The sequence below is a fragment of the Camarhynchus parvulus genome, chromosome 2, assembly GCF_901933205.1.
Source record: "Camarhynchus parvulus chromosome 2, STF_HiC, whole genome shotgun sequence".
NCBI lineage: Eukaryota > Metazoa > Chordata > Aves > Passeriformes > Thraupidae > Camarhynchus > Camarhynchus parvulus.
In genome coordinates this window covers 42,895,993-43,009,433 of record NC_044572.1, presented here as the reverse complement: position 1 = coordinate 43,009,433, position 113,441 = coordinate 42,895,993, and the positions used below count along the sequence as shown (strand labels likewise).

Here is a 113,441-nt window from a genome sequence, read left to right as displayed (position 1 = left end):
TCCTGGCAGTCTCAAACAGTTCTTAACCTACCATGAAATCAAAAATAAAATGACAGTTTCTCTCTTCAATCCAGAAGATCCCTCAAAAATAAATCTTCTGTCAGAGAGCCCAGCTATTTTTGACGTCTCCATATCTGAAGTAAGCATACCATATACCATATATATAACCATAACCACAGTGTCTCCTGAAGTTTAATGTGTTGAATGTATCAAGTACATATATACAGTCCCTTAGGATCAGGACAATTCTCTGAGAAGTTCTGAGCATCCTCTAAAAAATCTTTCTCTATTTTACACCTTTCCTTTGCTCAGCATGAGCAACTGCAACTCCTATAATGCACGATAATGAGACAAGCAGAGCTGTCCTTGCTGCCTGCCAGGTGTCAGAAGTAAAAACTCTGTAAGACTTAGATAACAAATTTTCTGACACTGCTATATTGCTTGCCCCAACTCCCAGTACTTTTCTTCCAGGAAATCTTCACTGAAAAATCTGTGGCTTTTATTTTATGTTATTATTTTTATATAATAAAGCTATTTTTAACACAGAATAAAATAAAACAAATGGCTGAAAACCTCACTAGTTGAAAATTAAATCTAACCAGAATACTTACAACATCTAAGACCACAGTTAGCTATTCTGAGAGCCTGATAAGCTTTCACTTCCTAACATTGAACACTCTGTAATTAGCTATTTACTAATCACACCCTAATTTAAACTGCTATATTCCGTTGAAATTAATTAAAGCTTGCCCCTAAGTGTATGAATTCAACTAGACTATCCCAAGTTGTCAGAAATGAACATAACTATGCACATTACTATGGCTTTAGACGCTTATGTTTTAGTTTCCTCTAGAAAAAACGTCAAGATGAAGGTTACATTTCACCTTTCATCCTAGATGCGGGAAAGAATTTTAAAACCAAACCCATTAAATGGAGCTGTGAAACTTTAGAGTCTTTAAACGTTGAGTTAAAGGAGCTCTTAATTAGCAATGACTCATTTTGACCCAGAACTAGTTCACTTTCAAACTCCTAAACACTCAATAAAAGAAGAGCAGAAGCCTCATACGACAATTTGGGACTGTAACCAACAACCTGTATACACATAGTTCACAGCACGGTAATGTATCTCCTACTAAGGGATTTGTTAAAAGGGGTAAAGGAGGCCAAAAGAGCTCCTTCATATGGATGAGCAGTTTTCCCACATCAGAAAGTTCTCATGGAACTAGACATTGTTTCTCTCTCTCTCTTTCCTATCTGTTCTGGCCTTAGACTTACTTTGTTGTAGCAGCATGTCAGTGCCAAAGAAATATCATGGCAGTCCCACAGATCAAGTTTGTTTACATGCAGAAAAGAGTATAAAAGTGATCAATAAAAAGCATTAAAGCAGGAAACCAAAAACATTTCACAGACCTTGTAAAATGGGTCAGCTAAGCCTGGAGGATGATACAAGTAACTTTTCATATCCTTGCTAGTCCCTTTGACTGGAAAGTAGACAAATGCCAACAGCATAAATGCAAAACCTTACCCACATGTGCTTCACTGACTCATTGAGTAGAGGATATGAAGTGAACTAAACACAAACATTTCATTCATGAAAGCAGTTTCTCAAAGCCAAAAGTTCTTAAGAAAACCAGCAGATGTGACTCTCCTACTTCCAGGAATATTGAGTGGGAAAGCATCCTATCCACTGGAGTAAGTACTCAAATTCATCTGGAACAAATTAATTTTATAACAATTCTTGTTTTAGAATAAAAATAGTATAAGTCCCCTCATGCTGAACGACCACAAAGTGGGGAATTTAAAATTGAGGACAACAGTTTGTATGCAGTGTTACACAATTTTTAAACCATCAATTATTCAGTAACATATGCTAGATGTACCTTTGGGATAGGATTCTAAAAACAGGAGCTTCCTGGAGGTGGCAAGATGCAGATGCTTGCTTTATGAAAACTTAATGCCAGAAAAATCTTATCTTGCAATAGTCAATAGGAGTAAAACTTCTGCCAACATACTTGCTTAAAAATCAAACTAATTATCCTCTCATTTCTAGTACTGCAAATCAGGCATTTTTTACCAGAATCTACCACTTTTGATGACAGGAAAACATAAAGCTAGGTAGAATCAAGACTTTTGCTTGTGAATATCTTCACAAGACTACAATATCACCCGTAATTAGTTCAAGGCTCACATTGTCTTATCAAATGAAACATCTTTGTAAAATGAACAAAGCAAAGAGACACACACATTTCTGAAGCATCCTGATATTATTACTAGGTGCATATTTTACTTTGAATCATTTGGAATAAATTTTGTTTATCCAAAGGCTGTTTTCTTATTCATTGACATGAAGGAGATTTGTTTGACTGAATGATACTGTACTTGGAAGAATTATGTAAATGATTGTATGCAAGCCAATTAGAGCTGAGTAACTTTGTGGCAATCATCTTTAAAACTGCAGCTGTTGTAAAACCAATGAAAATTAAACAGCATGTTTTGTATATTGCCACATCGAGAGAAGAATCCATAATAAATTCTGCAAAGCAAGTGTGGAAATCTGACACTTTCTCGGGTGTCTGCATGCCTATACAGGTAACTTAGAAAATGCGTTTTGTGACACTTGCCATGCGCTAAAGTCACAATGCAGTGAATAAAATGTAAGCTCATCCATATGCAAACATTCATTAATAATCCTCAGAAATGCTATCTCACTATAGCAGATCTTGAAAAACAGTTTTGTGAGGAGCTAAGAAACTTAAAAATGTAGCTTCCTACAGAATCAAAACAAGACCAAAATTCCAATTTTTCCCCAAAGGTAAATAAATTTAAATACAATTTGGCACCTCTAAAGTGTTGCATTTTCTCAAAAATCAGTGTTCTCTGATTATTTTTTTTAATGCTATAATAATAAGCTTTTAAATGCTGAAATGAGCTACATCACACTTGCAAAATGAGTCTTTGTCATGCATGATTAGTCAGTACTACATAGAACTGTCTTGGCAGATGAAAGAATATCACTTGAATCTCCAAACTACTGCTGAAGGTGTTGGGTTCTCTTCCTTCAAAGCCTTGTCTCTGATGTTCCAATCCAGCAAGAATTGTGCACATAAATTCTTTCACCACATTTTTATAAGGACAATGCCCACTGAAATTCACTTTATGCACACTGAATAACCTACATAGAAAATGTATTTTGAGATAACATACAATTAATAATAGTCATGGAATTTGGCCTCTACAGCATCATCTACAAAAAGAACCTTCTGTTTCCCTAGGACCACACAAAAGAAAACAAGTATAGCATCAATGTTTTTTCCCTGAGCACTACTAACATTTCCTGGACAATGTTTCAGTTCAAGACTACCATATGCCTCTAATTATTTACTGATTAGAATTCTTGCATGAGCCATTATGTTTCTACATTCTAATTTTGGTTTGGAAGGTTGAAGGTTCAGTTCAGATGTAAAAGGGCTTGTAAACAAATGCCTTTACTTTGCCTGGTGTCAAAAAAGCTAAAAAGAAGTGGAATCTTGCACACTGTCCTGCACAACATAGTGACATACAGATAATGTAGCTGCAGTTCAGTCCTGTTTTTAAAACATGCTAATTTCTTCCAAGCACTGCGATCAGAGCTCCTGGGATCTTCTGAAAATTGACAAGTGGATCGAAATACCACCCAGAGACATTGGCCTCAACAGACAGTAAAGTTCCCTTCAGTGAGAGGGAGACAGCAACCACTATGTTACCACATTTATCTGGAGTCGTTGTAGGCAAGAAAAATGCTTCTTCATGTTACAGAAATGTTTGAGATGTCTCAAACTTAAATGGGAAAAAAAACCAAACGCTGAAAGCTCAATTGCCCACATCTGAGACATTGGGTTTTCTGTTCCCTTCAGAAGGGAGTGTCACCCATGTTTTTTTCTTTATGGAAGCAGTTTTGATGCAGGGAGTAGAGCAACTTAACCTCAGGGATGCCCCCATGCAAGATGAATCATTATCTTTGCAATTGTTCACTTCCACTTGCAGAGCCTATTGTGCAAGGGCATCTGGAAAGGAGAGGACAGAAGGCAAGAACACTTGGAAAAGATGGGATTTGTGCACATTCAGGTTCCTTAGCTGGTCTTAAACCTGATCTTCTCTTAAGGGGCATTTAAGCGGGCATTTTCCCAGTCCCTACCTTTACACTCTGGAATTGGGTGACATGACTGGAGCACTTGCTAGTGAGGACTGAAGGAAAAAATGTTGTCAAGTATCTCAGTTTTGTATGTGTCAGTCATAGACAGGTCCCCTGTTTCCCACTGATCAGGCAGGGTGCAGTTTCTTTCTCTTCCTTTTTTGTGCTAAGCACCTGAAGAAAAATTGTTTGTTATTTTTAATTTCCATAGTCAGGTTCAGTTCCAGATGTGTTTTGGCTTGCCTGATTCCTTTCTTTTCAGTATTTAATTTTATTTTCAATTTGCTTTAACCTTCAGCTGCACCATCAATTTTTTTGTTATTGTTGTTGTTTCCCTAGGAAACATCTTCTAAGTATCATACAGTCTCAAAACCCATACAATTTTTGTTCTGTCTGATAGCAATCAGGTGTCTCAGGAAAGACAGGCAGCAGCTTTGCTTTTTTCCCCCAGTTTATTTCCTATTCTACATATCCCTTGGGATACAAATCAACAAAGAACCATGGACTTCATTAGCACAGTTTACAGTAGGTAAGGATCTGTTGTACAGATGGGGCTTTCATTCCGACCTCTCCAGTAATGTCTTTCCTTAGAAGGAAAAGGAAAAGCTAATGCACTTGGACTGCCCAGCACAGGCAATGACCAGCTATTGTAAGAGTGACTCTACAGGTCACACTGCTTCAAGATACAAGAGAGATCTTTTGCTTTATTTCCAGTGAAAGATAGATTTAGTAGGAAAGTTCATCCCTTCTGAAGACAGTAACTGGAAAAGGTGCAAAAGCTAAAAGTAGGATGAGATAATAATGACATGGTATGCAAGGCTAAACTGGAACAGAGATGACATGAGTAACAATTCATGCAGCTCTATCCCTGATCCAATCACAAGGAGCTCTATACAGTATGGACTACATCACACCAACTAATGGGGCAATTGCTCCATTTGGGATGGTTTTAGGGATGTAGTGGCTTTAATTCTATTTTTTTTTAACTTTTACTGAAAAACTGATTTCCAGCATCAAATACTGTAATGTTTTGCTAGTCTCTCCTACATCTTGGGGTAGGGAGCCCAATGGTCAGAAAATGAGACAGACACTGATGAATGTTTGCCTGATCCATCATTCAAACTAAACCAACTTGCAGAATATCTGGAAAAGTTTCTGGATCATCCTGATCCTGTAGCACATTCACATGATGACAGTAGAGAGGTAGTGTACTTAACCCTGTACAGATAAAAAAATCCCCATTTCCTAGGAAGGCAGAAATTCTTCATAAAAACTTTCAAAACTTCTTAGAAATATTTCAGGCTTAGTTTACAACCCTGCAGTGACATCTCATGGCTCCATAATAGCTCCAGCAATGAACACATGCTGGCAGAGAACACTGACAGAACTGAGGAACACAAATATCTACACGTAGAAAACTGGGTAGCTGGCATTGCTATGGGATGATCTAACCCCATTAGCTAGTAACACCAGACTCATTTATCCTCCCAAATAAACCTAATACAAAATATTGCCAGTTAGAGAGTACTTACACCTGTTTGTACACAGGCTTGCATCCCATGTCAAAGATGCCAGTTTTAAATAAAAGGACGGAATGGATGTGGAAAATAAAACTACAAGAAACTAGGCAGGGATTAGTGAAGTTAAGGAGCAGGCTGCCTGCAGAGGAGCAGCAGTAGCTGCTGGAAAAATTGATTCCTACCCTTCCTAACACAGACAAGCTACCATGCCAAGAGAGCAATGCCTTAGGTAGCCACCTGTTTCAAAGGAAAAAAAAAAAGACAGTCTCTTAGTTTAAGAAGCCTGGAGCCATCACATGAATATCATTACAGGGAGCTTCATACTTGCATTGCAGAAGCCAGCAAGAGGTGAATCAATGTCATGTATTAATAAAGTTGACATTTTCTTACAAAGAAAATCTATTAAAATGCTCAGTCAAAACTGGGGACTAAACCCATTCCGGTCTAATCAATCACTGCATCTGTATACCTTTTCAAAATTTAATGAAAGATCAGTCCTTATTCCTTAATAAACTCAAAGCACAATATCATTTTCCAGGTCAAAAGAAACTACTGTGTAATTTATTCTCTCATGATGAGTAGCAGAGCTTTTAACTAGGTCTCTTGGGAACCTGTTTTAGGGGGTTTTTTCTGGTGCTGGGAACATTAAGGTACTTCATAAATGGAAACAAACTGGGGAGGCAGAGGGAATGAAATAGGCAGGCTTACCTCATTGTAGCTAAGGGTAGTTTTTGAGTACAATACCGTTTTTGTGTAATTATTTTTAAAGGCATCAGACTCAGGCTTATGGTGAAAACTCCACTGTCCCAGCATGCCACCCTTGCATCATTCATTCTTTACTCTAGTGGCTTAAATCTTCATCATGTCTTCAGGGTCTTGATCTGAATGTGTGTGCACTGTCTAGAAGAACACACAGTGAGCTTTAAATGGGCTCTATTTCTGTTTCATTAGTTTTGTGACCTACTATAGATATTGAAAATTCTGAGTATTTAAAAACAGGCAATGCAAAAAAAGTAAAACCTCTAAAGCTTTAACACTCAAAGGAAATAATATGAACTTTAAGGCTATAGATTCTGTGTGATCTCTACACTCCTGGCTTTTGACACAGGTCATCACTGAACTCAAACCTTGCTGTGGCAGTTTTGGTACTGAGTGAAAATTACTTGGATTTCAACCAGAGGACATATGAAGAAAATCCTCAAAGACACTCCCACCTTCCATGGAAATATGTTTTCCTCCTCTGGCAAACACCAGTTTTCATACAAAAGAAAGGAAATTAGAACATCTGGCAAAGTGAACTCTGCTATGTTCCTAAGAATGGAGAGTTCATTGAGATCTGTTTAACTGGAATACTTCCCACTTGGCTGGTACATAAAGATGAGACGATATCAGGTTAATAAAATATGCACAATTGCACACCTTTACTACTTCTCTTGATTTCCCTTTATTACTTCATAACACATATCATTCTCCGCTAAACATTTGTTTTGTTCGGGTTTTACTTCTGTTCTTGTGATATACTGTTTGGTTTTGAAGATTTTGATCTATTGAAGAGCCTAACTTCATTGCAGGGTGTCATATGCGACACAGAAAGAAGCAGCAATGTTTGCATTTGACTGGACAACACAGACCCTTCAAGCCCATGTATTTCTTTTCCTGCTTTTTTTTTCTCTCATATGATCAAATACTCACGTCTCCATTGAAGTAAAATAACAGTGTTTTCAGAGATCAGCCATAACTCTGCAGATTCATACAAGCACAAAGCAGGATAAAAAGGATAAATGAAAGGTATGGAAAGACATCCAAGCATAAAGTGACTATGCAGACTACTGGAAAAAAATAGACAACTGAGTGAAGATATGATGGGTGTTTATAAAGCCAGGAGCAACTTGGAGACAGTGGCTCTTCAACAAAAGGACAGGATGTCAAATGAAGTTGGATGCTGGCAGATTCACAGCAAGCAGAATGGAGGCTCAAGTACTGGGTGCTTAAGTTGTGGAATGCTTTGCCGCAGGGTGCTGGGATTGCTAAAACATCAGATATGCACAAAGAGCCAATGAATTGAAAGTAAATTAATCAGAAGGCATTAAAAATCCACCTTTTATCTCTAGAAGTCTCTGATCCTAGAGCATTACTACATTTCTGCTTTGTTCTTTTATTCTTCTCTCACACAGACTTTCAGGGATAGTGGAAAAATTATTTGAAAAAAAATTTTGTGAACCAAGGATTGGCTCAATTTTTTGATGAAAATTTTATCTTCATATAGAACACAAGGATTCCTGTTGGGACTCAAGTTAAAGATCATTGCAGAGAGCCTGAAGTTAAGCTCTAACAACAGGATCCACTTTAAAAAAGTGTACGCACACGTCACTTGTAAAACACAGCAGAAAGACAATTTCCTGCAAGATACACTGGGGATTTTTTTGCCCAAAACAGTTATAACTTCCAGGCTGCTACAGTTCCAGTTCTAAACTGCTTCTTTGTTTCTAGGCAGCAAAACAGTCAAAGAAATATTCACCTACCAATTCTGTTGGAGGTCTAGTTCTGTTTTCCAGACAGTGTTCACTGCCAACTTCCTTGCCTGCAGTACTTTAAAAATAAATAAAGCACAGGAATTTTCTTCGTTCTGAGGGACATTTTCATATCATTATGCTGTTCACTTGTCTGAGGCAGACACAATTTAGTTAAAAACCAAATACCTTATTGCCTTTTAACCTTGAAAAATTCGATGTATAAGTAAAAACATAATAAAAATGAGACCATCACATGCAAAGCCACTACTATATGGAAAGGTTATAGGATATGACAGCCAGATCGGAAGTGACATTTCCAGGTCATGGTTTTCTGTCCTTAATTCCTTCGGATTGTACTCAGCCATTTTATTTTGGTAGCTCAGAGGAGACATGCTGCAGCAATGCAAATTATAAAACCCACTACATGCTAGGCTTTATTCAGTATTGTTTTATCACACAGTTAAATCCTGTACAATGGTCCCACAGGACTAAAGGGAGACTCTGTGCAGAAGGAAAAAAATAATAATTAGGTTTGCATTTGAAAAATGGACTAGATTTTTTGGCATGCTATTTTTTTATTAATATCTGGAGTTATGGTTAGGTTAAGAGATTCATATGCAGTGTACCTACACTTTCTCTTGTTCCAGCTGTACAAATACTTATCCCCTTGAGCAACTTAATCCTAGTGAAATTTTCAAGGGTAAAATAAAAGTTTAGGATTTGCAGTAACTGAATGGGGCTCACCATTACATACACATTGGTCTCCTCAGGACTTCAATGCCATTTTCATTTTCTGCTGCATTCCTATGCAATATAAATGGCATTATTTTAGCACTCATCATGGAATCTGCCTGCTGCCTGCCTAATAAGTGCTTAGAATAATATTTCTGGCCTCCTTTAAAAATACAAAACTCAAACAAATAATGTAATTTGATGATTGATGAAATCATGTCATTTGACTTAAAAATGGAAAACATCTGTAGTAAAAAGTGGCTTGACTGAGTACAAGTGTATTTATGCACACAGGGAAAGACTGGAGAAAGCTGAACATGTACACTTGGTATCTACTCCAAATGCTATCAAATTTGTTCTCTGCATCAATTTATGAGGAAAAATTTTCTCAGAAAAGTGACAATTACCAAGATGGGTCAAAACTGTCTTGGAGCAATTGTACTCCATCCTCCCATTACAATTATTCTGAGCCGTTTTTCCTCATTCCTTCATGTACATTTCCCCATTCCTTCATACACATTTGTTCTTTTCACCTAGATTATATAGCTTAAGGACATGAAAATGTTTTTACCACAAAGCTGTCTCCAAAATTCAGTCAGATGTCATTAGTACAGTAATGAAGTTCATTCATGAAGGAAAAGGTTCTTCAAGAATCCAGTATCTTTCTCACCTGGAAGACAGTTATAAAGAATATGGTTATTTGATGACATCCAGCAAGAATGTACTTTAATGAAGAAGCACTACTTTAATTAAAGCAAAATTTCAATTTTTAATTAGAGTAAGCACATCAAGCAAAATAATTGAATTTTTACAGACCAACTTCATTAGCAGTATTGGCAGGAGGATAAACTACCCAGTCCTGTATCAAACCATCTTACTTAAAAGCCACAGAAACCATCACTGTGATCCCAAGGATTTCCCCAAATAATCAGCCTCCCACAGTCCACTGAGCTGACCTTGTTAATCAAGTCCAATGGATGTAAATGGACTTTCACCATTGTTGGGCATTTCCATACTAGGATGAAAGTTGAAATTTAACCCGCTTTGATATATCTATATTTATTAGAACTTAAACTTGCTAACAAATCAGAGAGTGCAATCAGAACCTGAGTACAATGTGAGATTTGGGGGGTGGGGGGGGTGCGAAGATTGTAGTCAAGAGAGACCAATCATGCACCTGAAAGACACTTGAGAAAGTCTCAAATAAGGGTATGATATGCAAGCAAAATTACTGTTAGGGCAGGTCAAGTACAAAGTCAATGAACAGTTCCCCATGTACATTACCCTCTAAAAGACAATACGCACAAAGCAGTTTTACCTTCTCACTGATCTCACTATTAAGTGTTGCTTTCACACAGTACTTGGCACAGCACAGCTGATACACATCAAGTTCAGAAATTTAATTTTGTTTGTAAAATGGCAAAAATATGTTCTTACATGAACCTGCTTCCAACAGGAGAAGACAACACTCTTAATACCCAAACCTTCATGAGAGCAGCAGCCACAGGAACATACAAACTGTACATGAAGGACAACCAACAGGAGCCATCAGTGGTTTCTGACCTATGTCTCCTTGATCAGCAACAAGGATCTTCAACAAGGGTCTTCCCAGCCAGATTCAGCAATTACCAGCTGAGGCAGTAGGGATTGTTTCCTTCTGCAGCTGTGGATTTAGCTTAGCCCAGGGTACACCCTCTGCAAAAAGAAGAGGGTAACCCTAGAAAGGGAACTTGAAATCCATGCATCCTCTATAGGGGTCTTGTTACCTTCCAACAGGTTTTCAGGGAGGGACATGGCATGGATACCTAAAAAAAAAGAAAAAAACGAAAAAAATCTTCCCCAAAGTCAAAGCCATCAAAAGGCATGCTACATGCCATCAAGTGCAGGGACATGCACCAAAGCTTGTCAAAACTGATCCCCATTGAAGGCTGAAACAGAAAATAGGCACTCCATGCTGGAGGAGGGACAACCCCAAAGGGACTAGAGTCAGTGGAGAACTCACACCTGAGCAAAGCACACAAGTAAACACAGCAGAAGAATAGAGAAACAAGGAGGAACAAAGAGAAACTGTTACGCACTGACCTGTAACTCCTGCATCATACATCACCCTCTCTTAAAAATCCTACATTTAACTTGCACCAGTAACAAGAGGGAAGGGGAGGTGTCTGGAGTGAAGTAAAGCCCAGAATAGGGGGAGGAAAAGTGTTTTCACAAAGTGTTTACATGTTTGTCATCTTTGTTTCCCAATGCCCAAATCATTAACTAAATGTTTATGTTAATGGGCAATAAATTAATTTAATCTCCAGCTGGAGTCTGTTTTGTCAACAGTAAAGGGTGAATGCTTTCCTTGTCTTTATCTTGACTCATGAGTTTTCTCACTCCTGTTCATCTGTTTTCTCTGTTCCTCCCCCAGCCCTGTCCTGTTGTGGAGGGAGAAGTGTGAGAGCTTGGCTGCCAGCTGAAGCCAACCTATCATGAAGAGGAATGTATCTAGAGTTTTAAATTTTTAATTACCTGGGAGTACAAATCTGGCAGTATAACAAGCTGTTTCAGTAAAGGACTTCCTTGATTAAATTCAAGTTTCTTGCAAATAACATTATTCATGCTAATTAAAATGCCTTCGTAGGAAATGAGAAAATAAATAGCACCAGAGGAACCTTTAAAAAAGGCCCACCTTGCCCAATGCATGGAATCTGAATTTTAATTTTTTTTCAAAAAGGAAATAAAATATCAGCCAATACTAACCCTGTAGGAATTGCTTCTGGTAAAAATTTGATATCCTATAAAGAATAAGCCTTTCTTTAGAGAAATGTTTTTCGATGGATGACAGAGACCCATTTGAGCATCTATTTTATAACTTTTCTGTCCTTGAAATTGAGAAAATTAACTAGAGCTATGTTAAATATTTTGATATATTATTATCAAGATATATTTCTCTCTTTTCTTCCCTCTTTCTATAATAAGGATCACAGTCCCTGTCACCATGACTGTTTTGAAACAGATGCCACAAATTACAGCCTAGAAAGCTGAGAATCAGTGTTTTAAAAGTGTAAGGAAGAACATTTTGCTTTTAGAAAGTTGTATTACTTTTTGCAATAAACTAAAAAATAAATTTTGGAGGACTCCAATGATCTCTGCTGAAACTGTGTTACTTACTCAAAAAAATCTACAGAATCTTTATTAAAATAATTTTGTATTTCATACTTTTATTTCTCTAGCGTTTGGGGGACCAATATTTCTGACCAGTCTGAATACTGGATGTTTGACTATAAAAACCAAACCTAATTCTCTGTAAGGGAGTCAAGAAAACTTCAAAAGAAAAATTAACTCAAGCAACTTTAACCACACTCATAGGTAAATCAAACTAAAAAATGTATTTTTAAAATTTCTGTTCCTTTAACCATACAAAATATTCTAGCTTCAATCTAATCGTAGATGGACACCTAGTGGTATAATATAATTGATTCCTTTATTCAAATAGTTTCATAAATCCAAAGCCCTGTGAATAGAAGGGATTTCTAGCATATTAAAAATTAAAATACGATATACAATCTTAAAGACTTTATTTTCACCTATGCTTTTCCTGACATCATATTTTCATAAAAGTACCATGTGCAGCAATCAGGGGTCTGGGTTCATATTCAGAAGCCTTCAATCAAGTAAAATTTAATTTTGTACCAAAAGATTTTTATATAATCAATAGGTAAGGGTTCAGTCCTTAAAATAGAATACTTAGATAGCCTATGTAACAATAAATTTGTGGTACTTTGCACAAAAATAAACCAAGATCAGTTATTCTGTTTAAGAAAACATTTTATGCACTGGAGAATATAAACAGACTTGCTCTAGAACAGCCAAGCAAACCAGGCCCATAAATATAGATATAAGGAGTTGCTCCTATGTAGCAGAAAAATGTGGGCAAAGTTTCCCTAAATTATTGCAGAATCCATTTAACACTTGTGTATACACGTTCAACAAGTTATTGATGAAACAGGTATTGATATTCAAAGATGTTCTGAACAAACAGCAGCCATTCTTTAGTGAGCTATTTTACCTTCCTTAGCTTTTTGTCACTTTGCTCCATGCCTCTAAGTCCTAGCTCTCCCCAAGTCTTTAAAATATAAACCATCACATGTCTAAAATAAATTAACCTGACAAATTATGTATTGAATCAAACCGCAAAACACAAACCCACAATCTTTTTATGTAGGATAAAGAGATTATTCAACATACTTCAATGAATAAAATAATACAAATTACATGAAGGGGGAGGAGGCAAATACAGTGATTTGTTTTATTTATTTTAAAGTGATGACAACTACCATAATCTTGCTGTACTTGGAACTAAAAAAAGGAAACGATTACCTATAGTCTGACTAGACATGAAACAGCACAGTCCATGGAAGCAATAAGAGAACACTGTCCTGGCTAAGCAACAGTGTCAAAATATGAACAGTAGCTCAGGTGGAATGTTTGGAAAGCAACTTGTAAAAGGAGAGGAGAGCACTTGGGAAAGGATGTCACTCATAAGAGAGGAGAAATCTGGATGACAGCTCCATAGAGGGGCACTTAAAAGCTTCCCACACAGTGCCCTTCTTTAACAAGTAGAGAAGAAGTAACCATTGGTAAAATACAGAGGATATTGATGCTTCAAATGATGAAGGGGGAGGTCCCTATGGAGCCTGAACACAGCATTTCCAACTTCTGTTTCTGAACAAGGTGGTCACCTATTGCAAAAATTCACAAGTCACCTAAAAATGGCAAGAAATAATAAGGTTGAAGAGCCAGTGGTGCATTAAAGTATGTGATGTGGGAGAAAATAAACCCCTTTGCATTTCACCTTGATCTCTAGTCCTCAGAGATCAGAGGTGCTGGGTGCAGGTAGGCTGAATTTCTGATTATAACCAGTTTGGCCCTGTAAGTCCAGTCACATTCAATAAGAACTTTCAAAATCACAAATTCATGACTGGTGCAGTTTATTGGAGCAACAGAAATAAAGATTTGGAGCAGGCATTGATAAATGCACTTGCTGCATTAGTGATAAATATATCAAGGCTAGCTGGCGATTAATTAAGCTAAATTAACAACTCAAGCTAAAGCAACAAATTCAGCTTTTCACTGTGCTTAACTTCACTGCTAATTAGCTTGGTTTCACCAGACTATGCTCTGACACAAGTCAGAATCACAAATCTTACCAAAAAAAGGCCTACCAGTTTTGGGGAGGAGAGAGGAGTAAGCTCAACAACTTGTCTGTGAACTGGGGTCAAATTTTCATCCTCTCCATGGAGGATTCCAAATATCAGTGTTATATTTTTGGGTAAATAGGTGTGGGACTGTAGTCAAATATAATTGGTCAAATGTTGCTGCTGCCATAGGTGGGGGGGGACTCCTTTCTCATTTTCATATTGATGGGTGTATTTATTCACATGCAAAGGAAGGATGATGAGGGGCTTTCTGATCTTTGGTCAAGCTGACCTATAGGACTTACAGATGAATGAAAGGCAGAATAGAACCTTGACACTTCAGCATTGCTTCCTCTCCAAAAAAGTCAAAGCAGCAGTAAAGGCTGTCTGATCTCTGCCCAGTAGTCTGCTTCTATCAGCATGTTAAAACCATACATCGTTGTCTCCTCAAAGGACCAGATACACACTTCTAACAAGGCCTGTTACACCTGGGTGAGCAGGATTCACATCTCAGGGTCAATACCCCTGTACAGAGGCGTCAGAGCTCTTCTGTGCTTCACTGAGACAATATTGGGCTGGGAGGCCGCTGCTTCACCCCACACATTATTTTGAGAAGCCTTGCTCTATCCAGGTGCAAGAAAAAATATCTCAGTTCACACTGGCTCAACCAGCCTCAACAATTCTCTGCAGTAAGCCTGGCAATTTTCCACAGCCAGTGATACAAATAGTCTGGTTTGTGAAAGCCTGCTAGAGAAAGTTGTGCAAGGATCTCTCCTGTGCACGCAGTAAACAGCCTGTGAAATTAAATGCTGGTAAATCACAGGGGAAAAAACAACACATTAGGTACATAATGACAGATGCTAAACCATCAATCCTTTCTCAGAAAAGGTGAGTCATTCTGGAGAGTTCTCAGAACTTGGGTCAATGCTAAGCAGTGGTTAGAAGTGCAAATAGAGCGTTCGGAATCATTATAAAACAGAATAAAACAATGCACAAGGATAAAAAACTAATAAGACAACTCTAATATGGCACACCATTCTGGTCGCTCCATGTCAGAGGAAACACTGTGAGATTGAAAAGAGATTAAATGTGTGACAAAAAAAATAATGGTAGAAAGAGATAGTAAAGAACACAAATTTATGGGCAAAATAAAAGATGTAAGTGATAGGATCATAATTTTTTATAAGAAGGGGAGAAAGGGTGGGAAAATGCACTGAAAAACAGCATGGAAGTTGATTTATTATTTTGGGTTTTGGTTTGTATTTTTTTTAATGGAATGTTGTACAATACATTTAAACATTCCCACAAAATATTTTGAATGCTAAAATCAAAATGTGCTAAAGCAACAATTAGACTAATTAATTGAAAATAAGCCCAGCAAGCAGTATCAGAGGCAATAATGTGAGTTCAACCCACAGCCTACGGGAAGCTGAGACAAAACACTACTTTGACTTTATCTTGTTTCTGTACTCTTTCAACAGGCACCAACTGCACTCCAGTCAGAGGAATAAAGGACCAGAGTAACTCCTGTTCTGACTCTGTATAGCCTCAACAGAGTGAAAGTAACCGTGGAGGAATTCACAGACCAGATCACATCCAAGGTTTGTATCTTTGGGGTTTTCAGTGCCAGGGGTGGGGGAAGCACTGAAAGCTTTATAAAGCATGAAAAAGCTTTGGCTGCAGTGAAATGAAAATAGGTATGGCAATAGACAAAATTTAGGTAAGAAGTATCATCATCATACAAACATCTATCCTTACAACATATCTTTGAAAAAATAAGGAGAAGAGGCAGAGAAACAAGAATCAAAATCAGGAGGTGGGAAGAGGAGTTGGGAGACAGCAAATTACAGCATTATGTGAGACAAAAGGAAAAGAGGGATGAAAGTATCTTCAGAGGAAGAACAAATGAGAACGAACTGATTCTGTCTTGTTAGCAATGAAAAACTATGACACAGAAACAGAGACCTGAATTTCTTCATCTGATACTGCCTCTGCAAAAAGGCATGGGCTGGATGGAATAATATTAAGATAACATATAGAGCTATGATCTTCCCAGACAATATTGACTGCAAAAGGCAGCCAGAAAGGAAAGAAAGCAAGCATTAGATGGGATTAGGAACGAAGGCACATGAGGCAAGTAAAAGGTGGGAAGTAAGGGATACTCAGAACAAATATCACCAAAGGGAAGAAAAACTGAGGCAGAAGAGGACCTGGATGTGGAAATGGGATTTGTGACAGTGGAAAAAGGGGTTTAACAATCTTATTTAGTGGAAGTGATTTTCTGCACAGTATCTTGGGAGGCAAGATTTAACCATACAAAAATTTAAATGTCTAGGATATATCAATAGAAAGAAATTATTCTTCCTCATCTAGAAAAAAAATGGGCCAATTTTAATATCTGGCTCCAAAAGTAAAACACCACTACATGCAAAAAGCAAAAAATTTATATGTGTGAAGTCTTAGCTACAGTCATGACCTTAATAACTTACTGTACTTCCTGTACATTTAAAAGCCTTTTGTAGAATTTTGGAGAGGATTAGTAAGAAACAGAAACACACAAGCCATTTATTATGTGAAAAGGTTGAAATAGTTTAAAAAGTAATTCTTCAAAGTGACATTTTTGAATCCTGATTAGCTGGAAGAGGTCCTAGCTTATGTTACAGAAGAAGTGGTTTGGGCATGTAGATTTAAGTAAGGAAGAGCATTATCTGTTGTTCTGCCTAGTTCAGCCTCCTTTGCATCATGCATGTCACTCTGAATACTGCAGAGTTGCATTTGATCCATAAATGGTTTAGTCTGAAGCAAAATTGTACACATTGATACACATGATACACAAATTAATTTTAGGTTATGCAAGTTACACCACTATGCCTCAACATCAAATTGAAGCAGACCTTGACTGAAACTCCTTCTTCATTTTCATGGTGTCATTAGGGAAATATGGAACAAACAGAGCTTTATTCAGAAAAACCCTTTAGTGTAATGTGAATCTTCCCAATGCTCAGACAAAATCCATAAAATATACTTTGAAAGAAAAAAGTAACTTTATAAGGAGCACCACCAAAAAGGAAAGCCATGAAGAACACAAGGACTTCCCTGTACCTGGCAGATCACAAAAACAAAGTTTCTTTTTGCACTAAACATTACTGTATTTATATAAATGCAGCCAGTAAAGCACAAAAGGGATAAAGAAGAGAAGAAGATGGATTGGGAACACTTAACTCTGCACTTAAGAAAATTACAGGGAAAATAACAGATTTCAGTATTTCAGTACCTAGTACTCCTGCATTTAGCTGCACCTCCAACTAAATCTATAATCAGAAAACAGGCTGAAAAGACACATAGGAAAGAGAGTTGCAGAATAACTTGCTAGAGAGTACTTTTATATCTCATGAAAACAATGCCTTGCAATGAGCTGTATTTTCAGGCAGAAATAAAAGCTTGTAGAATCACAGAATTGTCCAGGTGAGAAGGAACCTTGTCCAGCCTTCTGTGGGAAGGGGAGCATGGACAAGACTAGCACTCTGACTATACCCTCTTGAAAACCTCCAGCAACGCCCCCAGGGACACTGTTCCAACAAATGGTCAGTGCTTCTATGAAAATTTTCTTTCTTATCACAAAATGAAATCTCTCCCAGTGCAACGTGTTCCCATTACCCTTTGCCATGTGGCTCCTTGTGCATGGACCCCACTCCTCAAGCATCCCACCCCTCAGATTTCCCCTGACCGCCTCTTATGGTAGAAAAAAAGAGAAAATCCTGAACATTCTAGCTAAGCAATCTAGGTTACAAAACAGCTAGCCCGATTTTTTTGTTTTAATGAGGATCAATACAATAAAACAAGGTTTTTTGTTTGCTTTCCGTTTTACATCTATATGAGAAACAGATGCACACTGCAAACACTCCCCTTTAAAGGCTGGAAAACCCGACCTCAGGGGGATTAGCCATGTCCACCTCTATTAAACACTGAGAAATGGAAAAAAAAGAACAAGCCCACTCTGCAACCCCTGGCCTCCACCTGCTTCCTTCGCCCGTGGCTGACAACCATGGGAGAGAAGGGATGGAAGAGATTCCAGGGAAGTGATTCTTCACCTGTACTCAGCCCTGGTGAGGCCACACCTTGAGTGCTGTGTCCAGTTCTGGGCTCCTCAGCTCAGGAAGGACATTGAGGTGCGGGAGTGAGTCCAGACAGACAATGGAGCGATGGAGCTGGTGAAGGGTCTGGCACACAAATCCTGTGCGGAGCAGCTGAGGGAGCTGTGGGTGTTCAGCCTGGAGAAAAGCAGCGGAGCCTCCCCTCTCACCAGGGAGACCTCGCTGCTCTCTACAGCTGCCTGAAAGGAGGGTGTATTTCAAGTGACAGGACAAGAGAACGTAGTCTTAACCTGTGCCAGGAGAGGTCCGGGTTGGACATTAGAATTTCTTCACCGAAGGAGTGACTAGACACTGGAATGTGCTGCCCAGGGAGGTGGTGGAGTCACCATCCCGGGAGGTGTTTAAGGCTGGACGTGGCACTTAGTGTCACACTCTGGTTGACACGGTGGTGTTCGGTCATGGATTGGATTCGGTGATCTCAGAGATCCTTTCCAACCTAACTCATCCTGTGATTCCGTGATTCTGTAATTTTGTAATTTTGTAACTCTGTAATCACCGCCCTGCGCGCGCTCGCGCCTCCAGTGCCTCAGGCGGGCGCGCGCCGCTCCCGCCCATCGCCTCACAGGCCCCGCCCGCCCCCGCGCGCCCGAGCACGCGCAGGGCTGCCAGCGCGCGCGGGCGTGGGCGCGCGGTGGGCGTGGCCAAACGAGGCGGACCGGCAGCCTCGGAGCCGGTGGGCGTGGCCACACAGGCGGCTGTGCGGCAGGGGCGTGGTCAGATGTGGGGGCGTGGCCAGACATGGGGGCGCGGCCGACGGGCGCGGCGGGGTCAGGGAGGCGGGGAAGGCGGCCGGGCGGGCGCGGGGACAGGGACAGGGTGGGCATCGACGGGAGCTGTCGCCACCGGCACCGGGAGGGCGCTGGCCATGGACGCCACCACGCTGGAGCTGGACGCGGTGAAGTTCGCGAAGCTGGCGGTGCAGCGGGACCAGAGCGGGCGCTACCAGGAAGCGGTCTTCTACTACAAGGTACGGCGGGGACGCGCCGGTTCCCTCGGGGCGCCGCTGTCTCCTTCCCGCGCGATGCTCTTGAGCTGCCGAAGGGTTCGCGCTCCTCCCTTGGCCCCGCCGAGGGCCGGAGAGGAGTGCTCGGCACCCCCGCGGCCCGGCGCGGCCCTGCAGGCGAAGGGAGACGCGCTGGGTCAGCGCGGCCGCCCCCGCCCTCCCCCGGCGGGTGTGCCCCGGGAGCGAGCTCGGCCCGGGGAAGGTGAGGCGGTGCCTGCCGAGACGAGAGCGGAAGGCCGTGCGTGAGCGTCGAAAGTTTGTCAGTCTTCGGGGGAGCCGCGTCCTTCAGGGCGGGTTGCGAAACGCCTTTAGCCTGCGTCCTGTTTTTAGGTGGGAACGAGCACTGCCCGGGCGCTGATGTTTACCGACAGGCTTAGGGGAAGCGCTGCAGGTACTCGGCTTAAAAAATGGGAACGGGCGCTTCTTCCAGCTGCTGGAGACACAGCCCCTTCAGTGCTGCTGGGAAGATTCATCGTAACCCGAAAACGTCTCTGCCCCGCTGGTTTTACACGTTCGTTCCTGGCCTCTCCCCAAACCCTGCCAAGCCAGAAAGACTGATCCGTTTTATGCTGGGCATTTTGGAGAACCACAAGTGGGCATGTTGCCGCTTCTGGGTGTGCAGCTGGAAGCGGCTCTCTTGTACAGTGACCAAATAAATAGAGAGGTCTGTGGTGAAATACAAGATGCTCAGCAGTAAGGCAGCTTCAGATCACAAGCTATCAGTGACAGGTTTTTACCGTCGTGTGAATATTCTTTCCGTTAGGGACCAGATTTTATTGTTTCAGTCGAGTTTCAGGTTGGTGTAGCTAAGGGTATAATGAGGTTGATTCAGTGTCTTACTCAATATGTGTAAGTTTACAACTAGTATTTAGTAGTTTTTGTGCAACTGTTAGGCATTTTTCACATATGTAGATTGTGTCATTTTGTTGTTTTATGTGTCATAAAGTTTCATTAAAGTTCCATATGGCATTGACTTCTCACCTGCGAGAAGCCTCTTTGAAGACTTTGTTTATCCTTATCACAGTAATCTTTCTACAGATTCCATTATCCTGACAAAGTGATTCTCTTCCAATAATTTGTTCAGGGATCTGTAGCTGGCCTTTTATTTCATGAGTACAAGGTGTCTGAGAAATGTTTATAAAGCACAGTGTTAATATCTTGGTGACCTATGCATGTAAGTGTGAAAGAATAGGAAGAAGAGTCTTTTTTTCTTTTTTTAAAACCCAGTTGTTAATTTTTAGAGGGCTAAATTTATATATGTAAACTTTATATATGCAAAATTTTTAGTTGCCCATAATAGCACTGATAAACTCTGTGTTCATCAGGAGTGGTGTGTGTGCATGGTCTGATAACCATGTGCAGTACTGCTTTAGTACCATGTACCTCTCCTTTTATCTGCCAGAAATTACTCAGTGCTATTCAGAATGAAAGTATCTTTTTGTGCAAATAGTCACCCCTGTATGCTTTTGAAAATACATCTGTGTGGAAAATCTTTTTCACATGCTGTATACAGGTGATATTCTTGCTAAGTGGAAAAATGCACCCCTGGCAGTCTTGGTGCACTTGAAGCTACACAAGACAAGAGGGTAACCTAGATATGTTTGGCTTTCCAGATGTTGCCTGTAGAATCACTGCTATGTTAGATTATACAAAATAATTACAGAATGTCACTTATTATTTCAGGGATATTTTATTTATTTATTCTAGCACAGTAGAAATAAGCCCTGGCCTGTTACCAGCTTTCTTATCAACTGCTCTAAGAAGTTCAGAGCCCACTGGGGCAATTACTAAGCATGTGGGAAAGCTTGGGTACTGAACTGGCTTCTGCAGGGACTCAACCTTAAGGATGAAATATGGAAAATGCTACAGTTGGTGCCACAGACAACACCAAAATGTGTGAATGGAGTTCCTATGGTTAGCAAGTGTGCTTGGCTTCCTGCTGCCATGTAACTTTGATAGATGCCTGGAGGAGTGCTGCATGTGAGCCAGCTTCGGGCAGCTTGCTAATTAATGGTGCTCTGCAGAAATGTCAGGATCATATTTGGACACCGATGACTTCAGCCAAAACTGCTGAAGGCTGTTGCTAAGTCTGGCTGTTGACCAGCTGTTAGCAGCTTGCAGACTGATGAGCTGTAGTTAGCTTAGTGTGACTGTGGCACACTACTCATGACAAACAGTAGTGACATTGGAGAGATCATAAATGCTAAGTCTGAATTGCACATCCATCTGGTCACTGGAAACAGCTGGCATGCTGGCTCTACAAGCACTCTCAACTGCTTCAGTCCTTTGCAGATTTGGTTTATAAAAGATTGTTTCCATTATGTTTACATCTTAAAACCAGGCAAAAATAATTGTGCTTGACATCACAGAAGCAACGTGAATTATACACTGGTTTTGTAGCACTGGTTTGGAAATCCACATTTGTTCTTTGCATCATATGTAGACCACATACCTTTGTGATACAGCACCTGTTTTGTCAGTCTGTACTTGCAGTATGTCACAGACAAATATACTCATCACTTGAGCACACAGCTGTAGTGCACTTTTTTCTCCTGCAAAAAATAGTTGTGTGCTAGACCTTAATGGTAGTTAATTGCTACATATAAATGGTACTTCTGCTTACCTTTCAGTGGCTGTGGATGTTTTGTGTGATGTAGTATGGAGATGGATGCTGGCAGGGAGCATGCAGTACTTGGTTCTGTGATGTTTCTCACTGAAAATTTATCCTAATAACAAATACAGGCTGTGTCAAGATCAGTTTTAAGTTTGGGCAAACTAAACAGATGGGTATGGGAGCAAACTGCTAAGCTTGACCAAAATAATGGCCATAAAACACACAAGGGAGCCCTGGCCATGCATCTGTGCTTGCCCTGTGCGGGGCAGCCTCTCTGAGCACCCTCTCTGAGAAGCACTAGTTACTCTTCTGCTTTCTGCCTTCTTCTCTAGTTACTCTTCTGCTTTCTGCCTTTCCAGCCTGCCTGCTACCCCACCACCTCCTCTCCTCTGCTGCTGGTGGGAAGGCAAGCACTGCCACAAAACTGAGGGGTTTTCCGTGTCAATAATGGGGACAAAACAAGGTTTCTGTCCTCATTTTTGTGGGGTGACAAATGTTGATTCTCCGTATGATTTGGAGACTGTGTCAGCTCTGGCTATTTATTGCAATCCTGCCAAACCTTACGTGTTTTTGATAAATTCAGTGAAGGGATAGACAGCTTATGCAACTGAAGGCGTTTTTTCTTAATAGATTTGTACAGGATGGAAAAAGCCTTAATGTGGGTAACATACTGTGCTTCTGAGCCAGAGGCCTGTGCTCCCTCCTGGAAGCAGACTTCCACCCACTGTTTTGTGTATATACAAACATTGAAGAAAACAAGTTGGAGAAACTAGGAAGCCTCACATCTGTAGATGTTCCAGATTGGATAGCTTTATCTGAGTAATAATAATTCTAAAAAATACTCTCTAAACAAAAATTCTTGGCATTTGATTTTAAAAAGCTTATATATTTATTTACTTTTGTTATTACCAGATTAAATGCAAATAACTGGAATAGCTACTTTTTTCTCCTAACCTTAAATCCTCAGCTTTGAAGCCAAACTGATTTCAGTGCATGCTTGAAGAGTTTTACTTAAAATCTCCTAATTTCATACATTACTATATAAACAGGCCTAAGATCTGATCTTACAGATTTTCTGAATGTTTTTATAGTCTTATAGGTTGTCCCAGATGTGAGAAATTAAACATGATCTAGCTTATAACTTGAAACTTTTTCTTTTGAGCAGAATTTCCCTGCAGCCACTGAGTCTTTTTGCAGATGTAAGGGCTTGCTTTCATGCAACTCGTGGCTGCTGTGGGCCCGCTGTTTATGGTAAGTAATTTTCTAGGCAGCAAACATTAACTTTGTCTCCAATTCTTCTCCCTGCAGGAAGCTGCACAAGCCTTGATTTATGCTGGGATGGCTGGGTCCAACTTGGAAAATATTCAAGAAAAAATAAATGAGTACTTGGAGAGAGTTCAAGCTCTCCATTCAGCAGGTGGGTAAGGAGCTTTCTAATTAAACCTCTGCTTAAATTAATTGAGTGGAAAGTTGTTTGCTGCTGTGAAATACATCTCAATGGTGTTTGCTCTGTTTTTATTATTCTGATTTTCGTGTCCTTTGTGAAGAATCACAAATACAACGAGCCTATCAGTGCTTTGAATTCTGATACATCATAAATTAAGTGGAGCATGACTTTCTAAGGACTTGGGTGTGGGTGTTCTTTGCTTTTAAATATTCTGAGGGACCACATCTGCAGAGTAAATGTGAGAAAGGTCATTAATAAAAGTATTAAGTGATGGACACCTAAGTATATTATTATAGATGATGTATTTTCACAAATGATGCAATATTTTACATAATTAAGCATTCTTGTTCTCCATGTAGTGCGAAAGAGATTTTACTTACATTATTTCAAATCTGAAATATCCTGGGAGCTAACCTTTGCTCCAGGGAAGTGTGTTGGTGTTTCCTTGCCCATGCATAGATGTTTTTAGCAAAGTTTAGAAAGATTTTGTTACCAGACAGGAAATAGACATTCCCCATCTGATTAGAGCTGCTAGTATTTTGGTGACATGTTCAGGATGTGTTTACATGTCTGTTGCTATAGAAGGCTAAATACTGTCTTTTTCATTTAGTTCAATCACAGAAGACAGACCCTCTGAAGTCAAAACAACAGTTGGACTTGGAGCGTGCTCACTTCCTAGTTACTCAGGCTTTTGATGAAGATGATAAAGGCAATGCAGAAGAAGCTATAGAGTTGTACACAGAAGCAGTGGAACTCTGTTTGAAAACAGTATGTTAAGCTACAGGTTAACTTGGTGGAATTATGTGATGGTAAGAAATTCTTCCACTCTCACAAATGACTGACCCTTAAAGGCTGGCTTGAAAATGGAGTACCTGTATTTGTAAAAACTACCTTTTAAAATTTTTTTGTTTGTTTCACTGTTTTTGGGGGCGTTTTTTTAGTGTTTCTTCCCGTCTTTGTTATGTTGCTATACAACACTGTAAATTTATGGGGACTTGTCATTTATGTGGATTTTTTTTCTGAACTGGATTATACTAAAAGCTAGAAATATTCTGGAATATTTTTCGTGTTGGTTTTTGCCCTGGAGCAAATACCACAAAAACAGAAATTAAAAACTGTTAAAAATGAAGATGACTTGCCAGTGTGTCAGCTGTATTAATTTCTGACTGCATTAAAGGAAGTCATTTAAGGGAAATTTGTGTGTGTAACATTTTCTGAAGACATAACAGTCTACTGATGTCAAAACCATTAAAAATACTATTTGATTACTCAAGTGTTGAATACTAAAGCTGTTATGAGTGAATTCAGTTCACACTGCAATTAATAAGGATGAATTGGCCATTACATAAACAATTAAGAATATAATTACAGGTACTACTTTTCTCCCTTAAGTCCAGTTGCCTTAACTAACTCATTGCAAGAAGAGCTCACCATCATAATGTAACTCCACCAAGTCTGTTTTTCTTTTTCTCTTCTTTTCAATGTTAAAATGTAAATATATTTGTGGGTTGGTGAGGGGGTTATGTTACTGTTGCTACATGCTTGAGTAAATCCTTTCCTCTGAATTATGTTAACAGGTTTTACCTAGGCTAAAACCCCTGGTGGTACAGTGTAACTAGATCAAGAGTTAGTAGAGCTGCTCTAGTTTTTCCACTTGAGCTGTTGGAGCAGAACATTTTCAGTCTATTACATAACATTTACTGCAGCAGCATGCTCCTTTTTCTCTGCTGTGTTCCTCCTTCTTTTGTGTCAGTGCATGCAAATATTACTGAAGTCAGTCTGAAAATATCTCATATTAACAACTGCATTTATTGGGTATTTCATTAGGTACAAGATACTGCTGAAGTTTCTTTTAATCTTGACTAGCATATTCTTTTGTTGACATGATGGTAAGGTTTGTCCCTTGGGGTGACCCAAAAGTCCTTTCTTCTTCCCAGGATGAAAGGAGATTTAAGGGACTCTGCTATCTTGAAGCTTTACTCCCATCTTTCTCCTCAGTATATTCAGGGGAGAGATTTGTTTCTTCCTTACCCTTGAAGTACTCAGAGAGCAGCTGTTACTCTCTTCTGTGGCTGATTCCTAGATGAGTGTGCCGGTGTTCCATCTCCATTACTTACCTTCATAAATCTTTTAAAGTGTTTTCCAACCAGGAACCCCAGAGTGTTATTTGTTTGCAAATGAAATTAGTTCCTTACAGAGGGTGTTTCTAGTTTTGTTTCTTGGGGTGAAAGTAGATTGCTTTTTGTATCCTCAGCTGACATCCCTGACCTGAAATAATTGGTCAAGGCACAAAGCTAGAACCTGAAACCTGCTTTTGGGTGCCACAGGGGAGGCCACACCTTGTGTTGTGCCTTCTGCAGATTGTTTGGCTGCAGAAGCTATGCTTCATCTGTAAGGAAGACAGAAGTCTAAACTGTCATAAATGACCTCCCAAATGGGAACAGAAGCTAACACTCTTCACATCACTGTCACCCTGTCCTAGGTTATTTTATGCCTTTGATTGCAAGTTAAAAATGTTGTTCTTGCACCACTATGCTAGTTGTTTGAAAACAAACTTGTTTTGTGAAAGTAAACATTTAAAATCTTTTTTCTAAGTTACCATGATAATTTTAACACATTCAGGGAAAAGAATTAGAACACATCCAAGCTCAGCAGTATATGCAGCATTTTGTTATGTCTTCTTTCTGCCAATAGTGTTTTAATACAATTAATTATTCTGGCAATTCTTTTTGTGTATGGACTGTTTTCCATGCTGAAGAATTTTAGACATAACTTCCATTCTGTCAAAATTTCACTAGAACAGCAAAATGGTATTTGCTTACACAGTATTTTTTTATGTTGAGTTTAAAAAACAAAACAACAACAAACAAAGCAAAGTATTTGCTCATTTCAAAAAGAGAATTGGAATAAATAGCTAGTTACTCTTTGCTGTAATCTAGAAGTATGACAACTGAGCTTTTGAAACGTGTTGGTGGTTTTTGGATGTGTAGATTTTTCTTTAATTTTGCACTTTAGGCTACTGAAACCTCAGAAGCAGGACTCCAGTCCAAACTGAAACAGCTGGCTCGACAAGCACTGGATAGGTGAGTACTGCTAATGTTAGTAAACATACTAATGTTAGTAAACATATTTGCTGTCAGTTCTGAGTGCACCCTTTGAGTTGGATTCTCAGTCTAACGTGTCTGTGTGGATCCTGTGTACACTAAGCTCCTTGCAGAGTTCACCTTGGAGCCAGTTGCCAGCTGCTTCACTGCTGAATTTGGCAGCTGTTGTGCCAACCCTCTGGGAATCTTGGGATATGCAGAATTAGGAAAGGACTGTGTGCTTGTTAGAACAAATGCAGTACTTCAGAGATATAATCCAGTGTACTATAATTGGCCTCTATAAAAGATGCTGAGTTCACCTAGCATGAAGTCAAGGTGTCAGTGTCCCTCCATAAGGAAGACAGCTTGGAAACTGGGGAACATTTTTCTCTACAATAGCAATCTAATTAGCAAATGTGTAGTGAAATCTCTAAAACAATTTACACAAGTATAAGGTCAATATACCTCTTTTTAAATCAGCTCTATGATGGTGAATCCCAGGCTGTGTTGGGCTAAGTTTCAGTATAAACTGGGTTTTAGCACTTCTCACTCTGTGTTCAGAAAAAAATCCCAATGTTTTGCATGTGTGTGACTGTCCAGAAGCTTAATGCAGCAGTAACAAAATATGGCTCCTGCATACACAGTGTTCAAGCAGTTGAAAGTCTGGGTTGTGAGAATGCCCATGGGTTTTACTACTCTTGTACCAGCTAGACAAAATAAAGCAGGAAGGTATGAGAGGATGCAGATCAGTTTTTTTCTGTGTGTTTCAGTGATCTTGTTCTGAGATTCCGCATAATGAACACTTACACAAATTCTCCTATTAGCATAATTTAGAAGCAATAAAAATCTGATGAGTTCTGTCAACTGAAATGAGTTGGAAATGCTGTATTTTAATTGATTAAATAATGGAAAAATAAAGAAGTACCAGCATCAGAAATCGATTTTTGTTTTTTGGAAGAAGTAGTGTGGGTCTACTGGGGCATTTGCTCATTCCATTTAACATATGTGGGAACATGAACAAAGAAAATCAATAATTGAACTGTAATTATATCTTTATCACTGTTGTAAAGAAAATACATTCTTTATTTGCTTTAGAGCAGAAGCACTGAAGGAATCTATGTCAAAGTCATCTCAGAAAGAAAAGTCAAATGCAGCCAAACCAAATCAGCCAGTCAGAACATTCTTTCCATTGGGACCTGATTTTTCTTTAAATGATAAACCACAGACAATCAGAGCAGTACAAGCTAGTGAATCTCAAGGTCAGAGATACACTGCAGAGGAGATTGAAGTACTCAGGTAAGTCTAAGATTTTCCAAAATGAGTTCATGGAAGGTCTGACTCTGAAAAGCCAAAGTGCAGAGTTGTTATTATAGATTGTACAACTGCTACTTCACTGGAAATAAAACGAGCATAATATATTACTCTGCCTTCTATTCCATCCAGTTCCTTTTACTTTGATTTTTATTATAGGTGAAATAAGCTACAAATAATTTATAAAACCATTAACCTAAATTGTGACTTTTGAAAACTATCAAATAGATAATGTTCAAGAGGTAGTGATCTTGTTTTCAGAAGCACTGTGTATTACTAGTTTTTAAAAACTTATTTCATTGTTAACTTCTGCAAGGTAATCTTCAGAAGATGATTGATAAGTTTGTAGCTCTTCTTTTTTGTTGTTTTTCTTCTGACTTGCAGGAAGACTTCAAAGATTAATGGCATTGAATATGTACCTTTCATGAGTGTTGATCTGAGGGAACGTTTTGCCTTCCCTATGCCTTTTTCGTAAGTATGCTTCAGTTACTGAGCTTCAGTTTTGTTTTTCAAAACTTTTCCATATTTGGTATTTCTGTATTTTCTTTTTCAGGGTTTAAAATCATTTGCATAGGGTTTTAAGCATGATTCAGGCAGAGATATTTAAATACTACCACTTCCTTCTTCCACTTTGAACTTAAAACTTTATTGTAAGCTGATCCTGCTCTGTAGTGCTTTTGCACTTGTGTCTTCAAGCCTATAAGGATAATATTATATTTGGCTTTTTGGATTATTGGGCTGGGCTGGCAGCTTGAGTCTGTTTTCTGATGCTGCTCCATGCTAATGAGTTTAGCTCTGTTGCCTGTAAAATGCAGGTCATAGCTGTTTCTTCTGTAAAGGGCTATTCCAAATAGGAGTGATATAAAACAGCTAGATTTTCATTCATAAGCAATAATAATAAGTTAAGATGATACAGCCATAGTAGACAAAGACATTTGGGGTTGGTTGATTTTTTTTTTTCTTTTTAACATTTTTTCCTTTTTCCCCCTTAAAAATCACCAACTTCAAAGCAGTGTTCCTTGGAATTGTTTTACAGCTTTATAATTGCTCTGTGCATATTTTGCACCATTTATCTGACATATTTAAGACTGCACATACCATAAAAAGCTCTTCAAAACTATTGATTAATTTCTACTTTTTTTCTCTCTTAAATCTAGCGATAAGTGTGGGAAGCTACCATTATCCCCCAAACAGAAAGCAATGTTTGCCAAGTGGGTGAGACCAGATGACATAACAAATAACCCTACGATGATCTACACCGTATCAAGTTTCAGCATAAAGCAGGTAAACTGTTCCCAAGGAAAAATGTGCTAGTGGTTTATCATGGGGGACCTTGTTCAAAAAGGAATCCCCAAATGTGAGAGTGCTTTCCTTGACTCCTATGAGGTTAAATAAATGGAAAAAATTTTGTTCTGTAGGGGCCTCGTGTCAGCAAGCATACATTTTCTGCCTCTTTAATAGTGGCTTTGCTTCTTTTGGTTTAAATCCTTCTCTTTTGAAGGGAATTACTAACTGACTGTTTTCCTTCCCTCCACACACTGCATTCATCTCTCAGTATCTGACTTATTACTAAATGTCCTCACTGGTTTTCTTCTCTTTGCAGACAATAGTGTCAGATTGTTCTTTCGTGGCGTCACTAGCTATCAGTGCAGCATATGAAAGAAGATACAACAAAAAATTGATCACGAGGTAAGTAGCTGTTGCTTTTCAGATTTAATACTGCTGAGCTTTTGCAATATGTTCTGTGACAACTGTACACAGTCAAAACCAGCATTTGTTTCACCTTCATCTCCCTTGGACTTGAGGTTTCAGCGCTTCTAAGCTGGAAGCCACCTTTATATTGAAACAAAGGGTTTTAAGTCTAACAGCAAAAAGCTGTTAGACAAACATTCCTAATAAAAATTTTGGGTCAAAATTGGGAACAGATCATGAATTTATTCACCATAGATGTGTTCAAAGAAACAACAGTTTTCAGACTTTATATATGCTCTAATATCCAAGATTTTTTATAGATCCTCCCAAAAGTCTACCCAATTTATTGCATCATGGTATAGGTGTTTTGTTTCTTTTATTACTACCAGAACATCTCATCTATCTTTGTTTAATGGATAACCCAAGTTTTATCCAGCCAAGCAGCACTTTATTAAATTTGCTGTCCTGGTTAGACAATTACCATTGATTAAGTTTTCTGAGGTGTAACAATCCTATGAAGTGGCTCCCTTATTGTACCTGCAGTGTATTAATCTGGTTTTCTGGGGTGTATAGGCCTTTGACTCCTTAACTTGCTCAAGATAGCTTTCTTTTTCCATGACATCTTATTCATCTCTAGTTATAACAATTCTTTATTGAATTTTGCTCTTCAACTGTTGATTAAGTTTTCTAAGGGGTATGGATTCATGGAGTTCCTTTCTGCAGGTGCTGAGAGATAATTTCTCAGGATTTTCTATTGACACTCAGCCAACATAGATCTAAATCAAAGCCAGCTAAAATCACAGTCAAACATTCCTTAACTAATTAAGCATAGTTCATTACAAAAGTTTTTAAAAATCACAAAACTCCTGGCTAACATATAACTTGCTGTCACTGTACGTATGTATACAGAACTGGAGTCTAACTTCAGATATGCTTTGAGGAGTAAGAAATAGTTTGGAAGGATTTTATGTTTGTTTGGGATTTTTTAAATATGAACTTTTATTTATAAATTATTTATAATGCCCTCTAATTTAATTTCTCTACTTTGTTAGCTTCTGTGCAGCAGGTGGTCCATTTTACAACTCATTGTGGAATTAATGTTAACAACACTATCTCAGCTCCACTCCATTGGCATCCTATGATAAATTTGCCATGGATTTTCTGAACTTTGCTGTGATGCTCTTGCCAGACCAGTGTGTGAATGTTTTTGGATTGTTTGTTTTAACCTATTCTTTTTGGAACTGAATCTCTATTCTTTTCAAGAGCAGCAAGTTCTGCACTGCCTTTTCCTTCAAAAGTTTGACTTGTCATTCAGGCAAATACTGTATTTATATTATAGATTTGTAAATACTGCTTGTTTAATCATAAGATAAATTTGTTTGCCTTGCTTCTATTTGAGAAACAGTTAGGTTACTTATGTTCTTTTTGCTACTATATTAAGTAGAAAGCTGCAGCAAGACCAGGGCCCGAAAAAATAAAACCTATTTAAACATGATTATTTTTACTAAATTTGAGTTGCTTTTCATTAAAAATGCCATATTTCTGGTCAGTGTGAATTCCAATAACAGACTGTGTTAATCCCACTTTTATCTTTATAAGTGTAGGTACAGCCAAGTCATTTATGTCATAATTTCCTCATTTTCTTTTTTTTTTTTTTTCTGTTAACAGTATAATTTACCCTCAGAATAAGAAAGGGGAACCAGAATATAATCCATGTGGTAAATACATGGTGAAGCTTCATATCAATGGTGTTCCTAGAAAGGTAAATTTTTTGGGGGGAACTTACTGCAAAAGTCATGTGTTTTAAAGGCTTGATCAGCTTCACTATGAAGTGCTTGCATAGCAAAAACTTTAGGCAGGTGTTTTTGTAAAGTAGTTTTTAATTGTTAAAACTTTTTGAGATTCATTTTTGGTTTTGAAGTATGCAACCACATACTTCTTCTGTCTATACTTCTGTACTTCTATAGACATTAATAAAAACAGCCTTACATTAAATTCATGTAAAAAATGCCTTATATTACTTAACAGAATTGTGAAAACCAAATAGGAAGAAAGCTCTGTATGCCCTATTTATGAATTAGGTGTGCACTCTTCCACTCCATCTTAGAAATAATTAAAAATTATAGAGGGGGATATCAGGAAGAGTGTAGATATGAAATGACCATAGAGGAATAACTTGACTGATAATTCAAGCAAAGCCTTGCTCGACTACAGATTTTTAGTAAGAAGAAGAAATGCCTGAAGATAAAACTTCACAAACTCACAAACAACTTCATTTTCTTTTCAGTGCAAAAAATAAGAAGATAAAATAATGTATTTCTCCACATTTTACTTAACTGTAGCACAGGTCATAGTGACTGATGAATGCTTATGAGAGTTCAGAAGTTGAGTGGTCATATTCATGGGGATGAGGAAGTAGGGAAAACTCCTCAAAGGCTCTTAATTGTTAAAATATAACCTCTGGGTAAGGAAGTCCTTGAGCTGCAAAATTCCGGAATCTGAATGTTCCAGGAAAGTATAATTTTTGTATCTGCCTTGCATTTAATATTCTTTCCAAAATATCTCCTAAGGGTTGCCTTTTGTTAGGATGAATGGCCTTTTGCTCTCGTATGAAAAGGTCTATTCATTCCTGCACAGATAAGATTTGACCAGAGAATGTGCTGTGTTGGTAGCCTGTATTTGTAATGGACCAGTGCCAACAGGAAACTGAAGCATCTATTCACAGAAACTGTTTCAGATTACTGCAAATATGCAGTAAGAATCTGTAGTGATGATGAATATATATAGTACCTAATTTAAAGAAGAAATGTTAATGCTGTCAGAGCTGCTGCTTTGAGGTGTTCTTCCTTTTCAGAGAGAAGAAACTTAAATCTGGAACTAGAGGCTATGAAAGTGATATGACACAATTTGTATCATTAAAGATAAATAAGTATTTATTTCTCTGCTGGCTACCAAGCGTCGTCCATGCTCTGATTCCTAATTAGATGAGGAATAATGTTAGACTTTTCTTTACTTTTTATGCTTGTAATTTCATGGAACCTTTCTGCAGGTGCCTTTTGCAGTAGCTATTGCACAATTTATAAGAGTGTACTGTCACCATCAGTCAAGGCAGACACTCACATGTCACCCAATTAGACCTGTGCAATCAAGAGCTGGCAGTGGAATTTCTTTTTGACTTGGGCAAACCACTGCAAGGTTAATAGAGGTGTCCAAATGTGAGAATAATGGTCAGGTCTGGCTGTCTCTGAAAAGCTTTGTATTAATGAGGATTTTGTTTGATTTTCTGATTACTTTCAAAAGACTTTATTAGATTGATGGTGATTTTTCATTCATTTCACACAGGTAATCATAGATGACCAGTTACCCGTTGATCATAGTGGGGAACTTCTCTGCTCTTATTCCAATAATAAGAATGAATTATGGGTGTCACTAATAGAAAAAGCTTACATGAAGGTCATGGGAGGATATGATTTTCCTGGATCAAATTCTGTAAGTATGAGATTATTTCTAAGCAGAAAAAAATCCACTTAAATAATAATGGGTAAAATAATTTCATTCTAGTGCAATCAAAGTGAGCAGCTTAGGTAGACAAGTATTTGGTTTGACATTTTCTTAAATTTTTTTTCTGTTTCTTTATTTCACAAATATTTTTAGCTGTACTTAATGAAATTATTCCATCAAAATAGAATGAGCGAGACATCTTGATGGTCAAAGTTAATCTTGGTTCTCAGACTTCAGTATTGATGCTTGTGGGTAGGAAGTGTTGATATAGAATTTAGATGGATGTGTTGCGTGAAGTCAATTCTCTTTGCCCATATCAATACTGCTGATCTTGGTTTCTAACTCTTTCAATAAATAGGGCAGTTCTCCCTCATTAGGTAATGGAGTCAGCTAGGAAAGAAACAGTCTAGACATTTAGAAGGTCTGTATAGAGGGAGCAACTGCTTTGATCTGTGCAGGTTTGTTTGTCACATTGTTCTACTCATCTCCATAAATATGCATTGGGTTTCTATAATGTTGTTACTAAAGAAACAGTCAACATACATCATACAAGTGACATGCAAGTTATTCTTTTGAGAGGAATGGTTTGCTGAAATGAGTAGCCCACATAATTTGTTACTTAGGAAGCCTTTCTGATTTTAACTTTATACTACTAAAATTTTAAAGATTTTGTTCATGGTGCTAATTGAAGTCTTGACAGTCACATTCTTGGTGGATATATTAGTAATCACCTCTTGAAAAATTGTTATGGAGACAAATGTGGCTTTGTGTAAGGGGTACGTGTAGCACATTTTTAAGTGTCAGGACACTTAAAAATGTTTGTTTTGAAGGACAAAAGCTGGTGAGAATAACATTGTTTTATTCCCATTGTCATCCTCTAACTTGCTATCTGGAAAAACAGCTTGACTGGTGACATTTAATCTCCACCCTTCCTAAGCCCTCCACTGTATTCCAGCTTCCTTCTGTAATCAGGGTTACTTACAATCAGACTGTCTTTTATTTGTAATTCCTCAAGTTCCCAGGCCCCTAGTGCTGGTTATTGACACTTCAAGCATTTACAGTCTCTGCTTTTGCTTTGAGGAGTACAAAGCAAAAGAATAGGAATTAAGCAATATTTCAAGGAGTTGGGAGATTAAAGCATCTTTTTATGGAAGTACATGTCAGTGTCAGCTTTACCAAAAAGAATAAAAAACCCAAACCCTGAGCTTTAGAAATAAAATAAATTATTTAAAATGCATATATAATAACAAGGTACCAAATAGTGCTTCTGAGATATGCTTTAAAAGTCTGTAAATCAATGAAATAAATAGAACACATCACACAGCTGAGCATGACTGATGATTCTGATATGCTTCCATTGCTCCGGAATTCCAGTTTATTTCATCAGTTCACTTTCCAGCTTTTTTTTTTTATGCTACTTGGAAATGTTGTCCTTGTCTAATCAAAGAATTTTTTGTTTGTTAGTCTTAATCTTGACCCTTTTGTGTGTAGAGCTGTATTGTAACTTATGTGCACTTGATTTCTTTCAAGGTGTTTTATAAGTTGTGTACAGATATCATATGTTTATATATGGATTATCTGTTCTGATTTCTTTTGAATACTTGCATTTCAGAATATTGATCTCCATGCACTGACAGGTTGGATACCTGAAAGAATTGCAATGCACTCTGACAATCAAGCCTTCAATAAAGACAACACTTTCAGAATGCTTTATCAGAGGTAGACATTTGTTCTTTCCTAAGTAATTAAAATGCATGCTGTGTAGTAGCTGTGTTACCACTGTAAAAGCTGTAGAGTCACCACAGATGCTTCAACAGCAAATTGTGCTTTATAAAACCTCCATGTGCTTTCTGGAAGAAGAAAAATGAGGTATTGGTGGCTTTGTTAAAACAGAAGATTAAAATACTGGGGAATTTTGTGTTGGAATTCTTCTTGTATATGTATGAATAAAAAAAAATAACCCTTTCCTTGATAAAGAAAACAGAATATAAAGTCAGAGAAGAGCAGTTTGGAACCAATATATCAGTTAGATTATAACTGGTACCAGTATATATTATAACTGGTAATTTAAGTGTTTAAAAAGAAGAAGGATATGTATTCTGTGTTTCCACACAGTTCCCCAGATTGTATCTGCTGTCCTCGGCAAGCAGGTAAGCAGATGTAATACAGTGTTTCTAATTGTATCACAAGGTTATGCCCCATCAGTAAATCTCCTGGAGGAGTAGCAAAAGTCTATCAAAACTGCAGTACTGCTTTTCAGACCTACCACAGCAGTTGCATTTTATGGTCTTAAGGGTCCAAAGTAAATGATTCTATTATTTTGCTTATGGTGAAAGATACAGCTTTAAATTATAAATGCCAGGTATACCAAGTACTTTGATTTCTTTCCAAATGGTTTTGTGCAGCCAGTGTCTTATGTATTTTATGCAGTAGAAGAGGGTTATTCTGTTGACTGAAATATCTGCATTCACAATAAAAAGAGTCTTTCTACAGAATTTTTTCAGTTGCTTAGGAGCTCTCAGAGCTGTCAACAATTTTTCAAATGTTCTGGTGTTGTAATTTGAAGGGGTGACTAAAGTTAGGATGGGATCTAGCCATTGGAATATTGCTATTGTTCACCTGGAAATGTGTTGATCCATGCAGTCCAGTGACCCTGTAATCTGTCTAGGGACACTGAGTATGTGCTTGGATTTTTAGCGTAGGCTGGAAACATGTTAGTGTATTTTCACAACAGTAATTATTCCAAAATTAACAATTGCTATTCACAACACTAAACTTGAGTACAAGCGCCTGCAAAAGTATAGAAGCATGAACTTCTCCTTCTTCAAAATCCTGGCGATGTGACAGACCTAATAATTTGCTATATGCAGTCATTGACTAAGTGGTGATGAAGTCACGTTTGTGCTCGGTTGTGGATCTGTGAAGAGTATCTTAAAAGTGACACAGCTTCAGCAACCACCTTCAGGTTGATAAATGCTGAATTTTGTTTATGAAAATATGAAATTATATTTAAATAATATTTTAATATGAAATTAATTAAATTAATAAATTTAATTTGAAAATAATTAATTTGATTTTTGAAAATATTAAATTTTAATTATATTAAAATAATATTTTAAATTTCATGTATACTTAATTGTGGAAGAAAAATAGTTCCACTTTCTCCAATTTTTTTCAGGAGTGATTTCTGTTGACAAAAACCCCTATATCCCAGTTTTTATAAAGTAGGGTCATGCTAATGGGCAGTGTACAAACATGTATTGCAGTGTCTGGCAAATGTTAGATTGCAACTTGTGGGATCTAATTAAGCTATTTTTTCACCTCTTTTTGAACAGATTTCACAAGGGAGATGTCCTTATCACAACAGCAACAGGGGTGATGTCTGAAGAGGAAGGAGAAAAGTGGGGTTTAGTTCCAACCCATGCATATGCAGTCTTGGATATAAGAGAATATAAGGTATCAAATGGAGCTGGAGGTGTCTTCAAACTCCTGTTTGAAACCTACACATGCTTCTAGCTTTACCCTAGATGAGTAGCTACTGGTTTTTTTGCTCTAATGGCTAATTTATTTTATTTTGTCTTGGATTTGGACTCCACTGGGAAATTTCAGAAAACTTAATGATTCTGTGTTTTTGTAATCCATATGAAAGCACTTTCAATATGTGAATATTACCGTGACAAGCTGAGTTGACAATTTTACTTTCTGTTTTTATTAGGGACTTCGATTTCTTCAGCTAAAAAATCCCTGGAGCCACTTACGTTGGAAGGGACGATACAGTGAAAATGACACACGAAACTGGACCCCAGACTTACAAAAATACTTGAACTTTGATCCCAGAACAGCTCAGAAAATAGACAATGGTAATCAAGTTTTAAAAGTCATTATTATCCATTTGTGGTGAATCCCTGCAGGAAGGTGGAAGGGAATGCTTAAGCACAAGGAGAGTAAAACAAATACTAGAAACTAAATAGTCCAAAAGTTTAGGAAGTATTTGTTTTTTTAAATCTGTTATTTCAGGTTTGTCTGGGGTTTAAGTAATCTAGACTGTTAAATGTATATCTCAAATGCGTTGACAAGAAGGTACCTCCTTGGTTAAGCAGCTTGACTGGTGACATTCAATCTCCACCTTTCCTGCAGGGTGCATAGAAGCATGAACTTCTCCTTCTTCAAAATCCTGGGGATGTGACAGACCTAATAATTTGCCGTGTCAGTTTGTGGGAGTTCAGTGCAGAAAGAACATTCTGACAATAAGCTGTGTAATGCTGCTTTTTAATACGTGAATGGACTTCCTGTGGGTTTTTTTACTCTCCAGCGTTTTCAAATATGTATCAACATGCTTACTCTAATCAGTATTTAAATCAGTCTTTCGGGTGCATCAGCTGCATTTTACTTTCAGAAAGATGTTTTTGCTTTTTACTGTGTCCTGGTTGCTGCCTGCAAATCTCTGAGGGAGCCTCTTTGTTGAGTGCCATTGTTTTTACAACACTATGCCTCCAAATCCATTAGATTATAGCATTTATTGATAAGCTTCATGCAAATGCCTGATGAAAACTTTTGATTCAAACATAAAAATAGCAGCCCTGGATTTGTGACAGTTATGAGATAATAGCTTATTATTTATTTACCAATTATTTTAGTAAGTAATTTGTAGCATCTAGTTGTTAAAATTTTATATGAAATTACCTTAGTAATTCTAATGGAGTTATTTCTTCTAATTGGATTTATACTTTGGCCTTCTTGTTTTTGTGTAGTTATTATTACTGGTTTTTAGTGCTGCAAGATCTGCAACTGCCTATGTCAGAGACATGATTTATAAGGCTGCTACCATTTTAAAAGTTCACTCCACTAGGAATTTGTTGGCTTGAAGGCATTGTTGTTGGATGGAGTTGCAATTAAGGGAGCTGTGGAGAACTAGAATAAATGCATGAGCATGCTGGAAAGATGAAGCAAATTTAGGGTGCAAAAACAAGTGACGTAGGTGTTGGATGAAGTACCTTAGAAATACATTTGAACATACTGGTTCAAATGTTGGTTGAATACTCAGTTGTGCTGGATGACTGCTGAAGCAGGTTGTTGAATTGCAGGAACCTGTTTGACTGTGTATTTTATTTTTTTGGCTTTAGAAACCCAGGAAAGGGGAAATCAGGTCAGAATCACCTAATGATGTCTCTTTCAAAATAGCAGATTTTCTCATACCTTCTGCTGAGTGCTTGAGAATGGAAAAGCATTCTGACAGCTTCAGAAAGTCCCTGATAATAAGCAGAGACTAACTTGTTTTTTCTTGCTTTAACTTGGTTTGGGGGGCAAGTTTAAATTTAGCAATTTAGGCAGTGCAGACATTACTACTACATTTTGCAGAAATGTGTCCTTATATAAGCTGTATCATTTGCAGAAAGAGACTTTAGAGAAACAAGTAAAACAAAGGTATCTGGTAAGAAAATAATAACAGCATTTCCTTTTCAGGCATTTTCTGGATTTCCTGGGAGGACCTGTGCCAGTACTATGATGTTATTTATTTGAGTTGGAACCCAAGTCTTTTTAAAGAATCTACATGTATTCACAGGTTGGTCCAAAAGATAAAATTTTTGTTTCAAAATCTTAGTAAGTGTTCTGTTGTGATGTTTCCTTCCTTCAATTCATCCAGGTTGTAGCTAGAGGCTTGAATTCCAACCCTGTTCTTTTGAGCCTGACTTTGCAGTTTCTCAGCCCAGGCTTTGTTTTTGACTAGCTCTGTAACATCAGTGGAGCTCAGTGACCCTTGTGGTGTTTCTGTGGAGCTACAGCTGTGTAACCAGATCCTGACCTCAGTCCCACATCTCCCGATCAGAATAAAAATCAGATTTTTGTGCAGTCCATATCTAAGCAGTGCCCAGACAGTGCTTAAGTGACCTAGTTATTATTTGGCATTATTTTTTTTGGCCACTTGCAAGTGAGCTGTGTGGCGTGTGTTGTCTTTGCAGGGTGTGTTCACTGACATCAGGGTAGTTTAACCAGTTCTGGGTTTTAGCAGTTGTAGTTATCATAAATAATCTTCCTCGCCTGCTGATTTGTTTTCTGAGTGTGACACCTGTCTCTTACCAAACACCCATTACATTCAGGGGGTTTGTCTCCCAGTTTGGGGATAAGTGTGTGTATATGTGTCTCCATTTTGGAAAGCAAGGGTTTCTATACTTTTCCACTCCACTAGATTGCACTTTGCCGCTGCTTCCACACTGTCCCTGCCTGTGTTAGCTCTGCACAAGCTCCTTCACCCACACTGTGACTGCTGAGCTTATCTGTAAAGGCTCCGTCCACCTTTGCACTCCAATTATTTCTAAAATACACTGTGGTGATGCAACAAGATGAGATAATATGTCTGCTGTGTCAGAGCTCACCTACTGGTCTGTCTGTCCTTACATTATCAGTGATTGTCTTCCCTCTCTGTAGGGAAAAGCCTTAGTACAGTGGCAGTTGCCATAAAATGGAAAGTAACAATGGTGATAATTTGAAACTTTTTTAATGCAGCCTTCCACACATGCTGTTCAGTTTTACAAGTGTGAGAGGGACAAGAAGACTTAGGAATTGCTGTGTACACTTCTGCTTCCAGTGTGCCACACTTTGCGTTCAGTCATCAGCACTTTTTATTTTTTCTCACTGTATTTTTCTTGTCTAGACACTTCACGGGGCAGCAGGCAGGTTCTGCAGTAGGGCACCTCAAAGATCTTTAACACTTCCTGCAGGGCACCCTTCCAAGCATGAAACAGGGCAAATTTTAAAATAAAATTACACCAGGAAAAAAATAAAAGGAGGAAAAAAAATTCAGCAAGCTTTTGAAACCAACCATAGCAGATAGATAGATAGATAGATAGATAGATAGATAGATTTCTACAGTTACAAAAGTGTAGGTGTTTTTTCATTTAATATTGGTGTGTGCAACCATGGCTATGGTTGTGTAGCCCAGGCTGCTTAAATGGTTCAGCTTTTTCTGTGCTTTGTGTGGTTGCAGTTACCAGCCAGGCTGTTTGTATTTAGCATTTTTTATTATCATACATGTATTGTGATGAACTCATTTATAAAACAAAGTTCTAAGATAATGCTTTTGATGTGACTGTGTTATGTAACCACTGCATAGATTCCAGTAGAAAACTAGGCTTTGGTAACTTGTTACTGATAATATCACACTCTGCATATGTGTAGGATTTGGAGTTCTTTTCAGAGCACAGATTAGTTCCTTACTGGTCTAATAAGGTGTCTGTATCACTTTCAGCACGTGGGATGCAAAGCAGGGCCCGGTGAAGGATGCCTACAGCCTGGCCAACAACCCTCAGTACAAGCTGGAGGTGCAGTGTCCACAGGGTGGTGCTGCTGTCTGGGTCCTGCTCAGCAGGCACATCACTGACAAGGTGCTGGCTCTGCACTGCAAGCTCTGCCACAGCTTCTGTAAATCTTTCTGTATGGCTTTCTCTTATTATTTCTCTTATTATTTCACAGACAGTATATTACTGCCTGTGTTCAGGTGTTGTATGCTTGTGTACATTTGGAATTTCTTAATTCAGCAGGTACATGTACCTCCAATTGAAACAGAGTAAAATTTGAGCTAAGTCATTCTATTCCACTGTAAATGTTCTGAAGTAACTGAATCCTGGGGCCTGAATAAGTTAAATTAGTGGATGTTTGTTTACTTCAGGCATTTGAAAAAGAATTCTCTTGGGTATCCCAATAAATACAAATATCACATCATATTGTGTGCTGATCAAAAAGGATGGATGGTAGAAGGTGTACTTGACTCTGATCAAGCATTCATGATGCTTCACAGAATATCACAATTCTGATTTGTGGTTTTTTTTTTATAGGATGACTTTGCACACAATCGGGAATTCATTACAATGGTTGTATACAAGACTGATGGCAAAAAAGTTTACTATCCAGGTTAGTATGCCTTAATTGTCAAGAAGCTGATGTTATAAATAAATGAAGAAGCACTCAGAGTTTTGTGGAGAGGAAAGGCCCTTTTTTCTTTAAAACTAGTTGCCTCATTAAGAGGTCAGTCTTCTGAAATCATTGTTTTGCTCCATTTGATCCTTCTTAAAGTCTACACTGAAGGAATAGGCCATTCTACACATGCTGTAAGCACTCTTAAGAGGTCTACATAGTCTTGCTGACACTTATTTTGATGCAACATTTTCTTTGTTTTTTCTGGTTATTTTTCAGTGCCAGTAGTTAATGCTTAGAGGGAACAGATGCTGTGTGTTAGTTTCTGTGATAGCCTAATTATTTCCTACATTTGTGAAATTATTTAAAGGTGTACAGCTTCCACAAAATGAAAATAATCAGGGTTAATTGTCCCATGGATTTGGCTTAGTAAATTACCTAAGCAAGCTTATGAAATATAGGTGAACACTTCAGCATATTTCCAAGTATCAGGCATGGAACGTTAAAAATGTTCAAATTTTATCAAAATCTCACTCTTGGTCATTATACGTCAGATTCTTTTCATCTTGAGGAGAAGTGGTTTGCTGTAGCTGTGAAGTAGCCAAGTATGCTTTATTTCAGGAGAGAGAGCAGATCTGAGACACAGGCTGAGACACAGGGTGTAAAGGTAATGCCCAGGTTGAATGGATAGACTGAAACTTTAAGGTAGAGCTAGTAAGTTCATCTTTTTATTTATTCTTTCTGTTAAGTTAGAGATTGCTAGAAATATTCCTTGGAATTATTCAGGGAAGGTGCATCCTAAAACAAGTGGTATTTGGCTGGTTGCTTTTACAGATAGGAACCTCTTTAGAACCAGGTTTGCATTCAGGTAGCTGTTCCTGCAACAACTCCCTCAGTAGATTTTAAAGCTTTTTTCATCCAAGAGTGGAATTTATGGGACTTTTTCTATTGGAATGGCTAATGAGCATTGCATTGTTTGCATCTGATCTTGTTCAGTGAACTCTGCTGACCAGTTCCCCCAGAATCCAAACTTCCCTGACAACCCAAGTCTTTCTGTGGAAAGATCTCTTGACACCTGACATCATCTGGTTTTGCAAGAGCTCCTCTGTGAGGAGAAGTAAACACCCAAGTTGCTTTTGGGGTTCCTGGTAGTTGGAGCAGTGCTTATTTTACATGTGTGTCTCACTGAAAATGTTCTTAAGTGAGCAAACCTAAACACAATTGTATAGTAGAGGGAATTCTTCAATTGCGCTTGAAAGAGACAGCCTAACAAGACCAGTACCAAAAACTGAACAATTTGTATGTTTTGTCTTGCTACACAAACTCTTAAAAACTTCTGATCTCACGAGCTCAAACTTGTTTAAAACCTTTTTCCATGGAAATAGATTGGTCAAGCTGCACTATTATTTTTAACCATCTGTTAAAATGAGATGAGAACAAAACAGCTTAATCCTTTGGCAGCAAGGCCGAGATTTCCCATTCCTAAGCTTCTTGTTGTTTTATATTAATCCTTTCCCCTCTCCCATGTTGCTTTGTGGAAGAAAATAAAAGGACCTGATCCTGGGCCTATTGAAGTAATTGGCTAGACTTGGTCCTGCTTCACTGAAATTAAAAGAAGTCTGGAAAGAACCAATTAGAGGCCAAATAACAAATTACACTGTCTAATTATGAAAGCAAACATTTGGGATCTTTCTAAGTACCACATGTGCATTGGTATTGGGATGCAGCTACATCTGTGTAATGATCACAGGGATTTGAAGAGAGAGGGACAGAAAGTGTGTGTGATTTTGTTAAAGGAATTAACATGTTTTGAAGTGTTGTTTACAAGGTGGCCAAAGTTCTGGCAGCTGGCATTCTGGAACTGTCCAGCCAATGGAGAAAGAGCAGACACTTCAGAGATTTTCAAAGAGTGCTTAAACATTCATTATCTTTCTCTTGAAATTTCAACATAATTACAGCAGTCTTCTTTGAGTAGTGGCATTGATGGGAGATGGATAAGCAGTCCTTGCACGTCTTGGGATTTAAGCTGTACTTTGAAGCATGGAATTTGTGTCTTGTCATGTGTGATGTACCTTTCCTGAAAACAGTAGTTGACTGTCCTTTCTATGGGTAAATCTTGAGGCTCTCATCTGTTCAGAGCACTTGGGTCTGTTCAGTCTAATCTTAGAAGTTTACCAAGCTAGGGGTTTTTTGGTCAGGAAAAAATGTTCATTCTTTCCTTTTTCAGCTGATCCTCCTCCTTATATTGATGGTATTCGGATCAACAGTCCTCATTATCTGACCAAGATAAAGCTGACCTCTCCAGGTTCCCATACATTCACCTTAGTGGTGTCCCAGTATGAGAAACAAAACACCATCCATTACACCATCAGGGTATGTGCTGTTGTTTCATAATGAATGTAAGCAATTAAACTGTGAAGTGTCCTTTGTTTTTAAATTTGATAGAAAGGATATTTTTGAATTAATATTGCTATCCTGGGGAGGGGAGCTGTGAGTGATGGAGCAGAACCACTGGATGACATGTTTGATAATGTTCTCCATTTGTAGTAACAAAATTTTAGTAACAAAATCAGCTGAAAAATAATCTTACTTTCCAGAGTAAAAAAGTATCTATGTGCAGGCAGATCATTGGCTCTCTATGTATTGAAAAGAAACCTATTTTAGATACTGGTTAAGATGTAAAGGTTTTTGACTTCTCTAGGTCTTGACTTAGGATTTGGGGTTTTTTCTTAACTGCTGAGTCATATAATGATCAATGCTAGGTTTTTTCAGTGAAAAAAGAGTAAAATGCAGATTGTTTCCATTTTGCTTGTTTTGTTGGTTGTTTTTTTTTTTGGTTGGGTTTTGTTTGGTTGGTTGGGTTTTTTTGGGGAGGATGGGGAGCAGGATTGTTAAGAAAATTAAGTCTTAGTCCCAGCACTATTCTGAATTTTGAGTTTGACACATGGTGATCTGGTATATTGTCAATCTGAGTTTGACAATTGGTAACACAGGCATGAAGTGAACAAGTATCTAAATGCTGCTTTCTTTTAATTTGTCATGATTACATTTGAAAAGTGCAAGAAGAATGTGTGACCTGCTGCTTCTTTTTACAACACAGGTGTATTCTGTGTGCAAGTTCACCTTTTCCAAGATTCCCACACCCTACACCATTTCCAAACGGGTAAAGAAACATTTTCTTTTATGCATCACTGGTTTGGCTTTTCCATATTTGAGATGTACAAAGTTTTAAAATATATTTTGATACTACTGCCCCACCTCAACCACAGAGTGTGTTGTTGCAGCTGTGCCATTGTAGATATGCTGCAAAGCCTTTGTAGAACAGACTGGCCTTTGGAACAACAACCCATACCCTAATAAGTCATCACTCTGGTGCAGAGTGAAAACCCCCCAGAAGCGTTGCTCATTTCCCCTTGGGAGAATTGTATTATTTTCTTGGAAAAACTCCTGGCATGATGGGACAAAATCAGCAATGCCAAACCAAAGGCACCAGTAGCAAGACCATAAGAAACAAACTTAGGATGGCAATATCACAACACATTACTTGTTCCTAAATTTTTCAAAGATACCTCAAGGGTCTGTAACAATTGGAATAAGCACTCCTGTTGCCAGACAGGATCAAGGAAGTATATCCATTGTACATTTCCTGAGAAAGTATATCCATTGTACATTCTCTGAGGGTATAGGAACAGGGGGGAGAGTGAAGAACTTGACTGAAACTAGGTCAAAAGCTCAGGCAGTTTTGGGGCCAGCTGCTGTTCATATTTCAGCTGTCAACATGAGCTGCAGTTACTCCTTTAGCTGAAGTATAAATATAGACAAGAGCTCACAGGATAAAGTAACTTGCATGTATTTTCATGTTTTAGCAGTTTGATCCTCAGGAAAGCATAAACCAGCAGCTTTACCTCTGTACCTACCACGCATACCCTGGGGAATCCTATTGTAGTCAGAAGTCTTGTGTTCAAACAGTAACTTGTTCAGGAAGAGAGAAACAAGGGAGTTTGAGCCACAGTGGAACAGTCCATTTGCTAGGACACTCATGCCTGAAGGCCAGGACTGCATTACTTTGTGTGCTCAGGGGGACATGCTGGCTTGCAGCTTGGCTCTCGAGTTCAGACAATGTTCCATACCCGCTGGTATTTCTGGAACAATCCCTTGAAGCCTGTTCTAGAGAATGGTGAGTGAATAGAGAGATTGCTGGGAACAGCAAGATGGTTTGTTTGGTTCTTCCAGAAACCATTGTCCTATATAGCTGTTAAAAACTGGCCTTACTTTGAGGAAGTGTTTTAAGAGGTCAAAAACATATTCAAGGTGAAAAGCCTGTTTGAGGAGGGCCATCCATTTTATGTTGTGATATGTTTGAAAAGAGAATTTAGTATGTAGAAAACTCCTGTTGATTATTTGAACATGTCTGTCTAGTATTCAAAAAAACAAAAAAGGTATGTTCTGTCTATCCAATGCCAGTTCTGTCTTTAGCATTGAATACAAAAAGTTAGTTACCTGTATTTAATGCCTGTTTGGTGATTGCTTAGCAATCATCACACTCAAAAGCAAGCAGAGAACTAAATGACAGTTTAGCAGTAAAAACAAGTTCTGTTAGATGTCCTATACTGGAATCAGGTGGTCACCTCTGGAGCTCACCAAGCCCTGATGTGATGCCTGGAATTAAGTGCAGCAGAAGTGGGAAAGGGCTAGAAAGCTCCACAGCACACAGCAGTTTTAGGTTCCTGGGTAGTAGCATGGTAAGAGGCAAAATTCCCCTTGCTTCTGTACTTACCATGTTTGAAGGGTTTGGGCACTGATTGGAGAAATTAAATGAAAAGGGAAAATGCTGCCCCTTCCTGCTTTGACAGAGACAGGAGAGAAGTAGCAGGAGAGATGGATCTCAGCTAAAAATCTGTGAGAATGCCTGGCATGCCTTACAAGTCTAACCTTTCAGTGTAATGAGTAGCAAAAGGAACTTGGAAACAGATGGGCTGCTTCTCAAAGTTTGAGCAGCATTTTTTCCCTTGAGTGTCTTTATCCTTGCAGAATCTGTCCTTGTGGTTATCTTGTCATTGCAGTGCTGGTTCTTAGAGTGCACAGAGGTGATGGACAGGGCTGGAGGCAGAAAGTTTTAAAAGCAAAGGTTACAACACTGTTGGTGTTGTACTGCCTGTATTGCTGCTGTTTCTCATTTAATCCAACAGAGGAGTGTCTGAGGACAAAAAAAACCCTGTGTAGTCTGGTAGGCATGGGATAGATGGGAATGTGGGTCTTCTGTTGGCTGCATTTTGTCACAGTCAGAAACAGTCACTCAGTGCTTGTTTAATGTAAGCTGGAAAAATACAGTACACATCTCAGGGATGGGATGTAAGGCTTTGATTGAGGGGGAGGGGGAGCTGCACGAGACTTCACGAATGCTTAACGTCACCCTTCACTTTAAAAATTAGGAGAGGTCACTGAAGTCAGTAACTTCTAACGTGAGAGGACCCTCTAGTCTTGTCTGTGTATATATATAAGCAATAGAAATCTTCAAGATCTGTTTTCTGTACTTTTGATTTCTTTCAGGTTAATGGACAGTGGAAAGGTCACAGTGCTGGAGGATGTGGAAACTTCAGAGACACCTACAAAAATAACCCCATTTATCAATTCCAGCTAGACAAGAATGGACCATTGCTCATTGAACTACGGGGACCGAGGTTTGTAGAAAATAATTGTGCATCAATACGTGAAAGCATTGCTTTCAAAGATAAAGCTTTGTCAGTATCCACTTGGGGAGGGTGGCAAGCTCATGGAAAATCCAGAAAACAAGGTGTGGGAGTTGACTGATTTAGTACTATTTGTTTCTCTTTACCATCAATAGTGTTTTAAATCTACACATTAACTACTGAGAGAAATCAGCAGCCTTCCTTTTTCTCTGTGTTTTGGGGTCTGAGCAGAGCTAGGGAAGAAGGTATAAAGGATTTCTTCTTAAAACTAATTATGATCATAATTCCTTTTATTTTGTAGTAGAGCTAATATGCAGGATACTAAACCCTTACAGCTCTCAGACACCTCTGAAAGTGCATTTACTCTGCAACTAGCAGGCCAGGAGAAGTGCTGGATGTCAATGTCCCATAAAGTAGACTTATGCAGGCCAAATTCCTTTGGCACAATGATTACCTCAAAATACCAGTTTTCAGTACTTCTGAATAGCAACATCTCCTGACCTGCAGTCAACTGTTTATCCTTTGTAAAGCTGTACAGTGGGCCCTACAACGTGGCAGAACTTTTCTATCTCTCCTCCCCTCTTTGAGGAAGCTCCTTCTCTCATGAAATGCAGATGAAGGCAGAGGTGTGGCTGCACAGTTCCATGAATTGAGCAGTTCTTTGTTTGCATTTTTTCCTGCACTTGCATATCATTTGGGTAGTTTGAAGGACAGAGGCAATGGTGCCTGTCACATGCATTAACAGGAGCAGACAAAGTGTCCTAAGTTGGATTGCAACATGAGAAATTCTGCTGAGATCACTGACACTGAGTCCTCCAATAGCAATCTGATCACACCCCAGGATCTCTGCCATGTGGCACAGGAGTGTGTCACAAGCTTAACTACTTGAATTCTGCTTGAGTGCACAGGCAGGCTTCTAGCAGGCATTTTCCCTGCAGTCCAGTTCTAAACCTGAACTGAGTTCTGTCTTCCTCCAAATACTACATTCATGTCATGGTAAATTTGACTTAACAGTTTTGCCACAAATGTGACAAAACTTCTAGATGTCTTTCAGTTATGCTGTATAGTTTTTAATAACTAGTCCTCTTCATGGTAATCCTGATGACCCAAGCATCTGAAGCAAGTCTGTCATGTCACTTGCAGGCAATACAGCGTTGGTTTTGAACTTGTCACCGTCTCAACAGTGGGAGATCCTGGTTCCTATGGCTTTCAGAAAAAAAGCAGTGGGGACTACAGGTAACACTTAATGAAGTCTGTACAGAGATTTGAAACATGCTTTAGATCCCATTTCTAACAGGTAGTTTTCTTTATCATAGGTGTGGATTTTGCTACTTGGAGGTGGAGAACACATTTGCTGGAGTTTACAACATTATCCCCACCACATTCCTGCCTCAACAAGAGGGGCCTTTCTTCTTAGATTTTAACAGTACTACTCCTCTTAAGGTGTCACAGCTGCAGTGAGGAGACAGAACTGTGCAGTGCTGTTTAAGGAGATGGTTTTGATCTGTCCTACAGCCTGAGAACAGGTGAAGAACCCTTATTACACCTGCACAAAAGATAATTACATCCTGAGTTATAGCCAAAAGCATGGAATGATGGATTGCCAGGTAACTGTGGCAGGCAGTTAGCTGTGGGTTTGCTGCTATGGTCCAGGAGTGAGCACTGTTCAACGGGCTTGGGAATAGGCTAAAATGCATATATTCAAATGAACCAGCAGAAGAAGAACTCAATTTATTGCAGTTTTTCCACACTTTGAATCAAAGTCTAGTGAGTTACAAGAAAAACTAATATTGAAATTCCCTCCTCCCCACATACAGGGTATAGGGGCTAAAGATTCTATTCTTAAATATAAACATATAAGAAAACAATATTCTTGTGTATTCTGCTTATTCAGTCTCAGGACCAAATAGCTTTTATTACATATTTGTGCTGCTATCTATGTTTCCAGCACTGAACTGGTTCTCCCATCTAAATGTAAATGTACTACTGCTGAGACAATAGTATTCCATGTGTCATCTTCTCTGGAATGTGTATATAGGAGTACAGGAAAAGGAAGGTTCCAGCTTTAGCTATTTCTAAAAGCAAAGCAATTGCTTTGCTCAAGTTATGTGTATCTTGAGAGCTGTTATTTCATATCTGTATGACTTTAGTACATAATACAGCAGGAGGTTCTGTGGCTTTCTTCCTGCCATCTGCCAGAGCTAGGATGATCCTGATGAGCAGGAAGGACAGGAGGTTATCCAGCAGTAGTGGCCAGGCAGTGCAGCACAGCCTTCCCTGAGCAGCTGTGAAAGGTTTTCATCTGAAGATCCCCTGTAAGATTCACTGTATCTACTGAGGGTAGTCTCAGTTTCTGATGCAGGGAGATGCAGAACTGCCCACCATCAGCAACTCAGCAAAGAAATATTTTATTTTCATCACTTTTGTAAGTATGCATCATGTAGGGAAGGGTCATTTAAACATCTCTCCCAATAGACCACAGCCGCAAGGAATGCACTTGCTGATTCAATTATGGACATCTTTGAAAAGATACTTCTTTCCTTTTAAGTTGAAACCAGTGAAGGAATTGAGCACAAGGTCAGAGTCATCAATAGAAGCAGGGTCAGAGTTCTTAAGAAAATAGTGGAGGTGGGATTAATGCAGAGCAAGTTATTTTTTCAGAAGACCTCCCACCACATGTTCTTCCTCTAGATCTGTATACATTGTATCTGAAGAGGATTCAAGACGAGAAGTTTTTTTTAAATACCAACTGCCTCACAGATCCTGAAATGGATTAAATTTTGTCATTTTTACAAAATTTACAATATTTCACAAGGAGGGAGAGGGTATTTTTAAAACAGCCATGGGAATCTTGCTGCCATTCACACTGGTTTAGCAGTTTTTCCAAGCAAAAAGGTAGCATTTAAATCTTGCTTTAGATTACAGGTGTCACTTGGCCATTGGAAAACTGAACACTTATTCTACAGTAGCACCAGAAATAGCTGTGGGCTAAAATTATTCCCACAGAAATCTGCTATTAGTCCTCTCCAGAAAGTAAAAAACCCTTTTGTTTCATTTCCTTCATCAGACAGCTGCTTAACAAGTGTCTGGCACTGAAAGGGCAGGGATAGCTCCTGCCTTGGAAAACACATGCCTTGCTGACTGCAGTTCTCACAGAGACCATCTGGGCTAGGGAATTTGTGACAAGTTTGTCACAGAGTGACTCACCTTCTTTTGCAGGGAAGTTTCTGATGGTTATTGCAATAAATCAACAGAAGGAACAGCATGGGCACAAGCTGAGAATAAAACAGATTAGGTTCTTTGTAGATATGCTTGGCTTTTGGAGTATGTGCCAAGCACTGCTTCACCCCTAGAATATTAAAGTTTTGTTCAACTCCCATTTTCCCTAGAGGTTTCTCTTAAGTTTTTAGCTGAGGCTAAACCAGAGTAGCAGTGGAGTCCTCCATGTATCTTACTACCTCTAAAGTTGGAGGTAGTGAGGAAGTCTCAACTGAGCATCTTTTTTGGCAGTACAAAAGGCAGATGCCAGAAGTGCAAGCTTTCAGCACCAAGTTCTTGCACACTCTCTGCTGTTTGAGATCAAGCTGGTAGACTTGCCTAGAGGAAAATCTGTTGTTGTTCTTCAGCAGTTGGTTTCTATCCGGCAGGAAGGAGGTTTTCTTTCTCTTTCTCCCTGAGCACAAGTTAGTGCCAAAGCTTATGCTGCATGAAATGAGAGCATAAGGCTCAGCTTCCGTACTGTGCAGAACTTAACTGAACTGAAAAGTAAGAAATGTACTCACTTTCCTAATGCCAGGCAAAGACATTAAGGCCAAAGGATCCTGTCCCCACCAGGATATGTCAATATTTCTTACACATTTGGGACAGTCAGTGGATTGGGCTCATCCCCATTAATGCACAGAACTTTAGTGTCAATCTTATATATATAAAGCAAAGTCTATTCAAATATTGCACCTGCATAGGGTACTAGAATGCCATCACTGTGCATTTCCCTTCAGATATAGGACAGAACACTCAGGTGAAGTATTTAAGAGGTACTACAAAATATCCATATAAATTGCAGCCTAGGGATTCTGGTTATGGCAAATTAATTTTGCAATAAAATTTTCTTGCCCTTTTTTCTTAATGTAAGCATTTAGGATTTGCTTTAGTATTTTCTGTCAAATATATACTCTCATATATTTTCCACAAGTAAGTCTGGAAAAATTATTGCAAAGTGAACTGATCCTTAGATTTTAACATGACCTCAGGACACTAAGTTAAGCTTTTCTTTCCCCTGTACTGTTTAGCATTTTTTGAGCCATGTGACAGAGAACATAGTTTGTCCTGTTTGTTTTGTTAGGCAGACACAGGTTAGCCCTTGGTTGATCCAATGCCTCAGTTCCCAAAGATTCAGTGAGACACAGTACCATGGATGAATGGTATCAACAGCTTCCATCCCAACTGCCCCTGACTGTGAGTCTGAGTTCAGTCCTAGTCTCCTGCTGCAAGCTTCATGTAACTATTTTGTACAGTTGTCATGCATTTAACCACACAATCTCTGCAGCCTTTGAACAGCTACCTATTTAGGGCTAAGTTTGTGTGTACATACAGTAGAGGTTTTCATCGCTTCATCTAAAAGGACACTGAAATTGTTAATACCAAAGAGAAGTAGAACTCCTAGGTTAACATTTCCTTTATACATTCTCATATCAGGGCAGATGAAGCAATCATGTATACTTTGATACACCAGAGGCTTATTTTTATACCCATGAAGGCAGCTACTATCATGTTACCCTTCAGAATCCATGAAGAGCTTAAGTAAAAAGTAACTGGAGAAAGCTTGTTCATTTGCTTGTACGCCATAGCAATGTATGTTCATTTAAGTCTGTCATATTTATAATTATGGCTTTTATGAAGTTTAAAATAAAATGAGTTTTCCATTAATTTGTTAGACACACAGTTGTGCCTGTTTGCTTGCACATTTGAAGGGTGATTTACCTGCCAAATCTGGGGCTCACCAAAGGAGGAAGGCTGCACCATGATCTTTCACCAACTCTTGCAGCAGGGTGATAGAAAAGGAAGGGCAGAGTGGGTTCCAAACCCTTTCAAACTTCCAGATCAGTGGTTTTACCCAGCTGGGAGCTGAACCCAATGAGGACATAGGCAAGGCAGCACACACACAGAATTAATTCATTGTGCCCAAGTGTGGGAAGTTTGGGTTTCCAGTTTGTACTGGCAAGATGAGAAGAAATTTTATAACAAGAGAGGTTAAAAAAAATAAAAGGAAAAAAAATCACCATCAAAACAACATTCAAAGAATCCAAGAACATGAAACAGGTGTTGACTGAGAGATCTGCAAAAGTGAGATTCAACCACAAAGACCTCTGCTAGTTTTCCAACTGAATGCAACACAGACAACAGCTCAGCTATGACAGTTTAAGTAAAAACACTTAATACAATGTGGCACTCCTGTACTGCTTTTCATATTTAATACTGTCTATCCCAGCTTTTTCCTAAGTAATGATCACATCAGAAGCTGGAACCACAGACTTCTTTCCTAAGCATTTTTTATGCTTGGAACTCTGGCAGTGAAAGATTTCAGTCTTAAGGTCTTCAGAAGATGTAAACATTTAAATGTCTAACACAGTTACAGCTTAACAGCTATAATGTGATGAATCTATTTTTCTATGAAAACAAGATTCTTTGCCTCCAATACGAATGGCTTTACAGCCAATTTCAGCAGCATTAAGTACAGAGGTCTTATGTAACAGAACACCTCCCTTGTCCTGCACACTAAGGAGGTTTTAGAGAGCCTGACTGGAGCTCTGGTCTTGTGGCACAGTTCAGAATAAACTGTGAGCCACGTATGCAGGGATTTGGGAAGCTAGAAAGAGGCACCAGTTGCCCACGTACCTCAATGGATTCTAATACCCGTGTGACCTCAGCCTGCAGTCTTCAGCTGGAAGTGGATATTTGGAGGCTGAACTTGCTGTGGGAGAAGACTGGTTCCTAGCACTTGAGATAAACTTCACTTGCACAGACTCAAAATGTGGAAAACAAAAATGTTTACTGTAGTGTGAAGAATTTTACATTAACTTTGAGAATAGATACACAAGCTGTGGCAGGGATGAAATACAACAGGACTGCAAAAACAGAATAGAAAATACTTTGGGCAATACTAAGATTCCCATCAAATCAACAATATAAACTGACATTTTAGAGAAAATGGTGCTTTCAGAAATGCTTAGTCACCAAAACTGAAGAGTCCTAGGGTTTTTACTACCACTTATTAGCATAATTATCAGACACTACTACTGCCTAACAGCTGCTGGCAAAACATGCCCCGTGCCCTTTCTAGTTTTATTGAACACTTTGTCTAGGGCATACTAAAATCCCAAGTCCCTTTAACAGTTATAAACCCCCACACAGTACAACCTACAGAGAAGCTTAAGAACACATTGTCAATCTACACTGGCAATTCCTTTTCTTCATGCATATTTCAAGGGCAAACTCCTTATCATACTCATCCTGAAAACATCTATGACTCCCATTTTTGAGGGGAAGAAAAAACAACCAAAAAACACTTAAAGTGCTGAAAAATAATTCTTCACTTCTCAGGGAAGCAGAAGGGCAAGGGGCCAATCAACTCTTTTTGGTCACTGGAATCACCTGCAGAGTCCAAGCCAGACTCAGGAAGGTGTCTAGAAAGGGCCTCCCACTGCTGGGCATTACCATCCCCTTCCTGTCATCCATCTGTTTTATAGGCTTTTAGAGGCATGACTCATTTTATTTTCTGTGAGCACCAAGGGAAGAGTGAAGGCTTTCAGACCCCCCACATGCAACAGCTTTCCTGTATACAAAATATTTCTACAGTTTCAGCATAATAAAGACCAATACAGATGTTTAAAGATTATGCCACTTGTACTCAAGAGACTGGTTGTATCTAAAGAGCATTTCATTCTACAAAACCGAAGCCAAACCACTCTCTGCAAAAGTCTGGCTTGAATTTCAGACCCCGACTGGCATGAATTTACACGGGAACATTACTAGTTATTGCTTCAGCCAGGCTGCTACAAAACAATTTACAAAGTCTGTGAAATATGAGCACAGCTTAAACACTTGATAACTCGTCCGGCCTACAAAGGATTTACTGAATAAAAACTTCAGCCCTCCACATCAATTAAACTTCTTAGTGCATTTTTAAATTCTCAGAGTAAACGCTTAAGATTTGGCATATATTATTGGCACAACGTTCTTCAAACACTTAGAAGTTCATGTATAAATATTTAGACTCCCATTATTCAGGATGGGGCACGAGAAGGCCTCAGCCAATCTGGGCAGCTTTCCTGCCCGCACAAATTCCCTCTTTGATTTTCATGCACTGCAGGGAGAGCTGCTTCATTCGGTTATCCAGAGCCAGCCCTTCCGAGGAGCTGCTCCTGTTCTTGTTCGCTCTGTCGCTTGTCTTGTTCTCAGCCCCTTCCGCCCTATCCCCTGCAAAGAAAGGATTAAACTGCACGTTAAACCCGGATTTCATTCTGCAAGTTAAGCGCTTCAAGCAGGTGCCTCTGCATCTTCCTTTGTCAAAGCACACAGAAATTACAGGAGCAGGAGCAAGATGCTGTAATAAGACCAAGTTGGCCTTCCAAGCCATGCTCATCTTGTGCACTGCATCAGCAAATTAGTGAGAACAGCCTTAAAATGGAGCAGACAAGGGCAGTGGTAATCCTCTAGTCTGAATTAGTCAGCCAGGGCTGGCAGAGCCTGCAACAAGCTCCTTCTGGCATGTTATTTTTTGTGGGGATTTTGCTTTGGCTTTTTTTCCCCTGGAAAGCAAGATTTTCAAAAAGCAGGATAGTAATTTAAATAAATGAACTCAGATTTTCCTCCAAATAAATGTACCATGAGAATCCCACTGATCACTTATTTAGTGAGAAATCTCAAACCCCTGCACTAAGGCAGAACTGGGGAACGTTCCCAGCCAGGAGAACAGTAATTAATACATTGCAGACATTGCTGTTAACTCTGAGACACAGGGCCTTCCCCAAAGAAGCAGCCAGCAGCCCTGAGCATTCTCTGGCATATGCCTAGGAGAGCTGGGAAGGTTTTCCTGCTCCCTTTATGAGGCTGAAGAGCACTGGCCCAGGGTGTATCCAGCTGTGCATACCTCTCTCAGCTTCACACTCGGGGGAGGAGGCCCCACTGCATTCACTCCGGGGGCCCAGGACAGGGAAGATCATCCCAAACTCAGAGAGGGAGACAGGGCTGGGCAGGTCCAGGCTTCCAGGTCGTGTGGCAGGAGGAAACTGAGTGGGCACCTCACAGGGACTCGTAGGACCAGAGCTGAAGCTGGACACTGACTGAGTTTCTGAATCTTCTTCGGACACAAAGCTGCTGCCGTTGTCATCCTCAAACACTTCTGAAGCCACTGCAATGTTCAAAGAATATTCCAGTCAGTAATTCAGCCTCCCCTCCTGCACCTTCCCAGGCAAAGGCAAATTTCAGGTTTGCATCTTCCATACACAGACACACTGCTAACCCATGGGCTGCCCCCTCTGGTTTTCTGTCCCTTGTGCAAAGCCTTAGCCAGGTTCTGCCCTGGGCAGCAGCACACCTGCCAGCCAGCCAGGCCATGCAAGGCCAGCACTGCAGTAGCTACTGCTCCTCATGCCAAGGAGCTCTTGGATTTTTACCAGCCCTGCTGGCCTTGTTCATTTGTGGTTTTCAGTAGACAACTTAGGTTAGAGCCTAATTCCCTGTGTCTGCCTCCCCAGCACTATCTTGATCCCTGTGCAGCCTCCTGGTTATTTAAGGTGCTAATTAGAAAGACACAGGTCCCAAGATTTCTTTTTGAATAAGGATCACCAAACAACACCAAAATAAATAAATTTTAAAAACCAAAACATATATTCTTTTCCCTGCTTGTGTTTGCTAAGATCTAAATTCTAATTAAAGCAAACCCACTCCAAACTCTGTCTGGGTTAAGCTGCAGGCTCCTTATGAACAGCCAGAGGAAAAAACCATTAAAGAAGGCTCCATTTTGTGCAACACAAGGGTGTAGATTTTGCTGAAATTCAACACACTTCAGAGGCTCATTGCAGGTTGGGGACCAAAGATTCCTGCACATAAGCAGTCCCACTGGGATCAGAAGGTTCTCTACACACATCAGCCTCTCCACCACACAAGAGTGTGCTGGAATCCCACTGGCCTGAAGAAGTCCCAGACACAGCAAGACATCCACAGTGACCTGAGGTTAGCTTCAATTCCTCCTCCTGGCAATTCCTGCCATTGTTAGCCAGGCTCAGAATCGCCTTGGAAGAGCAGCAGGGGCAAAGCAGAGGTGTTAGCAAAATGGCTCAAAGGAGAAGCTTCAAATAAGTTCTCCTGTCACCTTGGCAGCCTGGGGCTCACAGGTACCACTCGGCCACAAAGGTGCCAGCAGATGCTGTTCCTGCCATTTTTATGGAAGAGATGTTCAGCCTCTTTCTGCTGGACTTGCAGATTGCAGAACTGCACTTAGACATTGCAAAATCGACCCCAAAGGTTTCAAACATAAAATGGATAACAACATTATCCACCTTCCTGAGTCTTCTCCAGGGCATTTCATACTCAGACACAGCTCTTCTTGTGGTTTGGGTTTTGTTGTTTTGTTTTTAATGAAGTCAAATCTAAGACTGCAGAGGGGCCTTTCTTCTCACTTGCTGTGTTTCATCAATATATGGTGAGCAGTACAGATAACTTTGTGGGGGAGAAAGCAATAAAAGGGTTGGCAAAAAAGGTGTTTCCAATTAGAGTCCTCTGCTTGGCAAGAAGCACTGACATCAGGCAGTCTACACATGGCACAGCTTAAACTGTAGCTTGCTTTTCACGGTCTAAAAACTCACCATAATGCACAGGAGCATCTGCAAGGGCCAAGAAACTCCTGCTGATGACAAGGTGTTATCCAACTCCAGCAGACAGAAATCAAGATACAGAAGGACCTTGGTGGAAAGCTCCCCACACATTACAATGAGGACTTAATCCAGGCTATTGTTATTATTTAATCCAGTCTGCTAGTCCTGCCCTGTCATAACCCAGTTCTGTGTTGGCACCAGACACAAGCTGATGTCTTTCCACTCTTGTCAGACTGTGCAATTCAGAAAGGGATGAGCCCACGCTGCTGGTCCTTGCCTGCAGCCAGGGGAGCCAGCAACTAATACTAACATTAACTTGCCTGGCTCTTTCTGCCCCTATATCCCCGGTCCCTGAATTCCTTCAGTAAAAAATACCCTAAAACTCAGTTATACCTAAGGCTTTCAGGAGGCCTTCTGCATGAGGAGGGGGACTTGCAGGTATCCAAAAGAGACAATTCCTGCTTAGGTTGGAAAGGGTCCACCTCAGGAATTAAGGGTGGCAGAAGATAAGCAGCCATACTGAAACTTAGCTGCATCAGCTGTCCAGACACAGCCCTCCCTTGCTGCTGCAACTCAGGTCCCAGCTGCACCGTACCGAGTGAGAGCTCCAACACATCGTGCAGGAACTCCTGCCATTGCAGAGGGTGGAGGCCAGCCCAGGCCTGCTTCCCAGCTCCCAAGGCTGCACCATGGACCTACAAGGCCTCAGTGCCAGTACACACTGATGTTTATGGGGAAATTGCATCTTCTGCCTTTGGGCACCAGGGCTGTGCAATCATCAACTCTTGCAATCCTGACCTAGAGTTTTCCCTGTAGAAACGAAGCTGAAATACAAATTAAACTGGAATTTGTGGGACTGGGCAGCAAGAAAAAGACTTTCTGCATCAAGAAGGGGAAAAAGTGTCCAGGAAGGAGGCAAAAGTAGGCCACATGTAATGTCCATCTCTCCACTTTCACCCAGAGCCAGGACAAATGCAAACTCACCATACAACAGACTTTGCAAGACAAGGTCCCCACGTGTCACCAGAGGGCAGAGGTTACCTTGCTTGTTTGGAGCTTCCTTGGAGGTTGTTGCTGTACCACATTTCTCCTACAGAGCCTCTCAGCACACTGCAGCAGCATATTGCTGCTTCTTCACTTCCCTTGCTCACAGCACACATGCTCTGCTGAAATCACACCTTGGCAGAAGACTCTGCAGCACAAAGGAGCTTATCCTTACATGCTTCCCTGCGAGCATCACACCTTTCTCTACTACTGTAGCCACAACTTTAGCTCCCTGTGCCACAGGCCCAGCACTGGAAGACAAGCCCTTGATCCAGAAGGTCTGTTCCCAGACTGCCTGAATGATCTGCCACAGCCTGCAGCCTCCCCAAGAGAGTCACTGCCAGCAGCACTGGTGTAATTTTACACTGGTGTAAAATTAGACACAAGCTTTGGAGTGTGTTCATTTTGCTCCTTTCATACAGCACTGTGCAAAAAACTACAGGGATGTAAAGGGAATGGCTGATGCACTTTAACTCATTACCCTTTCCCTTGAAAGTTGCCTATTAAAGAATTTGTAATCAACTCCTGCAATAACAAGAAGCATCACAATTTAGCCACAGTCCCACAGCAGCCAGCACATTTCAAAACTGCAGAATACACAGAGCAGCCCTAACATCAGCATTTCTTACAATGCCCATGGGATGTTCCCAAGCAGGAGAGTGCTCTGTACTCACTGGAGACGGTGTCTGGCTCCGGCTTACTCGCTGCCAGGTCTTCCACAGAGGCGCTGCTCCCCTCGGCACCCACGCCACACCCTCGGGGCCCCATGGCAGTGGACCTTCTCCTCTCATGAATCTCATCTGAGATCATCTCCAGATTTTTCAAGGCAGTCTTATACTCCCCCTTTGCCAGGGCCAGTTTGGCCTGCAGGTCATCCACTGTTTTCTTCAGTTGCTAACAAGGGAGACAGGGATTAGATGGACCTTCACTACAAACAAGGCACAGCACACAGCTCCCTGTTACGTGTCCAGGCAAGCACAAACTGGGCTGGTATCTAGGGGATGGGAGAGCTCAGAACTGAGAAGCACCCTGGCCCAAGCATTGCCACTTGTGAAGGAGACAACAGCAAAGCAAACCATGGGAGCCAGGGGCTGGAACTGCCTCTGGAGTGTGGCCATGGCCCCTGGCTAAGCACAGAGCAGGGGTCCCATTAAGATGTGAGCATGCAGGATCTCTCCTTAACAGGAATGCAGCTCTCAGCTATGTCACTGCTTATCCCAGAACCACCCCTCAGTCTGCAGGGCACAGCAGGACTGGGGGCCACCCCTGAGGGGGCTGAGCCTCACTCTCTGCTGAGCATCAAACCCAACTTTGCTCACTAAACCTGCAGAGCAGAAAGCTGCAAACCTCAAACCCTGACAGCTGTAATACAGCAGTTCCTGTGTCCCCAGGCACAAACACCACCCTACAGCAAGGGCAGAAGTGTTGTGCATCCTATTTCCCAAAGGGGAAACATTGCTTGTGTGTCTGTAGTTCTCTCAGTGCTTGCTTTTAATGCACAAAAAAAACCATCTGTGCTTTTTTCATACGGTTTACACAATCACCTTGCTTCAGGAGGGCACTGAGCAGCTGCCATGGAGAAGCAATAGGCCCACAAACAGTGTGCCTTTGCCCGTGGAAATAAAGGAATTTCTCAAAAGATGCTTCTAGGCAGCAGGGATTACTGGCCTGGCAGCCAGCCCAGGGCAGGCAAGGGCTCAGCTTGATGCAGCAGCAGCTGCAGGCAGGCAAGGCAGAGGAGGAAAGAGCACCCAAGCCTGGAACCTGGCAGGGAAAAAGGTGCACACCAGAGTCTCTGAGGCTTACAAAATGCTGCTGAATCTCAGGCAGGAAAGGGCTCACAAAACCTTTGAGGGATATGCCCTGCACCCCAGACAAGGAATGGGAATCCTTTTCTAGCTAGGGTCCAAGTGACCCAGCACCCCACTGGAGCCTTCCTGCACCCATGGCCAGCAGTCCAAGGCAACGTGCTCCACTCAAACCCTGTGCCCATCCCACACAACAACAGCACTGGCCACTACCCTGCAACTGTGAGGAGCCAGAGTCCCCCATTTTAGGGGCCACATGTAGCAAAAGTCACTCAAGTAGAAAGAGAGTGACTCTTGTGTTTGAACTTGTAGGGCTGCCCTGCCCTCCCATCCCTAGCAGCTCCAAGACTGGCTGTAACAGCAGGGATTACCATCCCACACAGCACTGCCATGCCTGGCCCAGGGCCACTGTGCCCTGCAGGGCATGTGCTGTGCCCAAGCACTGGCCAGACATTGCTGCACCACACACAATGCACTGCAGAGATGCCAAAAAGTCCTGGAAGCCTATCCAGCCAAACCCCAAATCCCTCTTATGCCAAACTCCAAATCAGAAATTCACATCTGCATGGTATTTGAGCACTGCAAGCAGGTTATTTATTCTGTTAATTGATCCAGCCAGTGAACATAAAAGAGCACCCCAAGTACAGTTAAACAGTCTGAAGCATAAAACATAGGGGGGGAAAAAAAATGAAACCCACAACAAACAAGTAAATCCCAGACACATTAAACTACAAGAAGAAAGATAGTCAAACTGTACTCTTTTGCTTCTGACAGAGTTCAAACACTCTTATTTCACACAAGGAAACAAAGACTCTCTTAGTCTTTAATCTTTAAATTGTGCTTAGCAAATTGCTCAAGAGGTTTTGAATTGGTTTTGTATAGAAACACAACATAGTTGTCAGAGCACTTGAGATGTAATTTCAGTATTTACTGTAAGCAGTAAAGAGTTTCAGATGGATGTGAATTACATACGTACCTCTAGCTGAACATAGTACTTCGCCTTGAGTTCAAAATAAGGTCTGTGGAAAAACAAAGAAGAATTGTTTACAATCACTGGGACTGAATGCCATGTACTGGCGTGGGAGTTGCTCTCTTTGTAGCATTAACACAGCTATTTTGTGTATCACTGCAATCCCAGGAGACCATATCCAGATGATGGAACACCTACACATGCTCTCAGTGTCTCTCTCTTACTCCCTAATGCATCTATTCCTCATGGGTCCTTTGACCTAAATACAAATTGCAAAATTCCAGTTTTTGGAGTTGACAGCATAATTCCTCCAGGCCTAGATTCTGCAAGATATTTAACATGTAACATCCAACTGCAGGCATAGGCATCCTCTCTGAGCCCATGGCACATGTATATTCCTACAGAAGCTGAACCTTCTCTGTGTTCAGGTGTGGGGAGTGGAGGGGCAGTTCTTGGGTTTTTCAGTAAAGGGGAGAGTGTGAAGGGAGGTCAGAGCACCACACATAAGGGCACAGCACCTCCCAACAGTGGCCCACCAGGCACTTCCCTAAACTTGCTTATAAGGTTGCAAGAGGACAGGGGTACAAGAGGTGCAGTACAAAGCCTAGAAACCACTTTCCACCCTCAAAGTTTTGAAGCCCACAAGCCAATATCTTCTGATACAACTCTGAGCAGAGAAAAAAATAATAGCCCTGTTATTTAGCAAGGCTCACTATGCTCCTCCCCTCTCAGAAGCTCTCCTGGAAAGTAGGGGAGAGACAAACAATCAGATATGGCTTTACAGGAAAGTAGAAATGTGAACTACCCCTGTTGTGTTTCTACCCTGACAGCAAGGCTCTTCTGAGCTCTAAGCCCTACTGCAACTGCATTTTGGACCATACACTAGAATTCAGGAGTGTGAAACTGTGGCTTTCTAATCCTATGATCCTATATTCTTTGAAGGGTTGAATTCCCTACACAGTCATAGACAAAATAACTGAGTGGTGTTTCCAAGAGAGTAGGTTATTTCCAGCTCTGATATTTTTAAGCACCCTCCCACCATCACCAGGAGCACACAGTCAAGTCTCAATGCTTCCAGTGACACCAATCCAGCCAAAATGCACCTCTGCCTTCCCTTAGTGGGACATCACCCTGCCAAAGGCTACACAGATGCACTGCCAGGCCAAATAAAACACTGCAGTTGAGAATTTGGGACCAACAGACAAAGGACTTGTACAGCCCTACCCCAAAGCAATGGTAGCACACAGATACTGACAGAATGGTGTTGCAGGGAAACATGCACAGGGAAAGCACTGAAACCCACTCACTTCAAATGACCTGATTCTCAACCTTCCTTACCCTGGTGCCAGTTGGGAGGGAACAACCAGGCTCGAGTCCTAACCTCCCACCAGCTTCCACAAGCCTTGGGAAAAGTCCCCTCTCTATCAGTGTCAAGCACAAGTGTGTTTGCAAGGTGTGAAAAAGCAATCCATACCTGCATGTGTGTGTGTCCACAAACACATCCCTGTGCACACCAGAGCCAGAATGTCTCATTGCAACAGCTGAGAGAAACCGCAGCTCAGCAGCACAAGGAGATCACAAAGCCTGGTGTGCAGGAGCTCACAAACACTCCTGCTCACTCATGGCACACACAGAGCTGGGCACCTGGAGCCAGCAGGAACCAGGGCACTGGCAGAGACACTCCAATGGGTCCCAGGGTCCCTTCATTCCCTCACATCCACGGCCCTGTAGCCATTGGGGGCTGGTCTGTAACTCAGCAGGGCAGAGAGCTGCTCTCTGGTGTCCTACAGCTGAGCCCAGGGCACTGCACTGACAAAGTGCTTTTCAAGGCAGTGACAGGATGAGTGAAAGCCACTTTGCCCAAGTCACCAGAGCAGAAAGTGACTTCCAAAAACCAGCTAACACAGGCAAGTTCATTATCCACAGCTCAGAGGCACTGAGCCAGAAGATCTGGTAACTGTTAAGAACATGCAGCCGTATGCACATTCATAGGTCACAAGCAAGTAAGCACCCAAAATCTAAATTAAAAGCAAAACCAAAACAAAACTACCCAATAATCCTTTGCTCATCAACTTCACCCAGCAAATCAGCTAAATTACTTTCCTCCAGGATGCCCCAGTCTTGATTTCAAAACAGTAATGCTTTAAGCATCTTAATCCCAACTGAAGCAAGCAGCAAACACAAATAATTTTCTGCCCAAAAGAGAGCAACTCATTCAGTGTGTCTATCCATAAGTTTAAAGAGAAGATGAACAAAAGGTCAGAAAGGCCTAAATTACAGCCAGTGCTGTCACACCTCGCAGGGAGAGGGTTAGAGCAGGATGCTGGTGTTAAATCCTTCCTGAAGAGCAGCTAGAGGCCAGCTACAGCCTACAATACACACAGCTGCAAATTCAGCAGCCTCATTTCGCAGTTTCTGTAGCCACTTGACACCAGTGATGTTTTCAGCTCAGCTGCAATTTTCCTTTATGTGAAAATTGCAATGCTGGGAGACAACTGACCTTTCCAACATCCCTATGTAGCATAACTTCAAAGACATCCACGACTGTTTGTGCCACCAGGCATCTTTCACATCAGTACTAGGTTAGAAGTGGCATTTCTGCACACCCTTTATTAAAGGATCTCTGAAACACCCTACCTAGATGGCTTATGCTGCAATCAGCCCTGCTGTGAGACAAAAGAATACACTGGGATCCTTCCACAGCAGTGGAAACCAGCTTGGGCCGAGGAGAATGACACAAGACACCCCTCTGAGGGTAGTTCCAGCAAAGAAATGAAAACTCAGAGGCACGTCCCACAAGAGGCAGCTGAGAAACCAGGCTCCACACCATCATAAAAAGCTGTGTAGGACCCCACTGACAACTTAATCATGGTCTTTATTTTAAATCTTATTGCAAGGAAGGAACTCCTGGCAGCCAAAACTCTTCTCAGCTATTGCCCTTATCCAGAGGGATCTGTCATTTGGGGATCTGATGATGGTTTTCACAGCCCCGGTGCAGTGCTAGACAAACAGCATGCAGCTCATCCTAAGAAGTCACACCACTACACTGTTTCAGCAAACATTCTTGAATCTTGCTTGAGAAGTGCTAATCCTTTCCTGAATTGAGCAAACACCAATCAAAATAGATTTTTAGTTGACCGATTTCACCAAAAAGTCATTTTTAGATGGAGGGGATTAAAAGCTAAATACAGCAAGCAGATTGTTTAGACAAGCCACAGTCTGGAAATATTAAGAAAAAAAAAAGACTGTGAAATATAAAGAGGATTAAGAATTGGTTGTAAACAGGGCCAAAACTTTAAACAGGTTCTGAGCAAAAAGCTGTTTCACTTCTCTGCAACAGAGCCAAACTGTACAGTAAATGCAGACACAATTATTAATGACACAAGCTGCTTAGCTATGCCTTCTGAAGGGTGTTTCCTTCCCCAAGAACAGCTCTCACACAGCTTTGCCATGGCAGCAGGAGGAAGTAAACAAGCCTCGTGTACAGCACCTTACACCCGTGCAGTCTCGCACCTTTCAGCTTTTCTGTCACTTGCTTTGTTGCTCTCCTAACTAAAAATAAGAACTGTGAACAATCCTAGGCTGTGAAACATCTCCACAGAGCTCTGCAGACAGCACTTGCGTGGATCCCATGGGCCTGTTCCTCAAATCACACACCACCAAGGAGTTCGGTGCACTAGAACAAGACCAAGATGCTGCTCAGGAAAGGTTTCTTATCCCAGTTCACCAGTCCATTGAGTCAGGTGTTTCAAAAGGCACTCAGAAGAACAAGGACAAATACCAGTACCAGTTGTGCTGTGAGGCTGCTACACACAGAGAGGAACCCAAAGAGCAATACACTTCCACAAGTCCAAAAACCCCATGGAACAGGTATTTCCCCCAAACAGTTTTCACCACTAAACTCCTCTCCAAACATAAAACATACTTTGATTTATTGATGGCTCTTTTCAGCTTCTTCTCCAGTTGTTTCATCCTTCCCATGGCAGCATTGTATTTGGCTGCAGTCTCCTTGTGAACCAGCTCACTTCTCGTTTTGGTCTGTTCTGCCTCCATGACCTTCAAGAGGGGAAAAAAAACAGGTTGAGCACCAAGACACAGTGATCCACTTCTTATCATTTCAATTAACAGCAACTTCACAATCTCTCCAATCAGCTCATGTCAGGAAAGTGAGGGTACAGAAAAAATTACTTCCAGTGAACCTACTTAAAAGTCTTTCCCAAAAAGAGCAGCAGGTCCTCAAATACTGTGTAAATTATGACAAAGGTGTTACAGCTTTTCACACAATCTCTCTTACAGGAAGTTTAGAAGACCCTCAGCTTTTGAGAACATCCATTTTTTAACCCAGTAAGATATTCACAAGTGGAGCAACACTAGCAGAAGTCACCCAGACACATTCAACAGCCATGTTTGTTTCCTCCTGCTCCTCTCCCTGGAACCTGACTTTCCCAGCAGAGAGCTTGCTGGTTGCTCAGCTCCCAGCTGCAGCCCCATCACACTGGAAAGGGCTGGACACCAACCACAGCAGAGGGAGGACTCAAACACAGTTTGGCCTGAACAACCAGTCACTAGAAAACTGTGTCCAAGATGGCTCTTCCCTTAAGAACAGCTGACATGCCTGAAATCACAGTTTCAACACCGAAAATGCAAAGGTTCATGCCCTGAGCTGACACTCCCACCAGGCAGGCAAGGAGAGTTATGCTGATGACCAGCCCCCTGTCCTCATGTATCCAGATATCTAGAATCTAGAACACAAAGTCTGATAAGGAGCAGCTGAGGGAGCTGGGGGTGTTCAGCCTGGAGAAAATGGAGGCTCAGGGAGACCTTATTGCTCTCTAAAACCTCCTGAAAGGAGGGTGTAGCCAGGTGGGAATCGGCCTCTTCCCCCCCAGTAACAAGCTACAGGGAAGACAAAAAGACTTCAAGCTGCTCCAGGAGAGGTTTAGATTGGCTATTAGGAATTTTTTTTTTTCACTGAATGGGTTGTCACAAGCATTGGGAGAGGGAAAGTAAATGTCTCTCCGTTAGCTGCACTGCTGGTATCCCACAGCCACGCTTTGCCTGTAATTTTATCCACGGTACTTTTATTGTTCAAATTTGAGATGTCAGAGGTGTACTGTAAGCAGTCTTGACTGCTTACAGACAATACTAAAATTACATCTAAAACACAGAAAATGTGTTTTATTTGGTGCGCTAGCTATCAAGATCCAGGCAGGGAGGTGACCGATTTTTCTGAAGTCGGAAAAGTGGTGACACCTCTCTGTTGGTCTGTCAATGAAGGGAAAGCAGGTGTTTTTTTAAGCTTCCTGCTTTGCAGCTATAAAGGTATTCACACAAAAAAATGGCAGGACTTGATTCCCTCCAGTACTGGATTCTGAAATGCCTCAGCTGTGATTCCAACTACTCCACAACTTCACATAAATTTGCTCCTCCTGGCTCCCACCACCAGACTACATCTGAGCTCACATATGCAGAGAGAATATTCAAAATATCTTGATTTTAAATAACCTCACCCACAAAGCTTAAATTTTTTTTTTTTAAAGGTGTGCTAGTCCTCCCAGCCCTCAGGCTGAACTGAACAAGGAAAAGAGATGGGCAACTCCGACTCACTGGGATCACTGTTCCTCTCAGGAAAACTGTCATATTGTCCTTTCTGATGCCTAAATGAAAGAGTGAAACTGCCAAAGCAATCAGCATCAACTTGGAGTTCTTGCTGCCACACTTTTTGCTCATCTGCACACACCACTCATTATTAAAGAATTGCTAGAACTTTAAACTATGAGAAATAAAGGTTTTCAAAGGATCTTCTCATCAGGTACAAAATAATATACTCAACCCCAACACCCTTCAACTTTCTCATATATATAAGGCATTCATTTTCAAAGAAAGGGGAAAAAATAATCTATCAGGCTCATAACATATTCTCTCCTGCATCCTGAAAAATAAACTGCAGCCTCTTATCTCAAACAACTGTTTTAAAGTCAGTTGGTGCAAAGACTTGCCTTAGTGAAACATGTCAGACAAGGCTGGTTTTAATGTGGAAATCTCTTAAACCAAACTGCAGTCTCCAAAGACTGCACAGAAGATGGTTCATCTTCTTTCTAGTGTGGCAAGGAAACTGCAATTTAAAAACGCCACAAGCTACAAAATAATGGAGCAACTGGAATTTGCCAATGCTCAGTTACATGTCAGTCCCTCACATCCATTCTTGGGGCAAAATTAGCATAAACTTTGATATCTGGGAAAAATCACATGATAAGTATGACCAACACCAGGGTCATAAAGCAGGTTAAGTGTCCAGTACTGTGCTGATTTTTCAAATGTCTCGTATCAAACATCACAGAAATGCTGAACCCTGCAGAACTGGGATTTGAGGATGACACATTGCAAACGCCTCAAAATATCTGACAAAACGTGGAATTTGACATATACCAGACATATATACCCATGTTCATTACCTTGTCCAGAAAGAAAGGGGAAAAAAAAGGCTGTATACTTCATGCTTTTGAGAAATCAGTGATGTAAGTAAATCTCTCTCCCTGCCCCACCCACGGCCTTGTTTTCCTGTGGGAATTCTCTCCTCATACTCACATTATGCACCAAGTCTGCAGAGACTACCTGTCCCCTTTTCCTGGGACAGCAGCTCCAGGTGCATGCCTGAGGCTGAAGATATTACCTGGGGGATTGCAAGGTACCTCTGCAGAGATCCATCACCTGCCAAAATGCATTTAAGCACTTCATTCAAACAAGAAGAAACAAGAGAGATCATCCCCCCTTCCAAACAGCCTTTAAATGGACAAGCTGTCCATCAGGACTCGCAGACAGAAACAAACTACAAATGATGCTGCCACCTCTGCAGCTGGGAAGTTCAATGTAAGACCAGCCAGCCAAACTCCTCACCTCCTTAAGAAGGCTTAGAAAAAGACAGATAGGCTTGTGTAGGAAAGAAGTACTTTTTATTAGAGCTAATAATACATTTGGTGAAAAAATTGCAGCATCATATGGCCTTGTAAACAAGCTCGTGGTCACAGTTGCCAAATAAGCTGGTTTGTCTAACCCAAGTTCTTCTACCACCCACCTTGCCTTGCAGATGCTCCTAAGCCATCACAGAAGCAGCAGCATCACTTAGAAAAAGGCAGAAAAAGAAGTGAGGATGACACCCCTTCAAACAAAGGCTGCTCAAGACACATGTCACCTCCTGATATTGTACCTGCCTTTCAGCTCACCCTTGGTGTGAGCAGGGGATATAGTCTTGGACAAAAACACCAGGACAGAAAAACTTCCAGGATACCCACACACCCACCAGACATTCCTGTAGCCCTTGCCTGACCCTAACTACTGGATCACCTACCCCAGGCAGAACTCACTCTCCCAGGCAGCACAGGCTATAAGATACAAGTAATGGGAAACAAAGCAGGCAAAACCGCCCAACACAGGATTGATCAATTCCTCTTCTTTCCTCCCCTACTCTCTATTTCCTACCCAGTTGTCTGGAAAAGGAGGGTCAGTGTAGAGTATATATTTACCATCAATAAGTCTGTACAAGTAGCTTTGTTCCAAAATGTTTCCATAATCTGGGGTAAAAATGGACTCCAGGCAAAATTTCAGTAATAATAGCAGATGCAAAAGAACAATTTTATCAGTGGAGCTGAGCAAAGCTGACCATCTAAGCAAGAGATTTACTCTGAAGGACTGTTTCTTTCACAAAACGTTAAATTGATTGTTCTTCTAGGGGAAGAATTAAAAATAAGAGAGGAAAGAGACAATGAAGTATCAGTAAACCAGGAGGAGAGAATCAACAATACGAGAGATCACAAAAAATCACTGCATTTCCAGGATAAAGTGACAGAGATCACGACAAGGAAAGATGTGGTTTGTTGTTTCTTTCACAGACTCTTCTTCTCTCCTTTTTTCCTCTAAGTTTTTCTAGCTGCAGGAAGTCTCTCTCCTCTCTACATCACGAAAGCACCCACACATTTTACACTGACAGATGGTACTTCACTGTGTAATATCAAAGGGAGCTTCACAAGCCAAATTAATCCAAGAGGGAGCATGCCTCCTCCCTCTTTACTCTCCCCTCATCCTCTCCTTTTTAAAATGTCTCATGATCAAGAGCCAAAACATTTCTTCTCCCTGCCAGAATTTATGAACTCAACATATCTCAGGAAAGACTGTAAAAGCAGAACCTTTTTAAGACTGCAGATTGCATCAGCAATTAGAAATTAGCAATTTCTCTTGAAATTCATGAAGCGTCTTCCTTTCTGCTCCAGCTTGTGTCAAACTAGATGTAATACATCTGTCAATACTTTCCTTTTGTACATCCTTATGAATTCTTCTCAATAGGAGCACAAATTGAAGATCTTTTTCCTCCATCCCTCCAAAATTCAATATCCTTTGGTCCTGTATCTTCCATAGCCCTGCTCTCTGCACCCCAAACTGCAGCATTACAACTCAAGGTACAAACAGGCTGGTACCCACTAGCAAAAACATCATCTCCAAATTTTAAAGAGACACTGTAGTTACCAAAATCCTGGTAAGCCAACGGCTAAGACTGAACAGTACTCTTCCTCCCAAGCAAGGCAGCTTAAGAGCTCATCATGCCTGTCTACATTTCCATTATAATCAACAGAGAATTTATCTTTTAATGAACTTGCCCCTCTGGGCACACAAATTGCTCTCCAGACACCACTTACTGATCAGATCGCCTTTCATCATAATGGAAATTTGGCAAGTAATGGCGATACACAGCCAGGTTCCAGACATGACACCATGAGCTAAATTCCAATCTAAGTGTCATTACACTTCTCAGATCTCTGGAAAAATGGACATTTAGGAAAAAACCCCAGGACTTTACCCCAAAATACACATCAAGTTAAGTGCAGAAGTGAGCAAAGCAGTTGCCTGACTTGCAGGATTGCACCACAGTCCAGTGCTTCTCTGTGGTGAACACTTAGCTCAAGCACAGACGCTTACAGGGATTAGTTGCATCTTCACAGGCAGGTAGGCAGGAATCCAGCTCCTATTTATGCTCCCAGCCTCCTTTGGAAACATAGCTCAAACTGTGAGGTGCAAAGACATTTCTGAGTGATAGCCTATACTCCATGTACATGTTCATGTTGGATATGCCTGTTCCATTAATAGAAAGATTTTCCACACATTATGCTCCCAGCTCACCCAGGAAAAACAAAATTTCAGTAACTGTCCCATTTTGCATCAGTTGAATTGTATGATTTTCTAGATCAGTGGCTACGAAAGTCTTGTTTGCAGAAGCCCAATAGCTCATCACATCAAAAATAGTGTTAATAGCTTTTCAGACTATCAAGATATCAAAAAGCAATTACAACATACAACCCTTATCTCTATTTCCTCCCAGTGAGGGTCTGGAAACAGCATTTCCTGTTTGGTACCCTGGAACCCAAGTCTTTGTCCATATCCATCAGGTCAAGTGCAAAAGTAACCTGGCAGCATTTTCACACATAGCTGTGTAAAAAATCCGTTTCTCGTTTGTTCTCTCGCTTATCCTTTTTCTTTATGCTTTGTTTACAGTGTTTGTCAGCTACCAAGCTGCTACAGGGCTCAGGTTTGGTTCCAAGTTTCAGATTCATTCAGTGAAGCCTGCTCCCTCTGCCTAAGAACAGCAAATAAAAACACTTGACTCTGGCCTAACATTTCTATCAGAAGAGAAACAAATGATTCAGTAGCCCACTTCTAACATTTAGCTCAGAGGTGCTTTTCTGCACTTCAGTCCTTGCTGTAAAAGGCCTGGTGCAAGATTATTCTCTGCCCACTACAACTGTCATCTATAAATGCATGCAAAAAAAGCTAGAAAATCCAAATAACCAGAGTGCAAAAGCTTTCTCCAAGAGCAATTTTATATGTGCCAGTAGAAGATGTCTATTTCTTAACCCTCAGCCTTCACCCACAGAAGCAGTTTTTCTCCATGAGTGATTTCTAATGTAATTCATAGTTAATGATCTGAGTTGTCAGCAACACTGTGGCAGTCAAGGAGAACTTTTGTTCTAAAAGATCTCATTCTCTAACCTCTTTTCACCCATAGCTTGGTAGGCAATGCCAATGTTTCCTCCTCCCTGAGATCCCAATCATTCTGTTTGCCTCACTGAACACTGAGCACTTCATTAATTGCATGCACTGAAGCCAAGGGAAGCTTTCACCCCACTCTTAGAGAAGATACAAAACTCAGTCAAGCACTCCAAACAAACTAATGCTGGGTGTGTTCAGTCAGGACTTCCAAAAGCATTTTCACCCTTCTTGGCTCTGGCCTTAGCCTTAAGACCTCCACCACAGCCAATGAAAATCACAAGACAAACTTCCATGGAACTCTCCCAAAACCTGCTGCACCATGGAAAGGTGTAGATGGGTGCTTTCTGGGAACTAAGTTCACCCAAACTATTTTAAGCACTGGGAATTGTTGCTTTCCAAGTTTTCCATTCATGGAGCCCTCAGCTGCTCTACACAGTCCACTCAGCGCCCAGGAGATTTTACAGCTGCAGTGAGTACACCTAAGCACCCCTTTTACTGTTCAGCTGTAACAAATCAGAGACATTATGGCTGGAACCAGCCCCCCAACAAGCAGCTGTCCTGCAATCACTGACAGCACCTATCAACACCCCCAGCACAACTCCACCAAACACTGCCAGCTGCTGCTCTGAATCACTGCGTTTGCTCATCTCAGAACACCTGAGACCTCTCACACACTGTCAGAGAACGACCAAGGGTTGTAGAAGGACACAAGGATGCCTTTGAAATATCCAAGGAAAAGAAGAATTCATTTGTACCCTCAGGTTGCCATTGTTTCTTTCGTCACCCACCCCAACACAAGTTTTTGTTGTGCCAGCTAGAGAGAGGTAGGTGGCAGATGTGACTGCTGTCACTGTCCACCAAAACTCAGCAGTTTAGCAGTCAGAAGCTCTAAGCAACTCCTTAAACACTTCTGGTTTTCTCATCTATCAATTCTGAGAATCAAAAATTATCTGTTTCTGGACTTCATTCACATGGAGCAGGGATTACAGCCAGGAAAAATGACAGCTGGCACACACACACTGCAAAGGTGGGCTCCCCTCATAAACACAGAGGTCACTACATTTCCAAATACCAAACTTTAACAGGGACAGTAACACAAACAGTACCCTGGAGTTCATTTTCTCATTAATATATACCAGGTTTTCTATCTCTCCCCCTACACACAGCAAACATCCTTTCTGTTCCCTGTTTCTTCATCAGGCAGCTGGATTTTAAAATTCACTCTGAAATAGAGGCTTTCTTTCAACTGAGAAGCTTCTGCAACAGAACAGAGCAACTGTTGCACTGAGGGCTGCAAGACAATATGAGCATTGTATGGCATGATAGCATGTTTGGAATAGCAAGTTCAGCTTCACTGGCATATTAAGTATATGCAGAACAAAGGTTTTTAACTTGGATTTTTGGTTCTTTTATGTTAAAAAAAAGGCAGAAAGGTTTATTTTAACAGAGAGAAGACAAATGACAGGAAAATTCTTCCTGACATCTGCAAGAAAGAATACTGTCTCTCTTTGTTACTGCATCTCTTCTGTAGGTTTAAAAAGACTTTACAAAGGAGGTAGGACCTTGTCTAAATTCCAAAGTTAATTCAGGATAAAGCAGCATGCAAGCTTAAAATGCAACACACGATTTTGAGTAATTCCACATTCAAACACACATTTCTGAAGCAAAGTGACTTGTTCAATTTAGTCCATACAAAGAACAGGTTATACTAAAACTGGAACATGTCCCTGTTTTGCCAGGGTAAACACTCCCATAACACACATATTCAGGAATAGGCATCCATCCCCATGCAATTATTCTGACACAACTCCAAATGCAGACATGCCTTAAGATACTGTTTATCCCTGTAAAATAGGTGGTAATAACTTTTAAAAAACTTTCTGTAGAGAGCTACTCCACTACTCTAGCACCACCAGAGAACTAGAATTGTCCCAGAAGCAGCCAAGGCCCAGACCGCTCAGGCTTAGGCTTCACCACTTCCACAGCTTCATTTCCTACATGTCAGGTATCTGGTCTTTCAGAAACTGGGCCTCATACACCACAGGGGAACACAAAGCATGGAAAAGGCAGGTGCTGGTGCAAGTTTTTATTACCCTCTGAGTAGCGTGGTTGAGCATCTCCTGCCAGGCAGAGTCAAACTGGCGCTTGTCATCCTCCAGCAGCCTCTGCTCTGCAAGGGAAATGGTCTCTTTGGCAGCACGCAGCACTTCCGTGGCCCTCTGGAAGTCCTGAGTCGCCCTCTGAGCCTCCAGCTGAGCCTAAAGGCAGAAAAAAAAAGTCTGGGATTAGAGACAAAGAAACCCTCACAGTCACATTTAGAAGATCTGTGACACAAATCCCAAGACCTTTACAAAGAGCCACACCGGTGTCACTGTTTCCCAAACTTTTATTTGAAATGACACATTTCTCACTGCAGTAAGTCCTGCCAAAGCAGCAGTTCCCACCCAAAGAAGTCATTTGCCAAGAAGTTAAATTTGTAGCTGATGGCCTACAAATAAGCACCGGGCTGAGAGATAACACCAAATGATGCAGGTTTAATCACTGATGAACAAACCAAAAGAAAGTGAAATAGCAAACTAGTGGCATGGCAAGAATACACTGAGAATGGCACTCCCTGAATTTAGTCAGGGTGGATTTTTATCTGATATGCCATTAATCACACTGAGGAAATATTTTGGAATTATTAGCTTGCTATAAAGAATAAACAAGTTCTCTGAGATGGTGATTGCTTAATTCTTTGGGTGTTTTTTCACTTGGCTATCACTGGTACACAGCTGGTACACTAAGTCCCCAGCACACAGACACAAGAATAACCAAGGAAATTTAAAAAAATCTTTACCTGATTTTTCTACATTATATACTTCACAGATTTTTATTTAAAGGAGTATTTTTGAGCTGTTATGCTCAGAAACACAACCCTTCCAATATAAGCCTCACATACAATTAACTGAACGTCCAGCACTGTGAAGAGAGTTTTCATTTACCCTTCAATGATTTTTCAAAAATAAACTGGAATTACCCAGTACATACCTATGAAAATGTCTTTGACCAGACATGACTGACAGAAGAAAATAATGAATAAAACTTTACGTATCATGATATACACAGAAGGAGTCTGACAATCAAACATGAGAAAGGACCTTATCTTCCTCAGGGTAGTATTCTGCATGTCAAAGTCTTATGAATAAAGGAAGAGGTTTTAGCTTGAAGAAATGGTGGTCATTTGGGATATAGCTAAAACTCCCTGATACAAAATAAGTGGAACAACAGTGTGTTTCTTCAGCAAACAGCTGGCTACACCCCCTCAATACCAGTTGCAAATACCTCCACACTTGAAACATCACAGTTATTTGTAAAGGTAATGGAAAAAGCCCTCCCTCCCTGTCCCATGGCAGGGGAGATGGACTCTTAATTTAAACACAAGTCTCAAAAGGAAATAAAGTGCACTAAGTTTCCCCCTCCATGTCCTGAAATAGCAGCAAGCTCTTCTTACTTCCTTTCTTCTCTCACATGGAGGTACTTCACCCCAAGGTAACCATGCAAAAATAGGAATTATGTGTCAGAGGTCCTTCACTTACTAGCTGGAGAGGGAAATCAAAATCATCACAATCAGAGCAGTAATTTCCTTCCAACCAAGGTCCCTGATGCATTTCCTTCTGAAGTGGCTGGTGACGTTTTCCACAGAGAAGTTCATCTATGTCCTTTGTTGTTTTCAGGTAGTTTACACCATATCACCCTGCCTACAGCCTTTGTGAAGAGCCAGGGCACTAAAGTGCTCATTTCCACGTAGAATGCACATTCCAAGGCAGCACAGATCCTTTAGGCCAAGGATAGTGCATGCACACCATCCTGGTTATCTCTTTATCTCTTCTCCTCTCTGAAAAAAACCCCACATGTTACATCTCCTCATCACCCCAGTCACCAGCTGCCTGCTTCAAATATATTAATACATTTTATAAATTCAGAATAAGCCTGACTATAGAAAATTTTTATTTAGCCACTAACTAACCTAAACCATGATACTCAGCAAGCACAAAAATTCACCAATACAAAAAAGTCATCTAAGGATCTTTAAACAAGGCTCAACCTGGGCTTCCAACAAAGAATACATCAAAAAGCCTGACTACAGCAAAAAGCTTGAGTCTAGTCCCCAAAATATCTAAATATCTAAATTTTCTAAAAACTCACTTTTTTTTTCCTGTCCAGTAAGTTTGACCTACGCTAGTAAAGAAATCAAATACAAATAAAGGCCAAAAGTTTCCATAAAAGTAGTTTGAGATGGGATTTTAAGACAGGAAATAAATTGAAGACTCCAGTGAGAGCCTGCACCAAGTACTGCAGAACAATGCTGAGGATGCCTGGAGGAAGAGCAAGACCAATTTTCATGGAAGACTCTACGAGAGGGAGCCAGGTCCCAGCAGCTTCCAGCAATAAGGCTGCTCATGCAGCTTCAGCTCCTTGGCTGCCCTGCTGCATGAGCAGGCCTGCCCACATGTGAAATGAGTTACAAACACACAAAACCAGACTGGAGACCCATTCCTAGCACAGCCAGAACCTCCTCAGCAAGCAACTGCTTTGGAAACTCAGTACAGCCAGATCCCAGGGGCAATGCAAGCACAGAAGTACAGTTTTCTCACCGTAATGCATCAGCACTTGGAAGTTTCTGTTGGCACACATACCTGGGTCAGGGATCAAGACATCTGAGCCAGCAAAAAGCCTGCAGAGCATTAGGAGCTGAGATACTTAATCCCCATGGAAAACAACACTTAGTGGTAGCTTGCAGTATTAGCAGCCCTTCTCATGAAGGCCTTAATGGCCAACTGACTCTAAAAAAGGAGATTTGTCTTCATGATAAAAAAAAACAGAAGCCAAATTTACAATTCAGTTAGATTTCTGCTTGCACCTGGACCTGTAGGACAGTGACAGCTGGAGCTGTTAATAGGCAAGCCCACAGCTCTAGGCCCATAATCCATTCAGATTCATGCCCTCTAAATTGTGTGGGTAAATGGAAAACTGAAACAAAATCATACCTAAACACACCCTCCCAGCTGCATTTGTGGAATACTGTTCTACAGTGGCAATTTGGAAACACTGTTTTGTTTCCGAGCAATATAGTTACTCCAAATAGCAATTTAGCTCCAGCAGGTATCTGAAGTCAGTCTACAGTCTTTAATTTAAGCAGCTTCCTGAAAGTCTGAGAAAGAAAAAACAAATGCTAGGGTAAAGAATGATACATTTGTCATTAGGAAAACATCAACAGGTTTGTGGCTTTGCCAATGTGAAGAAGAATACTCAAACACTTTCTTTTGTGTTCTAGTACAGTTACCCAATAATTAGCCCTCATTTAAAACTGCCTCCGGCATGTACAAGTTGTTCTGCACCATCACCAACAGGTTGCTCTCGGTCCTAAGCCTCCAGGTCATTCAATTTAATGGAAAAGAGAGTGGCCATGTTCTTCATGTGCTTTTAAAACCACAGAGAAACCAGCAGGAGCTCACCTCTCCATCCAGCCTCCTTATATTGCACATAAACTTCACCACTTTAGACAGTGGCTGTTTCTCTCAAGACTAAAATCCAAAATTCAAATGAATGGCTGAAAACTAGGTTGTCTTTCATCACAAACTCGTGTTTGAGTTGAGAGAGGCTTAGCCTTGGAGTAGAATGAGAGAAAATGTACTAGGGATGAGGACAAAAATTGCTGAGGGAGGTTGGAGGCAAGCAGGATGTCAACTTTCTGCCTGTCATCCATATCATTGGTGCTTGATGGAGTCTACCCAAGACAGAAGTGAGGATCTCTTTCATTATAATCAGAAGAGCCAGTCCAGTGAAACCTCTTTTTAAAAATGAGCAAGTCCTGACACCTTGGGAATTGGGGGACCCATGCCCCAGCTCCCACTGCCAGGGTGACAGTGCTCCTTGTGGTTCATGATCAGTGATTTCTGCCAGGAAACTCAACTGAGTGCCTTCACCACTGCAGATCCTTCCTGCATCAGTGTAAAATATAAAATGGGAGTCCTAAAGAAACACAATTAGGCAGCCACAGAGAATGAAGCTGAGGAGAATTGCACTGTCACAGCACATCTGTCACACACTGTCCACAAAGAACATCAACTCTTCCCGCCACTGTGTTTGTCCCTCCTCTGGCAACTCAGTCTTCTACCAGCAAGCAGCTACAAACACATCTCCCAAAAGAGTAAATCCCTTTCCTACAACCAGCAGCACATGCAGAAGTCCTGCACTGCCCACTCAGCCCCCTCCCCATGGCCAAGAGCTCTCTTTACACCACTCTCCACCCTGTGCTGTTCTGCACATGTGACCTCCTGTCACCAGCTCATCTGCCTCCCTCATCTCCCTGGCTCTGACAGGCACAGTCCTGAACTTCCCAGCAGCTCCCAAAGACCCAGAAGTGACATGCAGTAGCAGCACTCACAGAAGCAAATCGTGCACTGTGGTATAAAATGTGTCAGCTTAGAAAATAAATTATGTAAAATTAAAGGGGTACTGGCAGGATTCATAACTGCAAGCTATTAATATATTGCTGAAAGATGCTCAGTCCTGACAAATCCCTTTTGGGGGATAAAAGCTGCATCCCCATAGGCAGTCCTCTGCTTAGCCTACACAGGGCCTTGCACAGAAGGGAACCAAGCACAATAGACAGATTTATGTTGTCAGCTAGAAATTTAAAAAGCACTAGGCCACGGCAAGCTAACAGAAAACAAAACCAGGCACTTTTTAAATGTAGTCCTTCTGGAACTGCCAGCACCATACTGACATCTGCTTGTCCACTTTCAAAGCAGAAAAGTGTGCAATCTTTAATTATGAAATACAATTTTCTGATTAGTCTACACTATCATCTATTGACCCAAACTCTCTTTGAAGTCAAGATCTTGCCCAGTTGCTAACAGAGGATTTTCCCCCACCTTCCCATATATACCTTGAACCTATGACATATCTCATCTCATATTTCATCTCATCTCTCATTTTTGTTTTTGTTTCTGCACAGTATCACTGACACTGAAACATGGTACAACACGGCTATAGCATTCCTGTGAGGTTAGCCAACATCTAATGTACCCTGGTAGGCACTGCTCAGCCCCTGACACGTGAACACACCTGCACACAGCTCACAGCCCAGCCAGGCTTCCCCAAATAGATGCAGAGGGCTCATTTTGTGGAGACAAGCCTATGCAAAATTTCTCCCCTTGGCCAGCCTCACCAGAGGACCGGACCTCAAGTATTGATATTTAATGAAAAGGACATCACAACACAACTAGAAATTTTCCCATTAGGAACATCAGTCAGCAAAGATCAGATATTTTCAAAATTGGCTTCTCATTTATCCAAGTGAATCTATCCCATCCTGCACTGCCAAGACTTTGACATCCACTTTATTTCAGCATCTCTGAGTTACTGCCAATGAAAGACACGAACAATTTCTGTTTATGAAATCACCATAAGCTGGAATGTGACAGGAACACACAGCTGCTGGTCAGAACAAGGCAGCAGCACCCCACATGCTGGCCTAAGGCCTTTGCTCTAGAAAGCACTTGTTTGTTACTGTGAAACCAATATTTCTCCCACACATTACTCTTTAAGACAATCGTTTAATTGCCACCAGCAAGCATGTACTTGCTTACAAGCAATTAGATAATGATTAACTGTGTTCCAGTCCCACTCTTCAGAAGGAATCGAGTTTCAGATGTTTTCATTCTGGCCCCCTTTCCTTCGTGTATCAACATCCCACGTTAATCTGCTGTGCAAAGTACAACAGGGAGCATGTTTTGAAACAGGAACTTTACTCCATCAATCACCCACCAGAGCTGCTATAGCACTGCCTGTCTTCAGGGATCCCTCTGAGTGCAGGGACTGCACCAGGGCACTCTGCACAAGCTTCTGGCAGGAATGGGGACAGCAGGATCACCACTCATTGACCACAGCATCCCCATCTCACCCAGCCCTGCAGCAGATTCAGTGATTCAGAAGCCCCCAAGGTGAAGGGCTGCAGCTGAGTGCTCACTGCACTGCTCACAGTAACCAGCCACTGAGTGCTGCTACTTCAGCTTCAGTTTTCCTCAACCTGTTTTAATTCAGCTGGCAGGCAGGAACAAGAGCAGCAGCCCAGATGTCGGCACAAGGGCTCACCATGCTCAACATCCAAACAAATAACAACAACCTTGGTACTGGCACAGCTCCATCCACAGCAAATCTGCAAACGACACTAAGTCACAGGAGGGGGCTGAAAAGGCAGAACTTGAGACACTTGACTGGGCCAAGAGACACTTTACAACAAGGAGACCTGTGGAGTCCTGCACTTGGGGTGGAACAATCCCATGGTCAGCCCTGTCAAAAGGGCCTGCACATTACAACAGGTGTCAGGCTGAGAAAGCTGAGAAGGTGTAGTCTCACTGGGAGTAATGCAAACCATGTCCTAGGCTAAACTAAGAGGGTCATGGCTGGCCAATCCTGCAGACAGGTTACACAGAGAGGTTTCAAATCCTCATCTCTGGCAGTCTTCAAGACATGGCAAAGCCATGGCTGATGCAATCCAGCAATGTGACAGTTCTGCTTTGAGCAGAAAGTTGGGATCTGATGACCTCCAAAGATCCTGAACAACCAGTATTTCAATCAAATACCATAATATTTTTCCTAGTTTCTCAAAATCTGAAGAACATTTCAGCAAAAACTTTGTGGTGATGCTGAATGTTCTCCTAGATACTCAGATGCATTATTTTCCTGAATAAACAGACTAGTGGTGCAGCTGGGGGGGAGGGGGGTGTAAGGGTTCTGTTTGCTTTTTTTAAGGACCATGACCTTTCTTTCCCCTCTCCCAGCAGCCTAAAAACTCTGATGCAAACCAGAACTGAAAAGTAGTAAAAACACTCCAGAAACCCCTTCTAGCTATACTTTTCTAAACAACTTCTAAAATCCAAGGCCATGGGAGCGACCTCATTTTGACACATCTACCAGGTCTGAGCTATGTAATCATGGTGACTGTTTACATCAAAAAATACAGTCTCTCAAGAGTCTGAAATACTCTTTAGTTCTTTAAGCAGTTTATTATAAAACTATATAATTGAACATGAGTTAGAATTTGTTTTTTCAAAAGCAGATTGAAAGACTTTTTAACTGGATGGAGGAGGCAGAGGGGAGGAAAAGGTGAAAAACAAGACTTGCTAGAGTTTTGTGAAACACGAACCATTTCCTCCCTGCTGCATAACTAGTGAAATGCCTATGGAACACTAAAACCATGTGAAGCTTAGTCTCTGCTTTTGATTAGGTGTTTTATTCTTGTGCTGGGCTTTTTGGTCCCCCACGTGCATCCACCCCTTCTCTTCTAACGGCCAAGTTGCAGAACTGACCTGACTCCTGGTTGTGTGTTACATTCCTATGTAGTCTATAAAAAGGCTCAGGAAATAAGAGCAGACCTACAAAGCATGCTTCCAGAGACATCTAGCTCTGTGCTAAAGTTAGGTGGCATGCGTAACTCCTTTAAGACAGGATCACGAGTGTGTTCGAAGACCCAGAAGGTTCAGGGCACAACCAAGAGCTAATTCATTAGCTGCTTCTTCCACCAGCATGCAGACAGCTGGACTCCTCAAGGCAGAATCCCACCTCCCTTCTTTGGGAGCTGTGGAAGGAAATGAGAAAGAAAATATCTGAACACACAGTTCCCTTAAACACTGTTAAGGCCAGTACTGAACTGGTCTGAACAATCAGCTGCCAGCCCTTCTCTGTTCTCTGGCAGCTCCCATCTAGGTTGTAACCAGGATCTTGTGAAATGAGGGCAAGGATATCCCCTCTGAGCTGATCACTGCCACTGTGCAGTCAGTCATCTGAAACCTGCTGGTCTCCTTGCTGGTTTTCATTGATATAGCTCCTTGCCTTACAGGAACAGGGAGGTGATGCTCACTTGGGTGCAGAGATTGCACAGCAGACACTACCCCAAGCCTTCTGCCCCTCCTTTGCTTTTCACATGGTTGTTGAGAGATGCTGGTGTGCTTGGAGTTACTCACACTAATTAACAAGTCTGTGGCACCAGAGCATGACAAATGGTTCAGCCTAATACCATCAAGGCACAGCCTTCTTGGGCATTCACCGCCATCTGCTTGTTAGTTGTGCAATTGTTTGTGGCCAAAATTATTAAGCTGTTGCTTTATGGAAGAGGAGATGATAGAATATGTCCAGGTTTTGATTTCAAAGGTAGAAGATCTTATTAAGAGAGAAAAACACTGAGGTAATCCTTCCTGCTCTATGCACCTGCATTCTGAGAGCTTAGGCAGTGAGTCAGCGAGTCTAGGGCTTACAGCTGGCTTCCAGGTTTACAGAGGCTCTGCATGCTCATCTGCACCTGGCAGCAGCCTGCCTTGCTGGAATTAAATACAGAAGCAAGGAACAACTCCCATGAACACACCCTGGAAGAGGGACACCGCCTGCATTAGTGGCTTTTTTTAAATTATTCAAGATAATCAACATTCAGCACACACAGATGCAACAGGTATATTCAGGAGAAACACTGGATCCTTGTCTCATGCAATCACCACCAAAGCAGCAAAAGTTCTTAAGTAGAAGTTTCCAGAGTGCTGGCAAGGGATTGGCAGCCTGCTTCTGAAAGCACATCTTGTGCATTCATACTGGCATAAGCACAGACAAGGCATGTGGGCAGGAGTTTCACCTGGCTGATGGGCTGTTCTGGACATGTTCTCCCAGTTCCCAGAAAGCTCCACACCCACCAGCCTGTCCTCAATACCAGGAATACACTCTGGAAGAAAGTTCTAGGCTGACCTTGTCCACCTTTGCACGCTTACAGGTACTTTTTAGACAGTCATCCTCCTAAGGGACATGTTGAAGATAACTATTGACCTTTCAGCATTTTTCCTACTCAAATTCACAACTCCATAGCACAGGTGAGTAACAGGCTTGCTACACTCAACCAAAAATGTTGCAGGCGGTGTCCTGGACTAATGAAGGGCTAAATCCATTCCTCGAAGGAAACAGTCTAGGTAGCAACAGGAATAGGGAATATGTCAGGTCCACTTCACAGCAACAAAATCCTCCTTTGAGAACAAGCCATTAGCGCACTTCACCAAATTAAAAGAACCTACCAAGACAAACCAAACAACAACAGCAAAACAAAAAACAAATAACCACAAGAAGCAGACACAGCTGAAGAGGTGGACATTTCTCCCACATCCTGGCAGCGAAACTTCTTGTTGAACAGTACAACTTTTTGTTTGCTGCAATTGAGATGTATTTCTTACAGAAACTTAGTCAATGCAGAGCCATTCCCACATGCTAATTTCCTAGTACAGAAATTAGAGTCTTCAGATAATCTTTTCCAGCAAGAACAGACAAAAAGCTGCAAAATTCATACTGTTTTACTAGAAGTCATAACAAAGCACATCCAGAAGGCAATAACCAACATCCATATCACATCTGTTTTGGCAGCAGACCTCAGCACGAGCATTTATCACTCCAAAATAAACTCCCACCTATTTAGACCACTGTACACAAGAAACACTTGGTTGGCTGAAAAAATTCCCCCAAGTTGCAAGACTTGTGCTGCCTTCAGCAGTCATCCCTGAGCAATTATCACACAAAACAGGTAGACAGGATATCACCCTGACCTCAAGCCACCCAGGCTCAAATGCCAGCTACTATTTTTAACAGATGATCCTGTCTGTGGTTTACAATCTCTTGAAATAGACTTTAGTAGAGGCGAGACAAAAATAAATTTTAAAATATCAGGGAAGAAAATGGTGACAGACAACAAAGCAAAGCAACCTTTCGTTTAAATTGTTTGGGGGTTTTCTTCCTGTAGATCAGTGTTCTGGCAATAGCTGTGGAAGTGCTACAGTCAGACAAAGGAATGCACAACCTAATCCCTCAGGTTTTTCCAAATCAAAGAGGATGCAAAATGATGTCACTCAAATCTTCATACAACAGCAGAGGAAAAAAGGGATTGTGTTCTATTTTCACATTCCAGCACTCTGTGAGAGCGGCTTACACCTTCCTGCCAGTTCCAGCATCTGTTATTGTATCTGTGGCTAAACATAGTAGCCAGATCACCTGTATCACTTCTTTCCGCCTAAATCAGCTGACACTTATCAAAAAAACCCAAATGTTTCTGCACCAGCCTTCTTGTTACTCCAAAGAACTGAGGGTATTTCCACACCAACTTAACCCAGTATTCCATTACTTCAGACCTACTTGCACAATACTTTAGGTATTTCACAACAGAAAAAAAAAAAAAAAAAAAAAAAAAAAAAAAAAAACCAAACAAAAAAAACCCCACCATTCTTGAAGGTAGGAAAAATAATTAGGTCATTTGATTCCCAACAATTAACGGAGAGGAGGTTGAACAGCTATCTGGCTTTGAGCTACTGCCATCTACTATGGCTGAGAACTGATGGAGGCTTTGTAGGGTGGGAGAAAGAGACACCAAAAGAGAGTAATTTTTTTCATGTCTCCTAGATAAATTCTTCAAAACAGATTAAATAATATTTTCTTCTACTTTTGCAAAAAAAAAGCAGAAGAGGGAAGAACCTCTAATTTACAGAGCAGAGTCAACAAATGTACATGACGGAGCCTTCCAAGGCACATCAGCAAATACCCATAAGAAAACAGTTTTTGTATCAATAGCTTATACAACCATCCCTCAACAGGATAGTGCTCACACAAACCAGAAATGCAGGGTGTATGAATACCAACCCAGAATAACTAGACCCATTCACTGAGGCACAGAGGCTCAAGGAGATACAGGTGATCTAACTTTTAGAGAGGGACATGCACACAGAACTTACTGACACAGGTATTTCAACAAGCAAGTGGTTAAAATTAGTTCCCACTATCCAAACGTGCCAGGAACATTGTACCTGCAGATATTGTTACAGATGCCACCTCCTATGCAGGAAATAATAGCAACAGAGCACTAAATTTGAATCAGGTAAGGATTTTTTTCCATTCATCTGAGAAGCAGCAGTTGTCAGTGCTCCCAAACATGGGACAGATTAAGAGGGTAAAAACCTGCCAGCCACACTGACCTACTGTCCTATTAGTAAGGTTGATGGGAAGACAAACACATTAAGGAATTTTCCTTCAAAGATCAGATCTTTGGCATAACTTTCTCAAGCCAACCAAGCAGCATCTGTTATCTTCTCCACAGTTTAAGGACACCCAGTTTGACACACTCCAATGTCACACTCTTCAACCAGGTGACAGAGCCAGAACACAAAAGCCACATTAAGTCAGGCTTTAAGCAAATAAATAATGTTAATAAATCAGCCAGACAAAACTTAGCTTGTTGACCCAGGTAAGTGACCCTGAGTTCCCTGCTTCCTAGGCTTTGTTGCTACTTTGGCCTGAAGGAAAATGCAACAGAACTATGATTCAAGACTTAAAATACAGTTTTCAAGTTCTAAGCATTCAGGAGGAACAAACAGAGCACACCAAGCACAAGCTCTGTGCAGCAGCAGTGAGACACTGAGCACTGATGGCAGGGCAGTGACTCCCCACACGCCGCTCATGGGGTTTCAGATCCCAACTGTGCAAACACGATGGGAGACACTCCATCAAACTTTGAGCATGGCAAAACATTTGCTTGACTGAATCCAAAGTACATCCTGCTTTAGAAAAAGCTTACAAAATTCAGTGGGTTCCCTGGTCAAAGTCCAGGAAGTGACTCCTCACCCTCAATAATAAAGTTACAGATTCCCTTGCTTGGCTTATGCCCTCTTCAGCCATGCTTTGTGTGGGAAGGGAGATTATTATACTGAGAATGCCCTTTGGGATCACAGCAGTGGGAACTCCACATTGCACCACAGGACTGACGTCACATCGACATGGTTTCCCCAAGATTTAATGATGTGTTTTGTAATCAAAAAACCAAAAACATTGGTGGGAAGAAGGGGTTCAGACCTAGAGCAGGCCCACAGGGAGCAGAAAGGTAAAAAGGACACACAAAACTTCACAGGCAAACAGGTACAACACACAGCCTCAATGCTTCATACTTTCAGGCACTTCTTGCACAGCTCACCTACGTTTCCTTCTCTTAACATTTCTTCACAGCACTAAGCTTTCTGATTGCTCACACAGCAAGTTCCATGTCTCTTTTCCCTTCAGAGCACATCAGTCATCTATTCCCAGGCAAGGCTTGTGCCTGCCTGCCTGCCTCCCATGCCTGCCACAGCACCAGCCAAGGCCATCACATCAGCCTCCATCCCACACACAGGCTCCTCAACCACAAGCAAAGCCCCAGTTCAGGAAGGGAGCTCTCCCCTGCCTCTCCACCAAGTAATCTAAAAATCACAGCCATTTCTACATGGCTGATTTACAGACCCAGGGAGTGAGCTGCTTCTCACACCATGCACTCCACCTTCTCAATGCAGTCATCATTCCCTCCCATCTCCCACTGCCAAGAGGCTCCCAGAGAGCCACCAGGGCAGCTGCAGTACAGCATCCTCAGTTAAAAGGGCAAACAGCACAGGCAGGGCACAAACAACACAACCTACACTGCCAGCCTAGACTGCTTATTGCAAAAGGCCAGAGCAGCAACAGCCATCCAAAACACAAATAATACAAAATGCAAAAAAAAAAAAATGTCCTAGTGATCAGACAAGGGGAGCAGTTTTAAATTAAAAGGGGAGAGATTTAGATTACATGTTAGGAAAAGATTATTTACTCAGAGAGTACTGAGGCACTGTAACAGGTTGCCCAGAGCAGCTGTGGATGCCCCATCCCTGGAAGTGCTCAAGGACAGGATGGCTTGGGCATTGAGCAACCTGGTCTAGGGGGTGGCACCTATGCCCATGGCAGGTGGGCTGGAACTTGCTGATACCTAAGGTCCCTTCTAACCCAAACCATTTCATGATTGTGTGATTACTTAACAACAACAACAGCACTGAACTATAGCCACAGAAAGCAGTCAAGTGCTCTGGGCATTTGGTTTTTTCCTTAAACGGTTGGGAGAATTTGCAGAAGGTTTATTTTCAAGTCTCTCTATTCCTTCCTTACAAAATGTGAATCCACATTTTGGATAGTTATTTGGTTTATGAACAGTTAACCAGACACACTCCTTCAGCCAGGAAAGGTCAGCTCGTTGTTTCACTGTAACTGTGCCAATAATTTTGCTTTTTACTAGCTCCATGGCAAGTCTCCAAACAGGAATGCAAGTCTGTCACAGTTCTGCTGACATTTAATTTTTGCTTCTCAAGTTCCTTCTCCCTCCACCTATTTTTTTTTGCCAATATAAGCTTACCAGATTAGACAAATCAGTCTTAACTCCTTGTTGTCCTAAACATGAGCATCAGGACTTCAGCTCCTAAAAGTAGGATGGTGAAGGAGATTCCTTATGACATGGGAAGTCAATATACTGATGGATAAAACATTTAGTGTCTAGGAACCAGAGGGAAAGACCTGGATATCTACCACTGTTAGAACTGGACCCAGGAGCTGTCATTCACACTCAGTGTTGCCCTCCTTCTCCCAGCAGAGCCAGCTGGTGCTGTGATCCCATTAGCTCTCACTCACTGAGTGAATTTGGATACAAAACTTGGGTGCTGCGGGAATTGAACTGGCAAAACCACAGTTTCCAGTTCCTAATTAATCTTTAAGGATGTTCGGCAGTTTAGAAACTCCAAGTTACACAAATTTAAAAAGCTTTTGTTTCCTGAGCTAAGGAAGTCACCATCTGCAACTTTCCATATTTGCCACACTACTTTCAGACATCTCAAGCTGAACACTTAGCAGCTGAGCCACCCCAGAATGTTTTGTTCATTTAGTGGCTTGATCTCTACAAAGAAGGGTATCAGTCTCATCTGCTGAGGAAGACTCTTCCAGCTAGGTAGGCAAGCTCTTATCTGCTTACACCCCTCCCACCTTCACCACCAAGTGGCTCAGTTCCTCCTCCATTCCTGCTCTGCAAGATTACAGCAGCTACTTTTCATCCTGATTCACTTTGAATAAAAAATTAATTGAATCCCATCAAAACTCACATCTGAGAGAGGAAATAATTTCCCAGTGGTAACTGGTCTCCCCTAAGTTTTGTGAAGACAAGCAGAATGGAGGTGCAGGATCTGAATATCTGAAAGCTCACCTCGAATAATTCTTTATTCTCTCAGCTGATTTCTTCACACAGATGTGGCAATCCAGTTATAAAATATTACATGAGTAAAAGATTATTAGTGAGGTGAGAGAAAGGAGCTCTACAACATGAAAAGTTGCACTGAACAGGATGGGACAGCTGTCCCTACTCCTCTATCAACTGCACTTCCTCTTGGGTATGCCTGGACACCAATGGAAAAGAACCACTGTAAATACTCATTCCAGCAGGTTTTTCCAAGCCTTTTGAGGTAAAAGAGTGCTGCTTAAGTATGCCAACAACATGAAAAAAATAATTAGTTGTGAAACTTAGAAGACAGACCCAAGAGGAAGCAGAACATGCATTTCCTCCAACATATTGCTGCATGAACACATGGTACAAGTGGGTCCTTTTCTATCTTTGCTAGGTATGAACTAGCATAGATCTTTCACCTATTTTTGCCTGAAGCGAGTTTTCTGATACTTTTTTGTAAAAGCTAAATGAGGCAGGGGGGCAGAGAGGTGAAGGGAATATCACAAAGCAAAACCATGTCTCTACCAAATAGGCTCAGTACTAAAGCTGAGCAAAGCATCCTCACTCCCAATCTGAGCCAATAAAATGTAACTCCTCACCCTGCCACAAAACCAAACCAAACCAGTCCACCACCAAACAAAAAACAACCGACAAAAAACAACCAAAAACAAACCAAAACAATGCTGAAACTCAATTAAAAGCAATACTCCCAGGGCTTTTAGTCAGGTTAGGGTCACTAAAAATACATGGATTGTTTTATTTGTGGGAATGCACTTTTATCAGATTATTTTTTCAGCAGAAGCAAAGCAGAAAGGCACATCTCCTGTTCAATTTGTCTATGGGTTCACAAGTGTTGATGTATGGACAGCAGTATTTTAATGGCACCTCTCACCCAGTGACCCCAAAGTGCTTTTACTTCCCTTAATGAACTCAGCTTCACAGCAGCTTGACAGCTTCATTTTACATGGGAACTGAGAGAGAGATGAAGTCATTCATCTGTGCCATGCAGCAGCACAAAATCAGCTCCTGCCAGCCCAGTGATTTATGCATTAGACCACACTTGCTTTTGCACAGCATCCTGTCACCAGGGAGGTAGCACACTTCCCAGCCCTGTCACTTGCTCAGACACTACTGCGAACACCATTGCGTGGGCACCTTCCAGCCCCAGCCCTGCAAAATGTTAAGTCAACAGTGGCTTAAGACACTCCTTACCTCAGAGGCTCAGGACTTCTCTTTACATTAATAAATGTTTCCTGGCAACTTCACCCTTCTCCCCCATTAGCTTTGGATAAGAAAAGTCTCATTCTTTGACTAGACAACTAGGGAAGCATCTACTAAAAAAATAGAAAAAAAGAATAAACCACCACCCAAACCAAACATGGGAAGTTTGATTCTCTGAACATTTAGAACCTGGGCCACCTTCTGAATTACAGGAATTTCATATTGCTGCAATGTGGGCATTGCTTGTGTACTTGCACAATCCTCTCCATGCCAAGGTTCTTCCACTGAACATGGGCATTACTGCTTAAGTTAAAGAACAACATGAAAAGACAAAAATGTTCTCACAGCACAAGTACTTAAAAATTTGATTAAACAACAAATTGGGATCAAAATGCTCCAAAACAGTAAGGTGTTGTCTGCAATCAATACAAAAGGCCCACTGCTGTACCAAATGAGGAATCACAACAGTTCTGTCTTGGCAGAAGTTACATGAAATTTCCTTGAACAAGAATATGAGCTACATCTCACTTGAGTCTCAGGAAAAAACAAATATTACTGCTTTGGTACCAACAGAAAGCATCCTGACTCCCTGTGCCACCATTTCAGAGGGCAAAGTACTCAGATGCTAACACCAAGGGACCAATGTTCTGGTGAAGCAAAGTTTCACCCTGAGACAGACCAAGCCATGGCTCTCTTGGCAAACATTCCACAAACAAGATCCTACAGGACCTTTGCATAGGAGAGTTAATTTAATTCCCTATCTTCTGCCAACACAGGATTGCACAAGATGGGGATAAGGGTGAGTAGACAAAAGGGCTCAAGATCCTAAAGCTTCTCCAGTGTTATACTTCAGTTGGTGACCTGGTTTTTGGTGACCCCACACCACTGCCCTCATAACTTTTTTAATGGGTTTTATCTTAATAGATGAAGCATGTATTTCCAAAAGAGACTTGTGCTGGTGCCATGTGAAAGCAAACTCCCCAGTGTGACTTACTACAGCTTGCATTAGGTAACTTACCCTGCAGCTGACACCTTAAACCCAAGTAACTCTGGACAACTCCTGCATTTCTGCCAAACTAAGAGTCATTAATTATGCAATTCTGTATTTCCAAAAGGCTTAAAATTTACAAGGTCATAGTTTTACTTCCCTTTAGTGAGAACAACAAACAGGAATTTACACTTCCCTTTCTCTTAGCAGTAGAGTCACTCATTTTTCCCTTATTGTTTAATTAAAGCTCTTTCAGCCCTCAAGAACCTTGTTCCTGTATTTCTGGAGGCAGCCTAATGGCTCTAAATTAAATGTAAAAAAAGGAGGAGGAAGTCAATTCTTCATAAGCTAGATGTTATTATAAATTTTTAAAAAATAGTAATAACAAGCTCTTCCCATGATTTCTCTACAGTTTTGCAAATCAAAGTAAAAAGAGAAATGCAAACTGGCACTTAAGCATGTTAGTACTCTGGTACATTCCCCCAGTTTCATATTTCCCTACCTATTCACCTCTTCACCATGCTTTATCATAGTGGATTTGCTCCCAGTTATGTGGAATTTTTCTAGATTAAATTAAAACTAGACAAACTCTTTAAGCAGATGCTTTACTGATGAATGGCACCAATCTTTCCAATCTCCCAGCTTCCAGATAGATCCATTGCTCAATGCTTGCATTCCCCTTGGCCCTCACATTTTCCATTTTATGTTATTAGACAAAGGGCAAAAGGGAAACCAGAGACCATCTTCTATCCCTGTCTGCTGAGCAGATACAAAGTAGAAATTCTGTTCCATGACCAGATCCATTAAACAAAACAAAAAAAAGTGAAATGAGTAGTTAGAAGGGCAACCCCTGCTTTAATACAAAATGCTATCAAGGAATTAAAACATGAATGTGAATGAATGTGAAGCAAATAAACAGATCTGGGATAAACAGCATTTAAATCTAGCTAGTGACAGAATGGATTGGGGAAAAAAATACTGTTCCCTCTAACAAGCCTACTGCTGGAGCACTGATTCTACTGATTTAAGGACCTTCAGGAGCTTGGGTTTCTTAGTGCTCTTGCAAAGTACCTTTGAACCAGAATGACTGAATGGATTTCAGGGGTAGTAGAGACATAACAATACAAAATTCCATTTCCAGAACATAAACTGCTGCCAGTTTCAGGACAGAGGGCAAAGTTCGCTGCTCTGAGTTTGTGATGTTACAAACCTCAAAGTCAATTGATCTTTTGATGTTTTTTTTTGTACGGCAAAGTGTGTGCTTCTACCATTAACTCTTCCAAGTGTAACTCTTGAAGTCCTATGCATGCTGTGCCTTACCCAGCTATTTATAGTAACAGAAGTAGAAGATCATGCACAAGGCAGGGTCACAGGGATTGTTTTTCCAAATTGCACATACGAGTTTACACAATTACTAACTTCTGTAGCTCACCACTGGTTTATCTGTAGCACACACCACAGTCCTCAAGAGCAGGGTTTCAGAGCACTTACAGATGAGAGGCAGATACTTCAAAGCACAGCAAGCAGGGCAGAGTTTACCTGCTTGCCACGCTGCTTCTAGTCTGCAGGATTAAGCCTAATACCCCCTACACCTCACCCCCATCACCTGAGACAATACCTCCAGAACAATGCTATGCAATTTAAAGCATCAACATAGTCACATATTACCTTGCATGCCATATTCCATCAACCCAGTTCCTGCTCCACCAACTTTCAAGGGAATGAAGCTTGCTCATTCCTCCCTTTCCTGTGTGCTGTTCTGAGGACACATTCTCTTCCCTCTCCTTCTCTTACCCTGAGAGTTTACTCTGCCTCCTGGCACACACCTACTCTACTTTTCTCATCCCTCTACCTACTTTTATGAACAAAATCCTTCTGCAGTTTTCACATATTTCACAGATGCCACCCATCTCTCACCCTCCCCTTGAACACAGTCACATCCCAGCTACCCAGCCACAGATGCCACCCCACACATCCTTCCAGCCAAGCACAGAAGTAGCAGCTCCAGGCAGTTCTTCCTGACTCTTCCTGCCTCAAGAGAAAACAGAAATAGCAACCAGGAACATGCTTCCCTTGGGGAAAAAAACAAAGAGCCTCACCCACCAGCAAGCCCCACCATCACAAACACTCAGCAGAAGCACTGCCTAAGCCACCACACGCTCAACTCCCTGCAGCTTCCTCCCTAAAATGCGATGCTGCCTGACATGTCACAAGCTTTCTGGCTTTCTCTTCACCCAGCAGGTCACACTCTTCCCTCCACACCTCATCCCTCCCTGAGCTCCACAGGTCTATCAGTAATCAAGCAGTAGTTGGGGCATGAGAAGTAAGGCCCTGATGACAAAGAAAGCCAAGCTCAGTTTGTCCCCAAACCAAAACACTTTAGAGACACGTTTAGCACTTTCCTACTTCAGCACAACCCAATCAGCACCAAACCCTGCCCCACTTCAGCCTTTTCCCTGCAGCTTCCAGCTGCAGCCATTTAGCTGCTGAGCATTTTGCTTTAAGAAGAAAAACCACGTACACAATGTCTACACTGTATTTTCAAATAAGTACGACTACTGATAGGAGAGAGCTCTGAAAGGCCATTTATTATGAGAGAAGAGAGCTAGTGTCTTGCTATTGTGTCTGCTGTAGCTGTTGTGGGTTTGAAGAGCGTGTGCAGCTGTGGCTGTGAAGAAATCCATTTTGTCATTGATTCCCATGGCTGACATGCAACTGAAGGCACAGCCCAGTGTCAGCCAAGTGCATGTGCCAAGGATGTTATTAATAGCAGGAAAGCAACACCATCAGTGTGTGCCCTCCAGCTTATAAGGCAGAAATATCTTACCTGCCTGGCCACCCTCCGAGCTTCCCAGTAAGGTTTAGAGTCTTCTACAGCTTTTCCAATCTTCTTGACCAGCTCATCCAGTTTTACTGTGGCCTCAACCAGCACAGAGCGGAACTTCTGGCGCGCATCCTTCAAAACGTTGCAGGAAGGAAAGAAAGGACAAAGGCAGATTAGAGCTTTAAAAATTATTTCAACCTGTTTGTTCCTACCTTCAGGTTCCTCTTTAGATTTACACAGGAGTTGACACATTCAGAACAGTTACTGGCATTTGGATTAAGGCAGAATTTTTCAGCAGAGAAACCCTAGAACCCAGAGCCAAATCCTAAAGCCAGCATCCTGGACACCAAATCTTTGTCTTTCAGTGACAGCTTTTACATAAAGCCTACAACAGCCTGTTCTAGATGTTACCTCTGGCAGGATTTCTCAGAGAGGAATTGTTTGTAAATTACTCACTCTGTGAGAAGGCAAACAGCAGTGTAACAAACTGAGAGAGACTTCAATGGCAAAGACATCGCACATAAATAAAGCTAGAATGGTGCTAGCAGGCAGGCCAAACCCCCACAGCAGGCTGGCACATCAGCTGGAATTGGCACAGAAAACCCATCTTTTCAGCTATGCTTTCTATCAATGGAGAAGGGCACCTACATTCCACTTCACTGTTAATATTTTCTATATTTGAAAAACCCAGCCACTTCCAAACAGGATGAGTTGCACTCCTTATATGATTAGCAAAAGCAATTAAAATATTTTCTCTGCTCCACTGAAATTTCCATACATGTAAGCAAAGTGATTCTGATTTCAATCTCAGAATCCACTACAAACTCTAAATATATGAAATTATTGCAGATTGATGCAAATTCAGGCTGGGACCTGGCCCAGGATTTAAGGAGATGAAGAGGAAGGGCCATGTGAGCTCTCAACAAGGCTTGTAACTCTAACTAGAGTGCAACATTTATGCAGACTGCTGGAGTGACATGTTGATAATCAGGAAGCAGCTGGCTTCAAGAAGTGCCCTAATTCAGGAGGGTTTTGTCATATATATTGTTGACGATTTCTAGAATGCAAAACTGCTTATTCACTGAAAGATTTAAAATACATTGCAAGCTGCCACTATGCTCTTAGAAGTGGAAAAAAAATGCAATACATCAGTTTTTGCAGAAAAAGCAATATACTTCTGTAAAAGCTTCTTTGCTTCCTTTTTAGTGTTATGTAAAACCTGAAGCAGTATCAGCATTATCTTAGTCAAGGCCAAATAGCTTTGGATTCTTAAGGTACTCCAATTTATTCTAAGGAATTATTCAAATGGGTAACAAGGTCAAAAATGGAGAATTAAATGGACATTAACTTATTATTTCATTAACTCAAATCCAGTCAATAATCTCATTTCTCAGTGAAAGCCTGAAATGTATCATTTAAACAATATTTATCGAGTCAATGATTTTCTCTGTGAGAAGAATTTGAATATTTCCAATTAAGTTACTGGACCATACATGGTTCACTGTTCAAAATGAGTTTCATAAGTAACTGAAAAAAGACTCCAAGCACGATGAGTATATTGCAAGAAAAATAATAAGTACTGAAGTATATTTAACAAAGAGAAAAATTCTTTGCAGGTGTAGGAACAGAATTAAAAGTTCATTTCTAAATGAATGAGCCAGAAGCTTTCTTTTCACTCTTTTTGTGAAAGCTGCATTTAAGGATATTAGTTAGGGAAAATAGTTTAAGTAAAAAAATCCCTATGCAGTGATTCATCCAAAAGTTCAGTTCCCATGTTTGTAAGGTCACTTGGAACAAAGAAACCATCACTACAAATCTGTGCTTGGAGACCTACCCCAAATTTACTCATGTAATAATTATACACAGTCTTATCCCATAGGAAAAAGATGACTAGTCCCCACTTGGAGTTTAAAAATACAAAACAAAGGAAAACAAAGGACACTAAGAACAAAGCAGTCAAATTAACAGCAATTTCTGTACCCATTCATCTCCCTTTAACTCTGAAGCATATACAAATTACTGAACTCCAAGTGTTCCTTCACTGGTGCCTGAAGCACAGGTCTTACAAATGGTGAAGCAGACATTCGCCCATGAGCAAACTCCACTCCACAAAGTAGTTATTTACAAAGAATAGGAAGTTTCAGCTGAAGAACACACTGGTGTGAAATCCCAGTTTATCATTTTCCTCCAAAGAAGACTGGTTCTTCTTTTAAGGTTTACTTTAGGTCTGACCACCCTCATTCTCGCAGCAAAGAACAATAATGAAAACCAAAACACCCCGGAACTTTGTATCATCCACCACAACTTATTTCAGTGACACTTATTCTCAGGCTCCTGACTGCCAGGAACACAAGCCTGCAGGCTCCAACACCTTCTGCACGACAGAACAAGCAGATGCTCAATTCTCTGCTGGGATTAGTCCCCCACCAAAGGTTTCCAGGCATCCCCTTCAGACCCAGCAGTAGGATGCCCAGGTCTCTGAGGTGGGATGCCAAAACCACACACGCCACTTGAACTCTCCACCAGCCCCACCTACACTACAAAAGCAAACCATCCCACACTGTGGGTGTGCTCCTGTGGGAACCCAGGGCCTTCCCACCATCCAGCCTCCTCACCCCAAACTGCCCCAGCTCTCCTGGCCATGCCTCTGACCTGGGAGCCATGGCAGCCCCTCTTGAGAGCAGGGTCACAGCTCCCTCCTGCAAACACTCAGCCACGCTCCTGGTCCAGGGTGTGTACCCTGCCACGTGCTGGCAGAGCACCTGCAGAAGACATCACCCCTGGGACAGCACAAAACTCCCCTGGCAGGTAATCTGGGGGAGTCTGAGTAAGAACTATATGTGCAGCAGCTACTTTATGCTTCATGTGAAAACGGGGAGGTCAGAAGCACTAAGGCAATTGCACCAGTCAGCAGGACTGGGCTGGGTGCACTTAGTCCTTATGGGACATGAGAAGCTCATCTGTTGCTCATGGAAATGAATGGGCCTATGCTTAACACAGTAACTTGGGAATTGATTTAATTCACTACTTTTTATGTCTGGCTTCCCATGTTAATGTCAGTGAGACACTTCAACCCACATGTGAAGTGGTTCAAAGCTATAAATCCTCTTAACATTGTTTTCTGTAAGGACACTCACATCAAAAACTTAGAGGTTCAGAACAACACATCACTGCAGCTCATTCGTGGTCCCCAGCACAGGGTAAGTCCTACATCCATGTTAGAAAGACAACCACAATATTTTCAGGCTACTTATCAAATCCTCTGGTGTGACTTGCCCCTCCATACAAGTGTTACTATTTAACTGCCAAACTCTTGCTTCATTTAGACCTTTATCTTGCACACACAAATAACAGAGAAAGGAAAATATGTCAATTCCTGCAACTTGCTGTCGTGAGCAAAACCAAGACAGTGCAGCATATCCCATAGACATTTTCTAGCACAGTCCTCAATCTCCAGTTTCTGTATTTCAGTTTCTTGAAAGATAACTCATTCCAGCAGAAATGCTATTCATTGATAACAGCAGCCTTAGGTAACATGTGAGTCACACTCACCATTTCTGGGTGAGTTTTTATGTTTTGGGTTTTTTTCTTTCTAAAAAACACATTTTGTTTTTCTCATCACTGCACTGAATACATACATAGACTCTAACAGAAGCAATGCAACTGACACCAGACATCTCAAACACCCTGACATTTTTAAAGTGTGTTTTTCCCCTCTACTCACTCCTAATCTTACGCGATCATTTTTAAGAACACCTTGTTTCTGATTTCAGAATAGAAAGGTGACATTGAAAATGTTAGCCAGCCAGCTTTCAATGCTTTTTCCCCTCCTATTTGCTCAAATGAGATGATGATAAAACCTTTTACAAGCTGGACAAAAGCCGATTAAGGCATTTATCCTCAATGTGTGTTGCAAGGAAGGTAAAAAAAAAAAAAGTAGCAGGAGAAGCTTCTTATTTAAATTACAGCCTTAACAAGTAGACTCTCACTAGCTAGGTGTTTGTCATACACACACTCTAGCAGGCAGAGCACTTACTGTAGCACGTGGACAGCTGCAGTTTACATTTCAACATCTTGCTCTATGGCTGCAAGAGCTCTCTTTCAGCTTTCTTTCTGGAAATCCTCAGCACTTTACTTTCAAAAGAGATTTCACTAGCACTGTCTTAAGGAGAATGCCAGACCTCTACCCCATATATGGTTTTGCTGCAATAGTTCATTGTTAAGAGCAGACTTTGTTTCCAGGGACTTGCTGCTGGGCAGCTTTTTGATACTGCACCAGAAAGAAGGACAACACTTGAGGTCAGGTCATCCTTACAGCAGCATTTTGAAGATCCATTCTCAAATGTGGGGAAAAAACGAAAAACTAAAATACAATTTTCAACCTGTACTGCACCTGTCAGAGGAAAAAAGCATACCTGTTTTCCTCACTTATGAGTGATGGTGATGAGCTGGTGTTAGATGCCAGATGACAAGCAAATAACTATTTCTGCCCATCAAATGAAACATGTATTTTCAAACAATTTTATTTTTAAAATGAGCTTTACATATCAACCATGTGTGAATCATCCTAGTACCAAGCACATCTAAATATCATTTACAAAGGTTATCTCATGACTGTTCTGCCAGTCTGGTGTGCAGAACATCTGGCAAGCATGGGAGGTGCATGGAAATGGAATTGTTGGCTGAGAGACAGGTTTCATCTATTTCCAAGAGGCTGACAACATCCATACCCATCTTCTCTGCTACAAAGACCCATCAGCTGCAAAAGCTCATCTCTGAGCTAAACCAGCATCAGCATCATACATCCACACCAAATGGATGCACAAGGTGTGCTCAGAAATCAGCACCAAACCAGTTAAAGACACTTTAAATGTCTCTTTGGTACCTGAGCAGTTCAAGTAAGCCAGACTGGCAACCAAATCTTAAAAACAAGATTTTTTAAAAACAAGTGCAAGGAAGGAGAAAAGTAGTAGTATCTCAATTTTAATAGATAAGAAAAGCCTTTGGTTTGGGGTTTTTTTTAAGGCAGCTACTATTTTGTCATCTAAGAATTAAAAATTAGAACTAAGAATTAAAAAATCAGTACCTGAAAGCTACTCTAACCTCCTGCTTGCAGACAGTTACAAACTGAGACTACCAATACTTTTTACTACAAATGTTTTTAATTCTCTTAGAAGAAGAGAGAAGAAAGCAGGCATGGGAGGGTACTGGGTGCTCCTTCCAAAGCAAGATTTCTCTGCCTAACCCTTCCTCTCTCAGGTTGGAAACCCATCTTTACGTCAAGAACAGGAATCAAGTAAAGCCCTTTGACTCACTTGGTTGACAAAATCTTTCCAGAGCCACAGCAGAGGAAGAAGCCTTCCCTTGCTCATCCTTGGATGAAAGCAGAAGGCAAAACAAAAAGGAATTCACACACAGGAGCCATTTCCTATGGAAGCAAGTAGATCATAAAGAAATGTGGAAAGATTTGTCCTGATAGTGCTGGATGAATCCATCAAACATGTACATCCTCCTCCCAAAGCCAGCAGGAACACCAGCCAGTGAGCTGCTTTGCCCTTATCTCTGCATTCTTTTGTGGACACTGGAAAATGCTGCACAGGGACACTGATAAGGTGGCGGATGTTTCCACAGATAGATGTTTCCTCAAGCCAAGCAGGCATGCTCAGAATGAGATTGCAGCCACTGAGAGGTCATTTTTCTAAAACCTGAAAGATGGAGGATTTGCCTTTAAAATCTACTTACATGTTTTATATGTGACAGGGTCAACAGCTCAAGTTTTTTTCCTAAAACCAAGTATTTTAGTGAAGAAGTAAGCAGCAATTCTAAATAACTGGTGAATATCTGCCTGCCAGTGGGAAGCAGAGAATTAATTCCTTGTTTTGCTTTGCTTGTGTGTGCAGCTTTTGCTTTACTTAACTGCCTTTATCTCAACCCATGGGTTTTTTCACTTCTACTCTTCTGGTTCTCTCTCCTGCCCCACCGGCAGGGAGGGAGCAAGGGGCTGTGTCATGCTTAGCAGCCAGCTGGGGTTAAACCATGACAAAAAGTGCTTCCCCTTCTGAGAGGGGCTCAAATGCTGACAAGGCTCACCAGTGAAAGAGCACCACAGCTAATAAACCCCTTTCCTTATATCCAACAACAACCCAGGGTGACCTTTATGATAGATCCAGGACTAAAAGTAAGAAAGTGCTGCAGATCAGGACTAGAGGATCTAGGCAAGCACACAAGAAGGATGCCAACCAGGACCTCTGATAAGGAGCATGGCTGAAAGCAGCACTGTTCAGCTCCAGTCTTCCTGTGCAGGATCTCCCATGAACAAACACTGGCAAGCTTGTAGCTCCAGCAACACAAAAAACTCTCTCTAACAAAAACCACATTTGGGATAGCTGGGATTCCAGTGGTAACTTTAATGGTATGTGCTGCATTTCCCCTCCCCACAACGCTGCCAGAGAGTCCCCGGGTTAATTTGTTACAGCTGAGTTGTACTTTCAGAGCCAGTCCAAGCCCTCTGTGAGCTGGCTGGACAGGCAAATCCTGCACATTTGTTAAGGACATTCACAGCTGCTGATGCGAGTTCAGATGGAGATGCACTTCCAATAAACAGGAAAAAACTTCTCGCATTTGGCCAAAACACACTTATATCTCCCCTGCAAGACGTTTCCCCCAGCCCTTCACAGACACTTGAAACATAAACAGGGACATTAGTGAAGCCAAGTGTTAAATCCCTCAGAGAACCCTTATCACCCTTCTGCTGCGTCAGTAATGCTCAGTGTTGCACTTAGGATGAGCAGCATTATGGATTTTAAATCAAGTCTAATCAAAGATTCATTAACAGGCAATACATTAACGCAACATATAACTACGAGCCACTCGGTGCCCTTCAGCAATTCCTGAACAGGCAGCGAGTGTCAGCAGGTCAGCATGTTTCTTCAGGGTTTAATAGGACAGGCCAAAAGAGCAAAAAATGAGTAATTCTTCCAAGTAAAAGAATATATGCATCCAACTTCAATGTATCTGTTCAAGTCATGCCATGCATATACATCCAGTGGTCTCACAGGCGGTATGGGTGCAGAAGTTATTTTAAAAGATTAAAAAACCCAGGCGGTTCAACTTAAAAACAGATCATATGGCAGTTTCAGTGCAGAACTTAAAGAAGTGGTAGGCTGGTCAACTTAAAACAGAATTCCCCATTTTATCATCTCTGTAAGCAGCAGACACCAGTATTTTCTACATTGCTCAAACATGGACATTCCTGTGGCTACTCCAGGCCAGTGCAGTCTAAAAATCCTAGGAAATCCTCTACTGAATTCAGCCCCGTAACATTTTCCACTGGGTAACACAGCATTATTACTTCCACTCTGCAGATGTAGACCTGAGGCACAGCAAGAACAGAAGCATGGGTTTAGAAGGATTTAACAGCTTTTTTTTTCCAGTTAATGGGAACTGGAGACAGCCAGCATTCTCACTTCGAGCAACTCACACAAAACTACATACAGGAAGTCCAGAAAAGTCTTGCAGATTTCACATGCCACAAGGTTACCCCTCCTGCTTATCAGAAAGAACATCAAGTCACAAAAACATGGGTGTCTTTTTCTGAACTTCCTTCAAAGAAATATACCTTCTACTCAAACACTCCCATTGCTTTTCCAGATCATTCTGGGAAAAAAATCAACAGTGGGAATCTATGGACCACAAAGTAATATTACAGGAAGCTGGTAGTCAGCAACTTGTGCTCTAAATAATATAATGATACATCTATGTTCCCATTAAAGATATTGGAAAGATAAAGAAAACGATACTAGCAAAACAGGATAAATATAACTCCATTGTCTGGTTAAAAAACACCCACACACATCTTTCTTCCAATGAAATATAGCAGGAACACCACAAACTAGGAAGGGCTAGCAAGAGGGACCCAAAGCAGCTAATAAGAGCCAAAAGTGCAAATCTTCAAAGGGAAACTCAGCATGGCTGCCCCAGAAGCCCACATTTTCAACAGCATTCATGGATTTTTGGAAGCCTTTGAAGCAGAATGATCCCAATTCCAAACTCCTCCTTCCAAACTTTCCTATAAGGCTGCTTGGCAAATCTTACTTTTCTTGTGCAGAGTATGAATGCAGAGATTTTCTGCTAACCACAAGTGTAGGGTGTTGTGGGATTTTATATTCCTTTCCCCTAGAAAGGTTTTAAGTCCATTTAAAATGCATTTATCAACCTGTATATAAATTAAGCCTTGCTTACATCATCCAACTGCATTTGTCCATGATATTTAAGTAGATAAATGTAATGAAAATCTTTACAGATTAAAAATTATGCAGTTGCATGATACCACAAACTGGCATCCATCCAGTAATAAGATTTTTGGATGAAAAGCAAAGAGGAAACATTCAAGAAAGCATCCTCTTGGTGGTATTTCACCTTAATTCCATCAAAAACTGCTTACAGTAGGTACTACAGACAGATTTGCAGTAAACACTTAATGGCAAAGTGCAGAGAATGATTATTTTCTACCTATCTAACACCTGGTATTTAGCAGGCTGAGTAAGCAACAATGTAAGACCAAGATAATGTGGAAATTCTGCTCCTTTATTTACAGTTATATTTCCAGGAGTCTTTCAGCCTCTACAGCTCAGCATGTGCCACACACACAGTAGCTACAAATCTGCAGGCTCCACAAACACTTGATCACATGAATAATTTTAATCAAGCAGCAAAATCCCATCTTAAAGTCACTGGGATTTATTTCATGAGGATGCCTTTGCATTATTATTACTATGCCATCTGCTTCATAATATGTCCTCAGTGCAAGCTTATGACAAAATTAATGAAATCCAGGCAACTATCCATAACACCATCTTTCAATTTCAGTACCTCAGCATGAAATACGGAGACTGAAAAGATACGTATGATAATTTTTTTCAATATATCTATATAAAGATTCCTGAAGTCCATTTAATTGCTACTAGTGCAGACTAGAATACTGATTTTTAAAGTCCACTCATAAAATTTAAATCATGCTAGCGACACTGAACAGTTCTCACAGCAAAAATACTGTTTCATTATGCATAGCAAATAGTTCCCCATTTAACTAAGTTTATTAACCAATGAATTCATAATCTACACGCCACAATGACAGAATATGCAAACAAGTGGAGATAAGAAAAAAGCTACAAGGCAAGGCTTGTCCAAAGATCATAATCCCATTTTCTGTTCAGTGCTTTCAGTGGATACTCCAGTATTTTAAAATTCTACCAAGAACCACCCCATTCTTGAGGTATCCATCTCATGAAAAGACACACAAGAGAAAAAAAAATTTAAAAGAAACAAACAAACAAACCATACTTTGATATTTTGAAGGTACAGACAGAAATCTACAGGTGTACTTTCATAGTATGTTCCCCACTGCAATATCAGAATGTTTTAATACAGCATTCAAGACTTTGTAATGATATCAAAATTATTTAGAACATAAAGTCATATTTTATGCCAGTTTTTCTTTAGCAGCATGTTTATCCTATACTTTCATTGTGTTTATCTTCTTTGTTTTGCAAACAAAAGAAAATTCAGACACACACACAGGATAGTTTGTTTTGCTTCACTATTAGATCAATAATGCTGATCCTTTCAGAATAACTACCAAGTAGATGAAGCTCAAATTTGGGGATTTAGAAACAATTTCTTCAGAACTTGCTTTAGATTTTTAAGTATCCCTGAAAATCTCTCTGTATAACCAGGAAGTCTTTTTTTCCAACTTTCCTTCATCACCTTCCTTGTTCAGGAAGTGATGACAAAAAAGGCAAAGATAACAATCTAAAAAAACCCCAAACAGCCACCAAAGAGAAGATCCTGGCAGACAGTTGTATGGCAAAAACCTCTTAACCAAATAACTTTCCCTGTCTATAATCAACAAACACAAAACAGTGACTTGTAAAAATAAAACTTGTCTAAGCTTAGTGTCAAAACCTAAAAATAAGTTCTGGTAGTGGTTATGTGTGAGGTTCTCCACACAGGGTTTTTACACTGTCAGCATACCTCTACCTTTTCCCTTTCTTTTCAGCTGTTAGGTCAATTCATACCTTTAAAAACATCATCACCAGACTCTTGCTGCAAGATTACCATTCAGGATGCACAAATTAAGGAGGCAACCTACTCAAAACCACCGTCCTTTCGTTCACAAAATCCAACATGGACAAAAGGAAAATGCAAGAATAAATTCTGTACCTCCAGCTCCGTCTCTCTGCGATTGATATCATCTGTAGATTGATTCAGTTTTTCTAGCTCCCCCTAGAAGGAAAGAAAGTCAGATGCATAGTAAGAAATCAGGGGAAAAAACATGTCTGAGAAGGCTCATTCAGCATGCCCACTGAAAGCTCACAAGGGCTGTGGCTAATGAATTTAGTGAAAAGAGGAAACCTTGAGATGTCCAGCTTAACTTTGCCAGTGGTCTTCTACTTTACTACTTAGAAGAAAAAATAATCAGAGAAGCTCTATAGTTTTATGTTCAGGCAACATATTTCCTATTGTGGCTACTTCTTCACTATTACAAATTAACACAAGGTACAGTAAGCTCGGTCTCATTAATCAATATAGTCAATATCAGCTAGGTACTGGGGAGACAGACACACCCACCCCAGAAGATTAGCAAAGTTTGTACTATCACAGGAGACACGCAGTGAAAGGACAGAACTGATAAGAAACACATCTTGCCACACGAGAAGCACTTTTTATTTTGGATTTTAGCAAATAATTTCTTAACCCAGCCAATCCATGGGACATACAATTATGTTTACATAATTTGCCTTCCTGCCAACACTTTGATCCCTTAACAGCAGAAACAAAGGTGTTAAATCCCTTGAATAAATATGTAGTAGAAGTGATGTTGGCATGAATGAAGTTACTGTAAAAATAAAGCTCATTCTTACCGACTTTCTTACCTCAAAAAGCAACCCTTAGGAGGAGATCTGATAGATTTCTTTATCTGGGCAACATGATTATAAGATTTTTAACAGGAATGTTCTCCAATTTAAACATTATTTAATTGTCAACCAGTGTAACAGAACACGCCTGGAAATGTTTTGCTGTACAAACTAAACGCTGTAAATTGATTGTCACTTGAGCAATTTCCCACTGGACTACAAGAATGACTCTGGTTACAACCAGAAAGGAATTCATTACCACAGTTTAGCTCTCTTATACTCAGCGGCCAGATTTCGTTTCCTACTCCAAGGACTTGGAAAACACCTATCCATGTTGTCTGAAACACTCATCCAAAAATTACCTAATTGTCTCTTACTGTAAGGCTCAAAACCTCATGGCTCTCACGGAAGCAGACACAGCAGCCTGTTTTTCAAACCAAACAGAAAACTGAACAAAAACAATTGTTTTGCCAACAATTCACAAATCATATACGTGGAAACGTGTAGCAAGCTGAAGAACCTAAGGCCAAAATTAGATCAATAGATACCAACCAAGCTCAGCCTCTTAAAATCAGGGCAGTACCAGGCTAGCTTTTGGCTGAGGGCCTCGCTCTGTGTAATCATGTTTTGGGAATTTTGCAATGGCTCTGCACAGCCCTGGAAAACAAAATGCTCACGATGGAGAAAAGAATGACAATTACAGCGAGCAGGGACCTACGCCAAGGATCCTCTCAGCAATGCACACACGTGTTATATTCATTCATGACAAACAGTACCAGCAATGCTGGAGGCAAAAGCCATAAATCTGCAGAGACCTAAAAATACATTTCATTTCGGGGACCACAGCGTGCTGCAAGTTTGCACCGTGCTATTGGTCGAGACATGATTTTGGGGAGAAAAGCTTTGTTTAGAAACCATGCAAGAATAAAAAGCATTGCAGAAGGCATTCACTGAGAGGAAGCACCTTTTCTACTAAAGCTCCTTTTTACAAGAAATAAAAAAAAATATTGATAAAAATAATGAGACAAAATTTAAAACCTACGTTTTCCCGCATTTATGAATTTCTAAGCACCAGCCCCGCTCCACGAGCAAGGTCACGCTGTCATGGTCAAAACTAAAAAGGGGAGGGGGGGATTTCAGCAGCAGGAGGAAGAGAAGAAGGAGGGACGCCCAAGAGAGCCGGGCGCGGAGCGATGCCCGGGGTAACAAAGGGCTGGGGCGCCCCGGGGCCGCTTCCCCGCTCCCGGCGGGCGCCGAGACACTCAGGAAAAAAAAAAAAAAAAAAAATATATATACACACATATGTGTGTATGTATTGATGTATGCGTAAGTGTACGTATGTATATATATATACGTATGTATGCACATACGCAGCAGAAGCAATGAAATAAAAGGCAACCATTATTACATACATTACATTACATTACTTCATACAGCCATAACACACACATTAAAACGAACTTAAGGAAACGCAGCCGCCCCTCGGCAGGCAGGCAGGCCCTCACCTGGATGCGGGGGTCCACCTCCTCGTCCTCGGGCAGCGCTGGTTCCTCGGCGGGGCGGCCCCGCCGGCCCCCCGGCTCCATGGCGGCTCCCGCTCCCTCAGCCTCAGCCGCCGCCAGCGCCTCCCGCTCCCGCGGCCGCCGCTCCCGCTGCTCCCGGCCCGGCCCGGCCCCGCCTCCGGGGGAACCCCTCCCTCTCCACAGCGCCCCCGTCTCTTTGTGCCTTCGCAGCGCAGCCGGGAAAGCGGCGGCGAATTGCGGGGTTTCCTTTTTTTCCCCCCTCTTCTTTTTCTTTTTTTTTCTTTTTCTTTTAACGCTCCCTCACGCCCCGTTTTTCTGGCCTGGTAATTCCTGGCTCCCCCCCGCAAGGGCTCTGCGTGAAAGCAGGATGAGTAGTTCCAGGTGCAGGGAAACGCTAAGGACACCTTGCTGGCTTTTTTAATTTATTTTTTTTCCGCCCCCCCTTCTTTTCTTCTTTCCCCTTTTTAAGCTCTGCTGGAGGCTGACATGCCCATGGAGAAAAAAAAAAAAATTAGAAGAGAAAAATACTAAAGGCACTTTCAACAAGCCTGAAAATTCAAATGAAACCCAGATTTCTATTGTGTGGCAGCTAACCGGGCAAGTATTGTACCTACTGCATGCAGTAGAAAAAGACATACTGAAGACACATCCTTTTGTTGTCAGTAAAAAGGAACTTCTTCTGTACTAGAAATATGTACCTGCATGGCCCTTGTCTAGCAGAGCACTTCAGATTAGTGTCCCCCTAATCACAGGGGTGGATAACAAGTAATTTTGAACAAATGAGGAATATATTTCCACCTTTAAACTACCACTATTAATTTAACCCATTTTTTTTGTTTGAAAAATCCTCAAAAGGGTAGTAAAAAAATGGAAAGTTTAGATGTGGCAAAGAAAGGAGCATCCTTTGTGAGACTGAAGGTGAAAAAGAATCTCATATCTCTTTAGAAGATAAAAATAAGGGGGGGGGGGTAAAATAAGAAGATAAGAAATTAACATTGCTAAGGTAACTAAGGTAAAAAAGGAGGCAAAAGAAAAGCAGTCAAGCTCTTCCAAATGCTATAAAGCAAACAGGGGGAACAAAATATGGGAAGAGAGTGACATAAACATTTGAAAATAGTATAAACATGCAAAGTGACACCAACAAGCTAAAATAATCAAGGAACAGAGGAGGTGTTGCAAAAACGCAGATGGGTTGTTTGCAACATCTTCACTGCTCACAGCAGAAAAAAATCATGTTAAGGAGGGGAAAAAATAAAAACAAACCAAAAACCAAATTAGCCAAAGCCAAGTGTTTGCTCTTACTGCTGTCTGTTAGGGGATTCCAATGTGTACACACAGCCAGAGGTTCCCAGGACCTTGGCGTTTCTTTTCCTTCGTGTGCTGTGGCTCATGCCAAGACTGTAGTGGTCAAATGTCCAACACTCCCATCATTCTAAAACAGCACAGAAAACGCAAAGCTGCACATGGAAGACTTAATGTGGACAGTCCTGCTGTTATCACTTTTATTTCTAAAAAACAAGACCATATAAAAGATTCACTGCAGCCATGTCCTATTCCTCCAGAACCTGCACAGGCTGACCCATGGCAATGTCACAAAAAGCACTGCCCACTGCTTGGGGTACAGAAGTGCTCCTGCACACAGGTGCTCTCCCTAAGAGATTTGTTATGTTTGCACAAAGGACCCCCTTCTTCCATTACCACTGTGGCAATCCCTGTAATTGTTGCAGCTCGAAAACATCCAGCCAAACTCTTCAGTCTGCCACCATCAAGGCACAGCAAGCTGTCTCTCTCTTTAGATTCAGAAAGTTGGGAGAGCTGCCTGCAGAGCTTAGCACTGTGCAAGAGATGGTATGGATACACAAACCCCTTTTCCCATGAATCTGAAATCTCTCATAGAGCCCTAAGGCCATTGAGATCATTTTATATCAAGTCAATACGTTGGGCAGATCTGGATATAATAAAATCAGTGAAGAATGCACATTTGTCATTACTGCAGACATCACTAAGGCATTAACAGAAAAGTGGCCTGAAGGAAAAGATTTGACAGAACAGGGAAAGGGAGACTATTCAGTACAACAAAGATCAATAAAAGACTCAAGGCTATTATTTACATGTTCATTTTCTTCTCTTTGCCATGGAGTGGATTTTGCTGAAACTGCTGTTCAATGCAAAGGGCAGCAGGACCCGAGAAATACCCAAGGAACAAACCTGTGTATCACACATGGGCACAGTCTCCACAGGTTTGTTGGTGACACCAAACTGTGTGGTGAGATTGACAGCTTAGAGGGAAGGGACATCATCTAGAGGGACCTAGACAGGTGTGAGAGGCGGGTCTGGGCCAACCTCTTTTGGAGTTCAACAAGGCCAAGTGCAAGCTGCTGCACATGGGTTGGGGCATCCCAAGAAAAAATACAGGCTGGGTGGAGAATGTACTGAGAGGAGCCCTGAAGAGAAGGACATGAGAGTGTTGGTTGACAAGAAGCCCAACATGACTCAGGAATGTGTGCTTGCAACCTAGAAAGCCAATCACATCCTGGGCTGCATCAAGAGAAGCACGAGCAGCAGGTGGTTGGGGTTGCATATATTACAGTGTCCTTGAGGAGAGGAAAATAGAAGTACTATGTCCAAGCTTACAGAATAACGGAATTCCAGACTACAGAAAAGCAAAATTAGAATATTATCGTCATATGTAGCAACCAATGAGCATGATTGGCAACCAATGACTGCAGAGACAACTCGTGCCACCTCGTGAACAAGGCGGAGGATCCAATCATATTCTGCATGTCAAGAAAGTTTTTACTGTATATTAGTAGCGCTGATAGAGGCAATAAATGGAGCTTCTTTTACTCGCATCGCATCGGTGTGTTTCTCCCCTCCACCTGGCCGCGGCATAAGGGAGGTGATTCTCGCACTCTGATCCACTCTGGAATGCCGTATCAGATGAAGTTCTTTACTCCGGGGCTGGTGAGGCACTGGCACAGGTTGCCCAGAGAAGTTATGGGTGCTCCATCCCTGGCAGTGTCCAAGGCCAAGCTGGATGGGGCTTTGTGCACCCTGGTCGAATGGAAACCATTGATGCCCATGGTTAGATGATCTTTCAGGTCCCTTCCAGCCAAAACCATTCTGTGGTTCTATGCTCTGCTTAGGTCAATCCTGTGCAAGAAGTGAACTGCAGTAGATGGCATTTGGGTGTTACTTTTGCCAAATCATGAGTGATCTCATCCCAGCAAATCCCTCCTACACAATCTGTTGAAGGCCAGACTGCTTCCCCAGCCCCAGCCCACTCCCAAAAAGCCAGTCATGCTGACCTTTTCCTTCCCCCACAGGCCCTGCATGCGCCAAGGCGTCTGAGCAAAGCTTGCACGAGGCCTGACCGAGACAGTCTGTACTTTCTCCTGTATCAATATTTCAAAACTCCAGTCCCAAGTATTCAATATTTGAACAAAGCACTCTGAAGTCAAGGCAGGAGGAAACCACTTGCTCTTTCACTAATGGGATTCCAGAGTGGCCACAGCAGAGAATTAGTCCAGACTTGTCAGGCTGGGCTGCAACTTAACATGAGCTGTGCTGAAGTGGGTATAGCTCAACCAAAAAGCACAAAGAGAGGTTCTGATGAAGGAAAAACCACAATCCAAGCAATCCAAGCTGCTTCAGCGACCAGTTTAAGTGTATCAGGCAACACCTCTGCCTTACATTACAGCAGGCGTTTAGGGTACAAGCTTTGTCATTAACATCATGCCCTGGAGCACAGAAATCCCTAGGCAAGGGTGATGTTCCAACTGAGAGTACAGCTGCAGCTCTACTTTTGGGGGAAGCTGCTACATAAACACATTATCTAGTCCCACAGAAATCCTCAGTGTACAGGCAAGGGTAAGATTTGGCAAGGGAGAGATTGAAATGTCTGTACTTTGAGGAAGGAATACAGAGAAGAATTCTCTTCCTCATTCTGGAAGATGGTTTGTAGATTCGCTATTACATTGCTGAATAGCCATGGGGAACTAGAAGTTGCATTTTAAATAAAATCAGCTGGGAAGAAGTATGCATCAGTGAAGAATTGCCTGAGGAAACATCCTAATGACTATAGTTAATTTAGGGATAAAATTCAAAGGGAATGGATAGTGTAATTTTACATATATTTGATAATGGTAGATTCTGAATGGATTTTAAGGAAGATTTTTTTCCAATTCTCATCTTGCATTCAAATTTCTGTTCATACTTGCCCTTAAAGCTTGCTTCTGCCCCAGCACTAGAGGCAAGGGCCTAAAACAGAAATCAAAAGTTGCATTTCCTTCCTCATAAACATGTATCTTCTCTTTCTGAACATTGATAGCAAATTAAGCAAAGTTCAGGACTAATTAACGCACATTTGATTACTGAAGACACGTTTCAGCTCACGGAAATGTTCAAGGAGAAAACAGCCTAAGAGACAGAGCCCTGCTTACAGAATACTGCCCCTCTCCTCACGGGGACTGGAGAAACAGTTCTGCTCTGAGAAATTCTTCTGCTTCCCTTGATGATGGTGCTAGAGGCTAACTTTCAATTGGCTTCAAATGTTGAAGGGCTGTTGTAATTCAGTTTTAAATAATTTACCAACAAACAAACACAGAAGTATAAACAGTCCAATTCTAAGGCGTAACACAGTCCCCAAAATACATTTATGAGCATAAAATCTACCATGTAGCTTCTTAGCTGAATTAACCCTGAAGACCAGTTTACTACACTGACTTCTGCAATGTTACACCAGAAATTATTTTAACTCAGGGAATGTCTCATTTAAACACAGAGCCACCACCTCTATCTTCCAAGCCAGCAAAGACATTGCTCTGCCAGTGTTCAAATCCCATATACTTTCCTGGTTTTCCAGAAGTCTACTGCACGTGTTGGAAATATTTTTAAACATTAAGTGGGATCTCACCCACAGTTATTTGAAGATCTGGGCCTCTATCACTAAATCTTTTATAGGAGGCTAAGCAAAAATTTTTATGGAAGGTATGCACTTGCATTTATTGAAGATTTTAAATTTCTTGGATGCATATGCAGGGTATTAAACATAAAGTGGTCAGAATCAAAACTTCCCCCGGCTTACTTCTCAATAAATTTCATGCTTCATACTCACAGTGGTTGTGGTATGTTTGTGCTCTGCATTTTAGAAAGCACTAAAAATCAATTATCTCTCCTACACCAGTCTGTAAGATGGTATCGCCTTGTGAACTTGCACACAAAGAAATATTAATGGAGTTTGAACATCTGTGGTACAAAAAACTTGTAGATTTCCCCACCTACAAGGAATGTATTTAAAGAAAAGGCTACATTCCAAAACACCCTTTGATTTCACTTCTCTTTAACAAGCACAATTTAAAATTAAAAATAACCTCCAGGCTTCACAGGGCTACAAAGAAACGAGGCTCATTTTAAAGAGGTACAATCTATTTTTAAGCCACACTAATCTTAGTATCTTCTATAAAAACTAAATACGGAGATTATTAGCAAAATTATCTGCTGGGCAATTTTCTATTGTATATACATTTATTTCCCATCATATCATGAGTTACTTTTCTTATTATTTTGAAGACTGAAATTGATGATGGTGCATACAGAGAGTGTGAGTGCAATATAGTTTTTTAGACACACTGACATGCACTATGCTATATGTATGTGTGTGTAAAAAATGCATGACTAACAGCTTCCTGGATTTCCCTGCTTGTTCTTATTTCATTGGGAAAGAACCACCATCAACACAGGAAATTTTCTCCTCCTCCAAGCTGTCTTTTGGCAAGGCTGGTGGTGGTGGAATTTCCCACTGGAAAAAACCATCCGTGCAATGACACTACACTTGCAGCAGTCCTGCTGCTCCTCTGGCCACAGTGCAGAGTGTGCTGCTCTTGCAGATTTAGAAAATAACAGAGCAACATGAGCCTCTTCCTCAGATCTGCTGCTGAATGATAAGGAAGATCCCTTTCACAATGCTTCATGCCTGAACAGGGAATAACCCTATACTGCACCCTTTTAAGTTGAAAATATCCACCTAGGTTCCCAGTCCTGCTATCTGCTTTCCTTGATAAGCAGCCTCACATCAGTTTCAATGGCAGCAGGATCAAATGCAAAGGTGTTAGTCTGTACTCAAAATGAGGCCTTAGACAAGAGGTATTGGCTCGTGAGAGCCAAAATGAGACGCAAGCGCCATTCTCCTCTACCCAGCCTGGCAATTCACTGAGGCTTTGCAGCGGTGTGGATACATCATTGCTATTCAGTACAAAAACACCCACCCTCCTGCTTTATTCTTTATACTTAGACATCTATGCAAATCACATCTAAAGCATTTATTTAAAGAACCACCTCTGACTCTCAAATGACGTCAGCCACGTGCAAGAATACATCTCATTTTTTCAGTAGTGAGCTTAATGTTCAGACCAGTTCCATATTTGTGGCTATTTAACTGTATCAGTAGATTTCTCAGTGGTAAATTAAAGATAAAATCAGTTCACAGGTTTCTTGCCATCAGCCCATGCTCGAATGCAACATTGACAGAAGGCAGCAGCTCCTGTGAAAATATAAGGACGAACAAGAAACTCCAGGTAGTGAAGTTCCTGTGGCTCTGGTTCAGGGTATTCATGTGCCTGGTGCACTTTCTGTGAGAGAGCCAGGAGGGGCTGCTTAAAGCTGGCAATTTCCACAACCCTTCCCTCATGCAGCATGGCTACTCTATGCACTTGGCACATGCCAGCTCAGCAGGAGAGGGTCTCCATGTGTCTCCATGTGCCTTCTGGTCCCAGGCAGTGCTCCTGACAGACGCTTTGTGACACCCGCTCCCTGCCGTGAGTCATCTCCCACAGAGAAAAGGTACCTGGCGTGGGCAGGCTGGAGCACAGCTCTGTGCAAAGGCAACCAGGTGACTGCTGAAGGCTCTCTGACCACAGACTTTGCTTCCTACTAATCTTGTTATCAGGCAGGAAATTCACTCATGTCCTATTTTAAGCTGCTGAACACACAACATCAAAATCTTGAGCTTCTGTCAGAGATCTGAGAGCATTCCTTCAAGCATCAGCTATCCAGAGGACCTTTCCCTTTGGATCCCAGCACAAATCCCATTTCTTTTACGTGCCAATTGATTAACAGATGGAAACAGCATAGACATTTCAAGTAAAAGCATGGTCTAGAGGATATGGGAAACAAATACCTATTGAAAACTAGCTTCCTGAGTAGACCAGGTAGCTACAGGAAGATTTGGGATTTCATTATCATCATGGACAGCTCAAATGCAAAGAGAAAAGGCAAAATCATGGTCTATATCTGGAGAAAAAAAAAAACAAAAGAAAGGGATGGGCAACCAAAGGGTAACTCCTGCCTGCGAGTTGTGAAGGCAGACTGGCAGCCAAGAGGGAGACAGCTAGGAAGCCCAGAGATAGGGACAGGCCCTTCCACAGCCAAGTCTCATTACCAAGATATTAAGGTCTTTGCACTGCCTATTTTCTTCCTACCCACATTTGACTGCCTATAAACAGTGACAGGAGAAATAGGAAATTTTTTATACTCTATAGATTCCTTTCCAGGCCAGTTATAGCCTATTTTACCTTGTGCCAGAAAATGTAAAGCTTATGAAGTATCTAGATAGAGAAAAATTTGTCAGTTTTCCAATCTGAATTTGATGTCTGCAAGATCCTAAGTGTCCACACTTCCAAGCGTGCCCTTCCAAATATATATATATATAGGAAATTCAAACCTTTAAAATACTTGAATTAAAAATATCTGTCTTAGATTTGTACAAGTGAGATGCTTCCTGTGTGCAAAGCCCCTTTTTCCCCTCTCCCAGCATTAATAGCTAGATTTTCTGCGCTGGCAGAATCAGACTTTTCAGCGCTTCCTGTTATATTAAAAATGGAATGATTGAGCACATTGTGTGTAGGAGTGAAGCAGAGTCTGTTTTAGCATCCAACTTTATATGTCAGGAGAAGTAGTGATTAACAGTGATCCCTCTCCTGCCTTCTCCCATGCCATAACCTCAGGAGCATGCTGCTGCAGAGCCACATCCCTGCATTTCCATCTTGGTGCCCAAGAGCAGCCTGCAGCAGCAGCACCAAGGCTGTGAAACCAAAGGTAGTCACACAGGGCAGGTTCTGAAGCCTCCCTGGCACAACCGTGCTGTAGCAGTACCTGACCAAATGCCTCACATCTCCTAGAGATCAATAAACATTTCGGATTGCAATGCAGATCTCACCTCTGCTCCTCACTCCTCAAGTCTGTCATCTCTACTTCTCCCTCACCATCCAACTCAGTCTTGTTTATTACCCAGTCTCAATACCTTCCCCTTCTTTCTACCACTGCAAGTATCATTTAACCCATTGTTTCCCTCCTTCCTTAATTTTTATCCTTTTTTTTTTTTCCATTTTTATCCTTAATTTCTCTTTTCCCCTTCTTTCGTGTATGAACTGTTACATAGCAATTGCCATTAGCTATGCTAATGGTTCAACACCACCGTTTGTCAAAATGATGCAGCTTCATCATTTCACCTCCCACTTTGGGGTTGGGTTTGCTCATCTGTTGCAGAGACTGAAAAACTTTTGCAGTATCATTTTGAGTATGTTGATCTTCCCCAGAGCAGAGCAGTCTCTTTTGCCACAGGAAACATATTCAACCCTAGCTGCAAATTCCTCTCCACTAAAGTCTATCCAAGATCAGGGCAGTTTTGCAATTCCAGTGAATAAGAGGTGAATAGGGACACAAATGAAACATTTTACTTTGAAAGTCCCTGCAACTCCCCCAGCAGTTAGAAATTGTTTGGTTTTTTTTTTAATGTCCTCTAGACTTCCAGAGGGCGATACATTTTGTGTAGATAACTGGATTTTAAAACTACTCCCTTTTGTCTAAAAGGGCGTTCATTCTTTGGTTTTCCTTCTTCTGTTGGCACGCAAAGGTAAGATGACAATTCCTTTATTCTCTTCTAATGACTATATCAGAACAGCAATTTTCCAGCTGAAATTGCAGGTATAGTTCCTAGATGTAACAGCCATTATGTATCTCAGGAGCAAGTTCCACAACAGCAGGAAGAGATAAGGGAACACACATCAGCTCTTTGGAAAATCCTGCCCAAAAGGATCATGTTGAGCCTGACAGATTGTCATTTATTAAAATGCAGATGAGCACAAATCACTCCACACTGGGGACTGTGTTCCTCTGATCTAAAATGTGACCCCTGAGCCTCTTTTCTAAGCTCCTTGGCCTTTCCTCCAGTTTCCTCCCACCCCTTTTTTTCCTACCCTCTCACAGGGTAACTCCTTTCAAGTGAGCTGTTCACACCAGAAGCCACACATACACCCATGCACCCACACTTCTGTCGAGGCACCAAGGCACAAACAAAGCTCCTGTGATGCAAAGCATCTGAATTCCCTGCAAGTGGTTGGTATGCTGAATACCTGGGGGAGATTCTGAGTAGGACAGTGGGATTTTATATGTCCAAAATATGATTTCATATGTCAAAAAAAAAGGCTACCTTAATTTCTCTGAGTTTTTCACATTACTTTTTGTGGAAAAGGTGTTCAGGTCTTGAAAATAAAAAGCTGCCTAGGTGATTTGCTGTCAGGACCATCTCAGCAAATGGACTTAG

At 41.1% G+C, this 113,441-nt stretch overlaps 2 protein-coding genes across 3 annotated transcripts; one reads left to right on the top strand and one right to left on the bottom strand.

Annotated features, from left to right (window-relative positions):
* The first annotated feature begins 19,064 nt into the window (after positions 1-19,064).
* CAPN7 (calpain 7) lies at positions 19,065-48,390 on the top strand. 2 transcript variants are annotated; one of them, XM_030966386.1, is made up of 21 exons: positions 19,065-19,240; positions 23,199-23,307; positions 23,948-24,105; positions 26,353-26,420; positions 27,516-27,716; positions 28,116-28,202; positions 28,889-29,015; positions 29,335-29,420; positions 31,092-31,185; positions 32,766-32,912; positions 34,537-34,643; positions 36,260-36,380; positions 36,640-36,784; positions 38,388-38,487; positions 40,171-40,306; positions 40,757-40,832; positions 43,063-43,208; positions 43,936-43,998; positions 46,386-46,516; positions 47,669-47,761; positions 47,842-48,390. In XM_030966386.1, the coding sequence occupies exons 1-21, from the start codon at positions 19,139-19,141 to the stop codon at positions 47,984-47,986; spliced, it is 2,442 nt and encodes an 813-aa protein (XP_030822246.1). In that variant the 5' UTR covers positions 19,065-19,138; the 3' UTR covers positions 47,987-48,390. The 2 variants fall into 2 exon arrangements, with proteins under 2 accessions (XP_030822246.1, XP_030822252.1); XM_030966392.1 differs by lacking the exons at positions 19,065-19,240; positions 23,199-23,307 and having other exon boundaries at positions 23,978-24,146.
* Positions 48,391-52,558: 4,168 nt separating this feature from the next.
* SH3BP5 (SH3 domain binding protein 5) lies at positions 52,559-103,955 on the bottom strand. The gene is made up of 9 exons (XM_030966403.1): positions 103,823-103,955; positions 101,623-101,685; positions 91,405-91,533; positions 72,354-72,518; positions 64,148-64,278; positions 60,229-60,271; positions 58,119-58,338; positions 54,675-54,935; positions 52,559-54,001 (listed from the first exon to the last, which is right to left on the bottom strand). Exons 1-9 carry the CDS (start codon positions 103,901-103,903, stop codon positions 53,832-53,834), a joined length of 1,263 nt encoding a protein of 420 aa, XP_030822263.1. The 5' UTR covers positions 103,904-103,955; the 3' UTR covers positions 52,559-53,831.
* Between the last annotated feature and the right edge of the window lie 9,486 nt (positions 103,956-113,441).

Coding starts and splice junctions, on each gene's coding strand:
- CAPN7 (XM_030966386.1), top strand. CDS start 19,139: ATGGACGCCACCACGCTGGAGCTGGACGCGGTGAAGTTCGCGAAGCTG. Junction 31,186..32,765: donor TCAATGGTGTTCCTAGAAAG/GTAAATTTTTTG, acceptor CATTTCACACAG/GTAATCATAGATGACCAGTT. Junction 38,488..40,170: donor GAATCTACATGTATTCACAG/GTTGGTCCAAAA, acceptor TATCACTTTCAG/CACGTGGGATGCAAAGCAGG.
- SH3BP5 (XM_030966403.1), bottom strand. CDS start 103,903: ATGGAGCCGGGGGGCCGGCGGGGCCGCCCCGCCGAGGAACCAGCGCTG. Junction 72,519..91,404: donor CTCGGAGGGTGGCCAGGCAG/GTAAGATATTTC, acceptor TTCTGCCTTTAG/GCTCAGCTGGAGGCTCAGAG. Junction 54,936..58,118: donor GGAGCCAGACACCGTCTCCA/GTGAGTACAGAG, acceptor TGAACATTGCAG/TGGCTTCAGAAGTGTTTGAG.